Source organism: Marmota monax, unplaced genomic scaffold, assembly GCF_021218885.2.
Source record: "Marmota monax isolate L192 unplaced genomic scaffold, Marmota_monax_Labrador192_F-V1.1 WCK01_AAM20220418_F8-fsc00354, whole genome shotgun sequence".
In the NCBI taxonomy this organism is placed as follows: Eukaryota; Metazoa; Chordata; class Mammalia; order Rodentia; family Sciuridae; genus Marmota; species Marmota monax.
Window position 1 is genome coordinate 250,881 of NW_026692876.1, and position 144,179 is coordinate 395,059.

The 144,179-nt window shown below is 39.8% G+C and overlaps 1 protein-coding gene, 1 long non-coding RNA gene and 1 other non-coding gene across 17 annotated transcripts; 1 reads left to right on the plus strand and 2 right to left on the minus strand.

The window, feature by feature from the left end:
- Positions 1-6,054: 6,054 nt before the first annotated feature.
- Nbdy (negative regulator of P-body association) lies at positions 6,055-88,467 on the plus strand. 15 transcript variants are annotated; one of them, XR_009227275.1, is made up of 7 exons: positions 6,429-6,449; positions 8,576-8,703; positions 39,236-39,414; positions 40,595-40,679; positions 43,689-43,862; positions 80,545-80,718; positions 88,143-88,467. XR_009227275.1 is itself a non-coding variant. In XM_058581027.1 (2 exons), the coding sequence occupies exon 1, from the start codon at positions 6,214-6,216 to the stop codon at positions 6,418-6,420; it is 207 nt and encodes a 68-aa protein (XP_058437010.1). In that variant the 5' UTR covers positions 6,055-6,213; the 3' UTR covers positions 6,421-6,449; positions 39,236-39,569. The 15 variants fall into 15 exon arrangements, 1 of the variants encoding a protein (XP_058437010.1); XR_009227274.1 differs by lacking the exons at positions 80,545-80,718; positions 88,143-88,467 and adding exons at positions 56,594-56,767; positions 56,890-57,056; XR_009227271.1 differs by lacking the exons at positions 80,545-80,718; positions 88,143-88,467 and adding an exon at positions 56,890-57,056 and having other exon boundaries at positions 43,689-56,767.
- On the minus strand, positions 52,601-60,699 carry LOC124096130 (uncharacterized). The gene is made up of 3 exons (XR_006852787.2): positions 60,595-60,699; positions 53,514-53,667; positions 52,601-52,721 (listed from the first exon to the last, which is right to left on the minus strand). It is a non-coding gene; the product is annotated as an uncharacterized LOC124096130 (long non-coding RNA).
- On the minus strand, positions 80,966-81,100 carry LOC124096142 (small nucleolar RNA SNORA70). Its single transcript, XR_006852789.1, has one exon. It is a non-coding gene; the product is annotated as a small nucleolar RNA SNORA70 (small nucleolar RNA).
- Positions 88,468-144,179: the final 55,712 nt, after the last annotated feature.

Sequence of the window (144,179 nt, forward strand, 5' to 3'; positions counted from 1 at the left end):
TGTGAGTGGTTGATTACATAGTAATTTTTTTGGCAATCATCTTTTTTTCTTTATTGGTGGTGACAAGGATTCTCTAGGATTAAATAGTGGTGATGGATACACAAACTGGTAAATATATTTAAAATGTTCAGTTGTTCAGGATGTGAGGGAAAGGGAACCTTTGTACAGTGCTGGTGGTAATATAAATTAGTACAGCCCCTATGGCAATCAGTACAGAGGTTACTCAAAAAACTTAAAAATGGCAGGGTAGTGCATTGCCTGTGATCCCAAAAGCTTGAGAGCCTGAGGCAGGAGGATTGGGAGTTCACAGTCAGCCTCCACAACTTAGCAAGTCTCTAAGCAACTTAGTGAGACCCTGTCTCAAAATAAAATATAAAAAGGGCTGGTATGTGCTTGTTGGGATGAACCCAACTTGTATGTATAACTGAAAAGCTCTAATTTAAAAAAAGGTATCAGGGTGGGGATATAGCTCAGTTGGTAGAGTGCTTGCCTTGCATGCACAGCTCAGTGGCACTGGGTTTAATTCTCAGCACAGCATAAAAAAATAAACAAATAAAATAAAGGCATGCTGTCTATCTATAAATAAATAAATGGGCTGGGGATGTGAGCTGGGGTTGTGGCTCAGTGGTAGAGCTCTTGCCTCACATGTGTGAGGCACTGAATTTGATCATCAGCACCAAATAAAAATAAATAAATAAAAGTATTGTGCCCATCCACAACTAAAAAATATTTTTTAAAAAGGGCTGGGGATGTGGTTCAGTGGTTAAGTGCCCCTGGGTTCAATTCTTGGTATCAATACACACACATACACAAATACACAAAACAACACCACCACCTAAAAAATGGCTGGTGGTACATGCCTGTAATCCCAGTGACTGGGCAGGAGAACCTCAAGTTTGAGTCCAGATTCAGCAACTTTGTGAGACTCACTAAATACCTTATGAGACTGTATCAAAATAAAAGATACTGGGGATCTGGGGATATTAGCTCAGTTGGTATAGTGCTTGCCTCACATGCACAATGCCCTGGGTTCAATCCCCAGCAACACACAAAAAAGGGGGCGGGGGCTGGGGATTGAGCTCAGTACTAAAGTGACCCTTTGTTCAATTTCCAGTACCAGAGACAAAACAACAACCACAAACCAACTACAAATGGAACTATCACGTGATACAGTTATACTATCCTCAGCATCTACCCAAAAGAATTAGAGACAGCATGCTTTGGAGATACATGCACTCCCTCATTTACTTACAATTCATAATAGCCAAGTTATGGAACAAGTGTAGGTGTCCATCAGCAGATATGAATAAGGAAAAATGTGGTGTATATACACAACGAAGTTTTACTCAGCCATAAAGAAGGATAAAATTATGTCATTTTCAGGAAAATTTGGATGGAATTATGTTCAGTGAAATAAGTCACTCAGAAAGATAAGTGCCATGTTTTCTTTCATATGTGGAAGCTAGACAGAAAAAAAGGGGAAAATGGGAGCCCATGAAAATAGATCCTCAATAGGGTAAATAAGGAGGTCAGGGGGAGGGATGGGCAAGGGGAGGTATTGGAGAGTTAAATTGATCAAATGATGTTTCATGTATGAATTGAATATGTCACAATGAAACCCACTATTCTGTATAATCAATATGCAACAGTTAAAAATTTTAAAAAGAAAATATTCAAAGAAATGAAAAATAAATAAAATACTCAGTTGTGTACTATAATAAAGATGAAATTTAAGGTACATGAATTGATTTTCAGTTAAAAAAACTGGAAATAACCTAAATGTCCATATCCATGGAAAATTAAATTAAAAAATATGGTAAATTCACACAATGGGATTATATATAGCCATTAAAGAAATATTGAGAAGTGAGGAAAAAATGCCAAGCTACTTCATTAAGTTAAAAACAACATTTGTTATGATTTGAGAAATAAAAATCAATACATATACAGGTAGATGAAGTTCACATTAGTGTGTATGTGCATGCACACATATATCCCTCATACTGTTATTTTTAAAAAGCAATCATAATGATCATCTTTAGAGATTTAGTTTTTCCTAACCTTATATCTTTTATTTATTTATTTTCTTGAATGTTTTTAGAGGTTATCCAGGCAGAGAAACATGGGCCTTTTGTTATCTTCTTTGTATATCTTTGTATTCTCAAATATTCCTAGTGAAATTTGGTTTAATAAAATAAAACAAAAATTGTATACAGTCTCCCTCCAAAGCATTCTTATTTTTCATTTTAGAAAAATTTTACAGGAACTTGATGATTCTTGTCCTTAAATTTGTACTTAAAATCAATGAACAGAAACAGAAATCTTTTATATATAAGAGAAAACTCCATTCACTTGAAATAAAAAACTAATTTTCAAAAGAAATCATAATGAATTAGCCAATTTCTCATTTTAAAAAATACTAAATGAAAACAGGTGACTATTACCCAGAAGTGAGTTTAGTTTTGCTCTTTGTTGTCATCCTTTGAGCACCATAAATTATGAAAGGAATTTGGGTCCATACCATTTCTCACATCTGGCTTGACATTTCTTCAATCTAACAGTGCCTCTTTTGGTCCCATGATTCACATTCAGCTGGTTCACTGATGTTGGAAGAAAGCTTAATTTGGAGAAGATGAAGGGAAAATATTCATTTTGAAATGTGCAAGGAAAAGGCTTTAGTTCACCTTTCTTTTTTTAATATTTATTTTTTTAGTTGTAGTTGGACACAATACCTTTATTCCATTCATTTATTTATATGTGGTGCTGAGGATCGAACCCAGGGCCCCACACATGCTAGGCGAGCGCTCTACCTTTAAGCCACAATCCCAGCTCTCAACTTTCTTTTTTTAAAAAAAACAATTTTTTTAGTTGCAGATGGAGGCAATCTCTCTCCGCTCCCCCCCCTTTTAATGTGGTGCTGAGGATTGACCCCAGTGCCTCACGTACCTGAGGCAAGCACTCAACCACTGAGCTACAACCCCAGACCTTTAGTACACCTTTCTAATATAACAGAAAGAAACAAATTAAAACATAGTTGTGAGTGGGGGCTGGAGTTGTGGCTCAGAGGTAGAACGGTCGCCTAGCACATGTGAGGCCCTGGGTTTGATCCTCAGCATCACATAAAAATAAATAAAATAAAGGTATTGTGTCCAACTGCAACTAAAAAATAAAAAAAAATATAGTTGTGAGTATGATGATTATTACCAGAAGCTGGGTGGGATGAAGATTTGAGTTTAATAAGTATGAAAAAGTTCTGGAGATTGGTCATACAATCATATGAATGTACATAACATTACTAACCTGTATATTCAGAAATGGTTAAAATACTAAAATTTATGCTAAGAACATTTTACCACAATAAAAATAATTAAATAAATCTAGTTGCAGTGTAAATAGTCCAGGTTAGTGGCAACAGATTTGAGACCATTTTTACCTCAAGTCAAATGTTTATCATAAATCAGACCCTCCTGGATTTGATATAAACTTTAATTCCTGTCACTTCCCACAGCAAGCACATGTCTCTTAATTTACTAAAACCATAGCTGTAGAACAACTTAATTTAAACTTTTAATATCATTGGTTTTGCATATTTAGAGATCGATGTAAAAGATTGTGAAAATGTTCTTCAAAAAATAAAGACTACATAATTTCATTTTTACAAATACAACTAAGTGGAGAGCATCAAATTTCCTGAGATGACAATTAGAAAAGGAACAGATGTGGAGGATTAGAGATAGACCAATTACTCCCAAGGTGGGGCTTGTCCTTCCAGAAGAAATTTGCTAACTTCTGAAGATACTTTTTGTCATAACAACTGGGAGGTGCAGGGAAAGAAACTAGCAAATGGTATGGGTAGAGCCTTGGTTTAGGATACTGCTAACCATCTTACAATGCATTGGACAGGTCACCATTAGAAAGAATGATCTCAAATGTCAATAGCACCAAGGTTGAGAATTCCTGGATTTGAGTTCTTATCTCTAACTTTGGCCACTCTTACTCAACCTTTGCTACAGGCTTCTCTTCTTCTGTCTGTCATTAGCTATTCAAGATTCTGTTTTTCAAATAAATGAAAAGAAAGGGAGATGGAAAGTTTCATCAAAATAGAAGACCAGTGGAGTAGAGGAAGGGGTTTGAGGTTGGGGGGTGAGGGATGGGATAAGGGAAGAACAGTGGATTGAATCTGACCTAACTTTCCTATGTACATATATGAATATACCACAGTGAATTTCCCCATTGTGTATATTCACAAGGCACTACTTAAAAAAAGATCAGTAGAATGGAGGAAAGGGAACAGGTGGGGGGAGGAGGAGAAGGAAAGGGGAAGTACTAAGGACTGAATTAGAGCAAATTATATTCTATGCTTTGATAATTATATCAAAATGAATCCTAATGTTATGTATAACTAAAAAGTGTCAATAAAATTTTTGGAAAAAAAGATTCGGTTTTTAGCCCATTTCTCTTTTCTCTTAGGGATATCATCCATAACCATGACTTCAACTACCACCTCTACATTGCTGACTCCCAAATCATTATGTGTTGTACCAACTATTCTTCTAGCAATCACTATCTCAATATTCCTTCACATCTTTTCATTAGGCTACTGCTATACCTAATTTTCGTGTCTTTATTAGTAGCATCTGATACAAAACAATAGGGTTATTTATTTCCCAAACATTTACTGAGTACCTAATTTGTGTAAAGGGCTGTGGTGTGCCGCAGTCTGGCTGGGCACAATCAGGAGCCACTTGTCAAAAGAAACTAACTTTATTTTTAGAACCACACACACCAAACAAAACAGCCTCTCAGGAAAAACCCTCAGAGCCTCAACTGCCACCACCGGCTTTCCACAAGCCTCTCTCTCCCACACAAGCTTCTCTCCACCTCCCACAATCCTCCTGCTCTTGAGGCCGATTGGCTGGGTCATGTGGGTGGAGCCAAAAAAGTCCCCCAATGAGCAGCTCCGTGGTCTGAAAGGGCAGGGAAACAGCCCAATGAGCATCACCGCAGAGGAGCCAATCAGCTAGATGTTGCTGGGGCCGCTGTGAGCCAATCATCAGCAGGCAGCTGGAAGTTTGCTGGCAGCTGGAAGTTTGCTGGGGCCCCTTCGGCTGTGGCTCTCAACAGTGGTGGGTACTCGGATGAAGGTAGCAATGATGGAAATGGGAGGTAGTTATGATAGTGAGTGCCCTAATTATGGCAACAGATTTGCAAGAAGAGATTATTATGCTCTGGAAACCAAAACTTGAAGAATTTAATTAATTACTTAAAGACCACAGAGCTTGTAAATGGCACAATTTTATTTCCAGTTCTCTTTTGATATTGAATATTGAAATCTGTCATTAAAAAAAATCAAAGGTGGTGCTGGAAAAGTATGGTCTAAAAAAGTGGACTCGGAACTGGGCTATTTGAATGATGAGGTCTAAATCCAGAAGCCTTTTCTTTTAAGACACACTGTACCTTCTTTTAGTTAAGACTTATCATATATACGGCGTACCACCTATAGTAAAATAGTCATTATTTTCCATGGCTTTAAGAAAGAAAAAATATTGCCAATTAAAGTATGGAATGTTATCAATTGTCAAGTCTCAAGAGAGTTCCCAGATATTGAAACGTGGAAAACAATATAGTAAGCCTTCAAAGCTTACACATTTGTTAAAATATAAAGAAAAAGCGATTTTGGATTCTGTGATATGGTGACTTTATTTTATATATCCATTTTCCATGATCAATGTGCTGTTTTGCACTCTAGTCAACCAGTCAGCATGTATGTATACTGCTTTTTAAATGGTTGTAATTTTATGGCTCTGTGATGTGCATCTGCAGCTGGATTGTAAAGCTCTAAAGTAAATCTGCGTGACGCTCCCACACACAGACATCGATAAACCATGAATAATTTTCCACTTAGAGGCAAATTTGAGCTTCTCGCATAGATTGTATAGTTACATCTGGAGGCGCTAGGGTAAAACATTATATTACAACATACGCAGTTTTTTAAGTCTCTTCCTGGTAGAAACGTTAAAGTGGGGTCGGGTACGTAGCGGGGTGGAGGTGCGGAGGCGGAGAAGGGATATACGTCTCAGGATACAGGAAATACGGTAAGAGGAAAAACCGGGAGGAAGCCAGCTGGTTCCTGAAGGGGATCCGCCGCCATCTCAGGTCTCAGCTTTGCCTGGGCCCATCGGAGAAAACTGTCGCTCGGGTCCTATAACACTTATGGGGGACCAACCTTGTGCCTCCGGGAGATCCACACTCCCACCCGGGAACACGCGGGAAGCCAAGCCTCCCAAAAAGCGCTGCCTTCTCGCTCCGCGGTGGGATTATCCGGAAGGAACTCCCAACGGCGGTAGTACCGATCTTCCCTCCGCTCCTCCTCCCGCATCTGCCGGCCTGAAGTCGCACCCTCTTCCTCCGGAGAAGTAGTGAAATATACATTTCCCACCCGAAACCAGGTCAGAGTCTTTCGTTTTCATCTGGGTCACCCAAGGCTCTCCGAAGCTTAATTACGTATTTCCATGTTCTTTCCGCAATTTCAAAATAGAAGAAAGAACATGCAGGCACTAAAAAGCCCTTTCACAAGATATGTTTGTATGAAGTGATGGATATTTGATGGCATTTAGTAGATATTTTTAATATTTTATTTATTTATTTAAGTTTTAGATGGTCACAACATGTTTATCTTTATTTATTTATTTTTAATGTGGTGCTGAGGATCGAACCCACGGCCTCACGCTTGCAAGGCAAGCGCTCTACCATTGAACTACAACCCCAGTCCTATTTTTAATATTTTAGATGTGATAATTGTAATGTTTTAAAGAAATAGGCTTGAATATTTTGATTTGCTTGAAAGTGGGGTTAAGGTGTGGGGGCAGAGGATGAACAAAATTTTCGTGAGTTGATAAATTAAGCAGGATGATGTCTATGTGGGGATTTATTATACTGTTGTCTCTGCTTATGTATGTTTTTTCAAAATTTTCCGTTTAAAAAGAACCTAGTTCAAAATAACATAACAAGACTGTATTGAAGGCCCAGCACTGTGCTAAAAAGAGGGGATTGTAAGGTGAGCCTTCCGAAGTATGTCTTTCTGTGTGTAAGGTGAGAGAGTTTAATAAGGAAAAAAGTCACAATATGATGTACAAACCCAAGTGCCATAATGTTTGCTTGTTCAAGATATTCAGGAAGTATGGAGGATGGGTCAAGTCAATCTTCCTGGTAGTAATAGTGAGCTATCAAAGAGGAAGGGTGAGCTTTGGGTGGGCCTTAAAGGGTGAGTGACATCTGCCATGTGAAGGGAGATAGAATGCTTTTTAGGCCTAGGGTTTCCAGAACAAAAGCCTCAAAGTATGCTTGTTCTGGGAACAGCTTGGCTGTAATTGTGACTCTAAGAAGGACTAGCAGGTGAAGACAGAGTGCCCTAGGGCCTTGAACATGCTAAGGAAATAAGTATGTTTATTCCATAAACAGTGGAAACCACAGAATATTTTCAAGCAAGTGTTATGATTTGTATTTTAGGAATTTAGTTCTTACTATCAGAAAAGCAGTCTCCTATTTAAATGAGTTTTGTAGAATGCAAAATATAAAACCAATTTTGACCCAAGTCTCAGAGGTCCTTATAATCCAAAGGAGAGAGGCATCATTCCTCATCTATACAGTAAACCTTTGTGGAACATTTGCATTGCATAGGTATTGTGCTGGGAATTTATCTATTTATTTATTTATTTATTATTTATTTTATAGTTGGACACAATACCTTTATTTCACTCATTTATTTTTTTACGTGGTGCTGAGGATCGAACCCAGAGTCCCCACGTGTGAAACAAACGCTGTATCGCTGAGCCACAACCCCAGCCCTGTGCTGGGAATTTTAAGAGGATGGATGACCAAGGCATAATGGCTGGTGCATAGCTGGAGTGAAACAAGATATTTGAGTAAATAAGTCAATGAATAAGGGGATAACTGACAACCATGGAGGCTCTAGACATGAGGTGTGGTTGTAGAGCATAGAAAAGAATGAGCTCTGTTTCACTTTTGACAGCATCTGATGTCATTCCATAGAATTTTACTTCCCTCATTTTCACGTCAGTCCAGAGAGGTAATGAGGTACCATAGAATAGGCTATAGGGAGAGCAGTGCTCAGCTAGAAAACAAAGGAAGATGTGTAGACAAGAAGTGCAGGAGCTATGTAATTTCTCCTTAGTGATTCAAATTGTTGAAAATTATAATAAAAGTTTTTGCTGAAGTTTTTATGGGCCATAAATAAGGGCTTTGTATATTTTAATTTGTTTAATCACAAGAACTCCACTGAGGAGATTTATATAGGTTAAAGGAAGTTTGTAACTTGCCAGAAGTTACATAGCACTAAGTAGCTGAGCTGGGATTTGAACTCAGAATGTTTGGTTAGTCTGTGCCCTAAACTGCTGTGCAGTATATGCCTTCTGATACTCAGCAGAGAAACTGTTTTGTAGGAATATATCATTGAAATGTGGCCACAATGAAACTTAAGGAATGGAGGAGGCTACAGAAAAAAAGAAGTGGACAGTAATTGAAGTGATTTCACCTTAATTTTACTATTTTTCAGTCTTTGAAGGATTGCAGTATGACTCCATTTCCTTGGTGCATTCGTAAAATAGTTCACCCAATGAAGATTATTTACACTGCTACCCTGCTTTTTCTGATGTTCTGCACCTGGCAGTTGTGATTTCCAAGGTAATCTCTTTACTAAAAATTTATTAAGTAAAGGAGGAAAAAGAGTTGATTTTGACTCATTAAAAAGAACTACCCACCTGGGTGTGGCACACACCTGTAATCTCAGTGGTTTGGAAGGCTGAGGCAGGAGGATTGAAAATTCAAAGCAAGCCTCAGCAACTTAGCAAGGCCCTAAGCAACTTAGTGAGACCCTATCTCTAAATAAAATATAAAAAGGGGCTGGGGATGTGGTTCAGTGGTTAGGTGCCCCTGGGTTCAATCCCCAGTACTAAAAAACGAAAACCAGCCAAGTGAAAACCAAAAAGCTGGCTCCAGTGATAAAATTTAAACCATTTTCTACATTATATGAAGCGATATACACCTAATAATAATAATGTAGTCTGTAAGGGTTTTTTTCTTTTAGTTTTACTCCTAATTATAGTTTCTGTTGTTGCTGCAAAATGAATATTTTAACCATATTTTAAAATTTGTTATAAATGGGAACGTGATTGATATTTTCATATATTGATTTTATATGCTGAAGCTTTTCTGAGTTGTATTTGTACTAATTATTTATAGATTTTTAGATTATCTTTTAACTATAATGTGAATAATGGCAGTTTCTTCCTTTCCATTTTTTTTAGCTTGATTTACTATGCTAGCCAGGATCTTTAATACAAGGAAAAATAAAAGCAGTGTAGAGTTTTGTTGCCTTGGTCTTGAGAATTTTATGAAAGTTTCACCCTTTTCAGTAGATTTTCTTTTTTGTGTTAAGAAAGTTTCTATTCCTAGCTTACTAAGAGTTTTAATTTTGAATGGTTATGGAGTTTTTAGCAATGTGCTTTGTCTGTATCTACTTCTGTAATTATGTTTTTTCCTCCATCAATATGATCATGTAATAATGTGATAATTACAATAATTAATTTTCTCATGTATTTCCTGCTTTTGGTTAAAACAATATTCACCATTGAGTATTTTGTTTTCTATTTTAATAATTTTTGCTTTTTATATTTCTCTTCGAGTTTCTTTTTATTTGTTCTTTCTTTAATTTAAAAAGTTTGACCTATAGCTCATTAATTTTTTCTTAATTTCTAAAATAAGAAGTTAGGACTATAAATTTTCGTCTACCACTTTAGAAGAATTTCACGTTACTATATGTAGTATTTTTAATCATTCAATATTTGTTTCTTTCTACGTTCTCTAATGATTTCTTCTTTGACCTATGAGGTATTTTTTAAAAATTTCTAAACATAGGCTCCTTTTTAATAAATTTTATTAATGATTTAAAAAAATCATTAAACTCAATTTTTTCTGCTTTAAAATGTTTTTTAATGTTGATTACAACAACAAAGTATACACTGGCTGCTTATCCAATAGAATTTGTCAATATATAACTTTTATTTTCATTAAGTACATAGAAAAAGCATGGGCATGATATTTACTAATGGCATTATTGCTGATTTTGATGCTTGTGTTTTAAACTTTTTATTTTGATTTAATTCCACACTTTAAAAACTATGAGAGGGCTGAGGATGTAGCTCAATAGTAGAGTGTTTGTGTAACATGTGTGAGGCTCTAAATTCAATCCCTAGCCCAGCAAAAAAATAAATAAAGCCTCTGAGAATATTACAGAGGCTGGGTATGGTTGGCACATACTTAGAATCCCATCAACTGGGAAGGCTAAGGCAGGCCGTTTTCAAGTTTAAAACTGGTCTTATCAGTTTAGTGAGACTTTCAGCAAACTTAGTGAGACCCTGTCTTAAAACAAAAAAATAAGGAGGACTGGGGATGTAGCTCAATGGTAAAGAGCCCCTGGGTTCAAGAGAATATTCCAAAGAACTCCCATAGATACCCTTTTACCCAGGTTCACCAATTAACATTTTGCCACATTTGCTTTATCATTATTTTTTTCACCCTCATTCCCTCTCCCATTTTCATAGTAAGTTGCAGATATCCTTCCCCTTTACCTGTTAGTACTTCATTATGTGTTTTCTCAGAATGATGACTTTCTTATATGTAACCTTGGTACATGTGTCAAAAACAAGAAATTTTACATTGTTCCAGTATTATTATCTATGTCATACTTTAATTTTACAATTATTCAAAAAATGTCTTTTATAACTATTTTCTTTTCTTGGTAGAAGTTGCAATCTAGGATGATAATATCGTATTTAGTTTTTATCTTTCCAATTCTTAATCTGGAATAATCCTTCAATTTTTTTTCTTTCATGATATTGGCAATTTGTAAAATACAGGACAATCATTTGGTAGAATGTTCTTCAATTTAAGTTTGTTACATATTATTATATCTGGCTTCTTATCCCAATATAATTTGTTAATATATAACTGTTATTTTCCTTAAGTACATAGAAAAAGCATGGGTATGGTATTTATTGATGGCATTATTGCTGATTTTGATTCTTATGTTTTAAACTTTTTGATTGAATTTCACAGTTTAAAAACTTCTGAGAGGTCCAAGGATGTAGATCAGTGGTAGATGAATAATATAGACATAATATTTAATATGCACTCTATTTAATATAGTAATATTAATAATATGATAATAATCATTGTTGGAAGGAATACTACAGAAGTAATATTGTGTTGTTCTCAGGCCATCATATTGGTGGCACATGATGCTGGTGTGACCCCTTAGGAGTAATATTAACTTTGATTATTTAAGGTGTTGGGTGTTTTCCAGATTAACCCACTCTAAAGTTGCCATTTTTCTTTTTGTAGTTAGTAATTTTGCTGGGAATACTTTGAGACTGTGTGAATATCCTGTTCCTCATCAAACTATTTTCCACTAGCTTTTGCATCCATTGCTAATTCTTGACTGAATTAGTTATTACCATGATGACTACAAAAATGATAATTTTCAAACTCCATCTTTTTTACTACATTACTAGTTTAAATACTACTTCAAGGAAGAGCTTTTTTCTCCATGTATTTATTCATTTCTTTGAGCACAGATATTTAATTTATTTCTCAAATAGGATGTTGCTATCATTATTTAATGCTCAATTGCCCAAATTAAGTCATTGACTGCCCATTCAAATTGTTTCCTCTGTCCTTTTGACATGTCCTATCATTTCATAGATACTTTAACTTACTTTAACATTTCTTTTCTTCCTTACTTTCAGGCTCATCTTGTATTTTCTACTCCATTGACCATTTCTCTATGGGACTCTGGTACTAAGAGATGGTATTTAGAAACTGAGGCATGGGTATATGGATCTTTTTATCTTAACATTTTGTTATTGTTTCTCATTTTAATTTCGCTGAGTACAAACATTATTTAGTATTTGTTGAAATGTTTGCTTTATGTCCTTGAGAACATGATCAGTTGTTTCATGTGTACCTGAAAATATTTTGTATATTCTAACTGTTATATGTAGGGTTATATAAATATTCATTAAACTTGTTAATTGTGTTGTTTAAATCTATATCTCTACTAATTTTTTGTGCTAAATCTATCAGTTATCAAGAGAGGTAGATTTAAAATCTCCCACTGTGATTGTGAATTTGTCAACTTCTTGTAGTTCTGTCAATTTTTGTTTTGTGGAATTAAGGCTTTGTTGTTATGTATATACAAGTCTAGAATAGACAAATCTTTTATTTTTAAGTGATGCTTTTATCTTGCATTTAAAATCCAGTTTGTTTGCTACTAATATACTTTCACCAGCTTTCCTTTGTTTGGTTGCTTCTTTTTCAGTTTTCTTACTTACTTACTTTTTTGTCTTTCTTGTATTTTTCAGAAAATGTTCTGCCAAAAATGTCAATGCATTGCTTTGTTTCTAAATTTACTAGTAAGATTTATAATTATCATTAAGGTTAAGTTTATGTATCCAAATAATACTTTTCTTCACTAATTTTTTACTTTATAAAATTTCAACCCAATGGAAAAGTGGAAAGATATCATCAATGTAGATTCATCAATTACTTGCTTTTTGCTGTATGGGTTTTCTCTTTCTGAATACACACACACAGTTTTTTGCTGAACCCTTTGGAAGTAACTTGCAGTTATCATGACACTTATTCCTAAATACTTCATCATGTCTCTTATAAAAACATGCATTTCTGTTATTGCACCTGAAGAAATTTAACATTGATACAATGCTACTACTACATTGTCCCGTCAAATTTTCCTAGTAATATTTTTATAGCTTTTCATTTGTTCTGATCTAGTCAAGGATCATACATTTTGTTTAGTTATTGTGATTGTTGAGTCTTTTTAAATCTAGAATAGCATTCTTCAGTGTTTTGCTTTTAATTTTTCATGATATTGGCATTTCTGATGAGTCCAGGCAGTTGTCCTATATATGTCCACTATATGAACTTGTCTGATTGATTTGTTTCCACAACATCAATTTAAACATTTCTTTTTTTTTTTGGTTCTGGGGATTGAACCCAGGGGTGCTTAACCACTAAGCCACATCCCCAGTCCTTTTTAATATTTTATTTAGAGACAGGGTTTCACTGAGTTGCTTAGGGCCTCACTGAGTTTCTGAGGCTGGCTTTGAACTCGTGATCTTCTAATCTACTTATACTATTTTTTTTTCCTGTGGTGCTGGGGATTGAACCCAGGACCTTGTTCAGGCAAGGCAAGCACTCTATTGACTGAGCTATATCTCCAGCCCATAGGTTGATAATTTTTAAGAGGCAAGTATGATCAAGTTCCTTTCCTAGTAATCTTGCTTCTTTGACCTGCTGGCATATCATTTTAATTCCTCCCATATTTTCTTGTTTGTATTCTGTATTAGTTTTCTATTGCTATTATATCAAGTTTATCACAAATTTTGGAGCTCAAAACAGTACATTTATTATCTTATAATAGGTGAGAAGTCTGGTGTAAGTTTAATCAGAATGAAGTCAAGGTGTTGACCAGCTGTGTTCCTTTCTGGAAGCTCTAGGGGAGAATCTGTATCCTGCCTATTCAGTTGTTGGCAGATCCCAGTTCCTTGCAACTATAGATCCGGATGCTGTTTCTTTGCTGGTTGTCAGCTGAGGGCTGTTCCTGTCTTCTAGAGGCCACCTGCATTCCTTGGTTTATGGACCCTTTTCACCATCTTCAAAGCCAACTATAACAGGTTGAGTCCCTCTCACACTTACACTTTCTCCATTTTCTTCTTTCATCATCTGTCTCTGACTCAGGTAGGAAAAGGTCATTTGTACCCATGGAATTAGATCACACCACCTATATAATCTAGAATAATCTCTAAAAAAAATCCTTAACCTAATCACATCAACAAAGTTGCTTTTCCCTCTTAAAACAACATAGTCATGGTTTCTGGGAATTATGGTGTGGACATCTTTGGGTAGCCAGTATTCTGTCTACCATGGATTCCATTATAGCAGCTAGCCATAACCTAACACCCAGTGTTTGAACCATCCATTCTTTCATTCAATCAACAAAAAATATGAAAGAACATCTATTAAATTGAGTATCTCTTAAATTTCAGGCATTGTTATAGGTGCCAGGGTTCCAAAAATAATGTATTTAATTCTCCCAAGAAGTCCATAAATGGTTTGCTTAAGTTCTGCAGATAGAGATTAGCATAACAATAAGAGTGTGTACAGGGCCATACCACGTAGATTAGAAGTATCCAGGATAGCCTCTTGTGTAGATCAGATTCTCAGCTGAGTCTAAGAAAGGGGTCTAAGTATTAAATAAGGATAAGTAATGGTAAAGGGGCAAATAGAACTTTAAGTAGTGAGAATATAATGACCAAATATATAGAGCTCAAGATAGCCTGTTCTTTTGGTGGGGGAGGGTTGGTAGAGGTGATGGTAGTTAAATCTACTAGTCATGTAGTTTCCTGCAATGTATTGACTTCTGGGCTTTGGTTAGGTGAGTTTGAAATCCATAGAGTAGGCTCTCAGGAAGGGCCCAGGCTGAACTCAGGTGAAGGCTGAAACTGAAGTTCACAAATGGAATTTCTTCTTTTTCAGGAAATTCTTAACTCCGTTCTTAAAGCTTACCAACTGATTGAATCAGATCCACCTCGGTTATCTAGGAGAATCTCATTTAAGTCAACTGATATAGATGTTAATCACATCTACAAAATACCTTCACAGCAACACCTAGATCAGTTTGATTGAATAACTGAGAACTCTAGCCAAGCCAGATTGACATGCCAAAACCTGGAATGATTCTCAGGTTTCTGGCATCAGTATCAATTGAAATCACTATCTGAAATACAGAATAGAATAGAAGGAGCAGGTTTTCAATATGGTTGGTAAGATAGCTAGGTCGAAATTCCTGGAAGGCAGGTAAAAGGTCACAAGAAAGGTAAAAGATCAAGAGTTTTGATCATATAAATAGGCTAAGAAGCAGTCAGTATAAAGATGAAAGTTAAAACCAGAAGTGTAAATTAGATACTCTAAAAGAAGATATATGTATATAGAACAAAATTATGAGTTTTGGAGAAAATTCTGGTGACCACCACCATTTAAAAATTATATAGAAGGTGGGCTTGGTGGTGCACGCCTGTAATCCCAGTGGCTCAGGAGGTTGAGGCAAGAGGATCACAAGTTTGAGGCCAGCCTCAGCAACTTAGGGATACCGTGTCTGTAAATAAAAAAACAAAAAATGTGACTGAGTCATAGTGCCCCTTGGTCAGTCCCTGGTACCCCAAAAAAATTATATAGAAAAAGATGAATAGATAAAGGAGAAGTAGGATAATGGGAGAACCTAGGAAAGTTTGCTGCCTGAATTTAAAAAAAATGAATAACAGTGTTGTAAATGGTAGAGAATCAGTATTGAAGAATATTCATTAATTTGTAAGTTAAATTCATTGGTGAATTAAGCATGAATAATTTCAGTGCTGTTGTGAGAACAGAAGCCAAATTGCAGTGGGTTGAAGAATTATTAGGAGGTGCCAAATTGAGGCTAGGTGGTGTAGATCACTCTTCGGAGAATATTTAGAGGAGAAGGAAAAATAAAAATTGGATGAGATTTAAAAAGTGAATTGGGGCTGTGGTTCTGGCTCAGAAGTAGAGCACTTGCCTAGCCTGTGTGAGGCACTGGGTTCGATCCTTGGCATCACATAAAAATGAATAAATAAAGTTATAAAAAAAAAGTCTTGTATCTGTTTAAAATTTTTTTTAAAAAATATGAATTATAACTAAAACAATTAAGAGAATATAAAAATAATGGTAGAAACTTGCTCAGGTTTTTTAGCTGAAAGTAATAAGAGGAAGAGAGTGATGATACAAGAGAAAACTATTCATAACTGAGAAAGAAGAAATAGGCCTGGTTGTTAGAGGGAGATGCAGTTACAAGAGAAGAACTTAATTTCTTCTTTGGATGAGACTAGAGTAATTGTTCTTAATGATTGAAGGTGGTATAATCCTGAGAGGATGGTTTGAAAGTTTGTGAAAGGTGTTCAAGATCATCATAATGATTGGAAGGCTTTCTGGCATATTGTGGGTAGGATCAAGATTGCTAAATGGCCTGCAATATGCAAGAGAGCCTGTACAAAGATTTTTCTACATCCCATAAAACCTTTGAATATCCTGTTTGTAGGTGAAAATCCTATTTATATTAAATTAGGCCTTGAGTTGAATGTCATCTTATCTACAAACATTTTTAGTATACACTGACTTTTCCAGGAGTGCAACTATAATATAAACCAAAATAAGATCTTACTTTGTTTTGTTCAGTATCTTACCAAGAATGTTGATCATTTTGAAAATCTACCCAAAATGCTGCTCTTGGATATTTAAGACATTAATAACAATACATCTACATCAGTCAGCATTTGTAGCTGCCATATTTTACAGACATTGAATTTATATATTGAAATACATTTTATCTCATTATAAATTATATGTCTTTTTCATTTTATAAATATAGATTTTTAAATTATTTTTTGAGTTTTACTTTAGTACAGTAAAATAGGCATTAAAATATTTTAAAAAGGGAGTGAGATAGGATTGAAAAACATTGGCCCAGACAAAAGAATGAATGAAAATTCTGGTAAGTTTTAAGTAGAAATGCAGAGATTTATGAGAATGGCTTATATATCAGGCTTTGTGTTAGAGGTTGTCGTAACTAATTCTCAAACCCACCAAATACATTTCAGTCCTAATCGCAATCAACCCTTTTGTAACATTTAAAATTCTCTTCTCTTTTCTATAACGTCCTTCTCTTCTAAGCTCTCTTTTTACATATTTGGCCATTGTTTCTCAGTTTTCTTTCCTAAATAATTCTTCTCTGCTTGGATCCTTGGATTTGTGGATCCTGAATTTCCCTGTTTTAATACTTACTTCTGCTTGGCAGTATCACCCACTGTCTTGAGTTAAATTAAATGTATATATGCAGATAATCCCCAAATTTGTATCTCTAACACAAGACTTTATACCAAACTTCAGACTCATGTAAATTGCAAACTCTGTACATGCTTCCTCAGCACCTCAATGGAACATGGACAACAAACAGTGAACTCTTCACCATACCAGCAGGACTATACACCTCTTCCTTATTCATGATACTAGGACACATATCATGTTTCTGCTCTTACTGCCACCATTTAATCTGTCATCAGGTTATAATGAATATTCCCTCAAAATTTCTCATGAATTTGTCATTTCTATTCCATTTCCCAAATACTGGATTAGACCCTCACCATTTCTTCCTAAATGTGAATAATAATTTGTTAATCGCTTTCCTGCCTATACTACTGCCTATTGACTCTTGGCACCACCTCTAGAATGAATTCTTTAAAATAAATATCTAACCCTAAAATTTTCCTACTTAAAATACTTTGAAGATTTCCTGTTTTCTTTTTTTTTAATATTTCTTTATTTTTTAGTTATAGTCAGACACAATACTTTATTTTATTTATTTATTTTTATGTGGTGCTGAGGATCGAACCCAGGGCCTCGCATGTGCTAAGCAAGTGCTCTACTGCTGAGCCACAACCCCAGCCTGAAGATTTCCTGTTTTCTATGAAAAAGTCTCAGTATACTTGAAAAAATTTTTCATGGCACAGCTCAAATTCCATCCCAAATGTATGTAAGCTTTTTAATATGAGTGCCTCTGAGGATATATTGAAGTTACTCTTATTTCATGCCCATTTATTTATAGAGATACCAGTGCCTCACATCTTTATCCACAAGTATACCAAATGCACATAATTATTTAGTCCTCCTCATCTATTATACTTTCAGGAAATTATACCTTGATATCATATCCTCTGATTCTAGAATAGCTTCCTCTTTGGTACTTCTGTGCATATTATTTGTACCTGTTTCCACAGAGAAAGTAACAAAATGGTGGATGCAAATTATAATAATACCCTAATTCCAACTTGCTAATTGTGGATGTGAAAGAGAAGTAGAATGCTCATAGAACATTGTAGGTTTGTTTCTTCATTTCTGCTTTTTTTTTTCTTTTTAGTACTGGGGATTGAACTCAGGGGTACTTGACCACTGAGTCACATCCCCAGCCCTATTTTGTATTTTATTTAGAGACAGGTTCTCAGTGAGTTGTTTAGTGCCTCACCGTTGCTAAGGCTGGGTTTGAACTTGTGATCCTCCTGTCTCAGCCTCCCATTGGGATTATAGGTGTAAGCCACCACACCTGGCCATTTTTGAATTTTTACCACAGTGGTTGTACATGGGAATGTGGATATCTTTTTTCATAATTGGAAGTGTGCACATAATAGCAGGATCATGGTTCACAATCTCCCTTTCTTATGGCTAGGTCCTACAGGCACACTCTGGGGGGCATCCCATCAACAAGAGCTTTGTGGGTGGTGTGTTCTTTCTCTGAGAAGGAGGCTGCTTGTGTTGCCCTGCAACTCCAAGTGTTGGTTACCACCCTGTGAAGGATTCCTGCACTAGATCCTTGAAAACAGCCCAAGTGGAGTGAGGATATATATTCTCCTAGTCCTCCTCCTCCTCCTGGCATACACTCTCCTTTTTGCTTTGCCTCTCACTTCCTATTGTTAGCCAGTTCATGGCTCCTATTCTGTTGAAGAAAGCAAGTATCCTTTCTCTGCTTGTTTCTTTTGGGAAAATGCACTATGCTAGCATGATGGGGACACTACAAAAAATTCATCCATGTTACTTGCAAATGTAGAAGGTCCCTGGACATACTACCAGCAAAAGACCTGAAGGCTTTCAAATTCCTGCCAGGTGTGCCCTGTAACCTTTTCTTGTCTTCCAATCCTGTGCACACAACAGTTTGAAATTGTGTGTACCTGCATACTGTCTCTGCCATTTCCTCATGAACTTTGTCATTTCCACATGAACGCTCCCAGACACCCACCCACAGATACACCTGTACGCACATGGGTTTCCCCTCCCACAAACTAAACCATCCCTACTGGCACACACACCTAAAGACACACTGGGGCATGGCCTGCAACACCCCTTCTCCCTGCTTATATATCTAGACACACACTCCCATCACCCATTTGGTGTCTGAGAAAAGGTCAGGCCACCATTCTCTAGTTGAACCCTGGGCTACCATGTGGCAACTCTTGGTCTCTTCTTACAAATGAAAAAAGGAAGTTATCAACTAGGCCTAAAGAATGGGTGGGAAAGGTAAAAAGTTAAACAGCACTCCCCCCCACCTCCAGTAAGGACCGTGAGGAGTCCTCTGCTGAGGCCCTGTTCCTTTGATGTGACCATCTCCAGCTCAGGTCAGCCTGCCCAGTCAGACTGATTCAGTTGTTAGTTTCCTCATCCTAAGGAAGTTCCTCCCTCACAACCTGTGGCTTCAGGTTGCAGTGGCCTTTCCTGCCTGCATTGGCCTAGCCAGCTCAAGTTGCCTTCAGACCTTATCAAGGAATCCAGAGCGGTAGGGAAACCTTGAGCCAGGCAGCACTGTGACCAGAACTTGGCACTGTGGGAGCCGGCCTAGCATTTGAATCCTGGAGTGGAGTCACAGTGAGCCCCAGGATATGTTAATTCTCTTTTCCTTCTTGCAAGCACAGGATTTAAGGAAGACGGAAAGGTGGGTGGGGCCAGGGGTGGGGGAAGCTGCTGGAACAGGCATTCCTGCAGTGTCTCCAGCCTCTGGTTTGTGGTGAGTTGGTTTGGGTTCTGATTTTGGGGAATGGGTGGGAGTGCTTGGTGGCCAGTTTTTTCTTTCTCCTTCCCCGGGGTTTTAGATTACCTTTTTTTTTTTTTTTTTTTTTTTTTGAGATGGAAAGGGCGGGGGAGCATAATATTTGAAATTTGTGGAGCCATACTGCCATCAAGCGGAATGTGTTTCTGGAAAGTGGAGCTACCAGGAACACTAAAGCTGGGTGGACACCAGCAACACGCAGGAGACCAAGAGCTGACCCACCTCCACCGAGGGCGAACTTGCCCTGTGCTCATTCCCAGGAGTAAGGGCGCCCTGGCTCCTCTGCCAGGGAACACACAGGAAGAAAAGGCTGGCAGTGGAAGGCCCACCATGGCTGCTACAGGCAGTGGTCAGGGACAGCTTAGCGTAAACTACGGGGTCCCCAAAACCTCCAGGTTGCTGTGTACCCAGCAAGGAAAGGGGCCTCCTGAAGTCAGTGCAGGGGCATCTGCAACTCCTCAGACGCCAGAGCCCACGGCCTGACTCAAGCTCGCACAGCAGCCAGCAGCTTCTCCTGGACCTGCCCTAAAATGGCGCTGCAGGAAGCTCCGCCCCCTGGGCTGGTTGGTGCAGCGCTGCTGCCTGCAGGGTCCCAGGGCCCCTGGACCTGCTGCTTTTCCTGGCTACAGCCCTGAGGGCAGGCAGGCTTCCCCCTGTTTTGGACCCCTGGTGGGGAGACCCTTGCTTGACCAGAGTATGCTCGCTCCCGTCCTTGCTCTAACATGCCCTATCCACACCATTTAGGTGCCAGGCTGTTGGCACAAGGCAAGTGTCCTTTGTGTCTGGGCTTTTCAGAAACTATTTCCAAGAAATGGTACTGTATTAACACAACTAAGTCTCACCTTTCCACACCCCACCTTACCTTCATCTTTCTACCTTTGTAGCCTGAAAAACACCAAACATGGGACTAAGGTCACTTTCAGCCAGGCTTTCGGCCTGTCACTCTAGGCTATTTTGGGAGTAAATCAGCCTTTCCTCTTTGTTAACTTTGGATTCACCACTAGCTTGGTATGTAGTCTTGGTGGAGTTTGTGTGCATGGCCAAACACCTCTTCCATTGGCCTGATCTGTCCTACCTGCATGCACCAAACCCCTTCCACTGGTTCTGCAGGATGTGGAGGTAAGAGAAAATAGACCTACACATTCCCCTAGGAAGCTGCATGTCCCTCCTGTACAGGAACCAGAGCATCTTGTTTGTGTTGCACTTCCCTTCTGGGTAGGAAACTCATTTTGGTCCAGGGACCCTGAGTCTTAGGCCAAGGCTGTCAGGTGCAAGAAGGGCTGCCAAGAATTAATACACCATGCCAGGGAACCTGATGGGACAAGAAGGTCAGAAGGGACACTCTCCCTGTGCCTCAATTCACCTCCCTCATAGGATCCCAGTCACTCCTTTGTACTCCTGGGGAGGTTGGACTCCTGGGATGGGTGGCACTTCATGGAAGGCTACCGGTATGCTCAGTACAATGCATTCTTCAACTGGCTGGGATAAAAGCATCCCTGGACACAGGCATGGGTAGCCATGCTGGCCTGCTTCAATTCCACACCAGGAGCAGATACTTGATTTGTGCTCAGTGGTTCTAGATCTACTCTGATTTATCTTTGGGGTAAGATGTAGGTGGTGGAAGAGGTAGGGTGGTAGGCTAGATACAAGAAGCCCTGTGTCTTTAGAAGTGGTGGTGTTCTAGAGGCCTGTGAGTTATCCCCATTACACAGACCTCTCCTCTTTGAACCTGGGGCCTGGTGATTATTCACCCTGTAAATTAAATGAAAAGAGAAGGTGGTAGATAATGGAGTAGGGATGGGAGTAGGTGGGTGTGTTTATGCAAGTATGCCTGTATGCCTCTGTGTGTGTGTGTGTGTGGAGAAGTCAGACCACTAGTTCAAAGATTTTCATATAGATAGGCCAGCTCAAGCAGTAGGACATGTATGAAGGGCTGGTTTGAATGACAGGCCCTGATCATCTTGTTCTGAGAGTTCCTTCAACTAACATCAATGCTCAGTTCCTGAAGATCAGTGTGCCTGGTGCATCATTCCCCAGCATGCCAAATATCTGCTCTATTCTAAGAGGTGTAGACCACAGAGGGAAGGCAGTGATCCTAACAAAGTAAGCTAGACATCCCAGAACATTAGAGTGCCCGGAGTATCCTGCAAACACTTCCAAGTGTGTATTCAAATTTTTGTCCATGCTTCTACTCTAAGATGCTGCTGGAACTATAGCAACATTTATATATAGGAAAAGAACCAAAAAGCCAGCAGCAAACACATCTGAAACAGCAGCCACATTTAAACAAGGTTCTGTCAGCTCTCAACTACTGCGGACCTTGTCCTGTTCTATAATAATCAGAAGGCTGCCTCTCATACCTGCTTAGAGAAAAGCTGGGGAGAGAAATGCAGGAACCTAAACACACCAGTGATGGGATACCCCCTCTCAGGGTCACAGGTCTTTGTTTCACATTGAGCTGCACTTACTTCTCACCCTTGGGGACAGCTAACCATGTCTATGTCCTCTCTTTATGCATGCACGTTTAAGCTGAGGAGAGCAGGTCCATGTACCCATGCTCCCATACTCAATCATAGGATATTCACCAATGGACCACTTGACTTGTCTGTTCCTTCTATTGCCTCCCTTACTTGCCACTGACTGCTTGTTTTCTACTTCAGTTTTGGGGAATATGTAGACAACAACATCATGGGACAACAGGTCTCTATCTGGACAAGGTTCATACCCTGGCGAACTCAGGGCTGACTACTCAGCCCTGGCTAGTGGCTTTCTTCACCTGTGAAGCCACTGCAAGCCCCTAAGAGTACCACCTGTCCACTTATGACTCAAGGTATTCCAGGTCATTCCTCTGCCTTATCCTTCACTACTATTCTCCATTCTCCACCTGTTCCTCCCCAGGCTTTCCTTCCTGTCACTTCTGATTTTCCAATTCTTGCTTTGCAGAGGTTGGGTTCTGGCAGGAAGAGGCCATGGGAGAAAGGATCCGGATAGAGAATTGAATTCCTTCTGTGGAAATTATGATGACCCTTGTGGAATGGGGGAGAGAGGGGCCTCCCCATTCTATTTCCCCTTGATTACCCTCCAGGAGGATCTTATACCCCTTGTGTCCAGTTTATCCCCACTTCATGCCCTCTTGTATTCCTGAGTATAACCATGTCCTTGCCCTGTGGAAGATGTAGGTGCAGTGAAGAGGGTCACTCTTTGGTCTATTGGGCAGCTGGAATGTGCTGATGACTTAGCCAGCTAATGGTTCCCACTGTGTCTTTGCAAAGTTCCTACATGCACACTCATGGGACATCTCATGGACAACAGCATTGTAGGTGATGTGTTTTATTGCTAGCCAGGCCCATACCAGTGTTCAGTGGAAAAAGGCTTGTTGGATATGGAGGGATGCACCATGCTAGCACATGTAGGACACTCCACCTTGTCTTGAAATTGAGCAGGGTTGAAGGATACAAGAGGCATCCTCTTGTCTTGCAAAGAAAAATCCGCCCATGTTACATGTGAATGATAAAGGACCCCTGGACACCCTGCCAGCAAAGACCTCAAGGCTTTGCTCTCCTTGCAAGTCTTCTTGTGGAAGCTGGAGAAAGTTGCAAAGTCTGGCCAGGACTCACCACTTCAGGGGGTGCACTGTGGCCTTTGCCTCCAGTCCAATCCTATGCATATAACAGTAAGGAATTCAGTTTGTACCTGCATGGGGTGTCTGCCATTTTCCACATGAACTGCCATTTTCCTACATTCTGCTAGGCAGGCCCATACAGACACAGACACACATGGACAAACTTGCTCACATATGGACTTACCCTCCCATAGTCTCGACTGTCCCCACTGGCACACGTACCCAAAGTTGCCCAGGAGCCCAGAAACCCAGGGCCTGGGTCGCCTAGACACACACACACACACACACTCCCATACACTCCCATGACCCAGCTGGTATCTGAAAAATGGTCAAGCTACCATTTTGTGCACCAAGTCTTGGCAACAATGTAACTCATGGGACAACTCTGGCCTCCTCTTACTACACCTAGGCTCAAGGAGCTGGAGTGAAAGGGAAGTGTACTCAGTAGTCCTGCTTAACCAGCTACCCTCCAACTGTTCCTAATGGCTGTAGAGACAGAGGGGGTTCTCTCTTGAGAGGGCCTCTTCTGCTGGTCCCATAGTGAATTCTAGTGAAAGCCTGGCCAGCCTGTCCAGTCAGACTGGGGTAAATTGCTAGATACTCCTCCCATGGAAGCTCCTGCCTCCCAACCTGTGGCTGCAGGTTGTACTTGGCCTTTCCTGGTTGCATTGGCTGGACCACCTTAAGACAGAGTGGTCAATACCTCAATTTCCAAGTCTTGGTGAAAAAAAACAAAATAGGGTTTTATTAAAAATATGAGCCAGAAAAATAGAAAATAGAGCTGGGGATGTGGCTCAGTGGTTGAGTGCCCCTGAGTTTAATCCCCAGTACCCCAACCACCACCACCACCACCGACATCAAAAAATAAATAAAGGCAATTGGTGGGATCTCTGTGGTGATGTTCTTTATTTTATATCTTGGTTTTATTAATGTCAATTCTTTTTTTTTTCTTTTTGGTACAGGGTACTGTATACAGGGGTGCTTAACCAGGGAGCCACATACCCAGCCCCCCCCCTTTTTTTTTTTTACATTTTATTTGGAGACAGGGTCTCAGTAAGTTGCTTGGGGCCTCCTGTCTCAGCCTCAGCAGCCACTGGGATTACAGATGGGCTCCACTACTTTAATGTCAGTAGCTTAACTGTGATATTGAACTGCAATTTTGTGAGATGTTACCACTGGGGAAAACTAAGAGCCAGTCAGCACTGACCTGCACCTGGTACTGCTGGAAGCCAGCAAGCATTTGAATCCTGGAGTGGAGTCACAGTGAACCCCAGAATGTGTAACTTCCCTTTTCCTTCTTGCAAGCACAGGAGTTAAGGCAAATGGAGAGGTCCCAAGAAAGGGGGGAAAACAGGGCTGCCTGACTGCTGGCTCAGGATTTCTGTAGCTTCTGCATCTCCTTGGTTCTTGGTCAGTTGCTCTAGTAGGTTTGCAGATCCAGGTTGGGGTACAGTGAGTCTTTCTTGTTTTGTCCTTTTCATTCCGAGGTTTTAGACTGCTTTTTTTTTAAGAAGCAAAGGGCGGGGGGAGAGTGGAGGGAAGAGGCAGGTGGCATCAACTTTGAGAAGTGTAGTGCTCTACCGCCATCAAGTGGAATGAGTTTCTGATGAGTGGAGCCGATTGGGCACCAGGGCCCAGTCCAGCCGAGCTCCGTGCAGGAATCAGGGCCGCGATCCACCACCGCCACTTGCCATCAACCCATGGCCACCGCGAACCAAGGTGGACGGTTACGCCCTGGCTGGCACTTGCCCCAGCTCATTCCAAGCACAAGGGACACCCTGACTCCTCCACCAGGGAGCAGGGAGGAAGAAAAGGCTGACAGTGGGCGGCCCTCCATAGCTGCCGCAGACTGCTATCTTCCCGGCGAGGAAAGGGGCCTCCTGGCCTCAGCGTGTGCTGACCTCAGGCAGGAGCACCTGCAACTCTTGACCTAAGACCCCAGACCGCAAGGCCAGAACTCAGCTCAGTCAGTGGCCAGCGGCTTCTCCTGGGCCCGTCCTAAAATGGCGCCACAGGCAGCTCCGCCCCCTGTGCTGGTTGGTGCTGCTCTACTGCTTGCAGGGTCCTAAGGCCCCTGGGTAAGGTCCCGAGGGCAGGCAGGCTTCCCCCTGTGCTTTGGACCCCTGGTGGGGAGATTGTCCTTGGCTGGAGTACACTCACTCCAGTCCCACAACCCCATTGCACACCACCCAGGCCACCTGACTACTGGATCAAGCATCCCTTCTGCCTGGGGTTTTCAGAAACTGTTTCCGCTAGATGGCACTGTGGTTCCACAAATGACAGTTACTCCTTTCCCTGCCCCCATCTAGGCTTCTTCTCATTCCTTTTGTAAAGTCATTTTCATTCAGGCTGCTTGCCTGTTGAATCCACTTTATGGGCAAAGGAGGCTCTCCCCTTCTTCCTCTCTCTGAATTCACCTTTTAGTAAGGGTACCTATGAACACTTGACCATCTACCCCATATGTATCACCCCTGCCCCAACTAACTCTTCTGCTCTCTCCTGCCTGTATGCATCACCTCCCCCCACCACCCCCAGGTTCTGCAGGATGTAGAGGTCAGGGTGAGGGGACACACACATTCCCCAGGAAAGCTGCATGTCCTTCCTGCACAGGAACCTGGTCCTCCCATTCGTGTGCACTTCAGTTGTCCTTGAGTAGTAAACTCCCTTGCGGCCAAGGGGGCTATGGGTCTGGGAACAAAACTTTCAGATCCAAGGACTGCTGAAATGGTCACACCATGTGGCAAAACCTGGTAGGGCAGAGGTTAGGAGGCCTTTCCTTTACTCACTTTCTAGGTTCTAGGATTACTCAGTGATGTAACTCTGGGGTGGGATGCAAGTTGTAAAAAGGGGAAATAGGAGGCTGGATACAGGGAACAGGGTACCTCAAGTGAAAGTGTGGTAGGCAGGAGGCCTGTGAATTACCCCCACAAACAGTCCTCTCCCCTTTGAACCTGAGATGTGAGGACTGCTGATTATTCAACATGTAAATTAAGTGAGAAGTGAAAGTGGCAAGAGGGTGGGAATAGAGTGAGTTATCTTTGTGCAAGTGTGCCTGTGTACCTCTGTGTACTTGTGTGTTTCTGTAGAGAAGTTAGACGACCAGTTCAACGATTTTCGTGTAGACGGGCCAGCTCAAGCATAGGAACTGAATGAAGGGCTGGTTTGAATAACAGACCCTGGTCACCTTGTCCTGAGTTTCTTCAACTAACTTCAATGTTCATCATTCCCCACTGTGCCAAGTATCTGCTCTCTTCCTGGAAGTGTAAGTCACAGTGGGAAAGTAGTGATCTCTCAACAAAGTAAGCTTGACATCCCAAAACATCAGAGTGCCCAGCATATCCTGCAAACACTTCCAAGTGTGTATTCAATTTTTTTTTTTTTTGTAAAGAGAGAGAGAGAGAGAGAGAGAGAGAGAGAGAGAGAGAGAGAGAGAGAATTTTAATATTTATTTTCAGTTTTTCGGTGGACACAACATCTTTGTTTGTATGTGGTGCTGGGGATCGAACCTGGGCCGCACGCATTGCAGGCGAGCGCACTACTGCTTGAGCCACATCCCCAGACCATGTATTCAATTTTTTGTCCATGCTTCTACTGTAGGATGCTGCTGGAACTATAGCAACATTTATATATAGGAAAAGAACCAAAAAGCCCACAGCAAACACGCCTGAGAACAGCAGCCACATTTATACAAGGTTCTGTCAGCTCTCAACTACTGTGGACCTTGTCCTGTTCTGTAGTAATCAGAAGGCTGCCTCTCACACCTGCTTAGAGAAAAGCTGGAGAGAGAGAAATGCACTAACCATGATTACCAGTGATGGGATATCCCCTCTCAGGGTCCCAGGTCTTTGTTTCACATTGAGCTGCACTCACTTCTCACCCTTGGGCACAGTCAAGTTTGTGTATGGCCTCAGTTACACGCATCCCTGTTTAAGTAGAGATGTGCACGTCTGTGCACTCACATGTGATCCACAAGCAAGGCTCGGTGGGCCAGACATTCTGTGTACCTGTTGCATCTGTTGTACCCTCCCTTGCCACTGGCTGCCTTTTCCACTTCAGCCTGGAAAACTTCAATAAGGAAGTACCATCATCATAGTACAACAGGCCCTTGTATGGACAAAGTTCAACTGGGAAGCCACTGGATGCCCCTAGGAGTACCACCTGTCCACTTATGACTCAAGGTATTCCAGGTCATTCTCCTGCCTTCTGCTTCATTACTATTCTCCATTTTTCACCTGTTCCTCCCCAGGCTTTTCCTTTGTGTCACTTCTGATTTTCCAATTGTTGCTTTGTAGAGATTGGGTTCCGGCAGGAAGAGGCCATGGGAGAAAGGATCCGGATAGAGAATTGAATTCCTTCTGTGGAAATTACGATGACCCTTGTGGAATGGGAGAGGGAGGGGCCTCCCCATTCTATCTCCCCTTGATTACCCTCCAGGAGGATCTTGTACCCCTTGTGTCCAGTTTATCCCCACTTCATGCCCTCTTGTTTTCCTGAATATAACCATGTCCTTGCCCTGTGGAAGATGCAGGTGCAGTGAAGAGGGTCACTCTTTGGTCTACTGGGCAGGTGGAATGTGCTGATGACTTAACCAGCTCATGGTTCCCACTGTGTCTTTGCAAAGTTCCTACATGCACACTCATGGGACATCTCATGGACAACAGCATTGTAGGTGATGTGTTTTATTGCTAGCCAGGCCCAGACCAGTGTTCAGTGGAAAAAGGCTTGTTGGATATGGAGGGATGCACCATGCTAGCCCGTGTGGTACACTCCACCTTGTCTTGAAATTGAGCAGGGTTGAAGGATATAAGAGACATCTCTCTTGTCTTACCAAAAAAAAAAAAAAAAAAAAAAAAATATCCGCCCATATGTTACATGTGAATGATAGAGGACCCTGGACACCCTGCCAGCGAAGACCTCAAGGCTTTGCTCTCCTTGCAAGTCTTCTTGTGGAAGCTGGAGAAAGTTGCAAAGTCTGGCCAGGACTCACCACTTCAGGGGGTGCACTGTGGCCTTTGCCTCCAGTCCAATCCTATGCATATAACAGTAAGGAATTCAGTTTGTACCTGCATGGGGTGTCTGCCATTTTCCACATGAACTGCCATTTTCCTACATTCTGCTAGGCAGGCCCATACAGACACAGACACACATGGACAAACTTGCTCACATATGGACTTACCCTCCCATAGACTCGACTGTCCCCACTGGCACACATACCCAAAGTTGCCCAGGAGCCCAGAAACCCAGGGCCTGGGTCGCCTAGACACACACACACACACACACACACACTCACTCCCATACACTCCCATGACCCAGCTGGTATCTGAAAAATGGTCAAGCTACCATTTTGTGCACCAAGTCTTGGCAACAATGTAACTCATGGGACAACTCTGGCCTCCTCTTACTACACCTAGGCTCAAGGAGCTGGAGTGAAAGGGAAGTGTACTCAGTAGTCCTGCTTAACCAGCTACCCTCCAACTGCTCCTAATGGCTGTAGAGACGGAGGGAGTTCTCTCTTGAGAGGGCCTCTTCTGCTGGTCCCATAGTGAATTCTAGTGAAAGCCAGGCCAGCCTGTCCAGTCAGACTGGGGTGAATTGCTAGATACTCCTCCCATGGAAGCTCCTGCCTCCCAACTTGTGGCTGTAGGTTGTACTTGGCCTTTCCTGGTTGCATTGGCTGGACCACCCTAAGACAGAGTGGTCAATACCTCAATTTCCAAGTCTTGGTGAAAAAACAACAACAACAACAACAACAACAAAAACAAACAAAGAAAAAAACAGGGTTTTGTTAAAAATATGAGCCAGAAAAATAGAAAATAGAGCTGGGGATGTGGCTCAGTGGTTGAGTGCCCCTGAGTTTAATCCCCGGTACCACAACCACAACCACCACCACCATCATCAAATAAATAAATAAATAAAGGCAATTGGTGGGATCTCTGTGGTGATGTTCTTTATTTTATATCTTGGTTTTATTAATGTCAATTCTTTTTTTTTTTCTTTTTGGTACAGGGTATTGTATACAGGGGTGCTTAACCAGTGAGCCACATACCCAGCACCCCTCCCCCCTTTTTTTACATTTTATTTGGAGACAGGGTCTCAGTAAGTTGCTTGGGGCCTCCTGTCTCAGCCTCAGCAGCCACTGGGATTACAGATGGGCTCCACTACTTTAATGTCAGTAGCTTAACTGTGATATTGAACTGCAATTTTGTGAGATGTTACCACTGGGGAAAACTAAGAGCCAGTCAGCACTGACCTGCACCTGGTACTGCTGGAAGCCAGCAAGCATTTGAATCCTGGAGTGGAGTCACAGTGAACCCCAGAATGTGTAACTTCCCTTTTCCTTCTTGCAAGCACAGGAGTTAAGGCAAATGGAGAGGTCCCAAGAAAGGGGGGAAAACAGGGCTGCCTGACTGCTGGCTCAGGATTTCTGTAGCTTCTGCATCTCCTTGGTTCTTGGTCAGTTGCTCTAGTAGGTTTGCAGATCCAGGTTGGGGTACAGTGAGTCTTTCTTGTTTTGTCCTTTTCATTCCGAGGTTTTAGACTGCTTTTTTTTTAAGAAGCAAAGGGCGGGGGGAGAGTGGAGGGAAGAGGCAGGTGGCATCAACTTTGAGAAGTGTAGTGCTCTACCGCCATCAAGTGGAATGAGTTTCTGATGAGTGGAGCCGATTGGGCACCAGGGCCCAGTCCAGCCGAGCTCCGTGCAGGAATCAGGGCCGCGATCCACCACCGCCACTTGCCATCAACCCATGGCCACCGCGAACCAAGGTGGACGGTTACGCCCTGGCTGGCACTTGCCCCAGCTCATTCCAAGCACAAGGGACACCCTGACTCCTCCACCAGGGAGCAGGGAGGAAGAAAAGGCTGACAGTGGGCGGCCCTCCATAGCTGCCACAGACTGCTATCTTCCCGGCGAGGAAAGGGGCCTCCTGGCCTCAGCGTGTGCTGACCTCAGGCAGGAGCACCTGCAACTCTTGACCTAAGACCCCAGACCGCAAGGCCAGAACTCAGCTCAGTCAGTGGCCAGTGGCTTCTCCTGGGCCCGTCCTAAAATGGCGCCACAGGCAGCTCCGCCCCCAGTGCTGGTTGGTGCAGCTCTACTGCCTGGAGGGTCCTAGGGCCCCTGGAGGGCTGTTTTGTCTGGTAGGGTCCCCAGGGCAGGCAGGCTTCCCCCTGTTCTTTTGAGCCCTTGCTTGGCCAGAGTATGCTGACTCCAGTCCTTGGTCTCACATCCCCATTGCACACCACCCTGGACACCTGACTACTGGTGCAAGTGTCCCTCTGCCTGGGGTTTTCAGAAACTGTTTCTGCTAGATGGCATTGTGGTTCCACAAATGACAGTCACCCCTTTCCCTGCCCCCTTACATTCATTTCTCTACCTTTGTGGAGTGATAAATACCAAACATAGGGCATGAAAGTCCTCTTGGCCAGTTTTGGAGGCAAATCAGGCTCTCCTTTCTTTTGGATTCACCCATTGGGTCCCTATGGAAATAGACTTCCTGTCTTAGTGTGTTACCCAATACCCCTTTTGCTGTGCTGATGTGTCCTGTGAGCATTCTTCAAATGCCCCTCCATAGGTTCTCTGGGGCTATGGGAGGCAGGCAGAATGGATACACACATTCCTCTGGAAGGTGTATGTCCCTCTGAACAGTAACCTGACCCTTCTTTTTGTGTAAACTTCATTTTGTCTCTGGTCTAACTCTCTTGTGGCCAAGGGGTGACCCACTGGATTCAAAGCTATCAGATACAAGAAAGGCTGCTGAAATAGTTACACCTTATCACAGAACTTGGCAGACAGGGAGATGAGGTGGGACTCCCTCTGCCTCTGGTTACCCTGTCACAGGACCCCACTGTACTCCTCTGTGCTCCAGATGGTTGGGCCCCCTGAAATGGGTTTCACAGGTGGTTCTACATGTAAGGCCATTGGTGTGTTCAGGACAATGCATTGGCTTATTGTTAGAATTATGGTATCTCTGGATACAGACATTAATAGCCAGGCTAGAAGGATTCAGGCACCAGAAGCAGGTACCTATATCACACTCAGTGGTTCTAGGACCCCTCTGTGTTTTATCCTTTCGGGCAGGGTGTAGGATGTGGAGGAGGGGAGGTGAGAGGTTGGATGCGGGAAGCCATGTGCAATTTAGAGATGCTGTGGGGCAGAAGGTCTATGCGTTATTCCCATTACATAGACATCTCCCCTCAGAAACCCAGCTTTGGGGCCTACTGATTATTCTCCCTGGAAATTAAGTGAGAATTGGAGGTATTTTCCCACTTCAGCCTGGGGGACTGCAAAGAGGAGGCAGCAGCATAATTGCACAAGAGGCCTGTGTCTGAACAAGCTTTACATTGTAGCCCCATGGGGGCTAACAATGCAGTTGTGGCTGGTGGTGCTCTTCCCTTATGAGGACAGGGGATGCAACTCCATGGGACACTTGTCCACTTGAGACTAAAGGTATTCAGGTTTACTCTCCTACCTTCTGCTTCACTACAATTCTCCCTTTATTTTCCACCTATTTCTCCCCTTGGCTTTCCCTTCCTATCACTTCTGGTTTTCCAATTGTTGCTTTGTGGAGATTGGGTTCTGATAGGAACCTTAGGATAGGGACTTGGGAGAAGGTGGTGTTACAGAGCCGGGACTTCTGCGAAACTGAGGCAATGTGAAGACCCCCTCTTCAAATCCCAATTCTTGTTACCAAGTCAGAAGATTTTAGACATGATGCTCAGAGTAACAAGGATAAGTTTATTGAAGGGGTAGGGAAAGGAAAAAGGGATACTCCATATATATATATATATATATATATATATATATATATATATATATATATTTTAGTTGTGGATGTACCTTTATTTTTTATTTACTTATATGTGGTGCTGAGGATTGAACCCAGTGCCTCACACATGCTAGGCAAGTGCTCTACCACTGAGTCACAACCCCAGCCCCTCAAAAGGGATACTCTTAAAGGAGAGGGTTGGTGGGTTCTCTCAGAGAGAAGAGGGACAATGTGCCTCTCCTGCATTTCAGTTTTATTGGGGATCCCAGAAATTCCCACCTAGGTCTACCTATTGACTTGACTGACAGCAGGATGGCAGACTTTCAAGTTCTCATTGCCATGCCAACTCTGTGTTACCTTGGCCCATGCTGACTGGTTCTAGTTGGATTCTTAATCATTTTTACAGGTTTTATGGTTAGGAAGAATTATTCTTATCTTCTGGCATCTGGTCTGTGGAAAAGGGCACAAATGTCTCTCTCTTCAAAGTAACTCCACCTCTGCCGTGTCCAGGAACACTCCCATTCACACAGGCAGGCACCTAGACACACACATCCCCGGATATACCCCCACACAATCATGCTCCTATAGACTTGAGCATCTGCAGTGGTGCACATACCCAAACACACACTGGAGTACTGAAGCCTAAGATGTAGATCATCTCCTGCTCTTGTATACCTATATCCCACCCCCAGGAATAGACATACACATCCATCTCATTAGTTTTCTGAGAAAAGGTCAGGTTACCATTCTCTGCTCCAACCTTAACAACTTGTGTGAGAAATAGAAAGTCAGGTGGTTAATCTTCAGCCATAATTGGATTCAATTACAACACTTCCCTTTTGCCCATCTTAATTCTAATATTAGTTAATCACATAGATTATACCCCTGTGTACCCCTCTTTAGGGATAAATGTTGGAGGACTGCCCACCCAGGTATGCTTGCTCACAGGATTCCCTTTGGGAGCACATCCTTCTGCAGAAGTAAAGGTTTGCTTTGCCCACCTATTTTGGAGCATGTGTTGGATTTCTTGCTTCACCTCATTGTATCTAACAATTTTGGTGCCCATTGTGGGGCTCCATGTCACTTAGGGGTCACAGGGACCCTCCCCCTCAGAGGAGACATGTCCTATTGACTTGTTTTAGTGGCCTTGCAGGGAGGGGGAGGAAACTGCGGTCCTTGAAGCTGATGAAAGGACCCAAAATCCAAAGAGGATTGAACGTAGATCCTAAATGCAGGCAAAGGGCCCAGGCAGGTACCAAGGCAACCAGGGAAACACTATGCACAGACCGAGGTAGGAAAATCTATTCTCTGGCTTGAGGAAGAAGTACTACTTTGGCTGGTTGGGCCATCCCAGTGATACCACTGGTTATCAGTGATGAGTTCTGCTTCCTCAAATGTTGAAGTTTGAACTTTGGAGAAGTACACCAAGGCAAGTGTAGAAAGCAGGTTTTATTTTAAAAATAGCAACACAGACTTCTCTCAGGAGGGAGAAGGGGGCCATAGCTGGTGTCCTGGTATCCTAAGAAGTGGGAACATCCTGCCCCTTTTATACATTTTAGGTTTTATTTGTTCTGCTCTCTTCCCCCTTATCTCTCTCCTAGTGTACCTGACCAGGCCCAGGGGATGCCAGTAGGATGGCCAAAAGGTGAGAAGCAGGTGGGCAGGGGGAAGGGCCAAATGGAGTGATTGAGGCAGGCAGCAGCCCAGGAGGCATTAATTAACAATTTTTACAAAAACTCCCTGGCATGGAGGGACAATTCCTGGGACAGGTTACCTTAGCAACAGGTTCAGCCTCCATCTGACCCAATTACCTATCTACACTAACTGCCTGTCTTTAATTCTTGCTTCACGAGGGTTAGGAAAACTGGATGGGGTATGTAAGAAATCCCTATTAATGAGATTGAGCATACAGGGACCTAAGATATGCAATAAATCCCCCAAAAGGGGGGGTAGGACATATGGTAAAGCCCCAGTGTGTGCAAGAAATCCCCCAAAACAGGGATTGAATACAGGGTGTGTGTGTGTGTGGGGGGGGAATTAAATATACAAGGGAAAATTCAATTATAGGGAACTACTAAAAATGGGGAATAAAAATTCTAGGGCTAGGGATGGTTAAGAACAATGTAATTGTTACTGAAAGCTCAGTTCTTGTGTTAAACCAAGACACAAAGACCACCGACTCCAATTTTAAATCAAATTAAAGCAAGCTTGTAATTGTGCCCAGCACTGTCACTCCCAAAATCCCTGGGCTAGAGAACAGTACCCCAGCTCTCTAGGAGCATAGTTTTATAGCACAAAAAGTTGCAAAGGGACTGGAGAACTTACAGATAACATCATTTTGAAAAGCATAATACAAAGGCAGATAGTAGGTTAATGATCTACATGGCTTAACATTTCAAGGTAGGGAATTTAGATCCCAACATCAGAATTTATGAGGTGCCACTGAAGTTTCAGAGAGGGTCAGGGGGAGCCAGGATTTATGAGGAACCACTAAGGTATTAGACAGGGTTGTTATCTGGGCAGGGAAAGCCAGGCATGGGTGAGTTCAAGGCACGGGCAGGAATTCCATACAAATTTAGAAATTTCAGTAATTTATAGTAAAACAGAAATTAACTTTTCATGACTTTGTGATGAGATGGCTCCCAATCTTAAGGTGGAATTAGGCTGGGTTCATCACCTTGTCCCTGCTGATGTCAATTCATGTCAATTTAATAATGAAGACATGGTTTTGAGAAAAAGGAAAAAAAAGATTTATTGCTTTGCTAGCAAAGGAGAAACACAGGGGACTCCAGTCTCAGAGGCTGTGGTTCTGACCATCAGGGAAAACAGAGTACTTTTAAAGAAGCTATCCAAAGGCTACATTCCAGGTGGGGGGTGGAGTGAGGGGTGTGATATGGGGGGGGGGGTGAGAAGGTGGGGGTTGGGGGGTGTTCCAGATGTCCAGATGGTGTGTTGAAATTTACTTGTTAATCTGACATCTCCTTCCTGTGGAGGACAGATACCTCAAGGTAATCTTGTTCCCTGCAGCAGCCCAGGAGGCATTAATTAACAATTTTTAAAACAGCTCCCTGGCAAGGAGGGACAATTCCTGGGACAGGTTACCTTAGCAATCCGTTAGGCCTCCAGGTTAGGGAGGGGGGAAGGGAGAAGAGAAAAAGAAAAATCTTGTCCCTTTTAAAATAAGCAGGAAGTGCTATGTTCAAAAGGTGAAGTGGACCACTCTTACAGAAAGAGCCCATATGTACAAATCTTTTCCTTTAATATGAAATTTGACCAAGGAAATAAACAGTGGTGATGAGATGGCAAAGCTAGACCCAGTTGTAAAATGAAATTACAAGAGTGTTATCCCTAGGGAAAGGGTTAGTTCCCCTCCCTGTCTGTCTCCTTTCTTCAGCAAACCTGCCTTTTGGATTGTAAATAACCATCTCTAGGAGTCTGACTACATACTTGAAATATAAACACTCCTCTGGAAGGTTAGAGATTTAACAGAAGCCTGTAAAAAGAGACTTTTCTTCTTATCTGTTTCTGTAAGCATGCTTTATGTTAGAGATCCCACACAAGGTCTTCAGTCACTTAGGTTAGGAATTTAAACAAACAAACAACAACAACAACAAAAATGATAGGACAGGTCTAAGATGACACCAAATAAACTATAAATGTTGTGAGAAACTGTGGATCAGGGCTCAGAATTTGGAGTTTGTTCTCTGGGCCTGCCAGTATAAAATAAAGTTTGGAGTTCTTCTCTTTGAGTGAATGCTGCTTGCTGCATCTAAACTGGTCTGTTTCCCATAACAATGATAATGGGAGTAAATCTGCCCTATGAAGGAAGAATAGCCACCTGAACCTTTGATTTCTGTGTCCACCATGGCTGGCAGATTCTACTTCTAATGTTACCAACTGCATAGTCCTTTTTCATGTCTGGGTCATACTGTGAAAATCTGTGATAGTATTATTGAAAGCTTGTCACTTGTCCCTGATGCCAATCCAAGAATGAGAACATAGTTTTGAGAAAAAAGAAAAGGAAGTTTTATTGCTTTGCAAGCAAAGGAGAAACACAGAGGACTCCTATCCAGAGGCTGTGATTCTGCCCATCAGCAGGAAAAGGGGGATTTTTTTTTTTTTTTGTGGTACTAGGGATTGAACTCAGGGGCACTCACCGCTGACCCACATCTCCAGCCCTTTTGAATTTGATTTAGAGAGAGGGTCTTACTGAGTTGCTTAGCGCCTCACTTTTGCTGAGGCTAGCTTTAAACTTATGATACTCCTGCCTCAGCCTTCCATGCCCAGTGGGACCCCGAGCTTTTACAGAGATGATTCAAAGGCTACATTCTATGTGTTCTCTGTTGGAGTTGTAATTCACTTAATTGGGAATTAATCAATTAATTAATATTATTAATTAATTAATATTATTAATTAATTAATTGATTGATTTGTAATTAATTTGGGAATTAGTCATTTCTGAGATCTTCTCTTACCATCCCCAAAGTCTGGATTACTTTGTTCTAAAGGTGGGTCTGTACTCAAGGACAGATAAATCTGCCTAAAATGGGGAAGAAAGGTAATCCTGTTTCCCTTGAGATTAGAGAGGGGGAGAGATTAGGGAGGAGCAGGGAGAGAGAAAGAGAAAGAAAAATGTTTTGAAAATAAGTTGCAGTGACAGAGCTGCAAGGGACAAAGCATAAAGTGGACCACTGTTACACTGGTGTTCTCCAAACTAAAACTGTTTATATCAGTAATCTCTTTCAGCCATATATAGAAATAACAAATTCAATTGGGGACTTATTTATGTTATTTAATATTTTGTAATTGGATAAAAATGACCTGTCATCAATAAGTGATATATAAAATTTTGTGTTTCTCTTTACACTGGGATGAAAATTTAAATGTATTTTTGGAGGGCAAAAAGGAGAGCCTAATTAATTTAAAGGTTAACAATATGGAACATGAAAACATTTTGCCACTTTTAAAATTTTTTCACAAAAAGAAAGATAAAAGCTCTAGTTTTTGTTTGATCCATGTTTCAGATATAATCTTTATTGTGTCAAGAGCCCCATCTTACTTGAGATAAGTTCCCCTCTCACACTACTCAATGTTAGGATGGCTCTAAAGTAGGCCAAATTTAAGCTTATTTAAAGTTGGGTTCAAAAGATGGATTTTTATTGTAACATTACTATGATCTCAAAATAACCTGGAGATATAATGCAAAGCTACATAAAGGTTTTTGTAAATTATAAAAGACTATAACATTATAAGAGATTTTTTTTGTTTGTTTGTTTGTCTTTGTGGTGCTGGGGATCAGAACCCAGGGCCTTGTGCAGGCAAGGCAAGCACTCTTGTCAACTGAGCTATATCTCCAGACCTGTAAGAGATTTTTTAAAAGTAAAATTTGTAAGGGGTCTAAGTAATTTTTTAAATTTGTTCTAATTAGTTATACACTACAGCAGAATGCATTTCATCTCATGTAATTGAGTTGAGAAATTTATGGATATTTGTGGAGGCAAAATAGATACCAAAGATCTATATTAGTGTTATTATAAAATTGTGTTTCTTGGGCTGGGGTTGTAGCTCAGTGGAAGAGCGCTTGCCTCACATGTGTGAGGCACCAGGGTTAAGTCTCATTACCACATACAAATAAATAAAATAAAGGTCCATCAATAACAAAAAAATATTTTAAAAAATAAATAAATAAAATTATGTTTCTTTGTTCAAAGCTATTATATAAACTGAATGTTTTTGTTAATTTCATTTTGTATTTTCCTTGTAGAACTTTATAACTTTTTCCTGTTAGTGTTTTTAAAAAGTATATTTTATTTTATTTATTTATTTTAAAGAGAGGATTTTTTTTTAATATTTATTTTTTAGTTTTCGGCGGACACAACATCTCCGTTCGTATGTGGTGCTGAGAATCGAACCCGGGCCGCACGCATGCCAAGTCGAGCGTGCTACCGCTTGAGCCACATCCCCAGCCCAAAAAGTATATTTTAAAAGTATATATTTAAAGTATATTTTGAAATAAGTCATCACAAATAGGACTCCAACATTAAGACTGAAACAAAAACTAGGGCCAAGGAAAAAGCAGCCAACAATTTGGGCCTTGCCCTCTAAGGTCAGTCAGGACCCAGAGAATGATGGGCCCTCTCTGGGCCCTGCAACTCTGGTGAGTCACCCAATCTGTGGATCAGAGAGAAGGAGAGGACCCTAGAGAACAGGAAGCCAACCAGTGCACATTCTGCAAAAAGGAGGGTAATTGGATAGGGAAATGTCTCTAATCCTTCCAGGGGAAGTCACACATGGTCAGTAGGACTCTGATCCATCCTAGCAGATGGCACAGCTGGTAGAAGAAGACAAAAGAAATCAAGAGGCTTTGCACACATTCCCGAGATTGATCTCTAAGAAATCTTAGCTGACTCTTAACAGTAGATAGGAACAAGGTCTGTTTTGACCAATTTGATTTTAAATACGTGGTAGGATAATATAACCAAAATTACAGTCCTACATGGATATTTAAAAGAAAGGGCATGAGGCTGGGTTTGTGGTTCAATGGTAGAGTGCTCGCCTAGCATGGACGAGGCACTGGGTTCCATCCTCAGCACTACATAAATGTAAAATAAAGATATTGTATCCACCTAAAACTTAAGAACAAATATTAAAAAAAGGGCAATAATTCTTTTAATGTAACTGGAGATGTACATTTATGTCAGACCTCCCAAGAGTAAGTAAACCTGGAAGACATAAAGAAAGTTTTTTTTTTTTTTTTAAATACAGGAATGCCTGATGGATGTGTTTATTCTTTTTTTTTTAAATATTTATTTATTTTTTAGTTTTCGGCAGAAATAACATCTTTGTTTGTATGTGGTGCTGAGGATCGAACCCAGGTCGCACGCATGCCAGGCGAGCGCACTACCACTTGAGCCACATCCTCAGCCCTGGATGTGTTTATTCTGACTCAGTTTAAGAAAGTCTTCCTAACCTCCTATGATTATTATAAACTGCTTCTCAGACTTCCTTTCTCAAATTTGCAGTTCCTCACTTCCATCCTGGCGACTTGATTTTTTTAATATTTATTTTTTTATTTGTTCTTTTTAGATATACATGACTGTAGAGTGTATTTTGACATATCATATATACATGGAGTTGACAACTTGATTTTAATCAAGACCTGGAGAAGAGATAGTCTGCAATCAAGCTGGAAAGGACCTTACCAAGTGCTCCTGATCACTGGGATGGCTATCTGAACTGCTAAAAAGGGGAAAACTTATTACCAGGTGTGATTTCCAACTCTAAAAGTTTATGTCCAGGATAGATGACAATACTTTTGGTGCAATGAAAATGAAACCAAAAGGTATAAAAAGAAAAACGGGATTTGTGAGAAATAGTCTGGTGGTTCATTTTCCAAATGTACTATTTAGCCTTAATTGGATTCAATTGTAGACTTCCCTTTTGTCTGCCCTAATTCTATTATTAGCTAATCAAATAGATTGTACCTTTGAATTCTTCCTATCAGGATTGAGAGGCAGTACCTGATTGGGGATAAATGTTAGTGGACTGCCCACCCAGGTGTGCTTGCTTGTAGGATTCCCTTTGAGAGCGCACCATTCTGCAGAAATCACTTTGCCTGATCTACCCACTTTTGATCATGTGTTTGTTTTCTTATGGTACCTCATTATTTCTAACATATGTCATTTATGGAGCTACTCTGTTTTCCTAGTACAAATGAAGTTATCACCCAGGCCTGAGGAGAAGGTGTGAAAGGGGGGCTTACTCTGTAGTCCTGGGTAAACAGCCCACCCCCAACCTCTCCCACATGTAGTAAGGACACAAAGAATCCTCTTCATTAGCCTCTGTTCCCTAGTTCCCTAGCCTAGTTCCCTAGCCTAATGCAGGTCCCCTGGTGAAAGTCAGGCCAACTTTACAGGAGTCAGACTGGAGTAAGTTGCTAGCTGCCTGCTCCCAGGGTAACTCCTATCTCTCATCCTGTACCTAGAGGTTTGCAGTGGTCTTTTATGGATGCTTTGGCTGGGCTAGCCCAAGGAGGTGTGGACACCCCTTAAGCCCCAGGTCTTGGTGAAAAAAATCCAGAGTTGCAGAGCTGCGGCAAAACCATAAGCCAGGTAGCACTGTTGTCCAGTAGTGTTGCCCCCCCCCCCTTGAAGATTAAAAACCTGAGAAATGAGGAGGCAAGCATAGAAAGCAAGTTTTATTTAAGAGAGAGAACAGAAGACTTCTCTGGAAAGAAGCCAGGACCCAGAGCTTGTGCCCCCAGGAGTGGGGGAGTCTTGTCTTCTTATAGACCCCCACCCTCTCTTTTCAGTGCACTGCCCCAAAAGAGATACTCAGGGGGTAATTGCTCCTGTTGGGAAATATGATCCTTCCTATCCCCTGGAGGTGTTAGCAACTGGTTGATGGGAAGCGAAATCTACCCATTTCCTTTTCTTTGATAATCAGCTATCTGCCCTTTGCCCAGGACACCAAGACAAACATCTGGCAATGTGGGAGCCAGCCTACCATTTGATCCTGGAGTGGAGTCACAGTGAGTCCCAGGATGTGTCCCTGCCCTTTTCCTTCTTGCAATAGCAGGAGTTAAACCAAATACTCTCTTCCCAAGAAAGGGGGAAATGCAAGTGGCTGCCAAGCTGCTGGAAAATAATTCCTGCAGGGTCTCCACCTCTCTGGTTCATGGTCAGCAGATAGTCTGAAACTGGAGGTTCAGGATGGGGCTTGTTGGCCCATTTCTTGATGACTATTTCTGTTCCTAGGTTTTAGGCTTTTTTTTTTTTTAAGACACAAAGGGCGGGGTAGCGTGGGAGGGACAAGGATAGCGTTATATTTGAGATTCATGGAGTCATACCGCCGTCAAGCGGAATATGTTTCTGGTGATTAGAGCCCAGCAGTGGGCAAAAGCCAAGGTACTAATATAGCCACCGCCGTCACTCCACAGTCATCCAGAGTGAAGGTGGACGATTAAGCCCTGGCTGGCACTTGTCTAGAGCTCCTTCCGAGGTCTAAGGGAACCCTGGCTCCTCCACCAGGGTACACAGTCTGGCAGTAGGCGGCCCGCCATGGCTGCCACAGGCTGCTGTCTTCCCGACGAGGAAAGGGGCCTCAGCATCACGGCTACCCCAGGCAGGGGCATCTGCAACTCCTCAAACAGACCCCAGACCCCGAGGCCAGACCTGAGCTCAGTCAGCAGCCAGCGGCTTCTCCTGGGCCCTCCCTAAAATGGCGCTGCGGGAAGTTCCGCCCCCTGGGCTGGTTGGTGCAGCACAGCTGCCTGCAGGGTCCCAGGGCTCCTGGACCTGTTGCTTTCCCTGGGTAGGGTCCCGAGGGCATGCAGTCTTCTCCCTATATTTTGGACCCCTGGTCAGATAGACTTTGCTAGGCCTAAGTCTAGCCTTCCCAGACCGTCCTTGCTCTCACATTCCCATCTCACACCAACTTGGTGCCAGGCTGCTGGCACAAGGTAAGTGTCCCTTGTGCCTGGGCTTTTCAGAAACCATTTCTGTTAGATGGAACCGTGGTTCTACAAATGACAGTAACTACTTACCTTACTTCCCATCGTGGCTCCTCTCCTCCATTCGTGGCTTGAAAAGCACCAGACACAGCACCCCCCCCCCCCTTTGCCACCCCCCTCTTCATCAGGGTTGCTGATGTCCTGCAGTTTGGCCCATTTGGGGCTTAACAAGGCTGTACCCTTCTTCCTTCCCTCTGGATTTACCCCTTGGTAGGGGTCCCTTTTTTCCATGTATTTTCCAAATGTCCTCCACTGGCTCCTGGAGGTGCCAGGGTGGTTGGGGGATGTGTGTGTGTGTGTGTGTGTGTGTGTGTGTTGGGGGTGTGAGCATTTACATTCCCTTAGGAAGCTACATGTCCCACCTGTACAGGAACCTGGGCCTCCTTTTCTTTCGTATGCACTTCACTTCTCCCTGGGTAGAAACTCCCTGTAACCAAAGGAACAGGGATCTAGGGCCAAAGCTGTTAAGTCCAGGAAGGGGTGTGGAAGTGATTACAACATGCCACAAAACCTCTCAGGTCAGGGTGGTTAGAAGAGATTCCCTCTGCCCTCAGGATACCTCCCTGATAGGACCCCAGGCACTCCTCTGTGCCTCAGGTGGTTGTGTCCCCTGTGGTGGGTTTCATAATTTTGTTTGTTAATATAACACATTCTTACATGTTCCCTAGGTGCCCCAAGGTGCAGGCATGGATAGCCAGGATGGCAGGCTTCAGTCCCATTAGGAGCAGGTGTCTGTATCATGCTCTGTGATTCTAGGTCCCCTCTGTGCTTTATCCCTTAGGGTGGGGTGGAGGTTGTGTGGGGGGGTAGAAGTGGGAAGTTAGAGCAAGAAGCACAGTGCCTTCTATGAAAGTGGGGAGACTAGGGCCTATGAGTATCCCCGTGCATAGATCTCTCCCTCTCTACCTGAGCACTAGGGACTCCCAATTATTCACCCTGGAAATTAAGAAGTGGAGGTGATAGATAGCAGAGTGGGAATGGGTAGGAGGGAGTGTGTTTGTGCAAGTATGCCTGTGTGTGTGTGTGTGTATGTGTATGTGTATGTGTGTGCACAGAGAAAGATAGACCCAGTTGAAGGGTTAAGTCAATTCTTGGTCACTTTGTGAGTTTCTTAAGCTCCACTCAACACTCAGTGCCTGGAAAGCAGTAGGCCTGGTGCATCATTCTCCAATATGCTGTAAGTCTCTTCTCTTCCTGGAAGTATAGGCTACAGTAAGAACACACTGAACTCTAGGCAAAATAATATAACTTATCAGAACATCCCAGCATCCTGTAGTATCCTGTGGGTCCTTCAAACTTTGGTTCATGCTTCTACTCTAAGATGTTGCTTAAAGTAGGGCAACATTAAATATGGGGAGAAGAAACAAAAATCCAGCAGCAGCCAGGTACGGTGGTGCACACTTGTAAACCCAGTGGCTCGGGAGGCTGAGGCAGGTGGATTGTGAGTTCAAAGCAGCCTCAGCAACAGCGAGGCACTAAGCAACTTGGTGAGATCCTGTCTCTAAATAAAATACAAAATAGGGCTGGGGATGTGGCTCAGTGGTTGAGTAATCCCCAGTACCCCCCATCCACCCCCCAAAAAGCCAGCAGCAAATGCACCTGAGAACAGGAGCCACCTCCATCTACTGTCCTGTCACCCCTCACCTACTGTGGATCTTGTCCTTCTCTGTAGTAATCATAAGGTCTCCTACTGCACTTGCTTAGAGAAAAGCTGAGGAGAAAGAAATGCAGGGAGGTGGACATAGGTGGTGAGATGCCCCCTCTCAGTGTCACAGGTCATCTTTTTTTCTCATTGAGTTGCATGCACTCACTTTTCACCCTTGAGGACAGCTGAGCTTACCTATGTCCTCAGTTACATGCATCCCCCATTTAATCTGAGGGGAGCAGGTCTGTGCATGCATGCACCCACATTCACACTCAGGCGACCCACAGTGAGGCTTGGTGGGCTGGAGCCCTCGACTGACTTGTCAGTTCCCTGTGTTTCCCCATCCCCCTCCTCCCTTGTTCCTTTCTGCCTTCCCACTTCAGCCAGGGGGACTGTGTGGAGGAAGCAGCAGCATCAGTGGAGCAACAGGTCTCTATCTGCACAAGGTTCACACCCTGGTCCTGTTTTGCTGAGAAGACAGCCTTGGCTGGTGGCTCTCTTCCCTGGGAGGACAGGGGATACCACTCAGTGGGACACCTGTGCATTGGAGATTCAAGGTATTTTGGTTCACTCTCTTGCCTTCTGCTTCAATATAATTCTCTCATTTTCCATCTGTTCTCTTCCTGTCACTTCTGGTTTTCCAGTTGTTGCTTTGTGGAGATTGGGTTCTGGTAGGAAGGAGGCCTTGAGAGGAAGCAGGAGGATCAGAAAGACAACAGAATGACTTCTGTGGAAATCATGATGACTCTTGTGCACTGGAGAGGGAGGGCTCTTCAGTTTTCTTGACTTGAGCACCATCAGCGAGGATCTCCATTTTCCTTGTGCCAAGTTTGTCCCCATTTCTTGCACACTTATGTTCCTGGGGTAGACTCTTGCTTTGGTCCTGGGGAACAGGTGGTGGGAGGATGGGGGTGAGGAGTTGGTAGGGTTACTCTCTGGCCCTCTGGCTGGTTAGAATGGACTGATGACATAACTAACTTATGGGTCATAATCTGCCTTTGCCCTGGAAAAGTCCTACATGCACACTCATGGGGCAGCATTCTGGGTGGTGAGTTCTTTTCCTAGCATTGTGAGCACTTGTCACTCCGTATGTTGGTTACGGTCTTGTGAAGGGTTCCTGGACTAGATCCATGAAAATACCCTGGGTGGCACCCAACAGGGCTATGTGGTACATGAGGGCAGTGTCTGGGGCCACTTGTCTGCTCACACTGTAATGCATATGTGTCTTACTCTTCATCAGGCCAGGTCACACTGTGTTTGAAAGTCCACTAGAAGCAGCCTAACTGATCAATTATGAAATGGAATGATCAGGGGTTTTTTAATATTTATTTTTTAGTTGTAGGTGGACACAATATCTTTATTTTATTTTTATGTGGTGCCGAGGATTGAAACCAGTGCCTCATGCATGCTAGGCAAGCACTCTACCACTTGAACCACAACCCCAGCCCCAACGGGATGATCAGGTTTTAATTCATAACTGCAACTTTTTTTAAAAGTTAGGAGTCAGTAATTTGTTTCACTAGAATGGAGATAAGATGTAAACAATTTTATCTTTTAGGCTTTTTATTTTAAAAAATATTTATTTGTTAGTTAATAGGTGAACACAATATCTTTATTTTTATGTGGTACTGAGGATTGAACCCAGTGCCTCACATATGCTAGGCAAGTGCTCTACCTCTGAGCCACAACCCAGCCCATATCCTTTAGGATTTTTATTCAATTATGTGAAAACCACAAATCAGGTACTGTATTTTAGTTAAATATTACTTTAATTGCAACAAAACAGCTTTTGTGGCTGTCAAATGAAATCTATAAATAGGAAGTGGAGGTTAAGTCATCCTGACTGAGCAGTTTTTAACTGCAGGCTCTAAAACTATGTCAAGAAGTGAAGAGAGGGGCTGGGGTTGTGGCTCAGGGGTAGAGCGCTCGCCTAGCACGTGCGAGGCCCTGGGTTCAATCCTCAGCACCATATAAAAATAAATAAATAAAACAAAGATATTGTGTCCAACTACAACTAAAAAAAAGAGGTGAAGAGAATATAATAGACGCTGTTTATGATACAATGTGTTTGAAAACAACTGTATTTTGGTGAGTCATGGAATATCCAGTTGTGGTTACATGGTCACGGGAACATTCCTATTTCAGGTCTTTTCCTTCAGGGTTACTGGGATAAGTCACAGGTTACTTTGATCTTTATTCAAAGATCCCTGACTATCTATCCTGAGTTTCTTGAGATTGGAGCCAGGTGTGTATCCACACTGAGGATTTAGCCAGGGAAGAACATGACAAGTATGCAACAGAGGGCCTGTTGATCAGGTTTCCATGCCTTTGATTGAGGATTCCTACACAGTGGAGCTCTTGCTATTGTCCACTGACCCACCCCAAGGTGCTGAAATCACAGCCAAGGAGGCAGCTGATTAACACAGTACTTGGGGGTGTCATCTGGCACTTTACAGGGGTGAAGCTAGCCTTAGGCTTTTAGATTTTTTTTTTAAACAATAGGGAAGATTCAGTCATCTCTGTGGTATTTTAAATTCCCAAGGACATCAGATTGAAATATCAGTTGTCAGATTCTTTTAACAATATGTCTTCAAAGTTTTTGCTTTAATATCTAAAAAAGGATTCCTTTTTTTCTCATTTCAAATCTTTAAGTATTTTGGGTGAGATAAATCACTCATTTGCCTATGACCTTTTAGAAAAGTCATTTTATGGAAATACTGTATGTATACTTAATCTAAATTTGAGTGGACTATCCTTTAGTGTATTTATAAATGATCAACTCAGTTTATGAAATTAAACTTTTTATTTGCAATTTTTTAAAATGAAAAAAAGAAAATACCTGGGTGGAATAAGTATGCTCATTCTCCTCCTCATCATAGTTTTCCTTTTATGCCATCCCTCTTCTTCCTTGTTTTTCACTTTCTACTGATAGTCAGTCCAGGGCCAGTGTTCTGTGAAGGAAGGCAAGTGTCCATCCACTGCTTGTTGGTTATGGGGGCATTCACCATCCTAGCATGAGGTCATGGGGGGACATTCTACCTTCTTGAAATAAAGTATGGCTGAAGATCCCCAGAAGAGTCTCTTCTGTCCTGCAAACAATCAAACAGATAAACAAAAACATGCACATGTTACTTGTGAACAAATAGAACCCTCCCTGGGCACATTTCCAGCAAAAGACTTAAAGGCTTTTTTCTCCTTGTAAGTCTTTTCCCCACAGAATCTGAAAAGTTGCAAAGTTAGTCCAGGATGCATCACTTCAAGGTGTGCTCTGTTGCCTTTCCTCCCTTCCAATCCTATGTACACAACAGGATGGAATTCTGTGTGTACCTGCACTGTATCTCCACCATCTTCACATGAATGCTCCCACTTAGACAGGCAGAGGCACCCACACAGATACCCACATATACACTTGCATGCACGTGGGTCCCCCGTAGACTCCATTATCCACACTGGTACACACATCCAAAGATATACTGAAGCACAGAAGCTCAGGGCTCCGGGTCACCCCCTTCACATGCACATACACACACATACACACACGTACACACACACACAGACACACAATCCCACCTCCCGTTGTTACAGGGCTGGTGCCTTCTGGGAAACTGAGGCCATCCAAAAGCCCTTCCTCAAACCCTGACTCTTGTGATTAAGTCAGAAAAATTTCAGACGTCACTCAGAGTAACATGGTAAGATTATTAGAAGGGATGGGAAAGGAGAAAAGGGGGCATTCTCAAGGGAGAGAGTGGTTCTCTCAGAGAGGAGAGGGAATGTGTGCCTCTCCTGTATTCCTATTTTATTTGGTATCTCAGAGAAGTTTCCAGAGTCCTGCCCAGGTCCACCTCTTGACTTTTTTTTCTTTTTTCTTTCTTTCTTTCTTTTTTTTTTTTTGGTGCTGGGGATTGAACCCAGGGCCTTGTGCATGCAAGACAAGCACTCTACCAACTGAGCTATATCCCCAGCCCCCACCTCTTGACTTTTGATTGACAGCAGTAAAGTCCTCTATTGCACATGACAACTCTAGGTCATTTTGTCCATACTGATCAGTTCTAATTGGAACCTGTTCTTAAAAGTCTCTTATCCATATTATTTTAGGCCTGCATTTTTCCTGAAGATAGTAGGTAGTAAGGGCTAGGGATATAGCTCAGCTGGTAGAGTTCTGGCCTGCAAACACTAATCCCCAGTACCACCACCACCAAAAAAAAAAAAAAAAAGACAGTAGGTAGTTTGCTGAGGAATGTGACATGTCTGTCTACTTAAGCCAGGCAGAACTGCAGTTAAATTTCTTCTTGGCAAAGAAAGCATGCGGGGATCAGCACAGTGGGCCCATTTTATTGAATTATTCCCTTATACTCATGTCTGTCTGTTCCCTATCACTATCTGTTATCTGAGAAAAAGACTACCAGTTTCTGCTCTAAGCCTTAACAACCAGGTAATCCATGGAGAAATTCTGGCCTCTTCTTACGAATGAAAGAAGGGAGCTATCACCTAGGCCCAAGGAACAGGTATGAAAGTGGGGTATACTTTGTAGTCCTGGGTAAACAGCCCTCCCACACTAACCTCTCCCACTGGCAGTAAAGATAGGAGAATACTCAGGCCATGAGCCTCTCAGGAGATGTGTTTTTTGGCCTTTTGCAGGTCCCCTAGTGATGCCAGGTCAGCCTGCCAGGAGTAAGACTGGAGTGAGTTGGCAAGTGCATTCTGGGGAAGCTGCTCCTCCCAACCTGTGGCTGGAGTTTGCAGTGGCCTTTCCTGGCTGCTTTGGCTGGGCTAGCCCAAGGTGGTGTTGCTACCACTGGTTATTGGTGATGAGTTCTGCTTCCTCACATGTTGAAGTTTGAACATTAGAGAAGCAGGCTGAGGCAAGCATATAAAGCAGGGTTTATTTAAAAAGGAGTAACACAGACTTCTCCCTGGAGGGAGAAGGGAGGGAATAGCTGGTATCCTAGTATCCCAAGAAGTGAGGGCATCCTGCCCCCTTTATACATCTAGACTTTCTTTGTTCTTCTGCCTTCTTCCCCATTCTCTCTCTCCTTCCTGTGATACCTGACAAGGCCCAGGTGATGCCAGTGGGGTAGCCAAAAGGTGAGAAGCAGATGGGCATGGCTAAGGGCCAAATGGAGTGATTCAGGCAGGAAGCAGCCCAGGAGACATTAACTAATAACTTTTATAACTTCCTGTAGGGAGGGACAATTTATGGGACAGATTACCTTAGCAACAGGTTGGAGGAGGGGCAGGTTATCTCTTAAGGGTGGAGGGAGGGCTCTGAAGGCATTAACATTTCAATTCCTCTGGGTTGGTCTCCTACTTCCCAGACCCAAGTTGGCCTCAGATTTCTTATCTATACTGACTGCCTGTCTTTAATTCTGGCTTTAGTGTGGCCTCTATCTGAATCCCCAAGCCTTGGTCAAGAAACCCAGGGCTGCAGGAAAACCATGAGCCAGGTAGCACTCTGATCAGGACCTGGTCTTCTGTGGAGCCAGCCTGGGATTTGAATCCTGGAATGGAGATACAGTGAGCCCCAGGATGTGTCCCTTCCCTAGTTAAGTCAACTGGAGAGGATGTTGTATGAGGAATTACAGGTGCCCCTGCTGGGGGAAGAAGGAAGAAAGGCTGCCAGGAAAGTAGATTCCTACAGGTTGTCCAGCCCTTGGTTCTTGAGCAGTTGGTCCTGTGAGTTCGTGGATCAGAGTGGAAGTAAGGTGGCTATTTTCTTGTTTTCTGTTTCTATCCTTCAGTTTTTAGATTTTGTTTTTCAAGACCCAAAGGGTGGGGGAGCTTGCTACAGCACCAGGTAGCATTATAGTTGAGCTTTATGGAGCTATACTGCCATCAAGTGGAATATGTTTCTGGTGAGCTGAGCCACAAGGCAGCAGAGCCGGGTGGAAATCAGCAACACGCAGGAGACAGGAACTGTAAGCGAAAATGGATGATTATGCCCTGGCTGGCACTTGCCCTGTGCTCATTCAGAGGAGTAAGGGCACCTGGCTCCTCCGCCAGGGAACACAAAGGAAGAAAAGGTTGGCAGTGGAAGGCCCACCATAGTTGCTACAGGCAGTGGCCAGGGACAGCTTAGCGTAAACCATGTGGTCCCCCAAACCTCCAGGTTGCTGTGTACCCAGCAAGGAAAGGGGTCTCCCGGCCTCAGCATCGTGGCGGCCTCCAGCAGGGGCACCTGTAATTCCTCACACAGACCCCAGATCCCAAGGCCACCGAGCTCAGTCAGCAGCCAGCAGCTTCTCCTGGGCCCGCCCCAAAAAGGCGCCCTGGGCTGGTTGGTGCAGTGCTGCTGCCTGCAGGGTTCCAGGGCCCCTGGACCTGCTGCTTTCCCTGGGTAGGGTCCTGAGGGCAGGCAGGCTTCCCCCTGTGCTTTTGACTCCTGATGGGGAGACCCTTGCTTGACCAGCATCTGTTCTTCTCAGCCTGTCCTTGCTCTCACACCCCCATCCCATACCACCCTGGTGCCTGGCGGCTGGCTCAAGGTAAATGTCCCTTGTGCCTGGGCTTTTCAGAAACCATTTCTCCTGGTTGGACCTGCGGTTCCACAAATGATAGTCACTACTTACCCCACCCCAGCCTGCACTGTCTCCCTCCCTTTGTGTTCTGAAAAGCACCAGACATAGGATACCCATATCACCTTCAGATAGGCTGTGGACCTGCCTACTTGGCCACTCTGGGGGCAGACCAGGCTCTCCTTTTTTACCTTTGAATTCACCGATTGGTATGGGTTCTTGTGGACACAGACTGCCTGACCCAGTGTGCATCACCTAACTCCCTCCAATGGCCTTCCTTCATACACCCAACCACCATTCTCAGGGCAGAGGAGGACATAAACATTCCCCTTGGAGCTGCATGTCCCTCTGGGACAGGAACTTGGGTCTCTTGTTTGTGTGCAACTCGCTTTTCCTTGGGTAGGAAACTTCTTTGTGGCCACAGGGGCACAGGTTGGGGGGCCAGAACTGTCAGATCCAAGAAGGACAGCTGAAGTGGTTATAACATGCCAGAGAACCTGGCAGGACAAGGAGGTCATGGCACCTCCCTCAGAATCCAAGGCACTCCTTTGTGTCAGGGGGAAGGTGATCTCTCTGAGATGGGTTTCATGGGGGCCTCTCCTTGGAAGGCCTCCACTGTGCTCAGCATACTTCATTGGCTCACTGGTTGGGATTTAGGTGTTCCTTGACAGAGGCATGGGTAGACAGGCTGGCAGACTTCTATTCCACACCAGAAGTAGGTGCCTGTTCCATGCTCAGTAGTTCTAGATACCCTGAATATTTTATCTTCAGGTGGAGTTTAGATTCTGGCAGAGGGGTGGTGGGAAGCTGAATGCAGGAAGTCCTGTGCCTTCAGAGATGCTGAGGGGGTGGGGTAGAAGGCCTGTGAATTATGCCTATACACAGACCTGTGCACTTTGAACCAGAGCTCTGGTGCATTCTGATTATTCACCTTGGATATTAAGTGAGAAGTGGAGGTGGTAGGTAGCAGGGCGGGAATGGGCAAGGGGGGCAGGTATGTTTGTTCAAGTATATTTCTTGTGATTCTCTGTATGTGGGTGTGCATGTAGAGAAGTTAGACCACCATTTGAAATTTTCCATGCAGATAGGCCACCTCAAGTAGCAGGACCTATATGAAGGGCTGGTTTGAAAGATATGTCCTGGTTACCTTATTGTGAAGGTTCCTTAGCCTAACTTCAATGCTTGTTGCCTGGAGAGTAGTAGGCCTGGTGCATCATTCTCCCATGTGCCAAATGTCTGCTCTCTTTCCAGAGGTGTAGACCACAGTGGGAATGCAGCCATCTCTTGCCAAAGTAAGCTTGACATTCCAGATCAACACAGTGCAATGGGGATACTCCCAAGTGTGGATTCAACCACTTGTCCATCCTTCCACTCTAATATGATGCTGGAAATAGAGCAACATTTAAATATGGGTAGAAGAAACCAAAAGCAAAGAATGCATATGTGAACAGGAACCACCTCTATCCACTCTCCTGTTACCTTTCAACTACTTTGAAGTTGTGTAGCAATCATAAGGTCATCTATTGCACCTGCTTAAAGCTGGGGAGAAAGAAATGCAGGGAGGTGGACTTTCAGGTGGTAGAATGCTCCCTCTTTGTCACAGGTCATCTTTTTTTTTTTTTTTTCCTTCACATTGAGCTGCACTCACTTCTCACTCTTGGAGATAGCTGAGCTTGTCTAAGTCTTCAGTTACATGCATCCGTATTTAAGCTGAGGTGAGCAGGTCTGTGCACCCACACACCCACACTCATACACAGGCGATCCCCAAGCCAGGCTCAGTGGGCTGGACCACTCGATTTGACTGTTCCCTCTGTTGCCCCCCTCACTTGACACTGTCTGCCTGTTTTCCCAGTTTAGCCTGTGGGACAAGGAGGAGGCAGTGCCATCATCGCACAAGAGACCTCTGGCTGGACAAGGCTTATACCATGGTCTCCAGGGGGTAAAAATGCAATCCTGTCTGGTGGTACTCTTTTCCTGTGAGGATAGTGGATGCCACTCCATGAACCACAAGTCCACTTGCTATTCAAATTATTCTGGTTCACTCTCCTACCTTCTGCTTCACTACAATTCTCTGTTCATTTTCCACTTGTTCCTCCCATGGCTTTCCATTACTGAGAGTCACTACCTGTTCTTCATTCTTACTTTGTGGAAATCAGGTTCTGGCAGGGTGTGTTGGGAGGAAGCAGGAGGACAAGGACAAAGAATAGAATGATTTCATTGCAAATCATAATGACTCTTGTTGATTGAGGGAGAGAGGGGCCATCCCCGCTTCTACCTAGCCTTGGGTACTATCCATGAAGATCTCATCTCCCTTGTATCTGGTTCATCCCCATTTCATGCCCACTTGTGTTCCCAGTACACTACGGTCTTGGGGAAGAGGATGGGGGAAGATGCAGGTCGGGTGGGGAGAGTCATTTTCTGGACCTCTGGCCAGTTGGAATGTGCTGATGACATAGCCAAGTCATGGTTCATATTTAGCCTTTGCCACTGCAAGTTCCTACAGGCCCATTCATGGTGCATTCCATTGACAAGAGCATTCTGGGGGGGGGGGTGTTCTTTCCTTAGGAAGTAGGCCACTGTGTCACCCTGCCACTCCATGTGTTGGTTACCACCCTATGAAGATTTCAGGCTCAAGATCCTTCAAAACACCCTAGGAGGAATGTGGGTGCTCATTTTCCCCATCCTCTTCCCCTTCTCATGACATCCACCTTCTTTGCATTGCCTTTCACTTTCTACTGCTAACCAGGCGAGGTATAGTGTTCTCTGGAAAAAGGCAAGTGTCCTTCCTTCCTCTGCTTGTTGGTTAGGGGTAGATGCACTATCCTAGCATGGGTCCTTGGGAGACACTACATCCTTTATTGAAATTGATCAGGGTTGAGGGTCACCAGTAGTGTTCCTTTAGTCCTGCAAAAAAAAAAAAAAAAAATCCATCTGCATGTTACTTGTGAACAAATAGGTCATCGGATGTATGATCAGCAAAAGACCTCAAGACTTTTCTCTACTTGCAAGTCTTCTCCCCATGGAAGCTGGAAAGTTTCAAAGTTGGGCTAGGAGACACCACTTCAAGGTGTCCCCTGTGACCTTATCTTCCCCTCCAATTCCACAACAGCATGGTATTCAATGTGTGCCTATAAACTGTCTCTGCCATTTCAACATGAACAGTCCCATTCACACAGGCAAGTACCCAGAGATATGGACACCTACCAATATACCAGGACACACTTTTACTCCCCTTCCCGCAGACTTGACTATCACTACTTATGTATATACCCAAAGACACAGAAGCCTAAGGCTTAGGTCATCCTTTGCCTGTGTCCACTTTTCCCTTTCCCTCTCTTACCACCCTACAACAGAGTAGACACACACTCCACATCACTCACTAATCTGGTATCAGAAAAGGTCAGAACTTCTCTTCTTCAAGCCTTGTTAGGCTTCTCTTCTCCAAGCCTTATCAACCAAGTAAATCATGGGGGCAACTCTGGCTTCCTCTTTCAAATTAAAGGAAGGAAGCTATCACTTAGGCCCAAAGAGCAGGTGTGAAAGTGGAGCATACTCTGTATTCCTGGGTAAACTGTTCCCCTCCCAACCTCTTCTACTGACATTAAGGACCCAGGGAGTTCCTCTGTTGAGAGGCCAGGAGCTTCTGATGTGTTCTTTGGCCTTCTGCAGGTCCCCTGTGAAGCCAGACCAGCTTACCAGGAGTCAGACTGGATTGTGTTGCTAGGTGCCTCTTCCCCAGGAAGCTTCTGCCTCCCAACCTGTGGTTGGAAGTTGCCTGGCTTTTCCTGGCTGCTTTGCTTGGGCCATTTGAAGGTGTTTGTGGCCTCTCCCTAGGCCTTGGTCAAGAAGCCTGGGGTTTCAGGAAAAAAAAAAAACACATGAATCTGCCTCTGGTTTGTGACCAGCACCTGGTGTGAGGAGCCAGCCTAGGATACAGATACTGGAGAGGAGTCACAGTGATCCTCAGGACAAGTCCTTTCCCTGTTCCTTCTTGCCAGAGCAGGAAGTGGGGAAGGCAAAAGAATGCCTGATCACTGGAACAGGATTTCTGAGGCCTCTGCACCTCCTGGTTCTTCTTCAGTTGGTCCTGTGAGTTTGCAGGTCCAGTTGGGGCATGGTAGCCTCTTTTTTGCTTTCCATTCCACTTTCCCACATTTTAGACTGCTGTGTTTTTTTTAAGACGCAAAGGGCGGGGGGAGAGTGGAGTGGAGAGGCAAGTGGCAGCAACTTTGAGAAGTGTAGTGCTCTATCGCCATCAAGTGGAATGAGTTTCTGATGAGTGGAGCCGATTGGGCACCAGGGCCCAGTCCAGTCCAGCTCCGTGCAGGAATCAGGGCCGCGATCCACCACCGCCACTTGCCATCAACCCATGGCCACCGCGAACCAAGGTGGACGGTTACGCCCTGGCTGGCACTTGCCCCAGCTCATTCCAAGCACAAGGGACACCCTGACTCCTCCACCAGGGAGCAGGGAGGAAGAAAAGGCTGACAGTGGGCGGCCCTCCATAGCTGCCACAGACTGCTATCTTCCCGGCAAGGAAAGGGGCCTCCTGGCCTCAGCGTGTGCTGACCTCAGGCAGGAGCACCTGCAACTCTTGACCTAAGACCCCAGACCGCAAGGCCAGAACTCAGCTCAGTCAGAGGCCAGCGGCTTCTCCTGGCCCATCCTAAAATGGCGCCACAGGCAGCTCCGCCCCCTGTGCTGGTTGGTGCAGCTCTACTGCCCGGAGGGTCCCAGGGCCCCTGGACGGGCTGCTTTCCCTGGGTAGGGTCCTGAGGGCAGGCAGGCTTCCCCCTGTGTTTTGGACCCCTGGCCGGGGGAGACCCTTCCTTGGCCAGAGTACGCTTTTCCCAGCCCGTCCTTGCTCTTACATCCCCATACCACACCACCCTGGTGCCAGGCTGCTGGCACAAAGCAAGTGTCCCTTCTGCCTGGGTTTTTCAGAAACTATTTCCGCTAGATGTCACTGTGGTTCCACAAATAACAGTCACTTTTCCCCACCCCCACCTAGGCTTCCATTTCCTCCTTTTGTTATCTGAAAACACCAGAGAGGATGCCCATGGTACCTTAAGTCAGGCTGTAGACCTTCCTTTCTTGGTCCCTTTCCCGGCATATCTGGCTCTCTGCTTCTTCCTTTTCTCTGGATTCACCTCTTGGTTTTTGTCCCTGTGGACACAGACCTACTTTTTCTCCGTGCATTGCCCAATCTGCCTTCTATTGACTTGGGAAGGGGGTGGGGATGCACATTCCACATTTCCCTAGACATGTGCTTGTCTCACCAGAGCAGGAACCAGGGCATCCTGTTGTTATGCATTTCACTTCTCCCTTGGTAGCCAAGTCCCTTGTGACCAAGGAGCCAAGGATCCACTGCAAAGGATCAGGTTAAAGATACCTGCTAAAGAACCTGATAGGACTGGGAGATAGAAAGGGTACCTCATCTCCTCAGGCCACCTTCCTCACAGGACTCCTCTGTACTCTCTGTGCCCCAGGTTTTTGTGCCCAACCTGAGATGTTTCACGAGTGCCTTTCTATGGAACGCTACTGGTGTTTCATACAATGCATTGACCCACTGGTTGGGATCTAGATGTCCCTGGTGCAGGCATAGGTAAGCCAGGCTGGCAGGCTTCAGTACTACACCAAGAGCAGTGCTTGTATCAAGTTAAGGGGTTCTAGGTCCAGTTGGTGTTTAATCCCTTAGGGTGGGGATGAGGTTGTGGGAGAGGGAAGGTTAGAGGATGGATGTTGGAAGTGGCTTGCCCTAAGTGAAAGTGTGGGAGTGAGAAGGCCCATGAATAATCCCTATACATAGATATTTCCCCTCTGAATCTGAGCTCTTGGGCCTCCTGATAAGTCAGACATGGAGGTAGAAGGTAGCAGGGTGGGAATGGGCAGGAGGGCGATCTTTTAGTGCAAGTGTGCATGTGTGCCTTTGTGTGTGTGTTTGTGTGTTAGACCATCAGTTGAAAGGTTTCCATGGAGACAGGCCAGTTTAAGTAGCAGGGCCTTTATGCAGGGCTGGTTTGGATGCCAAACAGTGATCACTTTGCTGCGAGAGTTCTTTAAGGCTCCCTTTGACACTGCATGGAGAGAAGTGTGCCTGGTACACATATTCCAGTATGCCAGATGTCTCCTGTATTTCTGGAGGTGTAGGCCATAGTGGGAATGCACCAATCTCTAGGGCAATGAATTGACCTCCCAGAATATCATAGTGCCCTGGAATATCATCCTGTGGACCTGTTTAAGTATGGATTTAAGCTTTTGTCTATGCTTCTACTCTAAGATGTTGCTGAAAGTAGAACAACATTTAAATATGTGGAGAAGAAACCAAAAGCCAGCAGCAAATGCACCTGAGAACAGGAGCCACCTCCATCTACTGTCCTGTCACCCCTCACCTACTGTGGATCTTGTCCTTCTCTGTAGTAATCATAAGGTCTCCTACTGCACTTGCTTAGAGAAAAGCTGAGGAGAAAGAAATGCAGGGAGGTGGACATAGGTGGTGAGATGCCCCCTCTCAGTGTCACAGGTCATCTTTTTTTCTCATTGAGTTGCATGCACTCACTTTTCACCCTTGAGGACAGCTGAGCTTACCTATGTCCTCAGTTACATGCATCCCCCATTTAATCTGAGGGGAGCAGGTCTGTGCATGCATGCACCCACATTCACACTCAGGCGACCCACAGTGAGGCTTGGTGGGCTGGAGCCCTCGACTGACTTGTCAGTTCCCTGTGTTTCCCCATCCCCCTCCTCCCTTGTTCCTTTCTGCCTTCCCACTTCAGCCAGGGGGACTGTGTGGAGGAAGCAGCAGCATCAGTGGAGCAACAGGTCTCTATCTGCACAAGGTTCACACCCTGGTCCTGTTTTGCTGAGAAGACAGCCTTGGTTGGTGGCTCTCTTCCCTGTGAGGATAGGGGATGCCACTCAGTGGGACACCTATGCATTTGTTACTTAAGGTATTCTAGTTGACTTCTGCCTTACTATAATTCTGTTTTTGTTTTTCACCTGTTCCTCCCCTGGCTTTCCATTTTTGCTTGTCTTTTCTTGTTTTTCAATTGTTTCTTTGTTGTTCTGACAGGAAGGGGACCTTGAAAGGAAGCAGGAGGATCAGACAGAGAATGAAATGACTTCATTGGAAATCATAATGACCCTTGTGGACTGGGGGAGTGAAGAGCTATCCCCTCTTCTTTCTTGCCTTGAGTACCATGCACACAGATCAAGTTGCCCTAGCCTCATCTGATTTTATCCATTTTGTGTCCACTGTGTTCCTGGTTTCTGCACCTATCTTGGTCCTTGGGAAGATGTATGTGTGTGTGTGTGTGTGTGTGTGTGTGTGTGTGTGTGTGGTGGTGGGGATGCAGATGGGGGTTGGGGAGGGTCACTCTCTCCTTGCACCAGGAAAGTTCTATAGGTACACTCACTGGACATCCATCAACAAAAGCATTGCCAGTGGTATTTTCTTTCCCTGGGAAGGAGGCTGCTTGTGTCGCCCTGCCTCCATGTATTGGTTACCACCTTCTGAAGAGTTTCTGACCTAGATCCTTGAAAACACCCGAGATGGAGTGAGGGTTCTCATTCTTCTCCTAGCTTTCCTCCTCTCATGTCACTGCTTCTGCTTTGTGTTGCCTTTCACTTCCTCCTGCTAGGCAGTCCAGGGCCAGTGTTCTGTGGAAGAAGGAAAGTGTCCTTCCTCTCCTTGTTAGTTATAGAGTAATGTACCTTCCCAGCAGGAGACAATGTGGGATACTCCCTGTCTTGAAATCCAGCAGGGTTGAGGGTCACCAGAAGCATCCCTCTAGTCTTGAAAATTCATGCACATGTTACTTGTGAATGAGATAGGATCTGGACGCACAGCCAGGAAACAGACATCAAGGATTTCCTTTCTTGAGTCTTCTCCCAATGGAAACTTGAAAGTTTCAGTCAGTCCAGGAGGTACCACTTCAAAGTATGCTCCTTGGCTTTTTCTTCCCCTCCAATCTTGTGTACACATCAGTATGGAAGTCAGTGAGTACTTATACACAGATTCTGCAATTTCCACATCCATGCTCCCATTCAGACTAGCAGGCACACACACATACACACATACACAGATACATCTGCAATATATGGGCTGCCCCTTCCACAGACTGGCCCACACATCTAAGGAACATTGGAGCAAGAAGCCCAGGTACTGTGTGATCCCCTTCTGGTACACACACACATTTCTCTCTCTCTCACACACACAACAGGGTAGAAACACACTCCCAACTCCTATATGGTGTCTAGAAAAGGTCAGTCAAGGGCTAGGGTTGTGGTTCGGTGGTAGAGTACTTGCCTAGCACGTGTGAGGCACTGGGTTCAATCCTCAACACCATATAAAAATAAATAAAATTAAGGTATTTTGTCCATCTACAACTAAACAACAAAAAAGGTCAACCATTCTCTGCTCCAAGACTTAACAACTGTGGGGCAATTCTGGCCTCTTTTGACAAATGGAAGAAAGAAGTTATCACCCAGGTCCAAGGAGCAGGTGTTAAAATAAAGTGTAGTCTGTAGTCCTGCTTAAACAGCAACCCTCCAACCTCTCCTATTGTTGGTAAGGACAAACTGAGTCCTCTGCTGAGAGGCCATGAGCCTCTGATGTGTTTTGTAGCCTTCTGCATGTCCCCTGTTAAAAGCCAGGCTAGCTTCCCCAGAGTCAGATTGGAGTGAGTTGCTAGGTACCTCCTGCCAGGGAACTCCTGCTTCTTATTCTGTGACTGCAGGCTGCCCTGGCCTTTCCTGGCTGCGTTGTTTGAGCCATCTGAAGGTGGTATGGCCTCTCCTTAGACCTTGGTCAAGAAACCCAGGGCTTCAGAAAAAATGATGAGTCTGGCAGCTCTGTGACAAGGACTTGGTATGTGGAGCCAGCTTACCATTTTAATTCTGGAGTAGAGTAACAGTGATCCTCAGGACAAGTCCTTTTTCTTTTCCTTCTTAATTTTTTGGTACCAGGGATTGAACCCAAAGGTGCTTAATCACTGAGACACATCCCCAGCCCTTTTAAATATTTTATTTAGACACAGGGTCTCACTGAAGTTTTTAGGGCCTTGCTAAAATTTTTTAGGGCCTTGCTGAGGCTGGCTTTGATCCTGCCTCAGCCTTTAGGTTCTGCTGGGATTACAGGCATGTACCACTTTGCCCAGCTCCCTTTTCCTTCTTGGAAGAACTAAGCAATTCACAGTAGACCAAAGACCTAGGAATTAGACCAGGAAACTTGTGTATGCTAGAAGAAAATGTAGGCCCAACACTCCAGTATATCGGCTCAGAAGCTGACTTCCTTAACAAGACCCCAAAATGTAAGAAGTAAAATAAAAATCTTTGCCACCCGTACATCAGATAGGGTGGCTAATATCCAAGATATAAAAAAACCTCAAAAACCTAAGACCAAAAAAAAAAGCGCACGATAATCCAATCAATAAATGGGCAAAGAAACTAGGTAGACACTTCTCAAAAGAAGAAACACGAGTGGTCAACAAATATATGAAAACATGTTCAATACCTCTAGCAATTAGAGAAGTACAAATTAAAACTGCACTGAGATTTCATCTCACTCCAGTCAGAATGGCATGTTATCAAGAATACAAGTAATAATAAATGTTGGCAAGGATGTAGGGAAAAAAGTGTACACTCATATATTGCTCATGGGACTGCAAATTGGTGCAACCACTCTGGAAAGCAGTATGGAGATTCCTCAAAAAATTAGGAATGGAACTACTATTTGACCCAGCTATCCCACTCCTTGTTATATATCCAAAGGATTTAAAATCAGCATACTACAGTGACACAGCCACCTCAATATTTATAGCAGCACAGTTCTCAATCAATAGCTAAGCTATGGAGCCAACCTAGGTGCCCTTCAGCAGATGAATGAATAAAGGAAACGTGGTACATATACACAATGGAATATTACTCAGCCATAAAGAAGAATGACTTTTTGACTTATGACAGTAAATGTGTGGATCTGGAAACTATCATGCTAAGTGAAATAAGCTAATTCTCCCAAAGCAAAGGTTGAATATTTTTGCTGATATGTGGAAGTTAACCCACAATAAAAGGGGGGGATTTGTTCAGTGGAGTAGACAAAGGGAAATGAAGGGAAGGGAGGGGAATGGGAAAAGGAAAGACAGTAGAATGAATCTGACATAACTTTCCAACATACACATGAGTACACAATGAATCTTGCAATGTATACATCCACAAAAAAATTAATTTAGAAAACATGAACTGGAGGCTGGGGATATAGCTCAGTTGGTAGAGTGCTTGCCCCACAAGCACAAGGCCCTGGGTTCAATCCCCAGCAAAAAACAAAACAAAACAAAATACCCAATGAATGAACTAAAGTGGCTGGGGTTGTGGCTCAGTGGTAGAGTGCTTGCCTTGTATGTGTGAGGCACTGGGTTCGATTCTCAGCACCACATAAAAATAAATAAAGGTCTAACGACAACTTAAAACAAACAAACAAAAACCAACAATAAACCAAAAACATGAACTGGGTAAATGGGAGAAAGATTAATAGAAGGAAGGGAGAAATAAGGGAGAAGGGGGTAGGGAGAGGGAAGGAAAAGGAGAGGTACTGGAGTTTGCATTAGAACAAAATATAGTCCATGCTTGCATAATTATGTCGAAAAGGATTCTCCTCTCATGTATAACTAAAAGAACCAATTAAAAAAAACACCAAACCAAGAGGTCCCAAGAAAGAAAGTCACAGAAATACCTGGATGCTGGAACAAGATTCCTATAATTCCTATAGATCTCAACCTACCGCTTCATGGTCAGTTGATCCTGTGAGTTTGCAGGTCTAGTTGGGGCATGGTGGCCCTTTTTTGCTTTCTTTTTTCGGGGGTCAGATCTTCTGTAAGAATCAGATAGGAGCCTTTTTTGCTTTCCATTCCTCATTCCCACATTTTAGACTGCTGTGTTTTTTTTTTTTAAGACGCAAAGGGCGGGGGGAGAGTGGAGGGAAGAGGCAGGTGGCATCAACTTTGAGAAGTGTAGTGCTCTACCGCCATCAAGTGGAATGAGTTTCTGATGAGTGGAGCCGATTGGGCACCAGGGCCCAGTCCAGCCGAGCTCCGTGCAGGAATCAGGGCCGCGATCCACCACCGCCACTTGCCATCAACCCATGGCCACCGCGAACCAAGGTGGACGGTTACGCCCTGGCTGGCACTTGCCCCAGCTCATTCCAAGCACAAGGGACACCCTGACTCCTCCACCAGGGAGCAGGGAGGAAGAAAAGGCTGACAGTGGGCGGCCCTCCATAGCTGCCGCAGACTGCTATCTTCCCGGCGAGGAAAGGGGCCTCCTGGCCTCAGCGTGTGCTGACCTCAGGCAGGAGCACCTGCAACTCTTGACCTAAGACCCCAGACCGCAAGGCCAGAACTCAGCTCAGTCAGAGGCCAGCGGCTTCTCCTGGGCCCGTCCTAAAATGGCGCCACAGGCAGCTCCGCCCCCTGTGCTGGTTGGTGCAGCTCTACTGCTTGCAGGGTCCTAAGGCCCCTGGGTAAGGTCCCGAGGGCAGGCAGGCTTCCCCCTGTGCTTTGGACCCCTGGTGGGGAGATTGTCCTTGGCTGGAGTACACTCACTCCAGTCCCACAACCCCATTGCACACCACCCAGGCCACCTGACTACTGGAGCAAGTGTCCCTTCTGCCTGGGGTTTTCAGAAACTGTTTCCGCTAGATGGCACTGTGGTTCCACAAATGACAGTCACCCCTTTTCCTACGCGGCCCCCCCCCCCCCCCCAGCCCCGCAGCGTAGTTTTCCTCTCCTTTCCTTTGTAATCTCCCGTCACTGGACGTCCTTGGGACCTTCAGACGGGGTGTGGACCTGCTGTGCCTGGGCACCTTGGAGGCAAAACAGGCTGTTTGTGGGCAAACCTAACTCATTTTTCATTTACTCTGGATTCCCCTCTTGGTATGGGTCCCTTTTGACACAGACCTAGGTTTCTAGCATTCATCCCCCCACCCTTCCTTCACAGGTTCTCTCTCTCTCTCTCTCTCTCTCTCTCTCTCTCTCTCTCTCTCTCTCTTTTTCCCTTACACATTCTCTGTTTTTTCCATATTGTACTTCAATCACTATTTTTTCCTTTTTCTTTTTTTTGTGATATAGCTGCTCTTTTTTCCATGACTTTTTTTTTTAATATTGGGGTTCATTTTGACGTATTCATACAAGCATAGAATATAATTTACTCCAATTCAGTCCCTAGTACTTACCCCTTTTATCCCTCCTCCCTCTCCAGTTCCCTTTTCTCTACTGGGTTTTCCTTCTATTTATTTGTAGTTTTTTTTTAAAATTAGTATTTATAGATAAACAAAGGTTAAATTTACTTTGATATATTCATATATGTACATAGGATAGTTTGGTCAGTTTTTATCCCACCATTTTTCTCTTTTCCTATCCCTCCTCTCTCCTGCAGTCTTTCCACTTCCTGTACTCCTCTGATTCATTACCTTTTTTAGGGGAGGGGGTACTGGGAATTTAACGCAGGGGCATTCCAAGATTGAGCCACATCCCCAGCCCTACTTTGTATTTTACTTAGAGACAGGGTCTCACTGAGTTGCTTAGTGCCTCACTTTTGCTGAGGCTGGCTTTGAACTCAGGATCCTCTTGCCTCAGCCTCCCTAGCCAGTAGGATTATAGGCATATACCTGGCCTGATCCATTACCTTTTTAAAAATTTTTAATTTATTTTTTAGTTGTTGATAGACCTTTTTTTAAAAAAAATTTATTTATATGTGGTGCTGAGAATCAAATCCAGTGCCTCACACATGCTAGGCAAGTGAGCTATCACTGATCCACAGCCCCTGCCCCTGATCCATTAACTTTTAAGAAGCAAATTCCTTGGAGCTGAAAGTGAGGGAAGAAGTGTTTTAGTTAACTTTTTCACTGCTATGACTAAAAGACCCGATGAGAACAATTTTAAGGAGGAAAACTTTATTTTGAGGCTCATGGTTTCAGATGTCTCAGTCCATAGACAGCTAGCTCCATTCCTCTGGGTTCCAGATGAGGCTCAACATCATGGTGGAAGAGTGTGGTCAGAGAGACAGAGAGACAGACAGACACAAACTGACTAAAATCGCCAGATACAAAATATATATACTCAAAAGGCACAGCCCCAATGAACCACCTCCTCCAGCCACACTCTACCTGACTTCAGATATCATTCAATCCCTATCAGAGGATGAATTCACTGACTGGGTTAAGGCTCTTGTAACCTAATAATTTCATCTCTAAACCTTCTTCCACTGTCTCACACATGAGATTTTCGGGAGCACCTCACATGCAAACCATGAAAAGAGTCCAGCCAAAGGCTTCTCGTATAGTACAGAACAGTGGAGCACAGGTGGGGAGAGTTTGTACCAAGAGGAGAAAGGGGTCTCATTCTGTGAGCTCAGAGACAGTGTAAGATACTTATACAAAGTGAATAAAAAGTACAGCCAGCATGAAAGCTGAATATCAAGGTAAATAATTGCATAAGTTTTTAAAATCTAAACAACAGCCTTGAATAATAAGAGGTTTGGGAAGATCCTGTGGCTAGGAATAGTTTGCTGTGACCACGAGGAACCATGAACCTCATGGTATGAATAAAAAGTAAGAACATCTAAGTATCATTGAACACATAAAATATGCTAAGCATTTTATTTTATTTTTTATTTGTGCAGGTTTTTCTTTTTATTTGTTCTTTTTACTTATATAAATTAGGATTAATTTTGACATTATGATATTTCTGTTCTTTGTCCCATTTCCCTCAAACACAGTGTAGCACAACTTACATTTTTTATTATATCCTGCACTTTATTTCGGGAAGATAGTTAATCTTTTTACTGTGTTGAGAATTATTTTACTTGGCTGATTTATCAATATTTACTGTATGTCTTTGCCTTCTTATGATAGAAATGAGTGTTTTACCAATAAATTGAAACATATTTCTTTTTCTCATAGACTGTTGTTTTTTTCTTTTTAGTTATTGTTTTTTTGTGGTGTGTCTTTGGGGATTATTGGTTTATACCTATATAGGCTTTTTGGAAGACTGAATAAACTCAACATTTTTATATTTAAAATTATTTTCATGTGTTCAATTATTATTTCCTTTTTTGGAGTCATTTAAAAAACACATTAAAAAAGTTCTTTTGCAGTACTATGTGGTCCAATGCTATCTATTATTTATGTGACATTGTAGCTTTGTTATCAAATCTAGTAGCATAAAAATTATAAAAGATTATAGAACATACAGTTCATAGAGTACAAAATATACATGGCCTGTAATGATCAATTTTTTTTTACTTCACTCCTTTCCCATCATATTTGCAACAGTCAAATGTCTCCAGAATATCTATTATTTATAAATATAGTGTGAATTATGTGCTCTCCATGAAAGTGTAAAATTTTAATGTGTTTTAACAGCATTCTAAATGTAATGTTTGTGTATTTTGACTTATATTACACTTGTGGAGCTTATGTAAATGCTACCACTTATTAATAACTTCATTGTTTTTAATAAAAGTTGCAATCACGGTAAATGACTTCAACAGAAGACTAATCCTATAAATTATGCTGATGTACAATGTAATATTATGAGGTAGTTGAAGTATTTTAGTAAATCAATGTTGATAAATAAAAGTCATTAAGACCTTCTCATGTGGGTAAAGTAAAATTGTAGAGAAGAAGGTTTTGATGATATAATTTCTATTACATATTCTAAGTCATATTCTAAGTCTAAAACTTTATATTATTGTAAGTACTGTATATGTCTACATTCAAATACATTGAAAATTATCTAGAAAGAACTGGTACTTATGTTTTAAAAATAATTTTTATTTTTCAACTGATCTTTATTTTATTTATTTATATGCAGTGCTGAGAATCAAACCCAGTGCCTCACACATGCTAGGCAATCACTGGATCACTGAGCCAGAACCCCAGCCTATGTTTTAATCTTGGACATAGAGGAGGACCAAGGAATGTTAAAAGTTTGGTGGCAATAGGACTTTTTTTTCCTTTTCCACAGCAATAGGACTTTTATATATATTATTTAGGTTATACATAGCTTGACTGCACTCATTTTTTATTTGTTTAAATAAGTATATATTTTTTTAAAGAACATAAGAATGTGTAAAATGGTCATGGGCAAATATTGGGGCTGATTGATCAATGATGTAAAGCAAGAACCACAAAAGTGAAACATGGCAGCTATTTTCTGCTAAAAATATGCTTAGGGTGGTAGCAACCAATGATCCACCTAAAAGATAAATTTTCATTTTGCAGTCAAATATAATATCAGATATCAAGAAAGATTCAAGTTGTTAGCATTCTGTGATTTTCATTGAATCAAAATCTTTATCAAGCTCTTTTTCAAGAGCTCTTCTAAAACTTTGCTTCTCATATAACTTGTTTAAAAGGGAAAGTGGGGTGTTTCTTGCTTGAATGATATATCTGTCCTGTATGGTAATTGCATTTGTTATTACAAATTAATAAATTGTACTTCTGCATTGTTTAAAAATATTTCAGTTGTAGGATGTAATAAGTATGATTTCACTTCCTGAATTTGGATGAATTCTAGGACATATGTAAGATCAGGTTGTAGACTTTTCAGATTGAAGCCTGGGCCATGTGAACTCATCAAAGCAGATAACACCCATGATATTGTCTTGCAGTAACCAACCTGTGCTTTCTTTTGTTGACACCAGTCCTTACTGTATACTTTAAAATTTCACAGGTCTAATAAAGGTCCTTATAAATTTTGTTTCTCATTGCTGTTAGAGATATGTGACTAAAATCTAGTAAGTTGTGAATTTTAAGTAAATATTTCATAAGAAGTCCAAATATAATACAGTACCAAAATTAGAAAAATTTGGCCTTTTCCTACAAATGACTACTTTCCTTCACTGTACTGTGAATATATCAACGAAGGGAGACATGCCTAAAATCTTAAAAAGAATGAAGTTCCCAGTACATTTTCTTCAATTTACTGCCAATTTTTCTAGGGTGCTTGTGTCATGTTATATAAATCCTTATCCCATATTCTTCTACATCCTATTTGTTTGGTTAAGATGGTTCATTTGCTTTTCTAATATTCTACTTTCCTTCTAAAATGCTCAGTATTACATAGGTTATCCTAATTAAAACATTTATAAAAATTATGGTGAAAAAATACAAGGATATTGAGAAAAATTTAGTGAAGATCTTTTCCTGGGGGGATGGGGTAGGGGTACCAGGGATTGAACTCAGAGGCACTAGACCACTGAGCCACATCCCCAGCCCTATTTTGTATTTTATTTAGAGGCAGGGTCTCACTGAGTTGCTTAGTGCCTTGATTTTGCTGAGGTTGGCTTTGAACTCACAATCCTTCTGCTTCAGCCTCCTGAGCCACTGGGATTATAGGCATCTGCAACCAAGCCCGGTTAGTGAAGATCTTAATAAGGGCTGGGTTGTGGCTCAATGGTAGAGTGTTTGCCTAACACGTGAGAGGCACTGGATTCAATCCTCAGTACCACATAAAAATAAAAAAATAAAATAAAGGTATTGTGTCAATCTACATTTAAAAAATAAAAACTTTAAGAAGATCTTAATAAAGTTCATGAATTGATAGAGAATTTCCTTAGAGATTTATAGGTACATTTTGTATTATATTCTAGTGTAATGATTCTTACAGGGATGTAGAAGAGATAACATTATCATCTGAATTACAATAAAAATAAATGCATTTTTTCTAAGTATCTAGTAAATCTGAAAATTCCATACTATTATGGCTCATATATTAAAATATAAAATAATTCTATAATTTGTTCAATAAGTAGTTAAAGCAGATGTTGTGAAATAAATATTGAGAGGTCAGTCCCAGTGGCTCTTTGATCCAGACCTGCACTTGCAATCCTAGGCTCCAGACCAGACAATATGAACGCAATGGCCACAGCATCAGACTGACCCCAAGTTCTAGGTCAGTCCTAGTTGAACTTGACTCCAGGGAGCACAGGGTCCAGACCTCCTGCAGGAGACCAGAGTCCAGGCCTATCCCCGTAGATTCCAGTGCTAGACTCCAGTTGTTTTGTTCCAGAAACAACTTTGCAGACCCAAGCTCCATGCTGCCCACTGTGGATCCAAGATATAGACCTGCCCCTGTAACTTTAAGTAATAAGTCAACCCACCCACCAGGCTAGCTCCTGTATACTCAGGCTCCAACCCCATTCAGTTAACTCTGGTGTCAGAGTGCCTGGTCTGCCCCTGTAGACTCAAGCTCAATGCTTGCCTTAGCAGCTGGTCAGCCTATCTAGACCCAGTCTTGATGCTGCCTCCTGTGGATACAAGCTCCAAGTCTACATTCATTATACTCGGGTTCCAGCTCATCCTTGAAAATCTCACCCTTGTTGAGGTCCATCCCAGTGAAGGGAGGCTTCATGCTCAATTCACGCTCACCACTGTATTGTGACAGATGGCCTGCCCAATCAAAGCAAGTCCGCAAGGACTAGAGTAAGTCCTTAATTCATTTTATTTTATTGGTTGTTCAAAACATTACAAAGCTCTTGACATATCATATTTCATACATTTGATTCAAGTGGGTTATGAACTCCCATTTTTACCCCGTAAACAGATTGCAGAATCACATCCGTTACACATCCACGTTTTTACATATTGCCATACTAGTGACTGTTGTATTCTGCTATCTTTCCTATCCTCTACTATCCCCCCTCCCCTCCCCTCCCCTCCCATCTTCTCTCTCTATCCCATCTACTGTAATTCATTTCTCTCCCTTGATTTTTTTCCCTTTCCCCTCACATCCTCTTATATGTAATTTTGTATAACAATGAGGGTTGGGCTGGGGTTGCGGCTCAGTGATAGAGCGTTTGCCTAGTATGTACGAGGCCCTGGGTTCAATCCTCAGCACCACATAAAATAAATAAATAAATAAATAAATAAAGATATTGTGTTCAACTACAACTAAAAAATAAATATTAAAAAAAAAACAATGAGGGTCTCCTTCCATTTCCATGCAATTTCCCTTCTCTCTCCCTTTCGCTCCCACCTCTTGTCCCTGTTTAATGTTAATCTTTTTCTCATGTTCTTCCTCCCTGCTCTGTTTTTAGTTACTCTCCTTATATCAAAGAAGACATTTGGCATTTGTTTTTTAGGGATTGGCTAGCTTCACTTAGCATAATCTGCTCTAATGCCATCCATTTCCCTGCAAATTCCATGATTTTGTCATTTTTTAGTGCTGAGTAATACTCCATTGTGTATAAATGCCACATTTTTTAATCCATTCATATATTGAAGGGCATCTAAGTTGGTTCCACAGTCTAGCTATTGTGAATTGTGCTCCTATGAACATCGATGTAGCAGTATCCCTATAGTATGCTCTTTTAAGGTCTTCAGGGAATAGTCCGAGAAGGGCAATAGCTGGGTCAAATGGTGGTTCCATTTCCAGCTTTCCCAGGAATCTCCATACTGCTTTCCAAATTGGCCGCACCAATTTGCAGTCCCACCAGCAATATACAAGTGTACCCTTTTCCCCACATCCTTGCCAGCACTTGTTGTTTGACTTCATAATGGCTGCCAATCTTACTGGAGTGAGATGGTATCTTAGGGTGGTTTTGATTTGCATTTCTCTGACTGCTAGAGATGGTGAGCATTTTTTCATGTACTTGTTGATTGATTGTATGTCCTCCTCTGAGAAGTGTCTGTTCAGGTCCTTGGCCCATTTGTTGATTGGGTTGTTTGTTCTCTTATTGTCTAATTTTTTGAGTTCTTTGTATACTCTGGATATTAGGGCTCTATCTGAAGTGTGAGGAGTAAAGATTTGTTCCCAGGATGTAGGCTTCCTATTTACCTCTCTTATTGTTTCTCTTGCTGAGAAAAAAACTTTTTAGTTTGAGTAAGTCCCATTTGTTGATTCTTGTTTTTAACTCTTGTGCTATGGGTGTCCTATTAAGGAATTTGGATCCCGACCCCACAATATGTAGATTGGAGCCAACTTTTTCTTCTATCAGGTGCAGAGTCTCTGATTTGATATCAAGCTCCTTGATCCATTTTGAGTTAACTTTTGTGCATGGCGAGAGAAAGGGATTCAGTTTCATTTTGTTGCATATGGATTTCCAGTTTTCCCAGCACCATTTGTTGAAGATGCTATCCTTCCTCCATTGCATGCTTTTAGCCCCTTTATCAAATATAAGATGTAATTTTGTGGATTGGTTTCTGTGTCCTCTATTCTGTACCATTGGTCCACCCGCCTGTTTTGGTACCAGTACCATGCTGTTTTTGTTACTATTGCTCTGTAGTACAGTTTGAAATCTGGTATCGCTATACCTCCTGATTCACACTTCCTGCTTAGAATTCCTTTTGCTATTCTGGGTCTTTTATTTTTCCATATGAATTTCATGATTGCTTTATCTATTTCTACAAGAAATGCTGTTGGGATTTTGATTGGCATTGCATTGAACCTATAGAGAACTTTTGGTAATATCGCCATTTTGATCGTATTAGTTCTGCTTATCCATGAACAGGGTATATTTTTCCATCTTCTAAGATCTTCTATTTCTCTCTTTAGGGTTCTGTAGTTTTCATTGTATAAATCTTTCACCTCTCTTTTTAGGTTGATTCCCAAGTATCTTATTTTATTTTTTTGAGGATATTGTGAATGGGGTGGTTTTCCTCATTTCCATTTCAGAAGATTTGTCGCTGATATACAGGAATGCCTTTGATTTATGCGTGTTGATTTTATATCCTGCCACTTTCCTGAATTCATTTATTAGCTCTAGTAGTTTCTTTGTAGACCCTTTTGGGTCTTCTAGGTATAGGATCATATCATCCGCAAATAGTGATAATTTAAGTTCTTCTTTTCCTATCTTAATGCCTTTAATTTCTTTTGTCTGTCAAATTGTTCTGGCCAGTATTTCGAGAACTATATTGAATAGAAGTGGTGAGAGAGGGCATCCCTGTCTTGTTCCAGATTTTAGAGGGAATGCCTTCAGTTTTTCTCCATTTAGAATGATGCTAGCCTGAGGTTTAGCATACATAGCTTTTACAATGTTGAGGTAAGTTCCTGTTATCCCTAGTTTTTCTAGTGTTTTGAACATAAAGGGATGCTGTACTTTGTTGAATGCTTTTTCTGCATCTATCGAGATGATCATATGGTTCTTATCTTTAAGTCTATTGATGTGGTGAATAACGTTTATTGATTTCTGTATATTGAACCAGCCTTGCATCCCAGGGATGAATCCTACTTGATCATGGTGCACGATCTTTTTGATATGTTTTTGTATCCGATTTGCCAGAATTTTATTGAGGATTTTTGCATCTAAATTCATTAGGGATATTAGTCTGTAGTTTTCTTTCTTTGAGGTGTCTTTATCTGGTTTGGGAATCAGGGTGATATTGGCCTCATCGAATGAATTTGGAAGTTCTCCCTCTTTTTCTATCTCCTGAAATAGATTGTAGAGTATTGGTATTATTTCTTCTTTAAAGTTCTTGTAAAACTCTGCTGTATATCCATCTGGTCCTGGGCTTTTCTTGGTTGGAAGTCTTTTGATTGCTTCTTCTATTTCCTCACTTGATATTGGTCTGTTTAGGTTGTTTATATCATCCTGACTCAATCTGGGTAGTTCATATGTCTTAAGGAATATATCGATGCCTTCAGTATCTTCTATTTTATTAGAGTATAGGGTTTCAAAATAATTTCTAATTATCTTCTGTATTTCTGAATTGTCTGTTGTGATGTTGCCTTTTTCATCCCATAAGCTAGTAATTTGGGTTCTCTCTCTTCTTCTCTTTGTTAGCGTGGCTAGTGGTCTATCAATCTTATTTATCTTTTCAAAGAACCAACTTTTAGTTTTGTCAATTTTTTTCGATTGTTTCTTTTGTTTCAATTTCATTGATTTCAGCTCTAATTTTAATTATTTATTGCCTTCTACTATATTTGCTGCTGATTTGTTCTTCTTTTTCTAAGGCTTCGAGGTGTAGTGTGAGGTCATTTATTTGTTGGCTTTTCCTTCTTTTAAGGAATGAACTCCATGATATGAATTTTCCTCTTAGTACTGCTTTCATAGTGTCGCAGAGATTTCGATATGTTGTGCCTGAGTTTTCATTTACCTCTGAGAATTTTTTAATTTCCTCTTTGATGTCTTCTGTAACCCTTTGTTCATTCAGTAGCATATTGTTTAATCTCCATGTGATGTAAGATTTTTCCTTTCTCATTTTATTATTGATTTCCAATTTCATTCCATTATGATCAGTTAAAATGCATGGTAGTATCTCTACTCCTTTGTAATTACCAAGATTTGCCCTGTGACATAATATATGGTCTATTTTTGAGAAGGATCCATGTGCTGCTGAGAAGAAAGTGTATCCACTTGATGTTGGGTGGTATATTCTGTATATATCAATTAAGTCTAAATTATTAATTGTATTATTGAGCTCTATGGTTTCTTTATTCAACTTTTGTTTGGAAGATCTGTCCAGTGGTGAGAGAGGTGTGTTATAATCTCCCATGATTATTGTGTTGTGGTCTATTTGACTCATGAACTTGAGAAGAGTTTGTTTGATGAACGTAGCTGCACCATTGTTTGGGGTATATATATTAATGATCGTCAAGTCTTGTTGGTGTATGGTTCCCTTGAGCAGTATGTAGTGTCCTTGTTTATCCCTTTAGATTAACTTTGGCTTGAAGTCTATTTTATTTGATACAAGTATGGACACACCTGCTTGCTTCCAGGGTCCCAATGAGTGATATGATTTTTCCCAACCTTTTACCTTCAGTCTGTGTATGTCTTTTCCTATCAGATGAGTCTCCTGTAGGCAGCATATTGTTGGATCTTTTTTTAATCCATTATACTAGCCTATGTGTTTTGATTGGTGCATTTAAGCCATTAACATTTAGGGTTACTATTGAGATATGGTTTGTACTTCCAGCGATATTTGATTATGTATGTTACTTAACATGATTTGTTTTTCCTCTATGATTAGTTTTTCCTTTACTGTACTACCTCCCGCTCTTGGTTTTCATTGTTATTTTTCATTTCCTCTTCCTGTAATGTTTTGCCAAGGATGTTTTGAAGAGCTGGTTTTCTAGCTGCAAATTCTTTTAACTTTTGTTTATCATGGAAGATTTTTATTTCATCTTCAATCCTGAAGCTTAATTTCGCTGGATACATGATTCTTGGTTGGAACCCATTTTCTTTCAGTGTTTGAAATATGTTATTCCAGGATCTTCTAGCTTTCAGAGTCTGTGTTGAAAGATCAGCAGTTATCCTGATTGGTTTACCCCTAAATGTAATCTGCTTCCTCTCTCTTGTGGCTTTTAAGATTCTCTCCTTATTCTGTATGTTGGGCATCTTCATTATTATGTGTCTTGGTGTGGGTCGCTTATGATTTTGTACATTCAGTGTCCTGTAGGCTTCTAGTATTTGGATTTCTTTTTCATTCTTTAAGTCTGGGAAGTTTTCTAGTATTATTTCATTGAATAGATTGCTTATTCCCTTGGTTTGGACCTTTAAACCTTCTTGTATCCCAATAACTCTTAGGTTTGGTTTCTTTATGTTATCCCATCATTCTTGGATGTTCTGCTCAGGATTTCTTAACATTCTCGCTGAGCTGTCTATGTTCTTTTCAAGTTGAAAAACTTTGTCTTCGTTGCCTGAAGCTCTATCTTCTAAGTGTTCTACTTTGCTGGTAATACTCTCATTTGAGTTTTTAATTTGGTTTATTGTTTCCTGCATTTCCAGGATTTCTGTTTGTTTTTTATATCCTCTATCTCCCTATAGAATTGATCTTTTGCTTCTTGGATTTGTTTATGTAATTCATTGTCAAAGTGATCTTTCATTGTCTGAATTTGCTGTATAATGTCTTCCTTGAGACTCCCGATCATGTGAAGCATGTATATCCTGAACTCTTTGTCTGACATTCCATCAGCTGCAGATATTACCTCATCTAATGTTGAATCGACCTGTATTGTTTGTGGTCCTTTCTTTCCTTGTCTTTTCACACTGCTCATGATTCTTTCTAGCTTTGTGAAACTGTTGTGTTAATGTTTTTCCCCTTTTGCGGAGAAAGACAATGTTAACAGTTCCCAATATCAACAGTACATTATCTAAGCACAAGTTTTCATTATTAATACATTTATAGTTAGATTCTAAGTCTATAGATATTGGTTTTAATTATTACTTAAGAATATATTCATTAGTTTCATAAAAGGCATACCATATCTGGTGGCATATAGAAGACTTAATTTCAGACAAAGGATGTTATACTTAGAGGGAAAGGAGTGAGGGTATGAGGTTAAACTAACTTAGCACCTTTCGAGAACTCTAACCAATAGACTGGTAATTTATAGAAGAATGTATAGACTCAACCTCCTATCTATAATTAGATAGTTACCCTATGTATAGATAGCAAAAGTTAGGAGATTGAAAGTGGGATAGAGAGAATACGAATGAAAAAAAAAAGAAAAAAATAACAAGGAAGAAAATAGAAATAAGAGAGAAGGAAAAGGAAAGTAAGATAGAAATAAAGAAAAAAATGGGGGGAAGGTGGGGTATATGCAATTCCTCTATATTATATTACTTTGGTAATTCGGTTGTTCATGCACAGTTCTTGGTTTCACATATGTTGAAGTTATGGAAGAGAGAGAAGAAAAGATAGAAAGAGAGAAAAAGTCTCTCAGATCACTGTTTTCCTTGCTTCCAGTAGGTGGCGTTGTCTATTCCTAGCTTGAGCCTCTGTATTCAGGGTGGTGGGTATAGCCAGTGTGAAAGGAAATGAGCTTCCACCTGTATCTTCCCTACTCTAGTCTCTGAGGTAGAAACCATGTGCCTGTACAGTTGTTGTTTTGCGTTGATAGCTACAACCCCCCAAAGCTTGTGGGAAATATTTTGAGTTATTGCAGCTAAGGGTGGGGGAGTTGGAAACCGGGTACCTGGATCAGCTGCAGAACCGTGCTGGTAGCCACACCCCCTTTAATGGGTTTTAAGGGTTGATGGGCTTCCTCCGGACTAGCACATGGGGCGGGGCTGGGCTTCCTCCTCCCGTCTGGCTTGGCTGGCGCTGGGCGGCTTCCTCCTCTGGTCTCAAGTCCTTAATTTAAATGTGCAAGTCATCAGTGTCAAGCAACAAGAAACATGAAAAAACCAAGGATATATAACACTACCAAAAGCACAATAATTACTCAGAAGCCAGACCCAAGGAAATGGAGATATATAAGCTGCCTAATGGAGAATTCAAAGTAGTTGCTTTAAAGAAGTATCATAGATTCTAGGCAAGATGGCAGAGGAACCCAACACTAGCTTGCTCCTTAATGGGATAAAACCAAATAAATAAATGTTTAACTACATATGGAGGTAAGTAGCTATGGGTGAGCACTGGAAATTGAAAGCAGAGAAAACAAAACATGGTAAAATCCAGAGATGAGGCAGAATAACAAGTAAATGAAGCAGAGTACCTCAGCACCTGGCACCCAGCACATTGGGCAGGGGCAGAGGATTCTTCCCTCTGAGGGAGTAAATGTAAAAGAGAAAGAGTCACAGCATGGCATACAAGGCTGCACTCCAAAACATAACTTAAACTTGCACAACAAGCTAGTTTTAGAGAAGAAATTCACTGAATCTTTCACCAAACTCTCAGAGTGCAGTAGTCAGAAAACATCCTGAGAAAGATCTTATTTTCTGAGACTATGATGGTCTAGGGATCAGAAAACCTGGCAGTCACATAACAGTGTTTCTGTGGACACCCTTGACACATTCACTGGGCAGACAATGGGAGAATGTCTTTGAAATAAAACCACAGAGAGTTCTATGCTGTAGGGTAGAACCACAGGTAGTTCTATGCTGAAGTTCTATGCAGGCTGTAATGGGGATTGGAATGAAGGGCACTGCCCTCTGGAAGACCTGCCCTCTGTGACTTGAAGCAACACAATTCAGGTGTGGTTTCCTGTGAGGGCCAGGTATGAAGGTGTAAGGATCAAGGATAGTAGATTATTCAGTTTCCATAACCTATCCTCCAGCACAGATAGGTGTTCTGCCCACCTCAGAAACATCCAGGGATCTGCTGCAGCTTTGATACCTGACACACCCCTGAGCACACATAATAAGAAACTCCAAAGTGAATATATGCTCATCTGGTACAGTCCACATCCTGTCAAAACTCAGTCTGTGAAGGGCTTACTTTGGCCCCCAAATTGGCCACACCCCTAGGTGTGCAGACTAAAAAACCTCAAGAACTAACATAGACCCAGCATGGTCCACATTCTGCTAAAGGTGATCAGCGAGAAGGGCTGTTTGGGGCTCCAACATTTGCCATGCCCCCAGGTACACAGACTTAAAGCCTCTAGAAAGAATATGTAATCCCAATGCATGCATTCCTCCTTAATTTGTTGGGTGAGAAATGTCTTGCACAGCCTATATTCCACCCTAACTCATTTGGTGAAAGCTGATAGGAATTTTAACAGAGTGTAACCCATCTCATTATACCCTATACTTGGTAGATTCCAACCTTATAAGAACAGGAGAGATTATATTAGCGTAGTCTACAATTAATCCACTTTCACTTATATCACTTTCACTCAAATCTGAGCATTTTGGCTTAGAGGAAATTTTAAGTCATTTTCTCCATCTATTATGTCTTTTTTCTTTTTAGTGCGGGGTATGGAACCCAGGGCCTTGTGCATGTGAGGTGATTCATCTATTATATTACATTATATCATGTTATTTATTTTTTAGTTTTTATTTGTATTTTTTAGACTTGCATGACAGTAGAGTATATTATGAGATATTATACATACATACATGGAGTATAAGGCATTCTCATTAGGATCCCATTTTTGTGGTTGTACATTATGTGGAGTTTCAGGGGTGGTGTATTCATATATGAACATAAGAAAGTAATGTGCAATTCACTCTACTGTCCTTTCTATTCCCTTCCCCCATTCCCTTCTCTTCTTTCCCCTTTTTCTAATCCAATGAACTTCTATTCTTCCCTGCCCCATTGTGTGTTAGCATCCATATATCAGAAAGAACATTCAACCTTTGGTTTGTGGGGACTGGCTTATTTCACTTAACATGATTGTCTCCAGTTATTTCCATTTATGGGCAAATGCCATTATCTCATTCTTCTTTATGGCTGAGTAATATTCCATTGTTGTTTTCTTTGCTTTTTAGTTTGAATCCATCCTATTTATTGATGGTTTTTTTTTAAGGATAATTGAGTTTATGTCTTTAATGAGTCTATTTTATCATGACTACAGCTTTTTTTTTAAAAAAAGAACTCTTTGGTTGCACATGCCAGAGGTTCACCTTTGTGCCTAAGTTTTATGGTTTTAAAACAGGTTGTAGCTGTACTTATTAGTCATGCAAGTAGAGGAAATGAACAATATGTTTTTCTTAAGTGCATAAAGGACTTGTCCTCATCTGAAATTTTGTTGCTTTAAAAGAAGTATCTCTCCACAAATATTATGACCTATTTTCTTCATAATTTATTTATTTGTTCTAGTTAGTTATACATGACAGTAGAATGCATTTTGACATATTGTATATCAATGGAGCACAACTTCTCATTTCTCTGGCTCTAAATGATGCAGTCAGTTCAGTAGTGTAATCATACATGTATATAGGGTAATAATGTCTATCTCTTTCTACCGTCTCCACAACTACAACCCTCCCCTCACTCCCCTCTACACCAACCAAATTTCCTTCTTTCTTCCCTAGCCCCCCATAATACTATGGCTCAGTATCTGCTTATTAGAGAAAATATTTGGCTTTTGGTTTTTGGAGATTGGCTTATTTCACTTAGCATGGTATTCTCTAGTTCCATCCATTTACATGCAAATGCTATAATTTCATTCTTCCTTAAGGCTGAGTAATATTTCATTGTATATATACCACATTTTCTTTATCCATTCATCTTTTGAAGGACACCTAGGTTGGTTCTATAGTTTAGCTATTGTGAATTGAGTTGTTATAAACATTGATGAGGCTGTGGCATTGTAGTATGCTGATTTTAAGTCTTTTGGGTATAGACTGAGGAGTGGGATAGCTGTGTCAAATGGTGGATTTATTCCAAGATTTCTAAGGTATCTCCATAATGCTTTCCAGAGTGGTTGCACAAATTTGTGGTTCCACCAGCTGCAAATGAGTGTACTTTCCCCCCACATCCTCGCCAACACTTCTTATTGCTTGTATTCTTGAAAATTGCCATTCTGGTTGGAGTGAGATGAAATCTTAGTTTTGATTTGCATTTCTCTAATTGCTAGAGATGATGAAAATTTTTTCATAAGTTTGTTGATTGATTGTATTTCTTCTTCTATGAAGTGTCTGTTCATTTCTTTTGCTCATTTATTGATTGGGTTATTTGGTTTTTGGTGTTAAATTTTCTGAGTTCTTTATATATATCCTGGAGATTAGTGCTTTATCTGAGGTGCATGTGGTAAAGATTTTTCCCCCGTTCTGTAGGCTCTCTCATCATGTGATTGATTGTTTCCTTTGCTGAGAAGAAACTTTTTAGCTTGAATCCATCCCATTTATTGATTCTTGATTTTACTCTTTGTGCTTTAGGAGTTTTGTTAAAGAAGTCAAGTCCTGGGCTTGAGATGTGGCTCAAGCGGTAACACGCTTGCCTGACATGCGCGGGGCACTGGGTTCGATCCTCAGCACCACATAAAATAAAAATAAAGATGTTGTGTCCACCGAAAACTGAAAAATAAATATTAAAATTCTCTCTCTCTCTCTCTCTCTCTCTCTTAAAAAAAAGTAGTCAGGTCCTAAGCCAACATGATCTGGGCCAACTTTTTCTTCTATTAGGTGCAGGGTTTCTGTTTAGTGCCTAAGTATTTGATCCACTTTTAGCTGAGTTACATGCAGGGTAGAGAGATAAAAGTTTGATTTCATTTTGCTACATATGGATTTCCAGTTTTCCTAGAACCATTTGTTGAAGAGGATATATTTTCTCCAATGTACATTTTTTGGTGCCTTTGTCTAGTATGAGATAGCTGTATTTATTTGCTGAGAAGAAGGTGTGTCGAATCATTGATGAATGAAATATTATATATATGTCCATTAAGTCTAAATTATTAATTGTATTATTTAGTTCTATAGTTTCTTTGTTTACGTTTGTTTGGAGGATCTATCCAGTGGTGAGAGTGGTGTGTTAAAAATCAGCCAATATTATTGTGTTGTGGTCTATTTAGTTCTTGAAATTGGAAGGGTTTTTTGATGTGCATAGATGCTCCATTGTTTGGGGCATGAGTGTTTATGATTGTTATGTCTTGTTGATGTATTTTTCCTGTAAGCAGTATATAATATTATTCTTTTTCCTTTCTTTTTAACTTTGGCTTAAAGTCCATTTTATCTGATATGAGGAAACTTCTGCTTGTTTACTTGATCCATGTGAGTAATATGTTTTTTTCCCCATCCTTTCATCTTCAGTCAGTGAATTTCTTTGTCTATGAGGTAAGTCTCTTGGAAACAGCATATTGTTGGGTCTTGTTTTTTGATCCAATCTGCCAGACTATGTCTTTTGATTAATGAGTTTAGGCCATTAACATTCAGGGTTATTACTGAGATTAATTTGTAGTCCCAGGCATTTTGGTTTCCTATTTTTAATTTGACTTAGTTTCTCCTTTGATTGACTTTTCTTTTAGTGTATTTTTTCCCTTTGCTGGTTTTCACTTTTTTTCCCCATCTCGTCCTCATAGAATATTTTACTGAGAATGTTCTGTATAGGCTTTCTACTTGTGGATTCTTTTAACTTTTGTTTATCATGGAAGGTTTTTATTTCATCTTCTGATCTGAGCTTAATTTTTCTGGATATAGAATTCCTGGTTGGAATTAATTTTCTTTCAGAGCTTGATATATATGATTTCCGGACCTCCTAGCTTTGAGTGTCTGGGTTGAGAAATCAGCTGAGATCCAAGTTGGTTTCCTCTATATGTAATCTGATACTTTTCACTTGTGGCCTTTAAAATTCTATCCTTATTCTGTATGCAAGGTATTTTTGTTATAATGTGCCTTGGTGCAGATCAGTTGTTATTTTTCCTATACTTCTATATTGAGATCTGCCCATCTTCTGGAATGACCTTTATTCTTCTGTTGTCTGGAGGACTATTTTATAGGCTGCTTTTACTGCATTATGTGTCCTGAACAAGGGGTATAACTATGTGAAAGAAATCACTTAATGTATTTACTATGTTTTGAAAACCTCTTACATCATTTTGAGGAGAGCTGATTACCATCTATAAATGTGAATATTTGAGAAAAAACTACATTCTAAAAACTCTGAAAAAATATATTAAAATATTTTCTTCCACTCACAGTTTAGAAGTGGGCTGGGGCTGGGGATGTGGCTCAAGCGGTATCGCGCTCGCCTGGCATGCGTGCGGCCGGGGTTTGATCCTCAGCACCACATACAAAAAAAAAAAACAAAAAACAAAAAACACAAAGATGTTGTGTCTGTTAAAAACTATATATATATATATATATATATATATATATATATATATAAAGAATTTAAAGTTACTCCTTGCTGATATATCTGAGATGAAGGGAATTCTTAGTGAACATTCTTACTTTGAATTATGCCAGATATTGGGAGGAATAGTAGATACTAAAGCCTTGATTGTATAATTTCTGAGAGATTCTGGACATGAGGGTAGCAAAAAAACACACCAGCCTTCTCAGCAGTATACTTAGCTCTTGACCTGTCTAGATCTGTCTTCCATATTCTTCTTTAACTCTCAGGTTCTTGTACCTATCCATGCCAACCTCACCTGCCCACCTCTGGCACCATCTTGTGTGGTTTCCATGTTTTAATGACATTTCTGGCTGCCTAAAAAATCTTAGGATGGTTTGGTGGAATTACCTAAATTTCTTTAGCCCTGTTGCCTATGTTTTCCCTGACTGGGAGAGAAACATTTTGCTCTGTGTAAAATGCTGTGTCCTTGAGGTTAACTGCAAATATGTTAATCTGTCCTTCTCTGGGGCATTTGGGATGGGTCTGAAAGCCCAATCTTTGAAATCCCCACAACTTCAGCGGGTACTCAACTTTTTTCTGGGGGTGTGGGGATCAGGAGGCCCTGAAAGACCCATGTAATTAATCACATTGAGTGAAGTGGGTTTGTGTGCAGCCATGCCTCCAGGATTAATAGTAATTAATAGTAATTATCTTTCCCTTTCTCCAGGACAGCAACAGTAGCACTGATTGCCCCATGTGCTGATTCTCTGGGGCCTCAGTGGATGCTCTGAACTTTTTGGGTACAGTTGGGAAGGGTCTAAAAGGCCCCTATACTAACTATGCAGTGGAGAAGCAAGTGTCCTGGCATTCTCTGTATTGGCAGTTGACTCTGAAAGTCCCAAACTACAACTTGCCTTGAGTGCAGAGGGTGTATATGCATCTGTAAACTCGGGATTAATAGTAGCTATCTCTCTGACCCTTAGCCTTTAAATTGTACTAGACTGTAGTTGGCATGCAAGGGCCTGCATAGCTCTAAACCACCAGTTTCAAGGGGCCTGCTATTAGTCTTGCATTCTAAAGTACTCAGTGGGTTCATGCCATAGACTCAGTCCTGAATCTGGGATGTTTTGGTCTGAACACAAGCCAAGCAAGTGAAAAAAGATGAAAAGGAGGTCATTGGGTCTTGGGGAGGTTAAAAAGAGGATAAAATAAAAAAGAGAGAATACAGAAAACTGGAAAGATTTTTCTTTTCTTCTTCTTCTTCTTCTTCTTTTTTTTTTTTTAACAATACAGGATTTATTGGTGTGTGGGTGATTAAGAAGGGGACAGCACAGTGGAAGCCCTCATGAATGCAGGGCTCACCACTTGTCCAGAGGACCACAATTGGGGATATATTTGACCCCACAGCCATCAAGAATGAGCCACTTCTCAGCCACCATGTCTTCAAATTCACCAGCATTAAATTTGGTAAAGTAAAGCCCCACTTCTTTGAGATGTGGATCTTCTGGCAGCCAGGGAACTTGAACTTGGCCCTGCATAGGGCCTCAATCACATGTTCCTTGTTCTGCAGCTTGGTGCGGATGGACATGATGACTTGGCCAACATGAACCCTGAAACCCCGGTACTCTGGGGTTTCCGAAAGGCACCCCTCATCCCTGTTTGAAGCCTAGATGGGGGACATCATGAGATCAGAAATATGAACATCTACTCAAAGTGCTGTCTCCAAGGTCCCTTAGGGCAAACCATATGAGCAACAGGCTGCATACACTACCAAGGAGATTGCTGTTTGCAGCCATTGCACACTGGGCCACCACAAGTAAAGGAACCCAGTCAGCTTAATTAGATGCAGATGCAAAGAGTTTTGATCCTCCATGCAGAAAGCCTGGATAATGGTTTTAAGATGGTTCTCCTTCCCAGCAATCACCAGCTCTGGTGGGAAGTGCAGGTCCTATCTTGAGTCATGTTGTTCATTATGTTGTATTTAAACCTCTGCTCAAACTTCCTATCTACTCAATGTTGGAGTCTGTAATTCCTTTTTTTAAAAAATATCTTTTTAGTTGTAGTTGGACACAATACCTTTATTTTATTTATTTATTTTTATGTGGTGCTGGTGATTGAACCCAGGGCCCTGCACATGTGAGGCAAGCTCTTTACCACTGAGCCACAACCCCAGCCCGGAGTCTGTAATTCTTAAAATCTTTATAATTTTTTCTTTTCTGCATTCTGAAACCAAAAACAGAAATCAAAAGTGAGCAGAAATAGCTGTAACTGTATCAAGTAAACTATACTTAAAGAGAAATGTAAAAAGACAAAGAACTCTACTACGTATTGATTGACAAGAAGTTATAATGAATATAAATATATAAACACTGATTATGATGTGGAACTGTCCCCAGAATGCCCATTTCTTTTAAATATTTTAGTTGTCAATGGGCCTCTGTTTATTTATTTATATGTGGTGCTGAGAGTCAAACCCAGTGCCTCACATGCTAGGCAAGTGCTCTACCACTGAGCTACAACCCAGCCCCAGAGAATGCCCATTTATTAAAGGTTTGGTTAACAATTTGTGGCAAATGAGGAGGTGGTGGAATCTTTAGGATATGTAGTCTAGTGAAAAGAAGTTTGATCACTGGGTTCATATTCCTTAAAAGGGAATATTTGGCTCAAGCCCCCATCCTCTCTCTGTTTCACTTTTTGATTGCCTTGAAGTGAGAAACTGCCTCATCACAAGCTCCTGCCATGGTATTCTGCTTTGTCAAAAACTTCAAAGCAACAAGACAACCAAACATTGATTGAAACCTGCAAAACTGTGAGCAACAAAAAATTTTCTCCTTCAAGTTGATTATCTCAGGTATTTGTTACAGTGTCAGAAAGAAAGTGACTAACACAACACATAAAGCTTAAACACACAATTTTAAAATACAAACATTATTACATCTGTAACAGAGATAAATTCTAAAACAATAGTGGGAAACCTCAATTTCCCACTTTCATCAATGGGAAGATCATCTAGAGAAAATATCAACAAAGAGATAGAAGAGTTAAACTATATTACAGACCAAATGAACCTAAAAATATTACAGAAGATTTCATCAAATAGCTACATATTATATATTCTTCTCATCAGGAAATGAAACATTCTCTAAAGTAGATCATATATTGGGTCACAAAACAAATTTCAAAGAAATAAATCTAACATAATTTTCTTATATACACATATGAAAATACCTAAATGATTCTCACCATCATGCCCACCCAGAAGAATGCAGTCCTAATTAGAATATGATATACCCATGCTTGTATAATCATATCAAAATGGATTCTACTATTATGTATAACTAATAAAAGAGGAACCAATAAAATAAAAAACAAAATAAAAATTTTTTATTTTTTAAAACCACAAATGGAGTAAAACTAATAATCAACAACAGATAAAACTTTAGGAATTATATAAAGAATAAACAACAAGTTATTGAACAGTCACTAAAGCAACTAAAAAGAAAATTAGGAAATTCATTAAAAATTAAGATGAAAACATAACATATTCAAATTTACAGTATTTAATAAAAGTAGCTATAAGATGAAAATTTGTAGCAATAAGGACCTACATAAAATAATAGAAATATAGCAAACAAAAAATCTAAGCATCTCAAGAACCTTGAAAAAGAAGAAAAAATCAACCAAAATTACTAGGAGAAAAGAAATAAAGAACACAGAGGGAAAAGACACAAGAATAGAAACAAAAAAACCCCCACAAACATCAATGATGTGAGTTGTTTTATTTCCTGAAAGATAGACAAAATTGACCAACATTTAGCTAAATGAGTCAAGAAAGAAGTAAGCTGAGTGTGGTGGCACACACCTGTAATCCCAGGAACTCATGAGGCTGAGGCAGGAGGATTGTGTGTTCAAAGCCAGACTCAGCAACAGCAAGGCACTAAGCAACTCAGTGGGACCCTGTCACCAAAATACAAAATAAGGCTGGAGATGTGGCTCAGTGGCCAAGTGCCCCTGGGTTCAATCCATGGCATCCCCCCACAAAAAAGAAAGATGTGAGAAGACAAAAATAAATAAAAGATGAAAAAGAATATATTATTACAGATACCAGAGAGAAACAAAGGAACAACCATATACTAACAAACTGGAAAACCTAGATGATATGGATGTGTTTGTGGACACATATATCCTATCAAGTTAAATCGGAAAACTATATAAATCTGAGAAAACCATTAAAAAATGACATGATGAAATAATAGTAGAATATCTTTGTGGAAAGAAAAGCTTAGGATTGAATGTTTTTACTCAAGAATTCTATCAAACAATTAAGAAAGAACTGACATCAGTGGATTAGACAAAGGGGAATGAAGGGAAGGGAGAAGAGATAGGAATAAGAAAGACAGTAGAATGAAGCAGACATAACTTTCCTATGTTCATATATTAATAAATGACCAGTGGACATCATGTCAACCACGAGAATGGGATCCTAATTAGAATAAGGTATGTATAAATATCAAAATACATCCCATTGTCATGGTATCTAGAAAGAATAAATAAAGCAAATTAAAAAAGAAATAAATGGCAGAAAATATTAAAGAAAATACATAAATATATGAAGATTGAAAGATATTCTTTTGAATGGGGGAATGGATCATGGAGGAAATGAGAGAAGAAATAAAAAGAATTCTTAGGGGCTGGGATTGTGGCTCAGTGGTAGAGCACTTGCCTAGTGTGTATGAGGCACCAGGTTTGATCCTCAGTACCACATAAAAATAAAAAAAATAAATAAAATAAAGGTATTTTGTCTATCTACAACTAATATATATATATATATATATATATATATATATCCTAGAATCAAATGAGAATAGTGATATACCAAAATCTCTGAGACACTATAAATGCTCTTCTAAGAAGAAAATTTATAATCTTAAATGCCCACACTAAGAAAGTAGAAATAAGTGAAGTTAGCCAATCCCCCCAAAACAAATGCCTAATGTTTTCTCTGATATAAGGAGGCTGATTCATAATGGGGTTGGAACAGGGAGCATGGGAAGATTAGACAAACTCTAGATAGGGCACAAAGAAGGGGAGGGAAGGGAGTAAAAAAGATGGTGGAATGAGGTGGACATCACTACTCTAAGTACATGTATGAAGAAGATACGAATGGTATGAATATACTTTGTATACAAGCAGAGATATGAAAAATTGTGCTCTATATATGTAATATGAATTATAATGCATTTTGCTGTCATATATAACAAATTAGAATAAAAATTTTAAAAAGAAAGTAGAAAGATCATAAATAACAATCTAGTATTTCATCTCACAGTCCTGGTAAAGCAGGGACAAACTAATGCCCAAATCACAAGAAGATGATGAATAATTAAGATCAGAGCCAAAATTAATGAAATAGAGAATAAAAAATACAGAAAATCAATAAAATGAGGAGTCAGTTCTCTGAAAAGATAAACAAGATTGATAAACTCTTAGAAAAACCAACCAAAAAAAAAAAAAAAAAGAAAAGAAAAAAGAAGAAGAAGAAGAAGAGAGAAAAATGGGCAGGCACAGTGGTACATACCTGCAATCCCAGCAATGCAGGAGGCAGGAGAATCACAAGTTTGAGGCAAGCCTAAGCAACCTAGTGAGGCCCTAAGCAATTTAGCAAGACCCTGTCTCAAAATAAAAAATAAAAAAGGGCAATGACCCAAATCTCTGTGAAATGCATTCTGTCATGCTAATCTCATCCGGGTACCAAAACCATTTATTACATCAAGATAAGAAAACTATAGAACAATATTCTCAATGAACCTAAATGCAAAACTTCTGAATAAAATATTAGGAATCTACATTTAAAAACACATTAAGAAGATTATACATCATGATCAAGTTGGTTTCATTCAAGGAATGCAAGGTGGGTTCAACATATGCAAATCAATAAGTGTTAATTCATCACATAAATAGAATTAAGGACAAGAATCACATGAGTATTTTAATTGATGGAGAAAAAGCATTCAACAAAATTTAGCACCCTTGGACTGGGGTTGTGGCTCAGTGGTAGAGCACTTGCCTAGCACATTTGAGGCACTGGATTTAATCCTCAGCACAACATAAAAAAACTAAACAAATAAAATAAAGGTATTGTGTCCATCTATAACTAAAAATATTTTTAAAAATTAGCACCAATTTATGTTAAAACACTGGAGAAAACTAGGGATTAATGGAAGTTTTCTCAACATCATAAATGTGTGTTTGTCTATCTATCTATCTCAAACACAAACTAACATTACACTGAAAGGAGAAAATCCCAAATCATGTCCTCTAAAATCAGGAACAAACAAAGGATATCTACTGTTACCACTCCTGTGCAATATAGTACTTGGAACTCTAGCAAGAAGAGTCAGGCATGAACAGAAAATTAAAGGGATAAAAATAAAAAAAAATAAGTCAAACTGTGTCTGTTTGCATATAACATGATTCTATACCCAGAAAGTCCAAAACACTCCATCAAAAGACTTCTAGAGCTGATAAACCAAATTCAGCAAAGTAAGAGGATACAAAGTCTACATTCATAAATTAATAGCTCTCCTATACATCAGTAATGAATCTGCAAGAAAGCAATCAGAAAAACAATTTGTATTAATAATATCCTAAAAAATACTTTGCACCAAACATTACCAAAGAGGTAAAAGATGCCTAAAATGAAAATTAAAGCTACTGAATAAATAATTTGAAGGAGACACTAGACAATAGAAAGATCTCTCATGTTCTTTGATAGACAAAATTAATTATACTAAAATGGCCACATTATCAAAAACAATCTACAGATTTAATGCAATCCCCATCAAAATGTCAATGACATTTTTTACAGAATTATAAAAGAATGTCCTAAAATTCATTTGGAAGAATATAAGATCAAGGGTATCCAAAACAATCCTGAGCAATATAAGTAATGCTGGAGGCATCACAAAACCTCATCTTAATTTTTCTACAGAGCTATATTAATAAAAACAGCATGGACTGGCATAAAACAGACTTGAAGGCCAATGTAATAGGAAACAGAGACATATCCAAATAGATACAATCACCTGATCTTTGATAAAGATGCCAAAAACTACAATGAAGAAAATTTCAACAAATATTGTTAGAAAAATTGAATATTTACATATAGAATAAGGAAACTACATCTCTCACCCCACACAAAATAAGTTCAAACTGAATCAAAGGTCTAGGAATCACACAAAAAACACTTCTACATATTGGCACATGAACTAACTTTCTTAATAAGACTCCTAAAACTCAAGAAATAAAACCAAGAATCAATAAGTAGGATGACCAAAAGTTAAAATGCTTCTATGCAGCAAAGGAAACAATGAACTGTGTGACAGGAGAGTCTACAGAATGGGAGAAAATCTTGGTGATCTATGCTTTTGACAGAGGATTCATATCCAGAGTATATACAGAACTAAATAAACTTAACATCAAAAAGGAAATAATCCAATCAATAAATGGAGGAAAGATCTAAATAGATATTTCTCAAAAGAAGAAATGTACAAATGGTCAACAAATATATTAAAAACTGTTCAACAACCTCACTCAAGGCAGAATGGCAACCATCAAGAATACTAATAGTAATAAGAGGATGTGAGAAAAAGTACATTTATATGTTGTTATTGGGACTGTAAATTAGTAAAAGCACTTTAGAGAACAGTATGGAGATTGTTCAAAGATTAGAAATGAAACCACCATATGACCCAGATATCCGATCCCTCAGTATGTATCTCAAAGGACTAAAATTCAGCATACTACTGTGACAAATGCATGCCATTAATAGCAAATAGCAGTGCAATTCACCACAAGCAAGTTATAGAACCAGCCTACATGCTCATCAAAGAATGAATGGATAAAGAAAATATGGTAAATCAGACATAAAGAATGAAATTATGTCATTTTCTGTTAAATGGATGCAACTAAAGAACATCATAATATGTGAAATAACCAGACCCAGAAAATGAAAGGTCTAATGTTTTCTTTCATATGTAGAATCTAGAAAGTAAAAAAGAAAAGGAATAATAAAAAGGTCTCATGAAAATATGAGGGAGACCAATAGAGTAGAGAAAGAGGATAGAGAGAAAAAGAGAGAAGGGATGAAGTGGGGAAATACTGGGGGAATAAAATCTACCAAATCATGCTTTGTTTATATATGAATATACCACAATGAATCTCAATTATATACATAATTATAATGTACTAATTAAAACAATGATAATGACAATAACAGCAACAACAATAGAAGAGAGTATATTGGAGTAGAGCAAGTGGATCAGGGGAGAGAGGAGGAAGGAAAAGGGAAGGTAGTGAGGAATGAGGTTGGTCAAATTATATTATGTGCAAGTATAAATATGGCATAATGAATCCCACTATCGTGTTTAATTATATTGTATTAATGAGATAATAAAATTAAAAGTTTATGATTTAGATATTAGGTGTCGACCAAAAACGCATGGGTGAGAAAATGCAAGAATATTTAGAGGTGAAAGGGTTGGATTATGAGAGTTTTAATCAATGCACTAATTCCCTTGTAGGGATTAACTGAGTGGTAACTTTAGGCAGGTAGGCTGTGGCTGGAGGAGGTGGGTCATTGAAGGGGATGTGCCTTTGGGGCATGTATTTTTGTCCCTGGTGAGAGAGCTTAAATTCTCTCTCTGCTTCCTGATTGCTATATCTTGATTGCCATGGCTTTCCTCCTCCATGCCCTTCTGCCATGATGTTCTGCCTCATCTCAGACACAGAACAATGGAGTCAACCATCTGTGGACTGAGACCTCTGGAACTGTGAGCCAAAATAAACTTTTCCTCTTCTAAAATTGTCTTTGTCATGTCTTTTTGTTACAGTGGCAAAAAAGCTGGCTAAAACAACACTGATGGAAGAAACCCAAGAAGACACAAAACATGCAATGGCTTCCCATATTGATAGGGACCATTTACAGATGTAATGCGATTATACGAAAAATTGTGGTATATATGTGTATTAAGAATTGTAATGCAAAAAAAAAAACAAACACAAAAAAACAAAGTACATGTATAATGGCATAAATTGGTGTGAACATACTTTATATTCAGAGATACAAAAAATTGTGCTCTATATGTGTAATAATAATTGTAATGCACTCCACTGTTGTCGTGTATTTAAAAAATAATAAAATCAACAAAAAATAAATAGCAGTGACATTCTTCACAAACCTAGGAAAACAATTCTAAAATTCATATGCAATCATAAATTATCACCAATAGCCAAGGAAACCTTATAGAAAAACACCAAAGCTGGAAGCATTACAATACCTGATTCAAGGCATTCCACTCAGCTCTAATAACTCAAACCTCATAGTACTGGTATGAAAACAGACCCAGACACATGGACCAATGAAACCAAATTGTGAGTCTCATAATATAATCCATACATCTACTGTAACTTACTTTTCAACAAATATCAAAATATACATTGAAGAAAGTTCAGCCTATTCAATAAATAATTATGTGAAAACAATTGTCCATATGCAGAAAATTAAAACTTGACCCCATCTTTCACCCCATAAAAATTCAACTCAAAATGTATCAAAGACTTCAATGTAAGACCTGACAACATAAAAATATTAGAGGAACACTTAGAGGAAACACTTCAAGACATTAGGGTATTAATGGTTTTCCTATTCAGAAAACCCCAAACACATAGGCAACAAAAGCCCAAATAGAAAGTACTATTATATCTAAATTTAAAAGAGTGAATAAAGGTAGCAACATCATCTTCCAACTACTTTATTCAATTAGCAATAATAGTTAAGATTTATGCTGTGAATTGGGGTTATAAAAATGATAATTCTGATCTATCTCATAGGTTAACAATATGGGAACTCAGAAGTCACAAAACATAATATATTTAATAGTAATTAATATTTATTGGGCATTTAACGTGTGCTCAGTACAGTTTTAAGAGCTTATATTATTTAATATAAGTTTTCAAACATTGGCTTGAATATCATCACTCTGTTCATTTGTTTTGGTCTAACTATACACGTTTTGCCTCTTGTTTCAAACACCCAGAACACAAAGTTAGAATGAACATCCTAAACTATATATCACCATGAAAAATATCACAGAGATGTCTATTAACAACATTTCATGTAAAAGATAATGGCAAGATGAAAACTTAGGGAAGATTTTTGTTATGTTAGAAATAGGGAATTTAACAAATAACTAGTTAAAAATAGATTTATTATGGAAATAAAAATCAGTGTGTCAATGTCAAAAAAGAAAATATTATTGTATCAAACTAGAAAGTTATTGTACAACAACAACAACAAAAAATCAAGAAAGTGAAAAGACAACATGCAGAATAAAAATATTCACAAATAATTCATTTAACAGAAGATTAGTATCCAGAACATATAAGGAAGTAAAAAACAAAGAAAACAAAACAAAACAACAACAAAAAATCCACCCAAAACCAAAATTCTCAATAACAGAAAAATAACCCAATTTCAAAATGGGCTGATAATCTGAATAGACATTTTTCAAAAGAAATACAAACATATGAAAATGCTCAATATCATTAACCACACGAGAAATGCAAAACAACTTAAAATAGATATTTCACCACATTTATTTTATTTTTATTATCATAATTATCAACACAAAATAATTGTCCAATTAATGGGTTTCACTGCGGCATCACCATACTTCCACGTGTCATGCTTTGATCATGTTTAACCTCACTTCTACTCTCTCTTGCTCTCATATCTTCAACCCTGGCCCACCAGTTCTCTCCACCTTCACCAATAGGCTCTTCCACTTTAATTCATCTTTTTTCCTTTTCAGTTTTAATATATGAGAGAAAATATGGCAATACTTGTCTTTCTGTGTCTGGCTTATTTTGCTTAAAAATAAGCTTTCTAGTTCCATCCATTTTCCTGAAATGACATAATTTTATTTTTATTTATGAATGAATAATGCTCTCTTGTATATACATACCATATTTTATTTACCCATGCATCTGTTGATGGGCACTTGGTCTGATTCCATATCATATCTTGGCTATTGTAAATAGTGACACAATAAACTTGGATATGCAGGGTTTTTATTTTTGGTAAACTAACTTCATTTCCTTCAGAGAAATATTCAGGTGTGGTAATAGCTGGATCATAAAGTAGTTGTATTTTTAATATTTTGAGAAAACTCTATACTGTTATCTATAGCGGTTGTACTAATTTCCATTACACTAATAGTATGTAAGGGTTTCTGCAAAACCTGAAGTACCACCCCTTTTTGCTTAGGATTGCTTTAGAAACTCAAGGTCTTCTGTTCTTACATGTGAATTTTAGAATTTTTCCAGTTCTGTTGGAATGTCATTGGCATTTTTGTGGGGATTGCATTGAATCTGTAAATTACTTTTAGTAGCATGTTCATCTTAACAATATCTTAACATCTTAATATCTTAATCATCTTAACAACTATATCCCAATCCATGACTAAGGGAATTCTCCCATCTTCTAGTGTTTTTTCAAATTCTTTCTTTCTTTCTTTTTTTTTTTTTTTTGAGAGAGAGAGAGAGAGAGAGAGAGAGAGAGAATTTTAATATTTATTTTTTAGTTTTCAGCAGACATAACATCTTTGTTTGTATGTGGTGCTGAGGATCGAACCCGGGCCACACGCATGCCAGGTGAGTGCGCTACCACTTGAGCCACATCCCCAGCCCCACATTCTTTCTTTATTATTTTGCAATTTGCATGGTCTTTCACCATCTTGGTTATGTTTGCCACCAATTATTTGTGTGTGTGTGTGTGTGTGTGTGTGTATTTGTGGGATTGAATGGCATCCCTAATTACTTTCTCATCAAATTCATTATTGGTGTATGCAAAAGGTACCAATGTTGATTTTGTACCCTGCTTCTTTGCTTATAAGTTCTAAGTCTTTTTAATTGATTCTTGAATATTTTCTATGTAAAAAAACGTATGAAATATTGTATACATAAGATTTTCTCTACATACAATGTTAGTCAAAATGGTCATATTACCAAAGTGATATACAGATTTAATGAAATTCCCATTAAAATATCAATGAAATTCTTCCTAGAACTATAAAAAACAGTTCTAGTGTCCTAAAATTGAAATAGTAAAATATCCAGAAGAACCAAAGCAATTTTGAACAATAAGAGTAATGCTGAAGGCATCAAAATTCCTAATTCAAATTATGCTACAGAAATATAATGACAAAACAGTATGATAATGTCATAAAAACACTCAGGTAGACCAATGCAATAGCATAGAACACACAGAGACAAAACAACACAAATACAGGCATCTAATCCTTGATAAAGGTGACAACAAAAGCTATTGGGGAAAATTCAGCTTTTAAAACAAATTGTACTGGGAAAACTAGATATTCATATGTAGATTAATAAAATTACATCTCCATCTCTTAACCTGTGTAGAGGTCAATTCATAGTGAATTAAAGACCTAGAAAGTAGACCAGAAAATTTTCAAATGCTAGAAGAAAGTAGAGTCAAAACCTCCTCATATAAGTGTAGGCATTGACTTCCTCTATATGCCCACTAAGTCTCAGGAAATAAAACAAAACCAACAATTAATAAATGGGATGGCATCAAATTCAAAAGCTTCTGCACAACAAAAGAAATAACTAATGGCATGAAGAGAGAGCCTATAAATGAGAAAAGAATCTTCGCCAACTACTCTTCTGACAGAGGACTAATTTGCAGAATATATAAATAATTAAAAAATTAACAAAAGTAAACATAACTCAGTCAATAAATGGGCCAATGTACTAAACAGACATTTCTCAAAAAAGCAATAAAAATGGCTAATAAATATTTTAAAAGCTCAAAATCTTTAGCAATCAGAGAAGTAAATCAAAAGTGCATTCAGATTTCATTTTTCTCCAGTTAGAATGGCATTCATGAAGAATTACAAATATTAATTTGAGGAGGAAAATTGGCAAAGTAGATGAAGGCGGCAATTCCCAGCTGCTGTGCTGTTTAGAATTGAAACAATCAGGAATACTGCTTCTTTTTTCATTTTTAGGTATAGATGGACACAATACCTTTATTATTATTATTATTATTACTTTTATTTAGTGATGAGGATTGAATCCAGTGCCTCACATGTGTCAGGCAAGTGCTGTACCACTAAGCTACAATGCCAACCCAGGAATACTTCTTTTTAAGGAGGCTTGTGTCTGAGGAATTTCAGTATAAATGAATACTAAACAGTTCAAGACTCACAGAGACTCAGTAAATCTGGTGTTGGAAAGAGGGGAAAGGAATCTATTGGAGCCAATGTAGTGCTGGCAATGAGGTCACTTAGGCAGCCATGCTGTGTCACTTCAAAGGTATTGTCAGCATGAAGGAAAAAAAAGAGAAATAGAAGACAAAGTTAGCCTGCAAACCCCTGTAAAAGGCAGAAGACAGTTTAAACTTAGCTGGTACAGAAGTTTCACAGTGAACTTGTGTTTGAAAAGTGCCATTATTCATATGTAGCAAAATGAAATTAGACCCTTATCTTTCACCCTGTATAAAACACAACTCAAAGTGGATCAAGGATGTAAGCATTAGACCAGGGACCCTGCATCTACTAAAGAAAAAGGAAGCCCAACTCTCCATCATGTTGGCTTAGGAATCAAATTCCTCAATAAGACTCCCAAAGCACAATGGAATGGTATCAAACTGAAAATCTTCACAGCAAATTAAACAATCAAGAGTGTGAAGAGAAAGCCTACAGAATGAGAGAAAACCGTTACCACATGTACCTCAGATAGAGCATTAATCTCCAGAATATATAAAGAACTCACAAAACTTAACACCTAAAAAACAAACAACCCAATCAATATATGTGATAAGAAACCAAACAGACAATTTACAGAAGAAATATGAATAGTCATAAAATATATGAAAAAATGTTCAACATCTCTAGCAATTAGAAAAATGCGAATTAAAACTACACTGAGATTCCATTACACTCTGAATAGCAATTATCAAGAATACCAGTTGGGCTGGGGATGTAGCTCAAGTGGTAACACGCTCGTCTGGCATGCACAGGGTGCTGGGTTCGATCCTCAGCACCACATAAAAAATAAATAAATAAAATAAAGATGTTGTGTCCACTGAAAACTGAAAAATAAATATTAAAAAATTCTCTCTCTCTCTCTCTCTGTCTCTCTCCTCTCTCTTAAAAAAAAAAAAAGAATACCAGTTGCTGGGTGTGGCGGCACATGCCTGTAATCCCAGAGGCTTGGGAGGTTGGGGCAGGAGGATCACAAGTTTAAAGTCAGCCTCAGCAAAAACAAGGTGCTAAGCAACTCAGTGAGACTCTGTCTCTAAATAAAATACAAAGTAGGGCTGGGGATTTGGCTCAGTTGTCGAGTACCCCTGAATTTAATCCCTTGTACCCCATTCCCCCAAGAATACAAGTAAAATAAATATTGGTGAGGATGTGAAGAAAAAAGTACATTGGTGGGACTGAAAACTGGTGCAACCACTCTGGAAAGCAATATGGAGATTCCTCAGAAAACGTGGAATAGAACTCCCATTTGAGCCAGTTATCCCACTGCTCAGCATATACTCCAAAGACTAAAAATCAGCATACTACAATGATGCAGCCACATCAAGAAATCAACACCAATAAAAAAATATAGAAGCTATAAAACACATGGAGATTGAAAACTTTTGAATGATGAATGTGTGATAGAAAAAATCAGGTGAGATGATAAAAAAATTCTTAGAATAATTTAAGAATAGAGATACAACATATCAGAATCTCTCGGGCAGTATAAGGGTCATTCTAAGAGGAAAATTTATAGCTGTGAGTGCCTACATAAGCAAATCAAAAGATTTCAAGTACACAACCTAATGATGCATCTTTTTAAAAATACATATATGTAAAGCAGGGTTTATTTAAAAAGGGGTAATATACACTTCTCCCGGGAGGGAGAAGGGAACCATAGCTGGTATCCCAATAAGTGAGGTATTCTGCCCTTTTTATATGTCCTAGGCTTCCTTTGTTCTCCTGCCTCCCCCCACCCCCATCTTTCTCCTTTCTGCATATGTGATTAGGCCCAGGAATGCTTGGTGGGATGGCCCAAAGGTGGGAAACAGGTGGGCTGAAGGGGGAAGGGCAGGATGGAGTAGCCAAGGACACATTAACAAACTTATAGCTCCCTGTAGGGAGGGGAAATTCCTGGGACAGGTTACCTTGGCAACAGGTTGAAGCAGGGACAGTTCTTGATAAGAGTGGAGGAGGGGCTCAGAAGGAATTAATATTTCAGTCTCTCAGGGGACAGTCTCCAACTTCCTGGACTCACTCGAAATTGGCCTCCTTCATCCGACCTGACTTGATTTACCTATCTATATTGACTGCCTGTCTAATTCTGGCTTCTAATGATGCATCTTAAGGCCCCTATATAAGAAAGAACAAACTAATTCCAAAATCAGTAGAAGAAAAAAATAATTATGAATACAGCCAAAATTAATGAAACTGATTTAAAAAAATTATGCAAAGGATCATTGAAATGAAGAGTTGGTTCTTTGAAGTGATGAACAAGACTGTTAGACCTTTAGCCAGACCAACAAAAAGATATAGAAAACCCAAGTCAACAAAATTAGGGGTGATAAAGGAGATTTACAATAGACAATTCTGAAATCCAGAGGATCATTTGGGACTATTTTGAAAACTTATATAGTGACACAGTAATAAAAAACCTTCCAACAAAGAAAAGCCATGGACCAGATGGATTCTTAGCAGAATTCTGCTAGACCTTTAAAGAAGAACTAGCACCAATGCTCCTCAAATTATTCTGCAAAATAGAAAGAGGTAGAATATTTCCAAATTTGTTCTATGAAGATAGTATCATACTCATCTCAAAAGCAGATAAGGACACATTAAGAAAACCAAACTACAGACCAATATCCCTGATGAACTTACATGCATAAACTCTTAATAAAATATTAATAAATCATACTCAACAACATATTAAGAAGATTGTTCATCATGGCCAAATCAGTTTCATTCCAGGGATGCAAGGGTGATTTAACATATGCAAACCCATAAATGTAATTCACTATAAACAGAACTAAGAAAAAAAATCACATAGTCATCTCAATAGATGCAGAGAAAGCCTTTGGAAAAATTCAGCAACCATTCATGATAAAACACTGAACAAACTAGATATACAAGGAACTTTCCTCAACATCATAAAGACTACGTATAACAAATGCAAAGCCAACATCACAGTGAATGCTTAAAATTTGAAAGCATTTTCTCTAAAATCTGAACAAGATAAGAATGTTGATTCTCCACTATTCATTTATAATATAGCATTAGAAATTGTTGCCAGAGCAATTAGGCAAGAGAAGGAATTGAAGTGAACACAAACAGAAAAGAAAGAAGTCAAATTATCATTGTTTGCAAATGATATGGTCCTATAATTAGAAGACCCCAAAAGCTCTACCAGAAGCTAGCATTCATAAACAAATTCACCAAAGTAGCAGGATATGAAATCAACATACAAAAATCAATTGCTTTCCCATGTCAATAATGTGTCTGCTGAGAAAGAAACCAGGAAAACAATCCTATTCACACTAATCTCAAAAAATACATATACCTAGGAACAAATCTAACCAAGAAAGTGAAAAACCTCTACAATGAAAATGATAGAACACTGAAAGAAAAAAAAATGAAGTTGTATGATATTCTTTTTTTTCAACTATTTTTTCTAGTTGTATGATATTCTTCATACAACTAGAAAAAATAGTCCTAATGTTCACAAGGGATTAAATAAAACCCAGAGCAACCAAAACAATTTTAAGCTAAAAAAAGCAATGCTGGATACATCACAATAATACTCCTCAAACTACATCTAATAGTTATAGAAACAAAACTGCATGGTACTAGCATAAGAACAGACACATAGATGGATAGAATAGAAGACACAGAGATGAAGCCATGTAGATTCTTGACAAATGTTGTTGACAAATACTATCTGATTCTTGACAAATATATGTTGGATGAAAAATAACCCTTTTAATAAATGGTGCTAATAAAACTGGTTATCCATATATAAAAAATGAGACTATATTCATATCTCTAACCCCGCACAGGAGTCAAAGAAAATCAAAGACCTAGGAATTAAAATAGAAACTTTGGAACTTTTTATAGAAAATGTAGGATCAATGCTCTAACATAAAATCACAAGCTTCTATGGCCATACCATCCTGAACATGCCCGATCTTGTCTGATCTCAGAAATTAAAATCGCAGACAAAAAGTTCCTCCATAGAACTCCTAAAATTCAGGAAATACTACCAAGAATTAGTAAATGGAATAGCTTCAAATTTAAAAAAAAATTTGCACAAGGAAATGATTAAGATGTAAAAAGAGAATCTATACTATAGGAGAAAATCTTTGCTAGCTACTTTTCTGGCAGAGAATTAATATCTAGAATATATAAAAAACAACAACAACAAAAATTAAAAAACCCAATTGCAGGGGAGATTCAAGATGGCTGGCTAGAAGGAAACTGCATTTCTTGTAGGTACATGACCAGGAATTCAAGCAGTGGGAATACTGTTTATCTGTGAGCAATTAAAGGACCCCTGACTGTCGTGCCCACATGCACTCTCATCTACCAACATTGGGCTCCCCCATAGCCTCCATCTTGGGACATTGCAACTGCTGCCATAGTTCTCTCCATGTGGTAGCCTTCACCTAGGGACACCAGACAGGTCTGAAGACAGCCACCCACCACAGCACCACAAGCCACAGAGCTGCATCTCCAAACACACCACCCAATGCTAGTGCCAGGCCCCATCTTCTGGTGCCCCATCTTTGAATGTGGTAAACTCCATCTTGGGACACCTTCATAGCCAAATTGGATAATGCTTACTACTGCCATGGCCATCTTTAGTTGAGGCAACTCCCATCTTGTGATACTGGCTGGGGCCTAGAAGCAATATCAAGTTACCTATCCCCTAATCCCCCCTCCACGCCCCCCACACTTTCACTAACCAGGAACAGTGCTTGCAGCTATGGTCAGTCTATGGTTCTCAAAGCCTGGTCCTGATCTGCCTGATACAAAAACAGCCCTCTGCGAAAATTGCACAGCCCCTAGAGCTCAGCACACAGGACTTCCAGAGAGAGATAAAGAGGTTCCTGACTGGGAAGTAGAAAGGGAAGGGGTGAGGGAGCTACAGTTTAGAGTCTAAATTATAGACCAGGAATTGTAGGGTCTATAGGTGATATAAGTGGCTAAGACCAGATACCCACATCACATGAGCAGGCCTCAAAGGAGATCCTTGGGGTGCAGTCTTCCAATGGGGACTGGCAAATGCTATACCTCACTTCTAGGAGTTCTGCCTCCAAGACCAACCCTCTCATCTTAGTAACCTTCACCATCCTGAGGGTGGAAATACCAGCAAACACCAGACAAACCCCCTTATCAGATGAGAGGGAAAACAGGAAAGATACTGAACCACAACAGAAAAAATCCTTCAATTTTCCTTTGAGATTTGTTTTCCTCTTTCTCTTTCTTCTCCCACACTGACATCCCCAACATTTGTGAAACCAAGTACTTTTCATGCTTATTAGGCTACTGAGGAATGGGATGTCTGAATAGTATATTATAGTTTTGTTGTATATTGTTTTATCCTTTATTTTTTTACATTTTTCCTTTTTGTTAGTAATTTTTGTCTGGTTGTTTTTGTATTCCCTCTCTGTTTTCTTCCCACTTACCTGTTTTGCCAGTCACTTTCTCTCTTTTCCTGGTACCAGCCAACTTCTTTTGATTCCTCTTTCACATTTCCTAGGATCTAATAAATCTATATCCTTACCTCCTACCACATTAACATCTCATCCTACACCCCCCTCCATTCTCTCTTTGTCCACCATTAGAAACTGTAGACACATTTGCAAACCTACCGTTTATATTGTAGATAATAATCAAACACACAATTTCTATTACCACAAAACTGTATCTGTCTTAATAGAAGCTATTTGGTTTAAAGCTGTATATGGTTTGCCTTGGGATCTGTTAATATTGAACTCCCCCTTAAAAGAGAGGTATTGAAACCCTGCAGGGACACTATAAGTCCATAGGGTAAAAATTGTAATACCTCAGATCCACAATGCTAGAGGGGAAGACACATGAATAACATGAAAAAACAAGAAAAGAAAGTACCCCAAGCAAACCAAGATACTACATTATTAGAACCCATGACCAGCACAGCAGAAGAAATATCAGAGAAGGAGTTCAGAATGTTCATAATTAAAATGTTCTGTGAAGTAAAGCATGATATAAGAGAGCAAACACAGGCAACAAAAGATCACTTTGATACAGAGCTACAGAAGCAAATACAGGAAGCTAAAGTTTACTCAATAAAAAATGGAGATTCTGAAAAAACAAACAAACAAACAGAAAACTTACTTTTTTTTGTTTTGATGCTGGGGATTTAACCCAGGGCCTTGTGAATGTGAGGCAAGCACTCTACAAACTGAGCTTTATCCCCAGCCCAGAAAACTTGAAGTGAAGGAAACAATAAACCAAATTAAAAACTCAATAGAAAGCATCACCAACAGACTAGATCAGTTGGAAGACAGAACATCAGACAATGAGGACAAAATATACAATCTTGAAAATAAACTTGACCACACAGTGAAGATGGTAAAAAGCCATGAACAGAAAATCCAAGAACTATGGGATAACATGGAAAAACCAAATTTAAGAATTAGTGGGATTGGGGCTGGGGTTATGGCTCAGTGGTAGAGTGCTTGCCTAGCATGTGTGAGGCACTGGGTTCGATTCTCAGCACCACTTATAAATAAATAAATAAATAAATAAATAAATAAAAAAGAGAGCCGCCCCCTAGCCCCGCGCCGGCAAGGTAGATGGAACTGTGACCACCCACAGAACAGGCCCAGCGGTCTGCTGAGGGGCAGAGCCGCCCCCCACCCCCCACGCCTGCCAGGTAGGCGGAACTGTGACCACCAACGGAAAAGACCCAGTGGTCCGCGGAGGGGCAGAGCTGCCAACCACACCGGGAAGGTAGGCGGGCCTGCGACCCAATGGCAGAACAGGTGCAGCGGCCTGCTGAGAGGCAGAGCCGCCCCCTCCCCCCACGCCGGCAAGGTAGATGGAACTGTGACCACCCACAGAACAGGCCCAGTGGCCTGCTGAGGGGCAGAGCCACCCCCACCCCCCACGCCTGCCAGGTAGGCAGAACTGTGACCACCGACAGAAAAGGCCCAGTGGCCTGCACAGGGGCAGAGCTGCCAACCACTCCTGCAAGGTAGGTGGGCCTGCGACCCACCGGCAGAACAGGCGCAGCGGCCTGCTGAGAGGCAGAGCCGCCCCCCCCGCCCCGCGCCTGCCAGGTAGGAGGAACTGTGACCACCAACAGAATAGGCCAGACCTGCAACCGACAAACAGAACAGGCCCAGTGGCCTGAGGAAGGGTAGAGCCGCCACCCCCGCGCCTGCAAGGTAGGCGGACCTGCGACCCACCGGCAGAACAGCCCCAGAGGCCTGCAGAGGGGCAGTGCCGCTGCCTGCGCCTGAAAAGTAGGCAGAACTGTGACCACCAACAGAACAAGCCTAGCGGCCCGAAGAGGGACAGAGCCGCCGCCCGCGCCTGCAAGGTAGGCGGACCTGCTACCGACCAGCAGAACAGGCCCAGCAGCCTGCCGGCGTGGTAGGCACATTGTCCCAATTGGAGGAGGGGCAGAGCCGCTGCCCACGCCTGCGAGGGAGACTTTGCAACTATACAAGACCAATATAAATATATAGGGGGAAAATTCAATAGCACAAAGTTTCACCAAGCAGAAAGAAACGTGAACAGTATGAAGAGACAAGGAAAGAAAGGACCACAAGCAATGCAGGTCAACTCAACGTTAGAAGAGGTAATAGCTGCAGCAGATGGAATGTCAGATAAAGAATTCAGGATATACATGCTTCAGATGATCTGGAGTCTCAAGGAAGACATCAGACAGCAAAATCAGACACTGAAAGATCACTTCAACAATGAATTACATAAACAAATCCAAGAAGCAAAAGATCAACTATACACGGAGATAGAGGTTATAAAAAACAAACAGAAATCCTAGAAATGCAGGAAGCAATAAACCAACTTAAAAACTCAATTGAGAATACTACCAGCAGAGTAGAACACTTAGAAGATAGAACATCAGACAATGAAGATAAAGTATTTCAACTTGAAAAGAACATAGACAGCTCAGCAAGAGTGTTAAGAAACCATGAGCAGAACATCCAAGAAATATGGGATAACATCAAGAGACCAAATTTAAGAGTCATTGGGATACAGGAAGGGACAGAGTTTCAAACCAAAGGAATGAGCAATCTATTCAATGAAATAATACGAGAAAAGTTCCCAGACTTGAAGAATGAGACAGAATCCCAAATCCTAGAAGCCTACAGGACGCCGAATGTGCAAAATCATAAGAGATCCACACCTAGACACATTATAATGAAGATGCCCAACATACAAAATGAGGAGAGAATTTTAAAAGCTACAAGAGAAAGGAAGCAGATTACATTTAAGGGTAAGCCAATCAGGATAACAGCTGATCTTTCAACACAGACTCTGAAAGCTAGAAGATCCTGGAATAATATATTTCAAACACTGAAAGAAAATGGGTTCCAACCAAGAATTGTGTATCCAGTGAAATTAAGCTTCAGGATGGAAGATGAAATTAAAACCTTCCACGATAAACAAAAGTTAAAAGAATTTGCAGCTAGAAAACCATCTCTTCAAAACATCCTTGGCAAAACATTACAGGAAGAGGAAATGGAAAATAACAATGAAAACCAACAGTGGGAGATAGGACAGCAAAGGGGGGAAAATAATCAAAGAGGAAAACAAACCATGTTTAGTAACAGAAATAAACAAATATGGCTGGAAGAACAACCCATATCTCAATAATAACCCTAAATGTTAATGGCTTAAACTCACCAATTAAGAGACACAGGCTAGTAGAATGGATCACAAAACAAGACCCAACAATATGCTGCCTACAGGAGACGCATTTGATAGGAAAAGACATACATAGGCTGAAGGTGAAAGGTTGGGAAAAATCATATCACTCATATGGACTTCGGAAACAAGCAGGAGTGTCCATACTCATATCAAATAAAATAGATTTCAAGCTCAAGTTAATCAAAAGGGATAAAGAGGGACACTACATACTGATCAAGGGAACCATACACCAACAAGACATAACAATCATAAATATATATGCCCCAAACATTGGTGCAGCTATGTTCATCAAACAAACTCTTCTCAAGTTCAAGAGTCTAATAGACCACCATACAATAATCATGGGAGACTTCAACACACCTCTCTCACCAATGGACAGATCTTCCAAACAAAAGTTGAATAAGGAAACTATAGAACTCAATAACACAATTAATAACCTAGACTTAATTGACATATATAGAATATACTACCCAACATCAAGCAGTTACACTTTTTTCTCAGCAGCACATGTATCCTTCTCAAAAATAGATCACATATTATGTCACAGGGCAACTCTTAGACAATATAAAGGAGTAGAGATAATACCATGCATCTTATCTGATCACAATGGAATGAAACTGAAAATCAACGATAAAAGAAGGAAGGAAAAAGCATACATCACTTGGAGAATGAACAATAGGTTACTGAATGATCAATGGGTTATAGAAGACATCAAGGAGGAAATTAAAAATTCTTAGAGATAAATGAAAACACAGACACAACATATCGGAATCTATGGGACACATTGAAAGCAGTTCTAAGAGGAAAATTCATTGCTTGGAGTTCATTCCTTAAAAAAAGAAAAAAACCAACAAATAAATGATCTCATACTTCATCTCAAAATCCTAGAAAAAGAAGAGCAAAACAACAGCAAAAGAAGTAGAAGGCAAGAAATAATGAAAATCAGAGCTGAAATTAATGAAATCGAAACAAAAGAAACAATTGAAAAAATTGACAAAACTAAAAGTTGGTTCTTTGAAAAAATAAACAAAATCGACAGACCCTTAGCCATGCTAGCGAAGAGAAGAATAGAGAGAACTCAAATTACTAGCATACGGGATGAAAAAGGCAATATCACAACAGACACTTCAGAAATACAGAAGATAATCAAAAATTATTTTGAATCCTTATACTCCAATAAATTAGAAGATAGTGAAGGCATCGATAAATTTCTTAAGTCATATGATCTGCCCAGATTGAGTCAGGAGGATATAGACAACCTAAACAGACCAATATCAATTGAGGAAATAGAAGAAACCATCAAAAGACTACCAACTAAGAAAAGCCCAGGACCGGATGGGTATACAGCAGAGTTTTACAAAACCTTTAAAGAGGAACTAATACCAATACTTTTCAAGCTACTTCAGGAAATAGAAAAAGAGGGAGAACTTCCAAATTCATTCTACGAGGCCAACTTCACCCTGATACCTAAACCAGACAAAGACACTTCAAAGAAAGAAAACTACAGACCAATATCTCTAATGAACCTAGATGCAAAAATCCTCAATAAAATTCTGGCGAATCGGATACAAAAACATATCAAAAAAATTGTGCACCATGATCAAGTAGGATTCATCCCTGGGATGCAAGGCTGGTTCAACATACGGAAATCAATAAATGTTATTCACCACATCAATAGACTTAAAAATAAGAACCATATGATCATCTCGATAGATGTGGAAAAAGCATTCGACAAAGTACAGCATCCCTTTATGTTCAAAACTCTAGAAAAACTAGGGATAACAGGAACATACCTCAATATTGTAAAAGCAATCTATGCTAAGCCTCAGGCTAGCATCATTCTGAATGGAGAAAAATTGAAGGCATTCCCTCTAAAATCTGGAACAAGACAGGGATGCCCTCTCTCTCCACTTCTGTTCAACATAGTTCTCGAAACACTGGCCAGAGCAATTAGACAGACGAAAGAAATTAAAGGCATCAAAATAGGAAAAGAAGAACTTAAAGTATCACTATTTGCAGGTGACATGATTCTATGCCTAGCAGACCCAAAAGGGTCTACAAAGAAACTATTAGAGCTAATAAATGAATTCAGCAAAGTGGCAGGATATAAAATCAACACGCATAAATCAAAGGCATTCCTGTATATCAGCGACAAATCCTCTGAAATGGAAATGAGGACAACCACTCCATTCACAATATCTTCAAAAAAAAAAAATACTTGGGAATCAACCTAACAAAAGAGGTGAAAGACTTATACAATGAAAACTACAGAACCCTAAAGAGAGAAATAGAAGAAGATCTTAGAAGATGGAAAAATATACCCTGTTCATGGATAGGCAGAACTAACATCATCAAAATGGCTATATTACCAAAAGTTCTCTATAGGTTTAATGCAATGCCAATCAAAATCCCAACGACATTTCTTGTAGAAATAGAGAAAGCAATCATGAAATTCATATTGAAAAATAAAAGACCCAGAATAGCAAAAAGAACTCTAAGCAGAAAGTGTGAATCAGGCGGTATAGCGATACCAGACTTCAAACTATACTACAGAGCAATAGTAGAAAAAACTGCATGGTACTGGTACCAAAACAGGCGGGTGGACCAATGGTACAGAATAGAGGACACAGAAACCAATCCACAAAATTACATCTTATATTTGATAAAGGGGCTAAAAGCATGCAATGGAGGAAGGATAGCATCTTCAACAAATGGTGCTGGGAAAACTGGAAATCCATATGCAACAAAATGAAACTGAATCCCTTTCTCTCGCCATGCACAAAAGTTAACTCAAAATGGATCAAGGAGCTTGATATCAAATCAGAGACTCTGCACCTGATAGAAGAAAAAGTTGGCTCCAATCTACATATTGTGGGGTCGGGATCCAAATTCCTTAATAGGACACCCATAGCACAAGAGTTAAAAACAAGAATCAACAAATGGGACTTACTCAAACTAAAAAGTTTTTTTCTCAGCAAGAGAAACAATAAGAGAGGTAAATAGGAAGCCTACATCCTGGGAACAAATCTTTACTCCTCACACTTCAGATAGAGCCCTAATATCCAGAGTATACAAAGAACTCAAAAAATTAGACAATAAGAGAACAAACAACCCAATCAACAAATGGGCCAAGGACCTGAACAGACACTTCTCAGAGGAGGACATACAATCAATCAACAAGTACATGAAAAAATGCTCACCATCTCTAGCAGTCAGAGAAATGCAAATCAAAACCACCCTAAGATACCATCTCACTCCAGTAAGATTGGCAGCCATTATGAAGTCAAACAACAACAAGTGCTGGTGAGGATGTGGGGAAAAGGGTACACTTGTACATTGCTGGTGGGTCTGCAAATTGGTGCAGTCAATTTGGAAAGCAGTATGGAGATTTCTTGGAAAGCTGGGAATGGAGCCACCATTTGACCCAGCTATTCCCCTTCTCGGTCTATTCCCTAAAGACCTAAAAAGAGCATGCTACAGGGACACTGCTACATCGATGTTCATAGCAGCACAATTAACAATAGCAAGACTGTGGAACCAACCTAGATGCCCTTCAATAGATGAATGGATAAAAAAATGTGGCATTTATACACAATGGAGTATTACTCTGCATTAAAAAATGACAAAATCATAGAATTTGCAGGGAAATGGATGGCATTAGAGCAGATTATGCTAAGTGAAGCTAGCCAATCCCTAAAAAACAAATGCCAAATGTCTTCTTTGATATAAGGAGAGTAACTAAGAACAGAGTAGGGTCGAAGAGCATGAGAAGAAGATTAACATTAAACAGGGATGAGAGGTGGGAGGGAAAGGGAGAGAGAAGGGAAAATGCATGGAAATGGAAGGAGACCCTCAGAGTTATACAAAAGTACATACAAGAGGAAGTGAGGGGAAGGGGAAAAATAATATAAGGGGGACAAACGAATGTCAGTAGAGGGGGCAGAGAGAGAAGAGGGGAGGGGAGGGGAGGGGAGGGGAGGGGGATAGTAGAGGATAGGAAAGGCAGCAGAATACAACAGACATTAGTATGGCAATATGTAAATCAATGGATGTGTAACTGATGTGATTCTGCAATCTGTATATGGGGTAAAAATGGGAGCTCATAACCTACTTGAATCAAATTGTGAAATATGATATATCAAGAACTATGTAATGTTTTGAACAGCCAACAATAAAAAATTAAAAAAAAATAAAATAAATGATGAGTTTAAAAAAAAAAAAAACAAATGCAAGAGGCTTACAGGACACTAAATGTAGAAAATCACAACAGATCCACACCAAGGCATATTATAATAAGGAGAGAATATTACAATAAGGAGAGAATTTTAAAATCCACAAGAGACAGAAATCAGATTACATATAGGTGGCAACCAATTAGGATCTCTGTAGATATCTCAACCCAGGCCCAAAAAGCTAGGCGGTCCTGGAAAAAGGTACCAAACTCTGAAAGAAAATGGATGCCAACCAAGAATCTTATATCCAGAAACATTAAGCTTTAGATTTGATCATAAAATAAAAACCTTCCATGATGAACAAAGTTAAAAAAATTTACTAGTAGAAGGCCTTCACTAGAGAACATGTTTAGCAAAATATTCCATGAGGAGGAAATGAAAAACAACAATGAAAGTCAACAAAGGGGGGGAACTACATTAAAGGAAAAGCCAATAAAAGGAGAAACCAAGATCAGTTAAAAACCGAAAGTAAACCAAAATGACCAGGAATGCAACCATGTCTCAATAACAACCTTCAATATTAATGGCCTAAACTCATCAATCAAAAGACATAGACTGGCAGATTGGATTCAGAAAAAGACAATAATATGCTTCCTTCAAGAGACTCATAGGAATATACATACACAGACTGCAGGTGAAATGTTGGGAAAAAACGTAATTCACATGGACTTCATAAATAAGCAGGGGTTTTCATCCTTATATCATAAAAAGTAGACTTCAGGCCAAAGTAAGTCAGAAGGGATAAAGAAAGATATTTCATACTGTTTAAGGGTTAACAAGACATAACAATTATAAATACATATGCCCCAAACAATGGAGCATCTATGTTTATCAAACAAACCCTGCTCAATTTTAAGAATCAAATAGACAAAAAACATAATAATAGTGGGTGACTTTAAGACACCTCTTTCAACACTGGATAGATCTTACAAAGAAGAGCTAAACAAAGAAACTATAGAACTCAATAATATAATCAATAATCTAGACTTAACAGACATATATAGAATATTTCATCTATCAATGAGTGAATACACTTTCTTCTCAGCAGCACATGGATCTTTCTCTAAAATAGACCATATATTATGCCACAAAGAAAATACAAAAAAGTAAAGATACTACCTTATATTCTATCAGATCATAATGGAATGAAATTAGAAATCAATGATTAAAATAAAAAAATAGAAGCTACTCCAACACCTGTAGACCAAATAATATACTATTGAATGATCAATGCAGAAGAAGACATTAGAGAGGAGATTAAAAAATTCTTAGAGGTAAATGAGAACACTGATACAACATATCAAAATCTCTAGGACACTATGAAAGCAGTACTAAGAGGAAAGTTCATTGTACAAAGTTCATTTTGTAAAAGAAGAAAACTCAACAAATAAATGACCTAATATTACAACTCAAAACCTTAGAAAAAGAAGAACAAAATAACACCCAAAGTAGAAGACAAGAAATAATTAAAATCAGAGTCAAAAATAATGATATTGAAACAAAAGAAACAATTGAAAAAATTAACAAAAAGTTGGTTCTTTGAAAAAAAATTATAATTGATAAAATCTTAGCCATGATAATGAAGAGAAAAGAGAGAGAAAACTAAAATTACTAAAATCCATGATGAAAAAGGAAATATCATGACAGACACTACAGAAATACAGAAAATAATTAGAAACTATTTTGAAAATTTGTACTCTAATAATATAGAAAATATTGAAGACTTCAACAAATTTCTAGAATAGTATGATTTACCCCAACTGAATCAAGAAGATATACACAATTTAAACAGATCAATTTCAAGCAATGAAATAGAAGACACCATCAAAAGTTTATGAACCAAGAAAAGCCCAGGACCAGATGGATTCAGAGCTGAGTTCTACAAGACCTTCAATGAAGAACTAATACCAATACTCCTTAAATTTAAAAAAGAGGGAACACTTCCAAACTCATTCTATGAGGCTAGTATCACCCTTATTCCAAAACCAGACAAAGACACATCAAGGAAAGAAAATTCCAGACCAATATCTGTAATGAACATAGATGCAAAAATTCTTAGTAAAATTCTGGCAAATCACATTCAAAAAACATATTAAAAATATGGTACTCCATAATCAAGTGAGGTTGATCCCAGGGATGCAAGGTTGGTTCAACATATGAAAATCAATGAATGTAATTAATCACATCAATAGACTTAAAGATAAGAATCATATGATCATTTCAATAGATGCAGAAAAAACATTTGAAAAAATACAGCACCTCTTCATGTTCAAAACACTAGAAAAACTAGGCATAATAGGAACATATCTCAACATTGTAAAAGCTATCTATGGTAAGGCTAAGGCCAACATCATTCTAAATGAAGAAAACTTGAAAGCATTCCCTCTCAAAACTGGAACAAGACAGGGATGCCCTCTTTCACCAGTTCTATGTAATACAGTCTTGAAACTCTAGTCAGAGCAATTAGACAGAAGAAAGACATTAAAGGGATATGAATAGGAAAAGAAGAACTCAAACTATCACTATCACTATTTGCCAATGACATGACTATATTTAGAAGATTAAAAAACAAAACAAAAAAAAAAACAAAACAAAACAAACAAAAACAAACAAACAAAAAAACAATATCCCACCCAGAAAAATTCAAGGACTAATAATTAAATTCGGCAAAGTAGCAGGATATAAAATCAACACCTATAAATCAAATGCATTTCTATACATCAGTGATGAATCCTCTGAAAGAAAAATTAGAAAAACTACTCCATTTAAAATAGCCTCAAAAAAATTGGGAATCAACCTAACAAAAGAGGTAAAAGACCTACATGATAAAAACTACAAAACACTAATAAAGAAATTGAAGAAGACCTTAGTAGATGAAAAAATCTCCCTTGTTCTTGGATTGGAAGAATTAATGTTGTCAAAATGACTATAGTACCAAAAGAATTATACAGATTTAATGGAATTCTTATGAAAATCCCAATGACATTCCTCATAGAAATAGAAGAAGCAATGATGAAGTTCATCTGGAAAAAATAAGAGACTCAGATTAGCCAAAGCAATCCTAACAAGAAGAGTGAAGCAGGTGACATCAGAATGCCAGATCTTGAACTAAACTATAGAGCTATAGTAACAAAAATAGCATGGGGACTGGGATTGTGGCTCAGTAGCAGAGCATTTGCCTTGCACATATGAGTCACTGGGTTCAATATTCAGCACTACATAAAAATAAATAAAAGAATAAAGGCATTGTGTGCATATACAACTTAAAAAATATTTTTAAAAATGGCATGATATTGGCATCAAAATAGACTTGTAAACCAATGGTACAGTATAGAGGACAAATCCATGTGAATACAGTTATCTCATACTAGACAAAGGCACCAAAAATATATATTGTTGAAAAGATAGCCTCTTCAACAAATGCAGTGGGAAAACAGGAAATCCATATACACAAAATAAAATTAAACCCCTATCTCTCACCATGCACAAAACTCAAGTCAAAGTGGATCAAGGCCCTTGGAATTAGACCAGACACCCTCTACCTAATGTCCCAAATCATCATCATGTCATATTAGGCCCAACTTCCTTAACAAGACTCCTAAAGCACAAGAAATAAAATCAAGCATAAATAAATGTGATGTATTCAAGCTAAAAAGCTTCTTCTCAGCAGGAGAAACAATCAATGAGGTAAAAAGAGAGCCTACAAGGCTGGGGGGTTGTGGCTCAGCAGTAGAGCACTCACCTAGCATATACGAGGCCTTGGGTTTGATCCTCAGTACCACATAAAAATAAATAAAGATATTCTGTCCAACTACAACTAAAAAATAAATATTAAAAAAGAGAGAGAGAGCCTACAGAATGGGGGCAAATTTTTTACCACATGCCCATCAGCCAGAGTGCTAATCTCCAGGATATATAAATAACTCAAAAAACTTAACACCAAAAACCAAATAGCCCAATCAATAAATGGGCTAAGGAACTGAACAGACACTTCTCTGAAGAAGATATACAATCAATCAATAAACATATGAAAAATGCTGAACATCTGTAGTCATTAGAGAAATGCCAATCAAAACTACTCTAAGGGGACTGGAGTTGTGGCTCAAGTGGTAAAGTGCTCGCTTAGCACCTGTGAGGCACTGGGTTTGATCCTCAGCACCACATAAAAATAAAATAAAGATATGTATTCACCTAAAACTAAAAAATAAATATTAAAAAAACTACTCTAAGATTTCATCTCACTCCAGTAGAATGGCAATTATCAAGAATACAAGCAATAGTAAGTGTTGAAGAGTATTTGGGGGAGAAAGTACACTCTTACACTTCTGGTAGAATTGCAAATTCATGCAACCAATCTGGAAATCTTTATGGAGATTTCTTAGAAAACTTGGAATGGATCCACCATTGGACCCAGTTTTCCTACTCCTAGTTCTATCCCCAAAGGGCTTAAAAACAGCATACTACAGTGATGCAGCCACATCAATGTTTATAGCAGGACAATTCACAATAGCTAAACTGTGGAACTAATTTAGATGCCCTTCAATAGATAATGCATAAATTGTGGTATATATACACAATGGAATATTACTCTGCATTATAACAGAATAAAATTATAGCATTTGCAGGTAAATGAATGGGATTGAATGGAGAATATCATACTAAGCAAAGTAAGCCAATCCCCCAAAACCAATCCCCAAAAACCACCATCCCCATTATGGGTCAGTGGATGATGACCCATAATGGGTATGGTGGGGAGCATGGGATGAATGGAGGAATTTTGGATTGGACAAAGGGGCGGGAGGGGCATGCATGTAGGAAAGTTGTTTGAATGAGATGGGCATATTTACCCCATGTACAGGTATGATTGCGTGAATGGTGTACTTTGTGTGTGAACGTCTAGAGCGTTCGGGTCCCTGGGTAAGGGTCACGAAATAACCGGGACACAGGGGATGCAGAGCCAAGGCAGCAATCGCAACTGCATGCTGAAGTTTATTTGCAAGTTCCTTTTATACACTTCTTCTAACAAAGCAAGCAATTCTTCAATAACACTTTACCCACATTGTCCAAATATCATGCCTCAGCGGATACACAGAGCTAGATTCAAATTGTTCCTGTTTGTTTGATAAGTACCCTCCTAAAGTTCTTTGTAGAAATTATCTACTCCTCTGAGGATGCATTTGTTTCTTCAGAATGTACTGTTCCCAGGATAAGTATGCAGGAAGCTTCTTCCTCTTGGCCAAACCATGCAGAACTTGTGACTTGCGATAAGGGGAAGAGAACTTTTCCTCCTCCTAGCTGAGGTTTGCCTCAGCTGACCTAAATCACAGCCACAGCTCTTGCAAAATGTCAGGCCTGAGGGAGCTAAACTCTGCACACTTAAACCCCAACAATTCCTTCTTTTTTCTTTTGCTTTTCTAAAACAGCTTTCCACAAAGTTAATATAGCGTTTTGAGATGGTCTTATGCACATACAATATATAATTATAAACAGGATAATAACTAAGCATAACACTATTCCCACCCCTCCAGCCGTATGGGTAAGACTTTGAGCAATTCCTTTGGGATCTAATCCCTCTAACTGTTTTTTTTTTTTTAAATTTTTTATTGTGGGTTGTTCAAAACATTACAAATTTCTTGACATATCATATTCCACACTTTGATTCTAGTGGGTTATGAACTCCCACCTTCACCCCATACACAGATTGCAGATTCACATCAGTTACACATCCATTGATTTACAAATCTAACTGTTTTAAAAACAATTCAGCTATTTGTGCAGCATCATCATGTTGAAACCCTTTTCCAAAAATTTCAAATACATCCTTTTGTAAAGAATCAATCATTAATTGAGCTGTATCATTACCATCGAGATAATTTTGTATGATACTCCATTCGTGTAAGCTTTGATTATAATGTACATTAGTTATACAGAAAGAAGTTGAATTCCAGTCACATTTTAATCTAATTTCTTGTTCTAAGGTGAGTACCTTTTTCCTAACCAATTAACTGTCTGTTTTAAAATATCTATTTGAGTTTGAAGTCTAGAATCAATTTGAGTCTGGGATAGCCATAACTCATGCGAATCTTTATGCCACTCCTCAACAAACTGTTTTGTTTGTAAAGAAGTATGTAAAGCTATCCCTGAAACTGTAGCAACTGTAGTCACTGAAATAAGACTTAGAATTACAGCAGCAAGAACTCCCACAAACCGTTTAGTACGTTTTAACAATTGTCTAAAAAATTCCAAAACCAAAGTATTTACAGGATCTTGGGACCATGGTCTTTGTAAATTTACAGGAAGCCAAATGTGAGAGCGCTGTTGTAACAGCACAATGGAATAACCAGGAGGAATAGAAACAGATGTATTAATACAGGTATACAATTTACAATTAAAGCATAAAATTCCCTCATCAAAAGTAACATTTCCAATTAAGAACAGGTATGGCATGGGCACACATGTGGTTATATTATATTCTTTAAATACAGTAAAATTATAAGAAGCAGCTGATTGACTAGTCCCAGAGAAAGAGCCATTAGACAAAGTTACAGGTTTAGTTGCAGCAGCAATTTTCCATAAATGTGTTTGTAAATGATGAGGGTATTGCACTGAAGCCAAGCGTGGATCAGCAATTCCGCCATCACCCCAGGCCATCAATTTGTCGTTCCGAATGGTTTCATTCCATCTCTCTTTCGGCGGGATTCTGTATGTAGAAGATAAATCACAAGCAGTAATATTCCATTCTGAACAATTTTTTAAGAACATCCCGTAAGGACCCCACATGATAATATTCTGAAATATCTTCCCAAATTTGCCTAAACATTCCTGCCATATGAAAGGGGAGTATCTTAAGTCCTGATAATTAAAATCGGGGCACTCAGGGAACATAGGATATTTTTGTTCAGTTATATTATCCCAGGTCATATTGACGGACCATGCAGACAACCGTTGTAAACGTGTTCGAGAACTATTACTCCAATTTCCAACTAGTATCCAATGTTGCCAATCTAATTGCAAGCAAGGAGGAACACCCAAGCATATAGGTTTACTGTTATTATTCTTATAAGTAAAATTAAATGGTGTTCCATCATTAATATTCATATATGTTAAATTGTTCCAAGGGGGAGATAAAAGAGCAGGAGAAGTATATAGGGTAATATCCATGTCACCCCAAGTAACAGGTTCCAGTAAAGGTGGATTGGGAATATAGGCCCAATAGTGAGTATTATTATTTTGTACCTCAGAAGTGGAAGACACTGTCAATAATGCACATATAGCCAGAAATAAATTTTCTGGGGTGCAATTCTTCCCTGTTCGTTGCAGCACCTTCTGCCCTTCCCCACTCAGCTTTTTAATTTGACCCCACGTAGGTAAGGGAGAGAAATTAAGACGTTGACGACATCGGGCCCCAAGATGAAGACGCGCCATTGCTGCCACCGGAACATCAAGCTCAGGATCTTGATTCCTCTGCTGGGGTAGTGGATAGGGTGCCCCCCTTGGTGCCGTTCTGATTGTGACAGGTCTGGATCCACCGCCCTGGGAGCCACTGCCGGTGTCCATTTTCTGTTGAAACATAAGCATAACCCTTTCCTCTATAAAGTAAAATCCCTGGCTGCCATTCAGCATCTGCTGCAATTTTTATCCAAATTGGTTCATGAACTGTTTCTAAGGTTTTTTGCTCAAAATGTCGTTCTGCTCTTGTCAATATTTCTCCTTGTGGAAGATTAAGAAAATTTAAAATAAATAAGGCTTGATGTAACAATGCTTTAGGTTGATTTTGTAAATGTCTAAACAAGTGCATATTTAAATCTGTCATTTTCCTCCTTTTTAATTTTTTAATTTGTGTTTTAAGCATAGCATGTACACGTTCTACTAAAGCTTGTCCTTGTGGATTATATTCTATTCCAGTTAGATGAATAATATCATATAATTTGCAAAAATCTTTAAAATTTTTACTAGTATAAGCTGGACCATTATCAGTTTTAATCATAGTGGGAATTCCCATAATGGCAAATGTTTCCACTAAGTGTTGAATAACATGATGGGTGGTTTCTCCAATTTGAGCGGTAGCCCACAAAAATTTAGAGTATGTGTCAATAGTAACATGAACACAAGAATAATGTCCAAACAAGGGAACATGTGTAACATCCATTTGCCATAATTCATTAGGTTGAATCCCTCTAGGATTTACTCTGGAAGGTACAATCCTAAGATGTAAAGGTCGACAAACTGGGCAATTTTTAATAATTTGTTTTGCTTGTTTATATGGAATCTTATATTTAATGTGTAAATGTCTGGCATTAGAATGAAACAGATTATGTTCTTCTTGAGGAGTTTTGAACATCACTAATTTGTCTACCTGAGCATTACCATATGTCAAAAATCCTGGTAATTTAGAGTGTGATCTAATATGATCTATAAATATGCGAGCATTACAAGCTTGTAAAAGTTTTTGTAAAGTATGAAAAAGATTTTGTAGAGTAGGTTTATTAGAATAAGTTACTGCAGTAAATATATTTTTAACTACTCCCATCGTGTATGCAGAGTCAGTAGGAATGTTAATGTCTTGATTATCAAAATCATTTAAAACTTGAATGACTGCAAATAATTCATTTTGTTGAACAGATTGATAGTTTGTTATTTGAACCCAATATTGATTCTCTGTCCAATAAGCACTTTTAGTTTTTGATCCATCAGTAAACACAGTAACAACATTGTCTAAAGGATATTCACTAATAATATTATTGATTACAAATTGTTGACGTTTTAACATGTCCCATAATTTGCCCTTGGGGAAATGATAGGAAATACCTCCAGTATATTCAGCCAATGCTATTTGTAGCATTTCAGTCATTTGTACCAAGTAAGTCCATTGGTCTTTAGGTAATGGGGTAATTATGTGAGAAATGTCATTGCCCTTCAAAGTTATACTTCTCTGTCTTCCTTGTTCAATTAATAATGAGATCTGGTCAGCATATGGCATAATATTTTTGGAGAATCTATGTTTTGTATAAATCCATTCTAAAGGAAACTCATGCTGTCCCAGAACTGCAGTAGGATATTGAAATGTATTTAAGATATAAAGAGAAATAGGGGCTTGTAGATCTATTCTCTGAAGGAATGCATTTTTAATGCGTTGTTCTACAAAGGTCAATTCATCAGAGGCTTCTTTAGTAATTATACGAGAGCTATTAAGTGCAGAATCTCCTTGTAACAATGAAAACAGATGACTTAATTGATAAGTAGGTATCCCCAAAGAAGGTCGTAACCAATTAATATCCCCTAATAATTTTTGAAAATCATTAAGTGTTTTTAAATTATCTCTCCTAATTGATAATTTTTGAGGAATTGTCTTTTGTCTAGTAACTGTATATCCCAAGTAATTGATGACATCCTCCTTCTGTATCTTTTTAGGGGCAATTATTAACCCATAAGGTTGAAAATAAATTGGCAATTTTTGTAATAAGTCATCAAGTTCCTGTTTATCAGGTCCTGAAAAGAGAATATCATCCATATAATGAGAAATATATAACTGAGGCCAATTTTTACGGATAGGTTTTAATGCTGCATTGACATAAATTTGACATATCATAGGGGAATTCATCATTCCTTGGGGTAACACTTTCCATTGATACCTAAGATGAGGTCCTTTATGATTAATTTGCGGTAAAGAAAAAGCAAAATGCTTACAATCAACAGGATGAACAGGAATAGTAAAGAAACAATCCTGTAAATCAATAACTACAATATGCCAATCTTTTGGTAACATAGTGGGAGAGGGGATTCCAGGTTGTAAAGCCCCCATGGGGTACATGGAATTATTCACTTCCCTTAAATCAGTCAATAATCTCCATTTTACCAGACTTCTTTTTTATGACAAATATAGGTGAGTTCCATGGGGATGTAGAAAATTCGATATGACCTTGTTGCAATTGTTCCTTGACCAACAGGTGAGCAGCATCTAACTTTTCTTTTGTTAAGGGCCATTGTTCAATCCATAAAGGGTCCTCGGATTTCCACATAATTCTCAGTGGCTCCATCTAGAATTGGTTAAAATTGAATATAAGCTCCCCATTGTTCTAAAATATCCCTTCCGATTATATTAAGAGGAACTTCTAGAATGTAGGGTTTTAATACAGCTATTTGTCCATCCTCTGATTGAATAGTTATATGGTTTAAAGCTTGGCCAATACTTTGGACGGGAGCCAAGCTAACTCCCTTAATGTGACAGGGTATAATTTGATATTGAAAATTAGACGGCCAATCTTGAGTTTTTATTATAGTAATATCAGATCCTGTATCAATTAAAGCACTAATCATTTTAGTCCCTAGCTTTACTTTTATCAGGGGTTGCATTTTAGTAATTTGAGTGGCCCAAGAAACACTTTGTGTGTCAGTACTGCCAAATCCGCCCTGCCTCTGATTAGAGGAATCCCCTATAGGGAGATAAGGTAATAAGAGAAGTTGGGCAATTCTTTATCCTTTGGAAAAATGAACATCAGCAAGAGAAGACATTAAAATCTGAATTTCTCCTTCATAGTCTGCATCAATAATGCCTAAATGGACAGTAATACCTTTAGCATTAAGGCTGGAGCGTCCTGTGAGCAAAGCGAAAGTCCCTGGAGGTAGTGGCCCAAATATTCCTGTAGGTATTCTTTTAGGCATAGCACCACCCTGGAGATCAAAATCACTTAAGGCTGGGATGTCCACAGCGGCACTATGTTGGGTTGCGGGTTGTAGGGAAAAGATTGTGGGTTGCCCCCGTTTATTTGTCCAGGGCCTGGGGTCCGGCCCGATGGACCGTTTCCCTGAACTGCAAGAGTGGCTGTATTTCTCGTTCTACATTCTCGAGCCCAATGTTTACCCTTTTTGCATTTAGGACATATTCCGGGCCCCCTAGTTTCCTTATCATTCTTTCGCTTACAATTTTTCCTCAGATGTCCAGTCTGGCCACACCCAAAACACTTCATGTTAGCCAAATTTCGATTAGTATTTTGCAAAGTATGCCATGTAGAGGCCATGGTTTCAGCAAATAATTGCATCTGCCTCGATTCTGATGTTATATCTTTGCACACCTTTAAGTATGTATGAATATCTCCTGTATCTTTAATCGGTAAAATGGCTCATTTACAATCTTCATTAGCATTTTCATAAGCCAGCAAACATAGTAATTGTTGCCTGGCAGCCTCTCCTACCACCGTTCGTTCAATTGTCAATTTTAATCTAGACAAAAATTCTACATAAGGTTCATTGGGTTTTTGTGAAACTTTTGTCCATGAGCCATAATGTTCTCCAGTAGGTCTAATTTTGTCCCAAGCTTCTAAAGCTATTTCCTTCAATTGCTCATGAATCTCAGGAGGAATATTAATTTGATGTTGAATGTCATCATACATACCAGTGCCAGATAACATAGGGTATCCTATGGCACGAATAACAGGGTTTTGACTGTTATCATTTTCTCTAGCCTTAGTGGCACATCCTTCTAAAAACCACATATGCCATTGAAGATATTTAGGTTCCTGTAAAAGAGCACGGCCCATAATCTTCCAATCCTCAGGAGCAAAATTATTGTAATGAGTAGCAAAAGCATTAAGCAATGCTTTTACATAATGGGATTGAGGTCCGTACATTGTCACTGCCTTTTTTAATCTGCTAATATGATCAATATCAATCCCCTCATACCGAGGTGGATGTGCCATTCCATTAACTGGATCAGGCCTGATTATAGGAAAAGCAAAGAAAGGAGTTTCGTCCTCATCGTCAGAAGGTTCTGAGTCCATTTCCTGGACAGCCTTTAAAGAAGCTGCCAAAAAAGGATTGGTGGCCTGAGGGGCAGAGGGCCTGGTTCCCGATAAAAGCTTAGGGTCCATTTTAGCTTCTAATTTATTAAGACGTCCCAAAACCTCCTCCATAACAAGTTTGAATTGCTCCGAAACGGAGCGATCATCAATTATCGTTTTTACTTTCGTTTTCTTTTCCGTAGCAGTACCAATTAAATCAGCAGAATTTTGTGAAGAATTATGAGTCAATTGTTGCGTATCTTTTACTACCTCTTCTTTTTCACTAACATCCAGAGGGAGATCTAAAATAGAGGGAGCTAACTCCTTTTGTAAGTTGCCAATTAATCTTTCTTCCTCCATAGCTTTAAACATTGTATATAAAATAGACCAGATAGACCAAAACCGAATTGGAATTTTTTCACCTTGCCTCATGGCCTTTTCAACATTGTGACGGACCCGTTTCCAATTATCTACATCCATAGATCCTTCCTCCGGGAACCAGGGATTCCATTCCCTGACCACCTTAAGACACATCTCTATATCAGAATGGGAAATGTTAATACCATAGACAGCAAGTGAATGCCTAAGAATACGTAAAAAAGGAGAAGATGAAGATTGTCCCATCACCCTGTAATATAAAGAAAAATAACTTACCCTTCCTGACAATCCAACAGGGTCCCTATTCCGGCGCCAATTGTGAACGTCTAGAGCGTTTGGGTCCCTGGGTAAGGGTCACGAAATAACCGGGACACAGGGGATGCAGAGCCAAGGCAGCAATCGCAACTGCATGCTGAAGTTTATTTGCAAGTTCCTTTTATACACTTCTTCTAACAAAGCAAGCAATTCTTCAATAACACTTTACCCACATTGTCCAAATATCATGCCTCAGCGGATACACAGAGCTAGATTCAAATTGTTCCTGTTTGTTTGATAAGTACCCTCCTAAAGTTCTTTGTAGAAATTATCTACTCCTCTGAGGATGCATTTGTTTCTTCAGAATGTACTGTTCCCAGGATAAGTATGCAGGAAGCTTCTTCCTCTTGGCCAAACCATGCAGAACTTGTGACTGCGATAAGGGGAAGAGAACTTTTCCTCCTCCTAGCTGAGGTTTGCCTCAGCTGACCTAAATCACAGCCACAGCTCTTGCAAAATGTCAGGCCTGAGGGAGCTAAACTCTGCACACTCAAACCCCAACACTGGCTTACTTCCCTTAGCATAATAATTTCCAGATCATCTACTTACTGGCAAAATTATAAAGTCATTTTATGGCTGAGTAATAATTTATTGGTAGATACACCAAAATTACATTCTTCATTCATCTGCTGAAGGATACCCAGGTTGGATCCATAGTGTTGCTATTGTGAAATTAGCTGCTATAAACATTGATGTGGCCACATCACTGATGCTGATTTTAAAATCCTTTGGGTATGTATCAAGGAGTGAGATAACTGGGACATATGCTGGTTCCATTCCAATTTTCTAAGGAATATCCATAACATTTTCCAGAATAGTTGCACCATATTTTAGTCTTACCAGAAACGTGTATGTGTACCCTTTCCCCCATCATCCTCAATAAAAAATATTTTTGCATGTATTCTTTTTTTAATCTTTATTTATATTTATATTATGTGGTGCTGAGTATTGAACTCAGTGCCTCACACATGCAAGGCAAGCACTCTACCACTGAGCTACAACACCAGCCCTTGCATGTATTCTTGATAATTGCATTCTGAATGGACTGACATGAAATCTTAGTTTAGTTTTAATTTGCATGTCTCTAATTGCTGAGATGGTGAACACTCTTTAATATATTTGTTGATCATTCATATTTCTTCTTCTATGCAGTATCTCTTTAGTTACTTTGCCCATTAATTAATTGGGTTTTTTTGGGGGGTGTTAAGTTTTTTATTTATTTATTTATATATTTTTTTGTTCTTTTTAGGTATACATAACAGTAGAGTGTATTTTTGTTGAGAGCCACAGCAGAAGGGGCCCCAGTAAACTTCCAGCTGCCAGCAAACTTCCAGCTGCCATCTGATGATTGGCTCACAGGGGCCCCAACAAACTTCCAGCTGCCAGCAAACTTCTAGCTGCCAACTGATTGGCTCCTCTGTGATGATGCTCATTGGGCTGTTTCCCCGCACTTTCAAACCATAGAGCTGCTCATTGGGGGGCTTTTTTGGCTCCGCCCATGCAAACCAGCCAATCGGCCTCAAGAGCACCAGGGGTGGGGGAGGTGGAGAGGCTTGTGGGAAGCCGGTGGTGGCAGTTGGGCTCTGAGGGTTTTCCTGAACAGCTGTGTGGTGCGGTGTGTGTGTTATAAAAATAAATTTCGTTTCTTTTGACAAGTGGATCCTGAATTGTGCCCAGCCAGACTGCGACATTTGGTGGCCCGCAAGTGGAATGACTTAGGGTAAGTGATAAGGTAAACTGCTCGCCTCTGAGGGCAGGGCGAGAGGATGGGTAGCCATTTTAAGATTCTTCTTTTGTTTTGCTTCACTTTTGTTTTAAGTTGCCTGTCCCTGGAGATGTGTAAGATGGAAGAAAAACTGCTCACATCTGAGGAACTGATAGGGAGAAGGACGGATGGACATTTCAGGAGGCTATTATAATGATTTTTTGTTGTTCTAATTTTGTTTCACTCTGTTTCAGTTTTGTTAGGCATTATCTTGTTGGGTTGTATTATAGTTATAGTAGAAATATTCAAGTAAAAGAGAAGGTATCTCAAACTAGTCAGAGGAAAAAATTCAAGTAAAAAAGAAGGTCTCTCGAGCTAATCAGACAGAGGAAGAAAGTTTAGAGCAGAAAAAGCCATCAGGGGAAAAGTTACAACAGGAGACTGCTACTAACACCTTTCTATCACCAGAGGGTGTAAGTGTCCAACCAACAGCGCCACTTCTACAGGAGACTATTACTAACACCTTTCTATCACCAGAGGACGTAAGTGTCCAACCAACAACGCCACCTCCATATGCTGGGAGGCCCCCAACCCTCGCAGTTGATAGATGGGATCCTGACACAGGATCTCAAATATTAACATGCCCTGTATTTGAGCAGGCAGGAGGACAGCGAATTCACAGTGCTTTAAATTAAAAAACAGTGAAGCAGCTAAAAGAGGCTGTAACAACCTATGGTCCTCAAGCACCCTTCACTGTAAGCATGGTCAAATCCATTACCAACTTGAACATGACGCCAGCAGATTGGGCTAATATGTGTAAAGCTGTGCTAAATGGAGGACAATAGCTGTTATGGAAGGTTGCCAATGAGGAATTTTGCAAGGAGACGGCTAGGCGAAATGCAGCAGCTGGTTATCCTCAGAGAAATCTAGATATGTTGTTAGGAAAGGGACCTTATGAGGGTCAGCAGCAACAAATTGCATATGATCCTGGCGTATACTCACAAATTGCTGCAGATGTGATTAGGGCATGGAAGACTTTACAAGAACATGGAGGTTTACAAGGTTAATTATCTAAGGTAATACAAGAAGCTCATGAACCTTACGCTGAATTTGTAGATAGGCTTATTTAAACAGCTACCAGAGTTTTTGGGAATATAGAACAAGCAATGCCATTAATAAAACAACTGGCTTATGAGCAAGTGAATCGTTGGTGCAGAGAAGTCATTAGGTCATGGAAACATGAAGATTTAAATACATACATTAAATTATGTAGAGTTAGTAATGAACAAGGGCAAGTCGTGGCAGCTACAGAACAACAGGTTTTAGATGCCAGGCCAAAAACATGCTACAACTGTGAACAAACAGGACATTTTAAAAGGAATTGCCCCATAGGAGGAGGGTTTAACAAAACTAGGTATCAAAGGAGTAGAATACCGTGTATTTGCCCACGATGCCATAGGGGGAGACATTGGGCTAATGAATGTCATTTTCAAACCACCATAGAGGGCACTCGATTATCAAAAAATGAACAAGGACCAGGTGTCTATCCATGATATTGTGAAGAAAGGCATCGGGCTCCATTGCCAAAAAATGGACAGGGGGGGCCAATGCTCTGGGGCCCAAGACCACAAATATATGGAGCACTGGAGGAACCCAGCAACCCCATCAGGGTAGTGCCCAGGAAACATTGTCCATTAAATCCCTCACTAGACAAACCAGAGGAAGTGTAGGATTGGACATCTGCACCTCCGCCAGAACAGTACTAATTCCAGAGATGGGAGTTCAAATCATTCCCACAGGGGTAAAAGGACCTCTTCCCAAAGGAACAGTAGGCTTATTATTGGGATGCAGTTCTTCTACTCTAAAAGGACTTATGATAAGTCCTGGGGTAATTGATCCCGATTATGAAGGTGAAATAAAATTTATAGCCAGTTCTCCAAAGGGTATATCAGTAATTTCACCAGGAGATAGAATAGCAGAGTTACTAATAATACCCAGCCTACATGATAAATTTTCCAGTCGTACTGTACAAAGAGGTTCCAAGGGATTAGCTCCACAGGTGTAGATTGGTGTATGCTTTCTTTAAATTTAGATTCTCGCCCCATGCTAAAACTAGATATTCAAGGACATGAATTTAATGGACTACTGGATACAGGTGCAGACCTTAGCATCATCTCTAGTCAAGATTGGCCAAAACATTGGCCATTACAACAAGCCACTCAAATGCTTCGAGGCCTAGGAGTGGCAACTAATCCCCATAGAAGTGCAATGGTATTAGATTGGAAGGATTTGAAGGAACTATACAGCCATATGTATTGGATCATCTTCCCGTAAATTTATGGGGACAAGATGTCCTAGATCAATTAGGTTTGACATTAAAAAATAATATCAATCAAAATGCACCCACTATTATGGCTAGACAAGGTTTTAGGAAAGGAAAAAGATTAGAAAAACAAGAACAAGGTCTAGCAGCACCAATACAAATAGATCAAGGAACGGACAGACATGGGTTGGATTTTCATAAGGGGCCACTGAGACAATAAAAATTACTTGGAAATCAGAAAGACCTGTATGGGTTCCTCAGTGGCCCCTGACTAAAGAAAAGATACAAGCAGCCCATGACCTGGTCAAACAACAATTAGCGGGAGGACGTGTACAACCATCTGTATCTCCCCATAATACTCCCATTTTTGTCATCAAAAAGAAATCTGGTAAATGGAGATTATTGCAAGATTTAAGAGCCATTAATAATGAGATGGTTATTATGGGACCTGCTCAATCGGGATTCCTCAATTGTCTGCTTTGCCAAAAACCTGGTATGGTTTAGTTATAGATTTTAAAGATTGTTTTTTTTTTCCAATTCCAATTCATCCTGAGGATAGTCCACGTTGAGCATTTATTATGCCTGCACTGAATCATGAAGGTCCTGATCAGAGATAAGAATGGAAAGTACTCCCTGAAAGGATGGCTAACAGCCCAACTATGTGTCAAATTTATGTTAACAAAGTAATCCAGCCACTTAGAAATCAAAATCCTGAGCTACAAATATTTCACTATATGGATGATGTACTATTAGCACACAAAGATAAACACACATTGCTAGAATGTTATGCCACACTTACAAACTTATTAAAAAATTATAATCTAGAGATAGCAAAAGATAAAGTACAATTAAATTTTCCAATTAATTATTTAGGAGTTCTATTATCCTCAACCATGGTCTGTCCACCAAAAATTCAAATACGAGTAGATCAACTCAAATCACTTAATGACTTTCAAAAGTTATTAGGAGACATAAATTGGATAAGGCCTTATCTAGGTATACCAAGAGGAGAGTTGGGACCTTTATTTGATATCCTAAAAGGTCCATCAGATCCAAATTCACCCCGAATGTTAACGCCTGAAGCAAGAAAGGCATTAAAAATCATTGAAACATATATGGAAAATATGCATTTGGATAGAATTGATATAAGTTTGCCTTTATTATTTATTGTACTACCAACAAAAAATATTCCTACAGGAGTATTTTGGCAAGAAGGTCCATTATTATGGATACATTTATCTTATTCTCCTAACACTATTCTTACTAGGTATCCTGAGGCTATAGGACAATTAATACTCAAAGGAATAAAAGCAGCAAACGAAGTGTTTGGAATTTCTCCCAAAAAAATTATTACTCCATATACTATGGATCAAATTGATGAGTTAGCTAATGAGTTAAATACTTGGGCAATCATCATGTGCAAATCTAATGTTTCATTTGATAACCATTTACCATCTAATCCTTTATTGTGTTTTTGGTCATCGCATCCTGTAATTTTTCCAAAAATGACAAGAAAAACACCTATCATGAATGCTCCAAATATATTCACTGATGGATCAAATAATGGTACAGCAGCAATAGTTACACCTGATCAAACTTTTACATTTTTAGTACCCAAACAATCAGCTCAAAAGATAGAGCTTAATGCAGTATTACAAGCTTTTGTGATGTTTAAAGATTCTGTATTTAATTTATTTTCTGATAGTCAGTATATAGTTAATGCTATAGTATCCCTTGAAGATGCTGGTAGGATTTCCCCTTATTCTACTGTTTTCTCTTTGCTTTCCACTATACAAAGTCTAATCTGGGACAGAAAAGATCCATTCTTTATAGGACATATCAGGGCACATACAGGATTACCTGGAGCCCTTAGTTTGGGCGATGATTTAGCAGATAAAACTACACATGACATACATATTTTCTCTCCAAAGAAGAAGTTACAAATTTTCATAAGAAGTTCCATGTCAATGCTAATACTTTACAAAATCACTTTAAAATAACTAAGGAACAAGCTAGACAAATAATAAAACAATGTCAAAATTGTGTCACTTTTTTACCACAATTTAATCTTGGAATCAATCCTAGAGGACTGATACCTAACCATATTTGGCAGATGTACATCACACACTTGCCAGAATTTTGAAAATTAAAATATTTGCATGTTACAGTTGATACTTTTTTTGGATTTTTGATGGGCTCCCTTCATGCCAGAGAAAAAACTAAAGATATTATAGCTCATTGCTTGCAAAATTTTGCCACTATGGGTGTTCCAAAACAGTTAAAAACAGATAATGCCCCTGGTTATACTTCTACCTCTTTTAAACAATTTTGCTCATCATTTGGCATTACTCATATAATAGGAATCCCATAAAATCCACAGGGACAAGGCATAGTTGAAAGAGCTCATCAAACTATTAAAATGTACTTATTAAAGCAAAAAGAGGGAATTGGGAAGGGGTATATATTCCCCAAAGATAAACTTAAAATAACGCTTTTTACTCTAAACTTTTTAAATTTGGATTCATCAGGACTTAGTGCTACGGAAAGGCATATGTGTCCAAAAAATGTGCATAAGCCCAAGGTACTTTGGAAGGATATTCTAACAGGACAATGGAAAGGTCCTGACCCAGTAATTGTCTGGAGTCGGGGGTCTGTTTGTGTGTTTCCACAGGGAGAACAGCAGCCGATTTGGATTCCAGAGAGATTAACCTAAGGTCCTGACCCAGTGATTGTCTGGAGTCAGGGGTCTGTTTGTGTGTTTCCACAGGGAGAACAGCAGCCGATTTGGATTCCAGAGAGATTAACTAAGGTCCTGACCCAGTGATTGTCTGGAGTCAGGGGTCTATTTGTGTGTTTTCACAGGGAGAACAGCAGCTGATTTGGATTCCTGAGTGATTAACTAAAGTGATTTCTACAGATAAAAAATAAGATGATTTGGCTCAAATCCATAACAGCTGATATCCAGAACTCCAGATTGGCTATCCTTACATCTGCGACAAAACCAGGATGCTTTTTTCAATATCTATTTTATTATTGCCCTTTCTCACATCATGAAGTACTATTTTGATTTTTGAGCTCATACAGACCTAGGTTAATGTTTTGCTGATCAGTTCTATTTTTTGACTATAGAGTTTTTAAACATTGCAATGGAGATTTCACCTGTAAAAAGTTATAAGGCCTTTACTATTATGTTATGTGTTGTGTGTATTATATTATGTGTGCACACTTGTGTTTTATGTTGTATGTTTGTATGTATGTATGTCCATATCATATATGATGAGCGCTCTTGAAAAAAAAATGGATCCAAATATTTTTTTCACGTGATTTAAATGGTTTAATTTAAATTGGATAAACAGCTGTTGAGGATTGTTTTAATATGTGAACAAAAAAAGGAGGTTAACAGATCTGTTTACTTTCACCTTTCCTTTTCATTATATTTAATAATTCTGTTCAAGATAATGTAAATTGTTCAGAAAATTGTTTTCTTTTAGTGCCTTCTGGAATGTTACATAATTTTTTCTTTAGCCATTATTGCCAGAATTCCTATCTTCATCCCAGTGCTGGTGAAGACAAAGATAAAACCAATCTACAGTTTCTGCAATAGCTATCACTGAACTGCTTGCAGAACTTGCCTGGACTACGTATCACTTGTATGCATTGTGAACTCACTTGTATGCATTGTGAACTATCTGTTGGTGCAGAGACTTGTGGTAGTGTTGGGGTATTTTTGCTGATGGTGTCATCGGTGGTACAATTTTTCCAAAAGGAGCTGTCAATTGACTTGGTGTATCTTCCTCCCTTCTGCTTGTGATGGTCATTCAGCTAAAATTTGGGGGCCAACAGAGGTGAGGCAAAGAACCTCACCCCCCCGCTGGTACAAAGACCTATCCACAGGTGTGGCTTATGCTGGACCAGTAGTCAATGATGGGTAAGATCCAATTGTAATGGTACCAACCTAAGACAGGAGGCTGACGCCTTGAGGTCAGCTCATCTGATGATGAGTAAGGACCATATGTAGTATTGGACAACCTAAGACAGGCACGGTCCCTAAGCCACATGCTTGTTGTTTAAACAGAGAGGGGGAGATGTTGAGAGCCACAGCAAAAGGGGCCCCAGTAAACTTCTAGCTGCCAGCAAATTTCCAGCTGCCAGCTGATGATTGGCTCACAGTGGCCCCAGCAAACTTCTAGCTACCAACTGATTGGCTCCTCTGCAGTGATGCTCATTGGGCTGTTTCCCCGCCCTTTCAGACCACAGAGCTGGTCATTGGGGGACTTTTTTTGGCTCCGCCCATGCGACCCAGCCAATGGGCCTCAAGGGCAGGAGGGGTGGGGGAGGTTGAGACGCTTGTGGGAAGCTGGTGGTGGCAGTTAGGCTCTGAGGGTTTTCCTGAAGAGCTGTGTGGTGCAGTGTGTGTGTTCTAAAAATAAAGTTCATTTTCTTTTGACAAGTGGCTCCTGAATTGTGCCCACCCAGACTGTGGCACCCTGTCTTCCCTTCATTCCCCTTTGTCTATTCTAATAAACCTCTATTTTTACCTCCCTCCTTGTTGTATGTTAGCATCCACATATCAGAGAAAACATTCATCCTTTTCTTTGGGGAGACTGGATTATTTCACTTAGCATGATACCCTCCATTTCCATCCATTTACTGACAAATGCCATAATTTCATTCTTCTTTTTTGACTGAGTAATATTCCATTTTTTTATTTTAAAGTTGCCCCCGAATTATTTTATATTCTAGTCATGTTCTATAATTTTTCCTTTATTGCCTTCTGTGTACTCAAGATCATATAGCCTGCCTTCAAGCCTGAAATTCTATCTATGCAATTTAATACATTACTGATACCTTCAAGTCAAATTTTAATTTGATTGTCTTTCATTTTTACATATGCTTGGCTTATTTTTACTATTTATATTTTGTTATTAAAATGGTCTTTTATCTCCTGTAATTGGCCTATTACTTCCTTCCTTAGATCTTCTTTTAGTACATTGAGCATTTCAGTAATTAGTTTTTTTTATGATCTTCCTCTGGGTTTTTGTCAACCTTTGTTGGAGGATTGTGGGTTTGGGGGGGGAGTTCTTCTGTCTGTTTTCAGAGATCTTGACCTTGTGCATCAATTGAGGTGGATTTCTCTCCCTCTTTCGTGTGTGTATGTCATTTGTGCATAATTACCTTATTTGTTGTGGTTCTTCTCTCTTTTTCTGATGTATGGGTAGATGCCAAGAGGTGGGACCTGAGTTTCCTCTCTGTTTTTTTCCTCACATGTGTCCTTGTTAATTGTTTTATGTTAATGGCATTTGATGTTCTCACTTCTTTGAGTTAGAGTTATGTCAGTGAATGTTTACTTCAGCAGCAGAGTCTATAACCTGAGAACTTTTAGTCTTCCTGTGGTTTCCCAGCACCTCACATCATGGGGAGAAATAAACAATAAAATAATATTTGCAAACAAACAATAAACAGTGTTAAAGTAAATACCCCATTCCTAGTATAGTGTCTTCAACATTAATAGCCACCAATAAAGAGAACTGATGTGTTCAGCAATTGTCAACAGTAGAAACAATAACCAGTAACTAAATCTGGCTTTAAAACAAAAAGCATGTGTCAACTATATAATCCTCATCAGTAATTGTTGTATTAAAATTAATTATTGGGTCAGGAGTTATATAAGTGACTTATTTTTGAAAGGTGATAAAAATACATCTAATTAGGAAGAAAGAAAGTTAAAAATACAGCTAATTAGGGAGTTAGAAAAGACTACAATTTCAGAAAGTGAACACTGACAATGCATAAGATATGTAGCAGGATATGCTAATACAGGAGGAGAATAAAAACAGAATGAACATTGGAAAAGAGGAAGAGAGAACAATAGAATTTGGCCATTAGCAGGACAAGAAAGAAAGAGAAATAAATAAATGAAAATAACACAAAACCCAACCAAGATATGCAATGAAAAACCCACAAACCCTCACAAGACAATGCTTATATTCTAAAAATTAGAAAATATACAAATAAGTGTTGATATATATATATACACACACACACACACACACACACACACACACACACATATGTATGTTCTAGAATACATCAGTACAGCAAGAATTCTCTCTCTCTCTCTCTGTCTCTCTCTCTCTCTCTCTCTCACACACACACACACACACGCATAGAAAGAATTAAAAAATTAAAAATAAAAAGCAGGTTTTTTTGTTTAAAATCCTAAATCTTAGTGTAGACTGAAGGAACATCCCCATATGAGGTGGTCAAATAAGCTAACCAGATTGCATTGTCACAGTCTATGTCCTATAGTCTTTATTTCCAGTTTTTCCTGAGTTATATAATGATGGAGAGAAAAAGGGATGCATTTTTTTAATCCCTTTCTGTTTTTATGTTGCTGTCTGAGCTGCCAAGTTGGAGTAGCCTAAGACTGAAGTTGTTTGATATACGACTCAGCTTCCCTTCTCACTAGTATGAAGTGGGGTTGGTTAACATACACAGTCCAGTTGTGTTTGTACCATTCAGACCAATTTGGTACACTGTAAGGGCACCACTTCTCCAGCTTTCTCTGAGGAGAGATTCAGCAGGTGGTACTAAGGTCTACTCAGGACTCTGTTGAGTAAGTAGTGTTTTTTTTTCCTTTTATGAAATTTTTTATATGTTCTTATTAGTTATACATGATAGTAGAATACATTTTTTAAAATATTTTGTTTTAGTTGTAGAGGAACACAATACCTTCATTTTTTACTTTTATGTGGTGCTGAGGATTGAACCCAGTGCCCCACACATGCTAGGTGATCACTCTACCACTGAGCCACAACCCCAGCCTCAGTAGAATGTACGTTGATATACATATATGGAGTATAACTTCTCATTCTTCTGGTAGTGCATAAAGTAGAATTACATTGGTCGTGTAATCATAAGACAGTAATGTCCAATTTATTATATTATCTTTCCTTTTCCCATTCCCCCTCCATTCTCTTCATTTCCCTTTTTCTCTTTGTAGAGACTAAACTGATCCACTCCTAGGATTAGACAATACCAGATTACTTCTACTGGTCTGTTTCTCAGGTTCCTACCAAGAAGTCCAATGGTGGGGAAAGACAGACAGTCCTTCCCCAAGTGGTGCCCAGGAACACAGACTTCTTAAGCTTAGTCCCTGAGTTTATTCAGCCCTTCCTACTCAGACTCCCAGCCAGCTTCTGTGAGTCATATGAGCCACCAAAAACAATGCTCCTCTTAGCCTTTCTGATTCAAATTCCCCTGAGTACAGTCTACTCTGTGCTTATTTCTGTCCTTTTCAACTATGCACAACTTAGGTCCCTGTATAAGTAACTGCTAGGATATTGTGGCTGTGTGTGTGTGTGTGTGTGTGTGTGTGTGTGTATGTGTGGGTTTCCCTGATCTCCCAGACTTACAAATGTTGCAGGAGCATGCTCATCCCAAGGTGGCTCCTGTCTCAGCTTTGCATGGCCAGGTAAGAAACAGAGTGTGCTTATTTAAGCACCTGAGTGGACTTTTCAGCCTCTTGAGTCAGATAAGTTTATACAGGATTTTTGATCTCAGGTTTCTCCCTGAGAAACACCACAATGCAGCTTGGAATGTGGCTTCTTTACCCCCATTCCCATTGTCTGTTGTGAATCTGCTCTGGCCAGTGAGATTTCTTCTTTGTTTATTATACCCAAATGTTTGAGTCCCTAAGCTACTTCGAGTGTCCAATACTAAGTTTTAGTGAAATCTTGCTTTTACCCATCTCACTGAGATCCTTGGTTCTCACAATATGGTGCAGTTTGGAATACAGCTTTCCTCTACTCTGCCATCTTTTGAGTCCCCTCATTCCTGGTGTTTTGAGAAATCTCCATACTGCTTTCCAGGGTTGCTATACTAAATATATTCTACTATCATGTATAACTAATAAGAACATTAGCTATACTAATTTTCAGCCATATCAATAATGTATGAATATACGTTTTCCCACACATCCTCACCAGCATTTATTATTATTCATATTCTTGATGATTGCCAATCTAACTGGAGGGAGATGAAATCTCAATATAAGTTTGAACTGCATTTCCCTGATTGCTAAGCATGTTGAACTTTTTTTCCATATATTTGTTGGTCATTTTTATTTCTTCTTTGAAAAATGTTAATTTAGTTATGCCAATTTGTGGAATGGGTTATTTGTAGATTTTTAGTGCTTAGGTTTTTTAAATTTTTCATATATTCTGGATATTAATCCCTTATTAGAGTAGTAGCTGGCAAAAATTTTCTCCTATAGGCTCTGTTCACACTCATAATTGTTTCATGACATACTTTCAATTCTTGGTTTTATTTCTTGAGTTTTAGAAGTCTTGTTAAGGAATTCAGTGCCTGCACCAATATGTGAGACTGTTGAAGCTGTGTTTTCTTAAGTAGTTGAAAAGTTTTGGTCTGGTTTTGGGTATTTCAACCACTTTGAGTTGATTTTTCTTCAGGGTGAAAGATTGGGATCCAGTATCATTATCATTTTTCTACATATAAATATCCAGTTTCCCCACCACCATTTGTTAAAAAGATTATCTTGGGGCTGGGGTTGTGCCTCAGTGGCAGAGCACTTGCCTTGCATATGTGAGGCACTGGGTTCAATCCTCAGCACCACATACAAATAAATCAACAAAATAAAGAAATTTTTTAAAAGACTATCTTTTCTCCAACATATGTTTTTGACACCTTTATGAGTTTCAGATAACTGTGTCTTTATGGTTGCTTCTCCCTGTCTTTTATTCTATTCCATTGATTTTTATGTCTGTTTTGATGCAATAACATACTATTTTTGTTACCATGGCTCTGTAATATCATTTGTGATCAGGTATTGTGATGCCCACAGCCTTGCTCTTCTTCCTCTGGATTTCTGTAACTATTCTGAGTAATTTATTCTTCTAAATAAATGTTAGAACTACTTTTGTTATCCTGTAAAGAATGGCATTGATATTTAGTGGGCATTACATTCAATCTGTGTAAAATATTTGGTACTATGACCATTGGAACAATATTCATTCTGCCTTTCCAAGAAAAAAAGTAGATCTTTCCATATGCTAAGGTTGAGGAGCCACTTGTCAAAAGAAACTAACTTTATTTTTAGAACCACACACGCCAAACAAAACAGCCTCTCAGGAAAAACCATCAGAGCCTCAACTGCCACCACCGGCTTTCCACAAGCCTCTCTCTCCCACACAAGCTTCTCTCCACCTCCCACAATCCTCCTGCTGTTGAGGCCGACTGGCTGGGTCACGTGGGCCTAGCCAAAAAAGTCCCCCAATGAGCAGCTCCGTGGTCTGAAAGGGCAGGGAAACAGCCCAATGAGCATCACCGCAGAGGAGCCAATCAGCTAGATGTTGCTGGGGCCGAGGAGCCAATCAGCTAGATGTTGCTGGGGCCGCTGTGAGCCAATCATCAGCCAGCAGCTGGAAGTTTGCTGGCAGCTGGAAGTTTGCTGGGGCCCCTTCGGCTGTGGCTCTCAACGTCTCCCCCTCTCTGTTTAAACAACAAGCATGTGGCTTAGGGACCGTGCCTGCCTTAGGTTGTCCAATAGTACATATGGTCCTTAGGTTGGTACCATTGCAATTGGATCTTACCCGTCACTGACTACCGGTCCAGTATACAGCCACACCTGTGGAGAGGTCTTTGTACCAGAGGGGGGGTGAGGTTCTTTGCCTCACCTCTGTTGGCCCCCAAATTTTAGCTGGACGATCATGACAAGCAGAAGGGAGGAAGATACACCAAGCCAATTGACGGCTCCTTTTGGAAAAATTGTACCACCAATGACATCATCAGCAAAAATACCCCAACACTACCACAAGTCGCTGCACCAACAGATAGTTCACAATGCATACAGGTGAGCTCACAATGTGTCCAGGCAAGTTCAGCAAGCAGTTCAGTGATGGCTATTGTAGAAGCTGTAGATTGGTTTTATCTTTGACTTCACCAGCACTGGGATGAAGATAGGAATTCTGGCAATAATGGCTAAAGAAAAAATTATGTAACATTACAGAAGGCACTAAAAGAAAACAATTTTCTTAACAATTTATATTATCTTGAACAGAATTATTAAATATAATGAAACAGAAAGGTGAAAGTAAACAAACAGACCTGTTAACCTCCTTTTTTGTTCACCTATTAGGTTTAGTGTTAGGTTTAGGGTTAGGGTTAGGGTGAGTGAAAGGTAAGGGTTAGGGCTAGTGTTAGGGTTATGTTTAAAATAAGTTTGAGATTTAGTGTTAGGGTTATGGTTAGTATGAATGTTAGGTTTATTGTTAGGATTAGTGTTTGTGTTAGGGTGTGGATTGGGGTTAGGTTTTGTATTAGTGTTAGGTTTAGTGTTAGGGTTAAGGAAAGGATTAGGGTTAGAGTTACAGTTAATGTTGTTTAGGATTAGTATTAGGGTTATGGTTAAGTTTAAGATTAGGGTTAGTTTTAGGGTTAGGGTTAGGGTTAGTGTTAGGATTAGGGTTTGGTTTACTGCTCGGCTTCGTGTTAGGGTTATGGATATGGTTATGATTAGGTTTAGGGTAAGTGTTAGGGTTTGGGTTCGGGTTAGTGTTAGGATTAGTGTTAAGATTAGTATTAGGTTAGTATTGGGGTTAGAGTTAGGGTTTGTGTTAAGGTTACGCTTATTTTTAAGGTTACAGTTTAGACTAAGTTTAGGTTTAGGGTTAGGGTTAGAGTTAGGGTTTGTGTTAGGCTTACGGTTACAGTTACGGTTACGGTTAGGGTTAGGATTAGATTTAGTGTTAGGGTTAAGGTTAGGGTTAGGGTTACCATTAGGATTAGATTAAAGGTTAGGGTTGGGGTTTGGGTTAGTTTTTATGTTAGGGTTAGGGTTAGGGATAATGTGAGGGTTAGGGTTAAGGTTTGTGTAAGGGTTCGGTTTAGGGTTAGGGTTTCTGTTACACTTAGGTTTAGGATTAGGATTAGGTTTAGGCTTAGGGTTAGTGTTAGGGCTAGGTATAGGGTTAGGTTTAGGGTTAGGGTTAGGGTTAATGTTCGTGTTAGGGTTGCGGATAGAGTTCGTGTTAGGTTTAGCTTTAGTGTTAGTTTTAGAAGTAAAATTATGGTTAGGTTAAGTTTCGTGTTACGGTTTGTGTTAGGGTTAGATTTAGGAATAGGTATAGGATTAGGGTTAGGATTAGAGTTATATTTTCTGTTAGGATTAGGGTTAGAATTAGGTTTTGGTCTGTTTTAGTGTTAGGGTTAGGTTTAGGTTTAGGGTTAGGGTTAGGATTAGTGTTAGGGGTTGAGTTGGGGTTTGGTTTAATGTTAGAGGTAGGTTTATGGTTATGGTTAATGTTAGGGTTACCTTTAAGGTTTGTGTAAGTGTTAGGGTTACTTAGGCATAATATTAGGGTTAATGTCAGAGTTACAGTTAGGTTTAGGGTTAGGGTTATGGTTAGGGTTAGTGTTAGTTCTAAGTTTTAGTTTAGGTTTATGGTTACTGTTAGAGTAAGGGTTAGCATTAAGGTTAGCGTTAGGTTTAGGGTTAGTGATTGTGTTAGGGTTAGGTTTAGGGTTAGAGTTAGAATGAGGGTTAGAGTAAGGGTTAGGTTAGGTTTAGGGTTATGGTTGGGGTTACATTTTTTGTTAGGGTTAGGGATAGGGTTAGGGTTAGGGTTAAGGTTAGGGTTAGGGTTAGTTATAGGGTTAGTGTTTGGGTTATTCTTAGGGTTAGGGTTAGGTTTAAGGTTAGTGTTAGGTTTAGGGTTAATGTTAGGGTTAGTGTTATTGTTAGGGTTAGGCTTACGATTTGTATAAGGGTTAGAGTTAGGGTTAAGGTTAGGTTAGGGTTAGGGTTAGGGTTAGGATTAGGTTTAGAGTTAAGTTTAGTTTTAGGTTTACGGTTAGTTTTAGGTTTATGGTAAGATTTAGTGTTAAATTTAGAGTTAGGCTTAGCGTTAGACTATGTGTTTGGGGTCTGGTTACAGTTAGTGTTAGTGTTAGGTTTAGGGTAAGGGTTAGAGTGAGGGTTATAGTTACTTATGGTTAGGTTTAGGTTTAGTGTTATGTTTAGGGTTAGGGTTTGTTTTAGGATTAGGGTTAGTGTTAGGTTTAGAGTTAGGGTTAGGTTAAGTGTTAGGGAAAATGTTAGGGGTAATGTGAGGGCTACTTTTAGGGTTAGGTTTAGGGTTAAGCTTAGGTTCAAGGTTAGTATTAGGGTTAGGGATAGGGTTCATGTTAGGATTAGGGTTATGGTTAGTGTTAGATTTAGGGTTATCTTTAGGGTTCAGTTAGGTTTAGGGTTATGGTTTGGGTTAGGATTTGTGTTAGGGTTAGGGTTACGGTTAGGGTTCAGGATACAGTTAGTATTAGGTAAATGTTAAAGTTAGTGTTATGGTTACTGTTAGGGTAAGGGTTATGTTTAGTGTTATGTTTAGTATTAGTGTTACAATTAGGGTTAGGGTTAGGGTTAGTCTTTTGGTTATGTTATGGTTAGGGTTAAGATTAGGGTTAGGGTTAGGTATAGGTTTATAATTCATCTTAGGTTTCGGGTTAAGGCTTGCATTAGAGTTAGGGTTAGTGTTAGTTTTAGCGTTAGGGTTAGGCTATGTGTTAGGGTTCTGCTTAGTGTTAGGTTTAGGGTTAGGGTTAGGGTTAGTGTTAGGGTTAGGCTATGTGTTAAGGTTCTGTTTAGGGTTACATTAAGAGTTCGTGTTAGGGTTAGTATTAGGGTTACAGTTAGTTTAAGATTTATTGTTAGGGTTAGGATTAGGATTAGTGTTAGGTTTAGCGTTAGAATTTGTGTGAAGGTTAAAGTTAGGTTTAGGATTAAGTTTAAGGTTATGGTTAGGATTACATTTAGGGTTAGAGTTGTGGATTGTGTTGGTGTTAGGGTTAGGGATAGGATTACAATTTGTGTTAGGTTAAGTTTAGGGTCTGTGTTACGGTTAGAGTTAGATTTAGCGTTCAGGCTAGGTTTAGTTTTAGGGTTAGTTTTAGGGTTAGGGTTAGTTTTAGGTTTAGGGATAGGTTTAGGGTGTTACATTTAGGGTTATTGTTAGAGTAAGTGTTAGGGTGAGGTATAAGGTTATGGTTAGATTTAGTGTTAGGGTTACGGTTACAGTTATTGTTAGTGTAAGTTTTAGGGTTAGTGTTAGGTTGAGGGATAGTGTTAGGGTTAGGGTTAGGGTTTGAAATAGGGTCATGGTTAAGGTTAGTGTTAGAATTAATGTTAGGTTTAGGGTTAGTGTAAGGTTTAGGGTTAGGGTTAGGTTTAAGGTTAGTGTTAGGTTTAGGATTATGGTTGGTGTTAAGGTTAAGTTTAGGGTTAACCTTATGGTTTGGATTCATATTAGAATAAGATTTAGGGTTAAGTAAGGGTCAGAGTAATGGTTAGGGTTTGTGTTAAGGTTAGATTTACGGTTAGGGTTAGGTTTAAGGTTAGTATTAAGGTTAGGGTTAGAGTTAAGATTAGTCTTAGTTTGATGGTTAGGGTTCCTGTTATGGTTAGGGTTAGGGTTAGTGTTAAGTTCAGGGTTAGGGTTAGGTTTAGTTTTAGGTTTAGGTTTAGGTTTCGGTTTAGGGTGAGGGTCAGGGATAGTGTTAGGGTTAAAGATAGGTTTAGGGTTAGTATTAGGGTTATTAATAGGATAAGGGTTAGAGTTAGGTTTAGGGTTACAGTTAGGGTTAATGTTAATGTTAGGGTTAGGGTTAGGTTTAGGTTTAGGTTTCGGCTTAGTGTTATTTTTAGTGTTAGTGATAGGTTTAGGTTTAGGGTTAATTTTAGGTTTAGGGTTAAGATTAGGGTTAGGGTTAGTGATAAGTTTAGTGTTGGGTTTAGGGTTAGTGTTAGAGTTAAGTTCCGGTTAGTGTTAGGGTTTGTTTTAGTGTTAAGTTTAGGGTTAGTGTTAGGGTTAGGTAAGGGTTAGGGTTAGGGTTAGGTTAGGTTTAGGGTTAAGTTTTGGGTTAGGTTTTGTGTTAGGGTTAGTTTTCCTGTCAGGGTTATGGTTAGCATTTGAATTAGGATTAGGGAGGGAGTTAAGGTTAGTGTTAGGTTTAGGGTCAGGGTTAGTGTTAGAATTAGGGTTAGGGTTATGGTTAGGTTTAGTGTTAGGGTTAAATTTAGATTTAGGGTTAGTGTAAGGGTTAAGTTATAAATTAGCATTAGTATGAGGGTTATCGTTAGGATTAGGGTATGTGTTGGGTTTAGGGTTAGTGTTTGGTTTCATGTTAGGTTTATGGTTAAGTTTAGGTTTAATGTTAGTGTTAGAGTTAGGGTTAGTATTAGGGTAAGGGTAAATGTTAGGTTTAGGGTTAAGGCTAAGGTTAATTTTAGGGTAAGACTTAGGGTAAGGGTTAGGGTCAATGTTAGAGTTAGTGTTAGGATTAGGGTAGGATTAGTGTATGGTTAAAGGTTAGAGTTGGTTTTAGAGTTAGTGTTATAATTAGGGTTAGTGTTTGTGTTACTGTTAGGGTCAGGGTTAGGATTAGGATTGTGGTTTACGCTTAGTATTCAGGTTAGTTTTAGGTTTAGGGTTAGGGTTAGGTTAGGATATGGTTATGGTTGGGGTTTTTGTTAGGGTTAGATTTTGTGTTAGGATTAGATATAGTTTTAGGGTTAGGTATCACAGTCTGGCTGTGCACAATTCAGGAGCCACGTATTAAGCAGAAATGAATTTAATTTTAGAACACACACTCCACACCACATGAGCTCTTCAGGAATTCCCTCAGAGCCCAACTGCCACCACGGGCTTCCCACAAGTCTCTCAACCTCCCCCACCCCTCCTGCTCTTGAGGCTGATTGCCTGAGTCACTTGGGCGGAGCCAAAAAAAGTCCCCCATGAGCAGCTCCGTGGTCTGAAAGGGTGGGGAAACAGCCCAATGAGCATCACCTCAGAGGAGCCAATCAGCTGGCAGCTAGAAATTTTCTGGGGCTGATGTGAGCCAATAATCAGCTGGCAGCTGAAAGTTTGCTGGGGCTGCTGTGAGCCAATCATCAGCTGGAAGCTGGAAGTTTCCTGGGGCCCCTTCAGCCGTGGCTATCAACATCTCCCCCTCTCTGTTTAAACAACAAGCATGGACCATGCCTGCCTTAGGTTGTCCAATATTACATATGGTTCTTACCCATCATCAGATGAGCTGACCTCAGTGTGTCAGCCTCCTGTCTTAGGTTGGTACCATTGCAATTGGATCTTACCCATAATTGAATACTGGTCCAGCATACAGCCACACCTGAGGATAGGTCTTTGTACCAGCGGGGGGGTGAGGTTCTTTGCCTCACCTTTGTTGGCCCCCAAATTTTACCTGAATGACCATCACAAGCAGACGGGAGGAGGATACACCAAGCCAATTGACGGCTCCTTTTGAAAAAATTGTACCACCGATGACACCATCAGCAAAAATACACCAACACTACCACAAGTCACTGCACCAACAGATAGTTCACAATGCATACAAGTGAGTTCACAATGCATACAAGTGATACATAGTCCAGGCAAGTTCTTTAAGCAGTTCAGTGACAGCTATTGTAGAAGCTGTAGATTGGTTTTATCTTTGTCTTCACTGGCACTGAGATTAAGATAGGAATTCTGGCAATAATGGCTAAAGAAAAAATTATGTAATTTTCCAGAAGGCACTAAAACAAAACAATTTTCTGAACAATTTATATTATCTTGAACAGAATTATTAAATATAATGAAACAGAAAGGTGAAAGTAACAAACAGACCTGTTAACCTCCTTTTTTGTTCACCTATTAAAACAATCCTCAAAAGCTGTTTACCCAATTTAAATTAAACCATTTAAATCACGAGAATAAAAAAAATTAGATCCATTTTTTCATGAGCGATCATCATATATGATATATGGACATACGTACATACAAACCTATAACAGAAACACAAGTGTGCACACATAATATAATACATATAACACATAACATAATAGTAAAGGCCTTATAACTTTTTACAGGTGAAATCTCCATTGCAATGTTTAAAAACTCTATAGTCAAAAAATAGAACTGATCAGCAAAACATTAACCTAGGTCTGTATGAGCTCAAAAATCAAAATAGTACTTCATGATGTGAGAAAGGGCAATAATAAAATAGATATTGAAAAAAGCATCCTGGTTTTGTCGCAGATGTAAGGATAGCCAATCTGGAGTTCTGGATATCAGCTGTTATGGATTTGAGCCAAATCATCTTATTTTTTATCTGTAGAAATCACTTTAGTTAATCACTCAGGAATCCAAATCAGCTGCTGTTCTCCCTGTGAAAACACACAAACAGACCCCTGACTCCAGACAATCACTGGGTCAGGACCTTAGTTAATCTCTCTGGAATCCAAATCGGCTGCTGTTCTCCCTGTGGAAACACACAAACAGACCCCTGACTCCAGACAATCACTGGGTCAGGACCTTAGGTTAATCTCTCTGGAATCCAAATCGGCTGCTGTTCTCCCTGTGGAAACACACAAACAGACCCCCGACTCCAGACAATTACTGGGTCAGGACCTTTCCATTGTCCTGTTAGAATATCCTTCCAAAGTACCTTGGGCTTATGCACATTTTTTGGACACATATGCCTTTCCGCAGCACTAAGTCCTGATGAATCCAAATTTGAAAAGTTTAGAGTAAAAAAGGGTTATTTTAAGTTTATCTTTGGGGAATATATATCCCTTCCCAATTCCCTTTTTTTGCTTTAATAAGTATATTTTAATAGTTTGATGAGCTCTTTCAACTATGCCTTGTCCCTGTGGATTGTATGGGATTCCTGTTATATGAGTAATGCCAAATGATGAGCAAAATTGTTTAAAAGAGGTAGAAGTATAACCAGGGGCATTATCTGTTTTTAACTGTTTTGGAATGCCCACAGTGGCAAAATTTTGTAAGCAATGAGTTATAATATCTTTAGTTTTTTCTCTGGCATGAAGGGAGCCCATCAAAAATCCAGAAGAAGTATCAACTGTAACATGCAAATATTTTAATTTTCCAAATTCTGGCAAGTGTATGACGTCCATCTGCAAAATATGGTTAGGTATCAGTCCTCTAGGATTGATTCCAAGATTAACTTGTGGTAAAAAGGTCACACAATTTTGACATTGTTTTATTATTTGTCTAGCTTGTTCCTTAGTTATTTTAAAACACTTTTGTAAAGTATTAGCATTGACATGGAAATGTTTATGAAAATTTGTAGCTTCTTCTAGTGTAGATAAAATATGTATGTCATGTGTAGTTTTATCTGCTAAATCATTGCCCAAACTAAGGGCTCCAGGCAATCCTGTATGTGGCCTGATATGTCCTATAAAGAATGGATCTTTTCTGTCCCAGATTAGACTTTGTATAGTGGAAAGCAAAGAGAAAACAGTAGAGGAAGGGGAAATCCTACCAGCATCTTCAAGGGATATTAGAGCATTAACTATATACTGACTATCGGAAAATAAATTAAATACAAAATCTTTAAACATCACAAAAGCTTGTAATACTGCATTAAGCTCTACCTTTTGAGCTGATGGTTTTGGTACTAACAATGAAAAAGTTTGATAAGGTGTAATTATTGCTGCTGTACCATTATTGGACCCATCAGTGAATGTATTTGGAGCATTCATGATAGGTGTTTTTCTTGTCATTTTTGGAAAAAATGCAGGATGTGATGACCAAAAAGACAATAGTGGATTAGATGGTAAGTGGTTCTCAAATGAAACATTAGATTTGCTCATGATTATTGCCCAAGTATTTAACTCATTATCTAACTCATCAATTTGATCCATAGTATATGGACTAATAATTTTATTGGGAGAAATTGCAAACACTCCCTTTGCTGCTCTTATTCCTTTGAGTATTAATTGTCCTACAGCCTCAGGATACCTAGTAAGAATAGAGTTAGGAGAAAAAGATAAATGTATCCAAAATAATGGACCTTCTTGCCAAAATACTCCTGTTGGAATATTTTTTGTTGGTAGTACAATAAATAATAAAGGCAAATTATCAATTCTATACAAATGCATATTTTCCATATATGTTTCAATGATTTGTAATGCCTTTCTTGCTTCAGGCATTAACATTCGGGATGAATTTTGGAACTAATGGACCTTTTAGGATATCAAATAAAGGTCCCTACTCTCCTCTTGGTATACCTAGATAAGGCCTTATCCAATTTATGTCTCCTAATAACTTTTGAAAGTCATTAAGTGATTTGAGTTGATCTACTCGTATTTGAATTTTTGGTGGACAGACCATGGTTGAGGATAATAGAACCCCTAAGTAATTAATTGGAAAATTTATTTGTACTTTATCTATTGCTATCTCTAGATTTTAATTTTTTAATAAGTTTGTAAGTGTGGCATAACATTCTAGCAATGTGTTTTTATCTTTGTGTGCTAATAATACATCAACCATATAGTGAAATATTTGTAGTTCAGGATTTTGATTTCTCGGTAGCTGGATTACTTTGTTAACATAAATTTGACACAGTTGGGCTGGTAGCCATCCCTTGAGGGAGTACTTTCCATTCATATCTTTGATCAGGACCTTCATGATTCAGTGCAGGGATAGTAAATGCAAAATGTGGACTATCCTCAGGATGAATTGGAATTGAAAAAAAAAAAAAACAATCTTTAAAATCTATAACTAAAACATACCAGGTTTTTGGCAAAGCAGACAATTGAGCAATCCCTGATTGAGCAGGTCCCATAATAACCATCACATTATTAATGGCTCTTAAATCTTGCAATAATCTCCATTTACCAGATTTCATTTTGATGACAAAAATGGGAGTATTATGGGGAGATACAGAAAGTTGTATATGTCCTTCTGTTAATTGTTGTTTGACCAGGTCATGGTCTGCTTGTATCTTTTCTTTAGTCAGGGGCCACTGAGAAACCCATACTGGTGTTTCTGATTTCCAAGTAAATTTTATTGTCTCAGTGACCCCTCCTGAAAATCCAATCCATGTCTGTCTGTTCTTTCATTCATTTGTGTTGGTGCTGCTATACCTTGTTCTTGTTCTTCTAATCTTTTTCCTTTCCTAAAACCTTGTCTGTCCATAATAGTGGGCACATTTTGATTGATGTTATTTGTTAATGTTAGTCCTAATTGATCTAGGACATCTCGTCCTCATAAATTTACAGGAAGATGATCCAGTACATATGGCTGTATAGTTCCTTCACATCCTTCAGGATCCTTCCAATCTAATACCATTGCACTTCTATGGGGTTTAGTTGCCACTCCTAGGCCTTGAAGCGTTTGAGTGGCTTGTTGTAATGGCCAATGGTTTGGCCATTCTTGACAAGAGATGATGCCAAGTTCTGCACCTGTATCCAGTAGTCCATTAAATTCATGTCCTTGAATAGTTTTAGCATGGGGTGAGAATCTAAATTTAAAGACAGCATAGCCCAATCTACACCTGTGGAGCCTAATCCCCTGGAACCTCTTTTACAGTACAACTGGACAATTTATCATGTAGGCTGAGTATTATTAGTAACTGTGCTATTCTATCTCCTGGTGATATACCCTTTGGAGAACTGGCTATAATTTTTATTTCACCTTCATAATCAAGATCAATTACCCCAGGACTTATCATAAGTCCTTTTAGAGTAGAAGAACTGCGTCCCAATAATAAGCCTACTGTTTTTTTGGGGGGAAAAGGTCCTTTTACCCCTGTGGGAATGATTTGAGCTCCCATCTCTGGAATTAGTATTGATCTGGCAGAGGCGCAGATGTCCAACCCTGCGCTCCCTCTGGTTTGTCTGATGAGAGATCTAATCGACAATGTGTCCTGGGCACTACCTTGATGTGGTTGCTGGGTTCCTCCAGTGCCCTGTATATTTGTGGTCTTGGGACCCGGAGCATTGGGCCCCCCCATCCACTTTTTTGGCAATGAAGCACAATGCCTTTCTCCATGATATCATGGATAGACACCTGGTCCTTGTTCGTTTTTTGATAATGGAGTACCCTCTATGGTTGTTTGAGAATGGCATTCATTAGCCCAGTGTCTCCCTCTACGGCATTGTGGGCAAATACCCGGTATTCTACTCCTTTGATACCTAGTTTTGATAAACCTTCCTCCTATGGGGCAATTCCTTTTAAAATGTCCTGTTTGTTCACAATTATAGCATGTTTTTGACCTGGCATCTAAAACCTGTTGTACTGCAGCTGCCAAGACTTGCCCCTGTTCATTAATGTCTCTACATAATTTAATATATGTCTTTAAATCTTCATGTTTCCATGGTCTAATGACTTGTCTGCACCAACGATTCACTTGCTCATAAGCCACTTGTTTTATTAATGGCATTGCTTGTTCTGTATTCCCCCAAACTCTGGTAGCTGTTTGAATAAGCCTATCTACAAATTCAGCATAAGGTTCATTAGCTCCTTTTATTACCATACATAATTGACCTTCTAAACCTCCATGTCCTTTTAAAGTCTTCCATGCCCTAACTGCATCAATAGCAAATTGTAAGTATATGGCAGGATCATATGCAATTTGTTGCTGCTGATCCTCATAAGGTCCTTTTCCTGACAACATATCTAGATTTCTCTGATGATAACCAGCTGCTGCATTTCGCCTAGGCATCTCTTTGCAAAATTCCTCATTGGCAACCTTCCATAACAGGTATTGTCCTCCATTTAGCACAGCTTTACACATACTAGCCCAATCTGCTGGTGTCATGTTCAAGTTGGTAATGGATTCGACCATGCTTACAGTGAAGGGTGCTTGAGGACCATAGGTTGTTACAGCCTCTTTTAGCTGCTTCAGTGTTTTGTAATCTAAAGCATGGTGAATTCGCTGCCCTCCTGCCTGCTCAAATACAGGGCATGTTAATCTTTGAGGTCCTGTCTCAGGATCCCATCTATCAACTACGGGTGTTGGAGGCCTCCCAGCATATAAAGGTGGCACTGTTGGTTGGATACTTATGCCTTCTGGTGATAGAAAGGTGTTAGTAGCAGTCTCCTGTTGTAACTTTTCCCCTGATGGCTTTTTCTGCTCTAAACTTTCTTCCTCTGTCTGACTAGCTCAAGATACCTTCTCTTTTACTTGATTTTTTTCCTCTGTCTGACTAGCTCGATTGACCTTCTCTTTTATTTGATTTTTTTCCCTCTGTCTGACTAACTTGAGAGACCTTCTCTTTTACTTGAATCTTTTCCTCTGTCTAGCTTGAGAGACCTTCTCTTTTACTTGAATCAATATGTCTTCTCCTTCCTCTGCCATTGTCTGAACTAAAGGCTTTGGACTAAGCAAACAAGATACCAACATCCACAATGGCAATGTGCCAACTGGCAGAGTCCCTGGGCTTTTCTTTTCTATTCTTCTTAAATCTTAACCATGATGGTTCCATTGTGATATATTTAACAACTCCTCCTTAAAAAGCCATGGGCTACATTTTTGTATTGTATCAACGTATGCCCTGTCTGCTCTTGATTTTACTGGAATGCCTCCTTCTTCTAACAATTTACTTAACACTCTTTTGGTTTGTTTTTTACTAATTTCTGATCCCATATTTCTACTATAACTATAATACAACCCAACAAGATAATGCCAAACAAAACCGAAACAGAATGGAACAACAAAAAATCATTATAATAGCCTTTCTATCCTCCTGAAATGTACACCCATCCTTTCTCCCTATCTGTTCCTCAAATGCAAATAGTTTTTCCTAGATGTGAGTGGTTTTTCTTCCATCTTAAACGTTTCCAGGGACAGGCAACTTAAAGCAGAAGCGAAACAAAACAAAAGAAGAATCTTAAAATGGCTACCCATTCCCTCGCCCTGCCCTCAGGGGCGAGCAGTTTATCTTATCACTTACCCTCAGTCATTCCCCATGTGGGCCACCAAATGCTGCAGTCTGGCTGGGCAAAATTCGGGAGCCACTTATCAAGCAGAAACGAACTTTATTTTAGAACACACACACCACACCACACGAGCTCTTCAGAAATTCCCTCAGAGCCCAACTGCCACCACCGGCTTCCAACAAGCCTCTCAACCTCCTGTTAGGCTTAGGTTTTGTTTTAAAGTTAGTTTAAGAATTAGGGTTTTGGTTAGTGTAAGGGTTAGTGTTAGGTTAGGGTTTGGGTTGGGGTTAGGTTAGGATTACAGTTATGGTTAGGGTTAGGGTTTGAGTTAGCTTTAAGGTTATGGTTAGGATTAGGTTTACGGTTAGAGATAGTGTTAGAATTAGAGTTAGGGTTAGGA

Excerpts from the sequence above, each read along its gene's own strand:
- Nbdy (XM_058581027.1), top strand. The coding sequence starts at position 6,214 with ATGGGGGACCAACCTTGTGCCTCCGGGAGATCCACACTCCCACCCGGG.